The 106,289-nt window shown below is 36.8% G+C and overlaps 1 protein-coding gene across 4 annotated transcripts; it reads left to right on the top strand.

Moving 5' to 3' along the window:
- Window positions 1-34,348: 34,348 nt before the first annotated feature.
- LOC121321843 (nephronectin-like) lies at window positions 34,349-82,880 on the top strand. 4 transcript variants are annotated; one of them, XM_041261113.1, is made up of 14 exons: window positions 34,349-34,728; window positions 39,590-39,690; window positions 51,934-51,972; window positions 56,226-56,318; window positions 58,621-58,713; window positions 62,735-62,854; window positions 64,193-64,312; window positions 68,416-68,550; window positions 69,127-69,249; window positions 71,065-71,442; window positions 79,535-79,624; window positions 81,300-81,398; window positions 81,862-82,121; window positions 82,405-82,880. In XM_041261113.1, the coding sequence occupies exons 1-14, from the start codon at window positions 34,658-34,660 to the stop codon at window positions 82,513-82,515; spliced, it is 1,833 nt and encodes a 610-aa protein (XP_041117047.1). In that variant the 5' UTR covers window positions 34,349-34,657; the 3' UTR covers window positions 82,516-82,880. The 4 variants fall into 4 exon arrangements, with proteins under 4 accessions (XP_041117047.1, XP_041117057.1, XP_041117068.1 ...); XM_041261123.1 differs by lacking the exon at window positions 51,934-51,972; XM_041261134.1 differs by lacking the exon at window positions 58,621-58,713.
- The last annotated feature ends 23,409 nt before the right edge of the window (window positions 82,881-106,289 follow it).

The raw sequence follows: 106,289 nt of genomic DNA, 5'->3' as shown, positions 1-106,289 counted from the left end.
TTGACTACAATTCCATCTTCATGAGTTCAACAGAAATGATTTTAGGTTCACATTCCCATATCACATAGTTTGGTAGGGTCTCCTTCCCCAAATGTTGGATTTTTTTTTTTTTTTATGCAAGTGTTTGCTTCAACAAAAAAGGAGGAATAGTTTATTTTGAAGCTGTATGATAGGGTCCACATAACAAACAATCAAAAACAAATATTCAGAGTGGATTACAGAGCGACTCATGAGCTATAATCACACATCTGTAAGGTGAACCCGATACTGCTGTTGTACTTGCATATGGCATGGCAATTAAAGGCCTTGTTTTACCAAACAGGATACAAATTAAATGGAATTCATACCCAAAACATATGATCCCAGCCTTCCTATTAAATAGCATAGTCATTTTAAACTTGCAGCTCGGTTTTGTTTTTCTACGTGGAATGTAGGTCCATGCTAAGTGTTCTGTTTCTGCATGACACATGTCCCTCCCAGGGATAAAATAATTCTCTTCTGTATTTCTTTTAGTCCAATATTTGCCTAAAAGCTGCTCATTCAATTTGCTATTTGCAAACTGAAGTTGTGAAGAGTTTAAAATATTTTCTATCTTCTTATTGCTTTATTAAATCTCTTTGTTAGTTCTTCTATTAGCAACCCCATTCATCCTCACATATCTAGGAAAGTACAGTGGAATCTTATATTTTGACCGTCAGAAATATTGAGGAAACTGATCTTGTTAGAAAAGAGTCCCTTGGGACAAAGGGTTAGGGAAACAGAATTGTGTGAATACAAATCTGATTTAACTTCTCACAAGACAGTCGCCGTGATGACCAAGTTACTCATGCAATGATAATAACATAATAATGGAACATGTTATGGATCTTTTTTACTTTCATATTTAGTTTCTTGTGGTTATGAAAACAAGACTTTCTGCAGTAGGTTGCCTTGTTATTTTAGGGTTATTCTAGCCTAGATTTATATTAAGATGCAGGAAATGGAATATTTGTTTTGATACAAGGTGTCTCTTCTTGATTAACGTCAGTGTCAAACCTGTGCTGTCTGCATCTTTCTCTTTCAAAATCTGTTGGACTGTGTAGTATACTCTGGTTCCAACTTCTATTTGCTTACCCATTCAGGCAGCCAGACTGTCTGCCTCTTTATAGTCTGTTATTGAGACAGCTCTGCATCAGGATCTATCCTACAAATTCACAACGCTAACCACAAAGCCATTTGTATATTGTAGTAGCGAGTGCATTAAGTTTAGTAATCCAGGCAATAAGTCTGCATATAAATTGACTTGTCAGAATGAACAAAGAATAAAAGGTTTTTGCACTAGATTATTTGTTAGGGTTATGTTGCAGTTCATGTAGAGTGCAGATTGAGTGTAAAGGACCTAAACACAGAAGCTTTATTTGCTAAATATAGTTGTGTTAGGGTTGGATTAGACACTTTTGTTTACTGGAGTTGAAGCATACCTTTGCTGTTCATCCACATTTTGCTTTCTTATAACTAAGCAGTTATTTCTGCTTATTGTGTTTTATGTACTGAATTCCTACAATATTTCTTTCTACATTCTGCCGATTGTTTAAATATTTACTTTAATTTCTGACAAAGTTGTTTCTATAAAGGTAAACATTAGACTGTAATTCACATCAAAATTATATTTGCCTTACAGCACATCTGAAAGGAGAAAAGAAATCAACATGATTAATTTTATTCTTAAGCACTTTGACTAATGCCACCTGTTTTTGATTGTGAGAAAAATGATGTTCTTTGTCTGCATTATGATCTGTTCTGCTGCTTATTAAAGTGTTTAAACCGGAAAAATCATACTGAATAATCTCATGATGGCAGCAGATTCAGGTCTAATTAACATTCATGTCATGACATGACTGTCAGAAATTAAAATATGGATGCAACAAAATTTCTTGCAGCTAAATTGTGATAAAACTGAGGTGATGTTAATTGGCTCCTCAAAACAGTTTTGCAAAGCCAATAGTGTCGGTTTATTCATTGATGGTGTGGAAATAAATTCTACTGCTACAGCAAAAAATCTAGGTGTTATTTTTGACTCTACATTGTTTTGAGTCTCCTGTTAAAAACATTACAAAACTGTTATTCTTTCATTTGCATAATATTGCATGTTTAAACAGCTCTGAGACTTCTTGTATTAGTACCGTCTGCCTGTAGCCACTGAACCTTATATCTATGTAGTACATTTATAAATACCATCAATTGTTAGAATTCTTTGGAGGGGGCTAGTGAATAGTAATAGATATGGTACATAACAATGGTGCTACTTGAAATAATTTAAGCATCACTTCTCTATTGCATTTTGTACATATACTTTAGTAGTTTGTGCATATTGTCACCCAAGCTTAATCCTTTTTATCTTTGAAAGGAGTTTTAGAACAAGGCAGACAGATCCTCATTTTGTCAGCTGTACATGCCCTTCAGTTTTAAGAATGAAGACTGTACAAGACAGTGATTGGATTGTAGCCAAATTAGTAATCCATAGGGTATGCAGGGCGGAACTGAGGGACAGATGTTTTGCTATGAGTTATCAAGCCTGCGGCCAAGGAAAATGACACGGTTTTGATAGAAAGCAGAACCTCACACTGTACTACTTGACAGCTAAGGAAAACAAAAGGCTTATTGTAAATGTGACAGGTTTTTTATGCAATACCTTTTAGATATGGGGTGTCAGTGCTGAGGAAAAGACCGTCTCGATACGACTGGCAGTTCGTAACAGGGATAAGCCTACCTATCAACATCTGTGCAAGAAATAGGTATTACTTTACAGTACTGCACATATTCCTGCAAGCAGTGCTGCTGGTTGATTTTAGCAACTCAAAATATGTTTTTGGAATCATCAGCCTGTTATTTATGTCGCAAACAGGAATTTCTTTATGGAGTAACTTGAGTGCCATGCAGTTTCAAGGCAAAACAAAAAATTAAGAAAAAAGAAAAGAAAGAAAAACACACAGTTAAGGTTAAACAGGACTACTGGTAGGAACTTGAACCCCCTGGAATTAGGCTTTATTTTATGTGACACACTGTAGTAATGGTTATTTAAACACATAATTTCCTTAGAAATTGTTATGACATTTATTTAAACAAACACTTCATTATGAACTGCATTTAAGTTTATTTAAATAAAGGTTATTTATTGTTAACTGTATTTATGGTTATAAACAAGTCAGTATGAACTGTAATTAAGCTTATAAACTCAAGGCAACTTTTTTTCCGTACAGCCAAATGACTGATTTCAGTAGAAGCACCTAACTTAAAAAAAAACAACAAAAAAAAAAACTTAAATCTACAGGAACATCTAGTGTGCCGGGAGTCTTCTGTATCCTCGTACTCTTGATGCACTCTGGAGATACTGCTTAATTACCTGTACATCCGCGTGTGTGGTGACTTCAGGCCAGAAGCAGGAAGAGACAGATACTGCAGGTACGGTGCAAAAAGGCGCTTGCGCCATGTTTATTTCAAGATAAACAAAATAAATATTTAAACAAGACAAACACTTGCTCACCGAGTGAAATAAAAAGATTAAACAAAAACAGTCACAAACACTAAACATTTACTTTTTCTTTATCTTTAATTTCAATTTTCTCTCCTCTCTCTCCTCTCCTCTCCTCTCCTCTCCTCTCCTCTCCTCTCCACTCTCGTTCCACCTCCTGAACACATCCCCGAATGAGTAAAAACATGCTGCTTTTATGCAGTTGTACCAAGACTCGACTGTAAATCAATCATTCAATTGGAGTCTCGGTACAACTGCAAGTGAATTAATTTAGTGCAATTTCCTGTGCTCACATATTATTACATTTTACCTGCGCATGAAGTGTTGTGCAATCCTTGTGCCTAAATACAAATATACAATTTAAATCACTTGCGTTACACAGCCTCATTTGTATCCCGTGTACCAATGACTATACACCAATATTAACACACAACACAATATGCACAGGGGAAATATACATCATATAAGCTTCAGAAAATGTAATTTAGCTGTTTTATAAACAATACGACTTCAGGCACTGTAGGAGTAATACCTAGAACTGGCTGGGTTTAGTATGTGTCCGCACTGATTCTGTTATGCTCAGCTGACTTGTATTCCCCGGTAATTTCTGATGAGGTTGGCCTCATTGCTACAGTATTCTATCAATAATCATCAATCAACTTTTGCTTTTGTAATATATAATTTTTCCTGTTTGGTTCAGAGATTTTATGAAAATTGGATACTGAAAAACATTTCCATGGTATCTCAGAGATCGAGATGACTGACAGAGGAACACAAAATCCTTCTTATTACGAGAAGTTATGAACAGTAAGCTGGAATTCCAACTTAGAACAAGTCTAAACAAGATCCAGTACTGTCAAGGTCAATGATTATTTTTCTTCAGAATGTTTATAAAATGACATGGTAGCAGTAAATCTCTTTTTTTTTTTTACCAGTTTGAAAGGTATTTAAAAAATAAAATACATCATGTGTGAACAATATTAATCCTTCATATTTTCTCCCAAAATTAAATTGTTAAAATCTAGTCCTAGCACAACCATTGGTGCTATACACAAGTCAGGGTCTGTATTGGGTGATGAAATGTATAAACTACAGAAACAGGTGAGCAAACAGCACCTGATTTGAGCGCTCCATCTAATGCATGTAAACAGATGCTGATTGAGGGTCAGAAAGTTCAAAATGTGCCAGGTATTGTTTACCTCTTCATAAGTCTTAACTGATGAGCTTCCTCAACAATGGAATTTCAAAATATGCCTCTTACGGCTGGTAAAACTTCACCAGTTCACTCACATGTGAGCGGATGTATTATTTATTTCTGTGCATAGAACTGATTATGTCATGTTTTTAATTTTTTATTTATTTTTTTTAAATTAAATGTTCCAAAATTAAAATAGTGATTTGTATCTACAGATAAAGTTAATTTTTACACACTGTTCTGGGGGGGTGGGAGGTGGGGGGTGCATCACACCCAAAAATATATATTAATAAGTTTCCCTAAAATTGTCAAAATGTAATATTTCACAACAGTGTTTGCCGCCCACAGTGGAAACACAGTAGAAGGGTAAATGAGTGCACACTAATAGCAGGAAGTCCCATTAAAATCTTCAATGGGACATAGCCAAAACACAGACAAGGACAATAGTATCATTAATGGATGGTAGGAGGAATCAAAAAACATACCCAAAGCATTGACTTTTTATTTTATTTTATATATATTTTTTTTATTTTCACAACAGACTTCTCAGCTCTTGTGAATTGTCCATTCTAGTGACTGACGTGCTGGAATTCGTGCCGTGCTTGGCATTGTTGACAGCCCTTCCTTTTGTAATGTTGCGTCAGCAGCGTAATCTCTAGATTTGTGCTGGTCATGCACCTCAGGCTTGAAGGCTGTTGTACAAACTGAATAACATAATGTCTTATTGTCTATCCAGATACCAGTAATGACATGTCCTATCAGCACTTGATTTGCTCTGCTGTGTTAAATGTAGAAAGGCAGTGTAAACCCTCTAGAGTGGAGTGTGTGCTTGCATGGTGTTGTTTGTATAATGTCAACTTTTATTTAGAGGTTTTGACCTCTTTATCATGGAAAAATTGACTTCTTTGTATAACCCTAATATAAGCCAGGTTTCCCTTGCTGTCAACTCTTTCCTATGATATTTGTTTCCGATGCAATTTAATATTAACCATTTAAAAGTGAAATTGCTTCCAGATGTTAAATTCATCATAGATGCTCAGTGATATTAAACACAGCTGCTTTTTAATTGTTTCAAATAATTTAATGTTATAACTTTGTTCTGTGTGCTTACAAAATATCTCCTAGAATAATTTGAGCAAACTTAGTGTTCTTCTATCAAATTATCCCACATAGATCCATCATGCATTCTCTATGTATTTAAGATTTAGGGCATTTTCACACCTACTGTAGTTCATTTGATGGCTTGATGCGGATTGAAATTTGGTTTGCTTGGAGTTATATGTGGGGCTCATGCTTGTAATCTTGCCATGAATTTGAAAGAGACAAATTCTCAGTTTCTCAGTAACTCAAATAGCTGTATACAGTAGTGTACAATAACCTTACAAATGAAATTAGGTAAGCTTATATACCGGTAATTGATTGATGGTCCAGGTATGTGTACAATTAAGTTTGGTTATGCCTTGCACATTTATGGTAATGAACGTATATGTGGAGGGTGGTGGGGTGTCAGAGTTATGATGTCATTGTCTGACTTCATGTACTACATGTTTATTAAGAGATGATACTGTTTGAGAACACTAGCAGCTGGAAGGTTTTGTCTAGCCTTTACACCATAAACTGTGATCACCAAGTCATTACCAATGTCAAAGGTTTACTGGCAGTACCAGACTACCTGATTGTTAAACAAAAAAATAAATACCCACAAGGCAAACACTTGATCTCTTAATTGATGTTATAAATGGAACAGGGCAGGTGACACATGGTATAGTCCCCTGAGTGGCTTGCCTGGTAAAAGCACAGCCACATGGTATGCAGGTTGAGTAATACAGACCTGGCTCTGTGGTCATTGGTCTTGGCTGGGAATTCCACAGGGAGCGTTGTGGAGGCCATTGTGTGTGTGTATATAATGATGAACACATGGGCACAATCGACTTTTATTGTACTGTACCTTCAGTTATCTTGGTATAACTTTCACAGCGTTCTAACAACAAGCATTGCAAATTGCAGTGACGTGCCTATAAAATTGGACATGTTTCATTGCCAAGAGGGATACAGTAGCTTCCTACTAATGTAGTATTTTCACTTGTTTGCATGGATATTACTGCCAGGTCCCTGTCAGGCACGTTTTGAAATATGTTGCTAATTTTTAACCAACCCATGTCCGCCCCACACAAACATAATCAGTCACAGTATATATGCTTTTGCTCATGGAAAATCAGACCAGTGTTTCCCAACCCTGCTCTTGACGGCACATTGTGGCTGCTGGTTTTTGAACCATATCAACAAATGAAGAGCTTGAAAATAATTGGAAAATGCCCAGTTAACCACTTTATTTGTTCAATGAAGGGTACACTTAAGCAATTGAGCACTGTGTTTGATCAAAAACCAGCAAACGCAGTGTCTGCCAGGAACAGGGGTGGGAAATATTGAATTAGACAATGAGACAATTATCATGCTGTGAATATGCTCCAAAAGATAACGGGTTGGAATGTAGAGCCAACTTATGGATTTACAGTAATATTCTGTTTTATCAAATTTAAGTTTTTCAACCTTTGCATACTACAGCCAAGAGTAATACTTTGATTGTTTATGGAAGATGCAGTATAACTTAACTGCAATTAACCTAAAGTTCATAAAGTACTAGCTATTTTTTTTTTAATTGAAGTTGAACTTTCTTGAAGTTTGCACATGATGGAAGAAATGTCTTCTAAATGTCACCTACAACTATTTGCATGAAAAGCTGATAGAAAAAAAATGCATTGTTTCAGGAGAATGAAAATATTGTTCTATCCTGTCCAGTTATGTTAAAGAGTATACAGGTCTGAACTTGGTATACAGTGGCTTGCGAAAGTATTGACCCCCCTTAGCATTTTTCCTATTTTGTTGCCTTACAACCTGGAATTAAAATGGATTTTTATTTGGATTTCATGTAATGGACATACACAACATAGTCCAAATTGGTGAAGTGAAATGAAAAAAATAACTTGTTTAAAAAAATTCTAAAAAATAAATAATGGAAAAGTGGTGCGTGCATATGTATTCACCCCCTTTGCTATTAAGCCCCTAAATAAGATCTGGTGCAACCAATTACCTTCAGAAGTCACATAATTAGTTAAATAAAGTCCACCTGTGTGCAATCTAAGTGTCACATGATCTGTCACATGATCTCAGTATATATACACCTGTTCTGAAAGGCCCCAGAGTTTGCAACATCACTAAGCAAGGGGCACCACCAAGCAAGCGGCACCATGAAGACCAAGGAGCTCTCCAAACAGGTCAGGGACAAAGTTGTGGAGAAGTACAGATCAGGGTTGGGTTATAAAAAATATCCGAAACTTTGAACATCCCACGGAGCACCATTAAAGCCATTATTAAAAAATGGAAAGAATATGGCACCACAACAAACCTGGCAAGAGAGGGCCGCCCACCAAAACTAACGGACCAGGCAAGGAGGGCATTAATCAGAGATGCAACAAAGAGACCAAAGATAACCTTGAAGGAGCTGCAAAGCTCCACAGCGGAGATTGGAGCATCTGTCCATGGGACCACTTTAAGCCGTACACTCCACAGAGCTGGGCTTTACGGAAGAGTGGCCAGAAAAAAGCCATTGCTTAAAGAAAAAAATAAGCAAACACGTTTGGTGTTCACCAAAAGGCATGTGGGAGACTCCCCAAACATATGGAAGAAGGTACTCTGGTCAGATGAGACTAAAATTGAGCTTTTTGGCCATCAAGGAAAACGCTATGTCTGGCGCAAACCCAACACCTCTCATCACCCCGAGAACACCATCCCCACAGTGAAGCATGGTGGTGGCAGCATCATGCTGTGCGAATGTTTTTCATCGGCAGGGACTGGGAAACTGGTCAGAATTGAAGGAATGATGGAAGGCGCTAAATACAGGGAAATTCTTGAGGGAAACCTGTTTCAGTCTTCCAGAGATTTGAGACTGGGACGGAGGTTCACCTTCCAGCAGGACAATGACCCTAAGCATACTGCTAAAGCAACACCCAAGTGGTTTAAGGGGAAACATTTACATGTCTTGGAATGGCCTAGTCAAAGCCCAGACCTCAATCCAATTGAGAATCTGTGGTATGACTTAAAGATTGCTGTACACCAGCAGAACCCATCCAACTTGAAGGAGCTGGAGCAGTTTTGTCTTGAAGAATGGGCAAAAATCCCAGTGGCTAGATGTGCCAAGCTTATAGATACATACCCCAAGAGACTTGCAGCTGTAATTTCTGCAAAAGGTGGCTCTACAAAGTATTGACTTTGGGGGGGGGTGAATACTTATGCACGCTCAAGTTTTCTGTTTTTTTGTCTTATTTCTTGTTTGTTTCACAATAAAAAATATTTTGCATCTTCAAAGTGGTAGGCATGTTGTGTAAATCAAATGATACAAACCCCCAAAAAATCCATTTTAATTCCAGGTTGTAAGGCAACAAAATAGGAAAAATGCCAAGGGGGGTCAATACTTTCGCAAGCCACTGTACATTGTTTAGTGACTAATTGTCATGTCACAACGTTGTCTACACAGCTACTTTACCTTTCTACCTGATAAAACCAAGATAAAGCCTTCATATCTTCAGTGTTGTGCATTTGATAGAAATTACCAAACATCCATGTCTACTGCAGTTTCTCTTCTAAAAGTTCCCTTGGTATACTGTAGTAAAGCATTAAAACACAGCGAAAGCATGTGAAGGAACAATCACTGGGAATTATGCTAAAGAATGACACGTTTACAGTATAAGCTGTATAAACCTTATTTTATTGCAAGGGCTTTAAAAACAACATACTGGAAATGAAATAAAACAAAAAAAATATTCACATTATTGCATATTCTGCTGGTGAAATAACATACATGTGGCTGTTTTTATAGAATGTTTATCTTGATTTATTATGGTTTCCATGTGACCTGCACAAAAGCTGTGCTTTTTTCAACGGTGTAGTTGTAGTGCATTGTATCTGTATAGCTGATTTAAGATGTGTCTACATTTCAACAACATATTTGCCCAGCTTTTTGTGATACTGTGACAGGGCGGAATACCTGCATATGGGGAATAATGTATATTTGTATATTTGAGATTAATTGTTGTAAATATATGGATTTGTGTCAATAGATTAATTGAATTATGTAATTGTTAGGGACCGCTACTTGTCTGCGTGGAACAGCAGCTGAAAGCCATAGCTTCATTATAAAAACATGGCAATCCCTAGGATTGGGGCTGCTGCAAGGCCTGCCGTTTTTTACGGCACCTTTGATTTATAGTTTGTTATATTGTGTTTTTACTTTTAGTGTTTTCACAGTCTTGTACCATCCTCTGTGCGCCATCGCTGGTAGCGTCACATGACATTATTCTTTACTTTTTGTTTGTGTTCATTAATTAAATCCTGTGTGCCTGTGTTGGTATAACAACTTCAATCTCATACCTAAGTATTTTATGACTTCTCCTCGGCCACCTGAGGCAAGTATACCAGGACACTACCACAGATACACAAAACAGAACACTGGTTGCTTTAAAAGTAGCTCGCAAATGATAACTGGTACATGGATAAATAAATACATAAATAAAAGAAATAAAGAGGATAAGACAAAAAAAGTAATCCTAACACACAGATTAGGTAACAATCCTTTAAGCACAGGACAAAGTCAGTATAGTTGTAACTGCGCCAAGTAGACAAGAAATCACCTTATTAAAAATCACAAATTACAGATTCCCAGAAAATATATCTGAAAAATTGTTCCAGGAAGACAGCTAAGGATGGATCCTTTATATTCAGATACAGTCCTTTTCAGTCAAGACAACTCTCCTTGTTCTTTCTGTGGTGCTCTGCCTCGCCATTCGAGGCACGCCACTTTGCTTTTACTCTGCTATACAGTATACTAAAAAAAAAAAAAAAAAAAAAAAATTATGCAAGATTTCAAACTTAGGGAGAGATTTAACATATGTTACATAAATGATTATTACAGTAGTTCAAGAAGATGTGTAACATTTATTAAGGTTTTAGCTGACAAAAAAAATGAGGAGGTCATGATGATGACATTAGTTCTGGTATGCCTGTTTTGGGCATACACATTAAAGAATGTACTTGTTTTGTATGAGACACCTGCTAGCATAATTTAAGCCATAGCAAAATTAATAATACATGATACCTGCTGTAACATTGTTAATGGTTTCTGTTGGTCTTTTTGCATGCTTTTGACATTTTGTGGTATTAAATGTATAAACTAAATGACATGGCTCATGATTAATAAAGGGGCCGATATCATAGCTAATGAATAGTATGCTAGATGGTGAGATTCAGTGTGTTACTCTGACGGGCATGTCAAAAATAATTAATGCAGGTGTTTGCACAAAATGTGGCATTCCATACGGATCTGAAGAGTTCCTAGTTTTATGTGCAAAACTAAAATAGCTGCACAGGGAGAAACTTATTTTGCTTTGTTGGGGAACTTAATTTTGTGAAGGACTATCTTCTTTCAGTTAAATTGCTTAAACAAAGAAGAAGCACAAAAGAGAGTCAACATCCCTCTCCTATTCCTATCATTAAATTCATCAATCCAACCTAATTATGAAATATTATTTGATTATTGCATTTAGTTTTTTTTTAACATAAATGACGTAGAATGATCTCTTAATCCAAGAGTAAACATGGTCATCATGATAAGGTGCAATTGATATATTTTGGATGTTGAATTGTCTGTAGCAAATGGTTAACATTATTTAACAAGGGTCAGAGATGTAAAGAATATTTCATGTTTGTTCACTTTATTCTTTATATCAGGATATTCTGTGAATTAAGTGTCACAGACTGCACTGCAGATTTCTGTCCCCTTGTCATGACTTAATGCCATAACAGGCTATTTTGTGGTTGTAATTGCTGACTGCTACAGCATTAACTAATCAAGAGCTGGGAGGTATAATCCTGGATTATTGGTGCGAGCTTCTATGCAGCTTTCCCTGGTTTAATTTGTTTTCCTTGGGTTGGAATACATATGTTGAGTTCAGGGTTGAGAGTCCTGGTATTTGACTATTTGGCTTGCAAAAGTGTGTAGTGGAAAAGTTCAAAGCCCTTACTTTTACCTCACACAAAACCCAACTAATGAAATGTTTCAAGCAGGCTTACCACTGTGTTCAATAGCCTTAGAAGACCTGTTATAGTTATATTGTTCAAAAGGGGCAATAGAATTAAGAACTATTGAAATTGGCCTATGCTTTCAAGCTCTCCTGAGGACTAGGAGAATGATTGGTACACAGTTGCAAAGCAAATTGGACGGCAGCATAGCTTTCAATCTCTATTATTTCAGAGGTCATTTATTTATTTGATTTAAAAATAATTAAAATTGAAAATGTTATTATGACAATGTCACAAACAATATGTGCACTTGTTTTATACATTGTGTATCTATGAGTATCATATACAATAGGCAGATGGATTCAGTAAGATAAACAAATCGGAAAGGGACACATGATGTAGTTTCTTTCTTTGAAAATATATCAGAGCTTTCCCTCAGGGCTCATTATATCATTTTGCAGCTCTCGTTCTGTAACAGGCTAATAATGGTTTGAATATAGTTAATTGTTAGAAAATGTGCCTGTTATAAAAAGCACTTTAGAAGTATAAAAAAAATTGTAAGAGGTAAATGATAAAAAAATACATTTTATTTGAAGCTGGTAATGCTTCATTTTGTTAACCTTTAGTTTTAATTTTTGTGTATGTATTTGTTTATATAGTAGGATATTTAGAACTTTGGAAGCAAAGGTCACTGAAACCCTGGGGGAGAAAGGAGCAGCAGCACAGCACTTGAAGCATTCATTTGAAAACCATGAGTAGAGCAGAGTTGTGGAGTAGGAGTAAAGATGTTTGGTGGACAAGATTCATCTACCACAAAAATCTAAAAAGGTTTAAACTATGGAGCAGAGAAGCAGTGACATCTCAGTGTATTGGCTCCTCATGGATTAAACTTCCCTTCGGGCCCAAACTCGGTCAACTCCCATCTATGTCTAGGCAAGAGGATTGAATTTGAAGGTTTAGCATGCTTTCAGTTTCTATCAGCCAAAGGGATTGCTATCCATGAAAAGCAATTCACGAGCTTTATTTGCTTCTGGCGCCCAAATGATAATGGATATCACCTGCCTACAATTAACAGGCAGGTATTTAACTAGTGAAAATGTTTGTTCAGGGCAGTCTCCAGTGTGTGTGAAGCGAGGCAGTCATCATCGTCATCATCATCATCATCATCATCATCATGAAGAAGAAGAAGAAGACTGTGTTTAAAAGGTAGAGTGAAGACCTTTTTTGTTGTGTGTGTAATATGCAACGCTGTGTGTGTTAATGTTGTTTTGACTGGTAAACGGCTTAGCCGTCCAGTGGGTTAGTTAGGGCAACAAAAAAAAGTTTAGTATGTACTCCGAGAGGGAGTTAGGTGTTTGTTTTGTTTTTGTTTTATTGTATTATTGTAAATATTAAAATGGGCAAGCACGTGCTTTAAAACACTAAAAGACCGTATCTGGGTCTATTTTAAAGGAGGTATAAACCTTTAAATTGTTTGTGTCCACTCCACTTTTCTCCTAGGGCAAACTAACAAATTGAAATTGTTTGGCAGTAAATGCTCTCAGAAAAATTATATAAAAACACTGTGCTCTGTGCGTAAAACATTTACTTGGGTGGCCCCAGTGATAAAACAGGTTTCAAAGAAGACATTTGTACTTGCATTCAATCTCGTGACATGAGCAGGATGAACACAGTTACAACAACATTACTCTTCAAAACAAAAGCTCTGTTTTTTCAGATGACCACTAGAATCTTTCAAGTGCGGGTACCTATGTCTGCAAAGCCCCCACAGAGAAAGTAAATGAGGTAGCATTCCAGGAACATTAACATATTATAGCAATATTCACAAATATCTTATTCTAGAATATTGATGTAAAAAAAGAAAAGAAAGAAAAAAACCCTGCAGAACAGGGCTTTCCTGGTGTAGGCTGCAGTTGCTTTACTGAAAATGTAGTTTATTTGCTAAGATTAATTGCTGTGACAGTGCTAATAGCTTTCTATAGGCCATTATGGAATAAGTAGAAAATGTGGCAGGTTACTTTAGCAAGGGGATAGAATACAAATGGAAAGCAGATACTATAGTATTTGTACTAATATAATAGAAGGTGCAGTACTGTTACCAGATCATAGTTAGGCATAGTCTTTAAGAGGGAAAACAAGCTAAAAACTTAATCTCAAAGAATCTAGGTTTTAGCATTTCTAAAGAAAAGGGGAATATGGAAAGAAATAAGGAATACAGAGGAGGGCAAACAGTCTTGGCTGCTCTGTTGAACCTGATAGTGTGTTTTCTGTTCCTAAATTGTCCTTATTTTCTAGCTTAATTATTATAATAAACATATTATAAATATTTATACCTTACCTCCAGGTGAGTTGTTTCATGCATGTACTTTTTTTCAGAGAGACAACTGCTTTACATTCCTGTGCTGATATTATTTACAAGGGTGCCTTGTAAAAACTGCATGGTTATGTGTAACATTAATGGTTGGGTTATACTAGCATAACTAGTTAGGCTGAAATGTATAAGCTGCAGCAAGTTCAGAAAAACAGCATGAAAAGGATAAAAGGACAAGAGATCTCTTATTGCAGTAAAATGGCAAGCTAAAGGAGGCATGCACGTGATTGTGTTCAGAATTACAAAAATCGGTTGAGTACTTTCACAGGCCCCAACCAGATACACTGACTGCTCTGTGGTTTACCTTCGGGCTTCTGTCTAACCAGAAGGAAACACCAAATTAGCCTTTTTTTTAATAGAAATGGAATGCCTCAGAACTACAGGAGTCAATAGCTATAATTTTCACCTGATAATGAAATACCATCCTGTCCAAGTTGGATCCAGTTTACTTCCTTTTGGGTTACATTTCTTTTGGGTTGCAGTTCAGACATCTGTCATCTGTTATAAACGGTTAATGGCTTTTTCAAAACATACCAGGGAAATAAAAAAGAATAAAAGCTTTCTGTATCTGCTCTATAAAGTATCAAACGAAAAAATTATAGCACATAATTTGTGGTCCATACCACTAGAACTGTAATCACTTGGCCACACATAGGCATAGAGACTTGACATACTTCCAAAGATAATAGGGAATATTCACTATCCAAAGCACTGTTGTAGTCATATACTCAAATTAAATGGTTAGGTATTAATTAAAGAATAAACTTATTAATAAGAGAAGAAGGTTATATAGTGATTTATGAAGTTCATTTAATCCCTTATATATTTATTTATTTATTTATTTATTTATTTTTACTTATTTACTATACTTGCTTTGAAAAGCACATTAGGAAATTCATACAAATTGTGCTTCAGGCACCTATCCCCTTCCAAAGTTGATCCTTTATTATTCAGGGGTTTCCCAGAGACTAGGGTTAAGTGCATACCATAGACCTCATTACAAATGAGATCTGTCAGTTGAAAAAGATTAAATGGCCCATAAATATCAAGAAAGAACAATTATGTTACTTGTTTTAATATCCAAATAAAAAACGACTTAGTCAATGTGTGTCCTGAATAGTTATCATTTTTTTTATGATCCATAAGACTTCTTTAGGAAATACAGAGATCAGAAATATGTATTGAACTATATATTGCAAACAGAAGAAACAAATACAATATCAGGAAATTCCATTGTGACTGTATTGAGGATACTATGTACAGTGGCTATGCTAGGAAATCCGCACACCATCACTTTCAGCACTCCAAATATATCATCTAGTGAAATTTGTGAAAAGGAAGATCATACGTATGGTATTTCAGTTATTCCAACTGACTTGCTGGTAGTTAAAGCATGACACAATGAGAACTTTAAAGCTTTAATGTCTGTGATTTATACTATAGAGTAACAGCCTGACATTGACTGGAAGTGGTCATTTTTGTGTCAATGTAGCTTTTCTCTGAATCTTGGTGGGTTTTTCCTAATAAGTTCCTAATTTGACCTGCCTGCTTTCCCATCTAGTATTTTTGAACCCAGCTGTTTGAAAGCTGTTGGAGAAAAATAGCCTGAACTGCAGGAGGTATCTGATGTGGAGGGCGTAGGGCAGAAGTGTTAGATGTGTCACAAAGAGCAAAGGGCGGTAAGTATGTGATTTATTGTATGTATACAACAGAGGCCACTTTACAAGGTGCGAGCATTCACATCAAAGGTGTGAAAAATAACCACATGTAAAGCAGAAAGACAAAAAAATGTGACAGACAGAAGAAAAGGAGTTCTTTGGTTTCAGCAGCCGCATAAACAATTACAAACACCTGTCACAGAACATTCTAATACAGCGTGGGGGAGGGGTAGGCCAACCATGGGCAGCCAAGACAGCACGGTGTTAAATATAGATTTATATAGAATTGCAGCAGGGAGATACAGGTTTTTTGGGTTTTTTTTAATATTTGGAAGTACTTAATGAAACTTAATGTGGCACAGGATAAGAGGAGTTGGACTCACCCCTGTGGCAATGAATGAGATGCACAATGGAAAATATACCAGGTTTATTACAAGTTTTGCAAGTGAGCGAGGATCTTTTATACAGTTAGGACAAGGCCCTATCTCGAAAACTATCTATTTCTTTTTTTAGAAAATTCTGCTTACCAAATGCAACCAGATATAACTGCAGAAAGACATACAGTAACGCTGCTTCATATTGACAATATGAGATTGTTTGGTTCTTAACAATTATAGGTTGTGCTCTCCAATCGAATAAGCCTTTTAACTTCATCTATACTTTCAGATGGTTCTGTTTGAAAACAAAGAGGAGTCTCTGGTTAGAGTTAAGAACAGATGTGACGAACTTGGTTTAAACAACATCTGGTTCATTCAAGCAAACTTGGATTATTTTACCATTCAAAATTGGGGTGAGTAATGACTGAAACGCAATCACAGAAACCCTTTTGATATTGTTCCATTTATTTTTTAGTTCATTTTTTTTTTTTTTTACTTCATTTGTATTAATCCACAAATCCCATTTAGGTGAAAATATATTTTACAGTGTATGGCTTATTGGTGAATAAACATATTCGGCAAGTTTCACAGACCACGATTAACTCTAATCTTGGACTACTTAATGTTAATTTTGGTAAGGTATTCCAAGATTAGAGCTTATTAGGGTCTGTGAAACTAGCCAAGTGAAATAATTGGACTAAAGCAGGTTTCATCACATGGTAGAATATATATATATATATATATATATATATATATATATATATATATATATATATATATATATACACACACACACACACACACACACACACACTGAGTGTACAAAACATTAGGAACACCTTCCTAATATTGTTGCACCCCCTTTTGCCCTCAGAACAGCCTCAATTCATCAGGGCATGGACTCTACAAGCTGTCGAAAATGTTCCACAGGGATGCTGGCCCATGTTGACTCCAATGCTTCCCACAGTTGTGTCAAGTTGGCTGGTAGTGGATATCTACTCTATAGTATAGCTCGTTCCATCTCATCCCACAGATGCTCAATTGGATTGAGATCTGGTGACTGGGCAGGCCACTGCAGTAAGATGAATTCACTGTCATGTTCGTGGAACCATTTCTGCACAATCCTAGCCTTGTGGCATGTGGCATTATCCTGCTGAAAATATCCATTAGCAGATGGATACACTGCTACCATGAAGGGATGCACCTAATTGGCAATGATGTTCAGATATCCTGTGGCATTCAAATGTTGTTCCACTTTTATCAAGGGGCCCAATATGTGCCATGAAAACACACCCCACACCATCACACCACCACCACCAGCCTGCAATGTTGACAAGTGGCATGATGGATGCATGTACTCATGTGGGTATTCTCCATATCCTAGTCCTCCCTCCAGGCAATGTTTTTCCAATCCTCCGGTGTCCAGTGTTTTCGTTCCTTAGCCCACTGCAACCGCAGTTTCTTGTGTTTTGCTGAAAGAAGTGGAACTCTGTTAGGTCATTGGCTGCCGTACCCCATTCGTGTCAAGGTACGATGAGTTGTGCATTCTTTTATGGGTCTCTTGGCACTAATGTTGTACTGGACTGTTCAATGACCAACTGTAGCCTGCCTGTTGCTTTGCACAATTCGTGTCAGCCTCCTTTGACCTCTTTCATCAATGAGCTGTTTTTGACCACTGGTCTGCCGTTGGCTGGATGTCCTTTGGGTGGTGGACCTTCCTTGATACACATAGGAAACTGTTGAGTGTGAAAAACCCAGCAGTGTTGCAGTTCTTGACACACTCAAACCGGCGAGCACAGGCACTTAAATCTTTTAACTTTCCCATTACCCTCTGAATGGCACACATACACAATCCATGTCTCAGTTGTATCAAGGCTTAAAAATCCTTCTTTAACCTGTCTCCACTTCATCTACACTGATTGAAGTGGATTTAACAGGCTACATCAATATCATCAATAAGGAATCATAACTTTCACCTGGATTCAACTCATCAGTCTGTTTCCTGGAAAGAGCAGGTGTTCCTAATGTTTTGTACGCTCAGTGTATATATATATATATATATATATAGTACCTTGCACAAGTATTCAGACCTCTGACCAATTCTCTCATATTATAAAATTACAAATGGTACATTGAAATTTCTTTCTGTTTGATATTTTATTTTAAAACACTTAAACTCAAAATAAATTATTGTAAGGTGACATTGGTTTTACGCTGGGAAATATTTTTAAGAAAAATAAAAAACTGAAATATCTTGCTTTTATATGTATTCAACCCCCACACATTAATATTTGGTAGAGCCACCTTTCGCTGCAATAACAGCTTTATGTCTTTTGGGGTAAGTATGTACCAGCTTTGCACACAGTGTCGGAGTGATTTTGGCCCATTCTTCTTGGCAGATTTGCTTCGGATTGTTCAGGTTGGTTGGACGACGATTGTGGACCGCAATTTTCAAATAGTGCCACAGATTCTCAATGGGATTGAGATCAGGACTTTGACTGGGTCACTGTAGGACATTCACCTTTTTGTTCTTGAGCCACTCCAATGTTGCTTTGGCCTTGTGCTTGGGATCATTGTCCTGCTGAAAGGTGAATTTCCTCCCAAGCTTCAGTTTTTTAGCGGACTGAAGCAGATTCTCTTGCAGTATTTTCATGTATTTTGCTCCATCCATTCTTCCTTCAATTGTAACAAGATGCCCAGTCCTTGCTGATGAGAAGCATCCCCACAGCATGATGCTGCCACCATCATACTTCGCTGAAGGGATGGTGTGTCTTGAGGCATGGGCAGTGTTAGGTTTGCACCACACATAGCACTTGGTTTGGCCTTGAGTTTTGGCCAAAAAGTTCTATCTTAGTCTCATCTGACCACAAAACTTTTTCCCACATCGCAGCTGAGTCACTCTCATGCTTTCTGGCAAACTCCAGACGTGCTTTCAAATGGTACTTTTTGAGTAACAGCTTCTTTTTTGCCACCCTCCCATACAGGCCAGTGTTATGCAGAGCTCTTGATATGGTTGACTGGTGCACCATTACTCCACTCCCAGCCACTGAACTCTGTAGCTCCTTCAAAGTGATTGTTGGCCTCTGTGGCTTCTCTCACAAGTCTTCTTCTTGTTTGAGCGCTGAGTTTTGAGGGACGGCCTTTTCTTGGCAGTGCCTGGGTGGTGTGATGCAGCTTCCACTTCCTGATTATTGATCCAACTGTGCTCACTGGGATATCCAAACACTTGGATATTATTTTGTACCCTTTCCCTAATCTATGCATTTGTATTACTTTATCTCTAACTTCTGTAGAATGCTCTTTGGTCTTCATTTTCCTTCAGATTCAAGGCCTTACAAATGATCCTTCAACAGTAGGGTTTTTATCCAGAAAATGTGACAGCAACTTTAATGGTTCACAGGTGGAGGCCAATGGTAAGGTAATTGTGTCCTCGTTAGGGCAATTTCTTTCATCGGTGCAAACTGGGAGCTTCCACAGCACAGGGGTTGAATACTTATGCAAGCAAGATATTTCAGTTTTTTATTTTTCTTAAAAATATTTCCCAACATAATACCAATGTCACCTTACAATAATTGATTCTGAGTTTCAGTGTTTAAAAATAAAATATCAAACAGAATGAAATTTCAATGTACCATTTGTAATTCAGTAATATGAGAGAATTGGTCAGGAGTCTGAATACTTTTGCAAGGCACTATATATATATATATATATATATATATATATATATATATATATATATATATATATATATATATATATATATATATAGTGCCTATAGAAAGTCTACACCCCATTTCAAAATTTTCACCGTTTGTTGCCTTATAGCCTGGAATTAAAATGCATTAAAATAGTTTTTTTTTTTTTTTTTTTTTTCATTTATTCTCCACAACTTCCAAGTGAAAAAAAATATTATAGAAATTTGTAGAAAATTAATTAGAAATAAAAACTGAAATAGTTTGGTGGATAAGTGTCCACCCCCCTTGTGATAATAATCCTAAATGAGCTCAGGTCTAACCAGTCACCTTCAAAATCACATACCAAGTTAAGTGGCCTCCACCTGTGTTAAATTGTAGTGAATCACATGATTTTAGGATAAATCCAGCAGTTCCTGTAGGTTCCCTCTGCTAGGTAATTTATTTCAAAGCAACAACTCAACCATGAGCACCAAGGCACTTTCAAAAGAACTCCGGGACTTGGAGCATGGTCAAGATGATTATTAAGAAGTGGAAGGTGTATGACACCACCAAGACCCTGCCTAGATCAGACTGTCTCTCCAAAGTGGATGAACAAGCAAGAAGGAGCCAATCAGAGAGGCTACCAAGAGGCCAATGGCAACTTTGCAAGAGCTACAGGCTTTTATGGCCAAGACTGGTCAAAGTGTGCATGTGACAACAATATCCCAATCACTCAACAAATCTGGCCTGTATGGTAGGATGGCAAGAAGGAAGCCATTACTCAAGAAAGCCCACCTTGAATCCTGTTTGAAGTATGCAAAAAAACACTCAGGAGATTCTGTAGCCATGTGGCAAAAAGTTTTGTGGTCTGACGAAACTAAAATGGAACTTTTTGGCCTAAATGCAAAGCGTTATTTTTGGTGCAAACCCAACACAGCACATCACCCAGTTGTTAAACCTCAATTGAAATAAAAAAACAAATACATTTTAAAAAATATAATAATAAAAAACTGAACCCGGGAAATATTGGAGGCAAGTGAAGGAATTTATAAATGTGAATTATACATAAAAATGACATATTGACACTTATATAACTGCTTGTTGTTTGGAGATTAAGTTTACAGACTTGGTACATGTTTTCTCTAATAGCTATCCATCCATTTTGACATTTTAAATACTATGTTCCTTTACAGTTTCTGAGATACAAATGTACCAGCTTTACATTTATTTTTTAAAGTATTCTCATTTTATTGATTATTAATGAACGTTTATGCTCTGGGTGTTGTTGAGTGATTGAAAATTAGACATTTTTTGTTTGAATTAAAAGTAATGGTTTTGAGGAGTCGAATGGGTCAAAGTTCAAGTATATTTTCCTCTAGAGGAATTATCACTTTTAGATGTCACTACTACTTTTTCAAATGGCTCAGGATACAAATATAGCCTTCATCCATGTATATGCTGTAAATTGTATATATATATATATATATATATATATATATATATATATATATATATATATATATATATATATATGTTATACATTTTATTACCTTATGATTGGTGAAAATGTACATCTGGAAACACATTTAATATAATTGTTCCTTCCAAAAGTAGAACAACATATCTGGTCTAGACATAACCTGGTATATATTTGCAGCAATATAGAGACAAGGTGAAACATATACTTAATATAACACATATTTATATATACAGCATCTACTGAGTTTCTATACATACTGCAGTTTTTTACAACTGTTCTGTAAAACCATGTGGCAGAGAGAGAATGAATCTCCTTCCCCACCTGTGAGGGCGCTGTGTAAAGGGAACAGTGTGCCTTGTACTGGATGGGCTGTCAATTCATTCCAGGGATAGTTGGAAGTCAGCCATCCATAAAAGGGGCGGAGCCAAAATATTGCAAGTCATTGCCTGCACAGTTGGCGTGGAGGCAATCACGGATTGGAGAAAGGGTATATGGCAAAATAAACTGTTACTTTTTATGGCTAATGAAGGATCGACAGACTAAAGGAGAAACCGTTGAGTGTTAAAGTGTGTATGTTTTAATGTTTTGTGTTGTGTTGTTATGAGGCTGCTAAAACCTTACACCCCGGGAGCTGAAGCTCAGAGGCCGGCATCAAACCCAGACTACTTTTGACCATGAAACTGTGTTTGGTCACTTCCTTTCATGCTCTGCATCCCTTCCACATCCGCACACTACAAATCATTTCACCACAAACCATTATCCATATTTATTTTAAATTGCCAATAAAATAATTATTTATACACATACAGAGGATACTGATTATCACATAATAAAAGGTAAACAATATGTGTATAAAATTTTAGATAAATATCATTTGAAACATATACAGAAGGCTAGGACTGTGTGGTAACAGTTTGGTGAAGACTAGTGCAAAATCAAAGCGGTTACCATGTTTATTATGTATAGTTTTGCAGACAGACAGATGGGACATGATTAGTGCATAAGTGTCTCCATTTTTTAAATTTATAAATGGGAAACTAGAATTGGAATTCTTGACCTCTTAATACAAACCTTTCTTTTTTTCTTTCCTTTTTATATTTTGCATGTATTTTAACATGATTGTAATTCTATTTCTACCTACATGTTTATATACCATCAGTTCTTTATAGATTACACTCAACTATTTATGTATTGTTGGACATTCTAAGTTACTAAGATGGTTTAGAAAAAACAAAAGAAAGATGAATATGGCTGCTGATTAAAGTAGTCCCTAATCCTGCCTCAAAAAGTAATTTCAAGCTGGTGTGAGATTTGCAGTTTTAGAGTTCAGTTCCAGAATAAACAAACACAGACACACATGACTGAGACTTCTATAAAACTGTATATGTTGGGATAACAAAAGAGACACATTCTTTAGTGCTGCAAAAAATGTGCAAATGTGTTCTTTCCTCCATTAGAACTTTTCTTCTGTTAACATTGTCAGTGTTATTTACCCATTTGTAGAAGCGGTTTCATGTAATCTAAAAGCCAAGATGAACTTTTTGGATGCTTAATGCACTTTGGAGTCATGTTTGAGGACTACTTCCAAGTCCTTCATATCCTTTTAGATCTTGTTTATTTGGGCCTAACAGTGGCTCCTGCTTTGAGCCAGAACTGAAGAAAATTGTGTTTGTTTACCCACTGCTGTTTTTCATAAATTGAATAAAAAAAACATACTTGCCTGTGAACAGGATGGCTTTGCAAGGGTGACGTCAGACCAGAAGAAAGACGAAGAACAACAAAGGTAGGGCGATGAATCTGTGACACTACGGAGTCCAGGGTTTTATTGTAAATAATAATAAACAAAAAGATTTAAACAAAACACACAAAACAGGACACGGCACTTGAGACCAAAATAAAAAGGTAAACAAAACGGACAACACTAAACAAGACAGTGGATGAACAGACAAACAAGTACCATGCTGGCACTTCCAGCACGTTGTAACAATTGTTCTCAAAACCCCAAAAAACTCCTCTCTCCCGTTCTCCACTCACGAACACACAATCCCGAGTGAGTGAAAACATGCAGCTTTTATGCATCTGTAACGAGACTCGATTGCTAATCAATCATTCAATTGGAGTCTCGGTACAACTGCACGTGAATTCATAAAAGTGCAATTCCCTGTGCTCACATATTATTTTACTTGCACGTGAAGTGCTGTGCAATCCTCGTGCCTAAATACAAATATACAATTTAAACACTTGTGCTCATAATCCATATTTATATCCTGTGTTTTTATACATAAACACCAACATTAACACACTACAGACAACATAAAACACTAATAAACATAAAGGGGAGGGGCACTCCGCCACACTGCCATAACATTTTGTTTGGTGTGGGGCCTCCTTTGGTAGTAAGAAAAATACATTCATATACCACTTTTAGGATGGCTGTGTTTACACTACAAAAAAGCTGCTTAAGTCACCTCAAGGCTGGCTTAAAAGTGTCTAGTGCAAGCAGGGTATATGTGTACATATATTTGGTAGACCTGTGTTTGTCATTTAAAAGATGCAGGTATTTTGCAACAAGTAATTGTGTTTTCAAACTTTGAGTTTTTCAAGTAGCGTTTGTACAATTAGATGGTGGGTTTGTTTGAGGTAAGTGACCAACTATGACATGTTCTACAAAAAGAAAGGGATCAGCCAGTAATCCCATTTAATACCTGGTGTAAAGAAGTTGCTGCATTAGCCTGAAACCTGAAAGTTCTTCTAACTTGGAGAGATGTAGCAAACAGACCAAATGTGAAATACATTAATGCTAAATTAAGTCAATGGGACCATCAAAAGGCTTTCTTTTGGATCTGAAGCAGCCCCAGAGTGAACAGATACCAGGTTTTTATGTTTCCTACCACTGGGACTGATTTGAACATTAAAACAACTATTTTGATCAGCAGCAGCTAAAAATGAACTAGTCTGAATGTGACAGTTCAAATAAAATACAAAAGACCTGAAAGACCTTGTTTCTCTAACTCTAATGGAAGATCTTGCCTGATGAGCATCAGATGTGAATGACCCAAGTTAGAGTTGTTAAACCTCAATTGAAATAAAACAAATTAATACATTTTAAAAAATATAATAATAATAAAAAAAAAGAAACAGAACCCAGGAACTATTGGAGGCAAGTGAAAGAATTTATAAATGGGAATTATACACAAAAGTGACATGGTTAATCTCTGAACTATATGTAAAGGCTTATTGTTTGGAGATTAAGTTTCACAGACTTGGTACATATTTTCTCTAATAGCTATCCATCCACCCACCTTTTATGTCTGTGTTTATGTAACTGTGTCATCCTATATTAATTACAGGTTTACCCTTTGCAAACACTAAAAACAGAAGTTGGTTTGCTGCTGAAAAGGCACTGATTTCAGACTCCCTAAAGTTACCTTGTGAAACCATGCCTGCTGTCATTTCTGTTTTGTGTTTAATAAATCCTGCACGTCTGTGCCGGTGTTTCATCTCCAGCTCCCATGTCTCTCTGTCTTGCAATGCGGTTACCCACACATGTGACACGAGTACCTTGTCACAATACCTTTTAAATGTTGATCAATGTGAAGCAATCTTCATAAAAGTACTATATATTGATGTTCATTTCAAATTTGCCGTTTTGTCATTATTCTACAGAAAAATACCAAACCCTTTTATATGAACACCCTGATATAACGAACATTCCTCCAGGTCCCATGGGGGTTTGTTATAATGAAATTAGTCTGTAATTATATTTCAAGCAATTTTAAAGCAATCCCTGTGGTAAGTTACTGACAATTTTGCACCTTTACCATAGACAAACAAAATGACAAAAAAACATGTCAAATCTTTCTTTTATGAGACTTGAGGTTCTTTGTGTATTAATATATTATGCTAATAATCAATATTTTTTGTTTAAAGTCTAACTACTGTAATCTCCTCTTACAGCCAGCAATTCGTGGACTATTTGTCTTACAAGTTTTGTTTCAATAACAAACTGTTTTACACTTCCCAAAGTAAATCGTATTTTTTTTTTTTTTTTTTTTTTGAACGAAAAAAAGAAATGGTGTGTGACAGAAAAACAATAATTCTTGGTGGTAAATTTCCCTCCCGATTGGTCATGTAGAAAAGAGACGGAGCTTCGGTACACTAACCCATTGACCCAGAAGGTAAATGATGTGGTAGCCGTGGATTACAGGAGCGGCTGCAATCATTTACCAAGTGACGATATAAACAGGGGTCGAAGCGATGTATCTGTTCCTTCATTTGGTTTAAAAGCTTTTTGAACGACAAGGACTGTGAGAGACCCCATGAGGAATAAAAACCTTTTTGAGTGTTTCGTTTTGTTTGTCTGTTGTAATTGTCTTGTGTTATATATTACTAGACGGCTAAACACGATTCCGGAGCTGTCGTCAGAAGCCAGCATTAACCCGGAACAGCACTGCACTGTATCACAATAAACTGTGTTTGCCCCACTGGCACTAATTCACGCACTAACGGACTTGTGTTTGTGTTTTGTGTGAGTGCATAATAGTAACATATTATTTGCGGGGCAAACCTGGGGATTATAATTTAAGAAATACACGCTGTTGTTTTATTTCCTTTTTTAATTTTTTTTTTAAATTTTCATTATTATTTACTGTTTGTTTCACCGTCAGGTACTGGACAAATCAAATAAAACAAACCTTTGCACCTGGATCAGAATTGTCTGTCCCTTCTTTAATCACCTGCACCTAAAACACAATTAACCACTTTGCCATATGTTGTCATGGCAATATAATGGCCACCACTAGTTACCTTGCCAAGGAAGTACAGTATATGGCGTTGCAGTAGCTTTCCAGTTGTTTGTATGTCAAACTTACATTTTTACATATGTAGTTGATAAAGCTCTTGGTAATCAACTCTTTATGTTACTGATGGCCTGAATTTTGCATTAAAAGCTTTAGTGTGGGGTGAATGTCATTGACATGCTTGTTTTAAATAGAAGAAAAATAGGAATTACATCACAGTATATATTATCTGAAATAGGTTTCACAATCCAATATGTCTGTCTGTAATACGAAATTAATTGGCATAACATCTGAATCTGTTAACATTTTGAATGCAGCACTATTTGAAGCTTTTTTTTTTTTTTGCAAAGAGGAAACATGGTCAGATTAATGCCATGATGAATCTTGCGTTCCCCTGCATGCATCTCCTTTAGGAACAGATGGTCCTTTTGCAGGTTTGCAGACCAGACAGAAGTCCAGCTGCCTGCTGACCGGCGGTTAATATGTGCGTCTTACATTTCACTTCCTGGCATTGAATTATTACTTTTAAAGAGCAAATTTAGTTCAGATGGTGGTGGATGCCTCTTTAAATAGATGATAGAGAGAGAAAATGTTTTAGCCACTGCTGGGCGATTCTCTTCAGAGAGTTGTTGTGTATTCCCAGAAGCAGCTATCAAAATAATTAGCCATGCCAATGGAATTCTTTATACACTGTTTTGAACTTTATGAAAAAACATTTTACCCTAGATTATTTTTAAACCATATTGAATCCAAATATAGGATGCTTGCCTAATTTTTTTTTTTAAATGTCAATGTAATTTTTATTGCTTTGCATTACAATGGAAAGAACTGCTCTTTTGATGCACTTTTAAAATAAAGTAATTAAAAACGATGCACCAAAGACAATCTTAGTGTTTTCCACAAAAGGAATCAACTGTATTTACACAATCAGCAGTACTTTATTAGTCTTGAATGTCTCATAATGGTCAAGAGGATCCATGATTCATCTTCAACTTTTTTATATTTCAATAAAATAACTGTACAATTTTCAACAGCACATACCAAGTACGTTTAAGATTGTATTGGCTAGCACTCCCTCTTTTGTTCTTTTTTTAAGCATAAGCCAGTTTGTATCCTAAACCTGTCATGTGTACTACAAAAATAAAGTAGCTTTTAACAAGGCAGTATCTGTTTATACTGCAAAAGTGATTTCATAGAATCATAGAATGTTATCAAAATTGACAGACAGGATAATTTGACTTGCATGTTAATTTAGTGCGGAGAAAACAAAAAAAACAAAACATGTTCCATCCTGAGGTATAAAGCTAAAATCATATGGTGAGTCAAATAACTACCCCCCTAAAACAATAGATCTTTTTTCATTGTATGATCGTTACGTTTTGCAAGGAAAACAAAAACACATGTATGCTTTTTTAAAAAAAAAATCAATATAGAATGGAATTGAATTTTTTTTTTTTACAAATGGCTTAACCACAGAGCTAATTTCAATGAGACAGTTTGACATTAAAATTTACAGGATTTTCATATATTTTTTGGGAGGAGCGGGGGGGGGGGGGGGGGGATAAAAAAATCTAATCTCACACATTCTTGTTGAAAGGAACACAGTGAGTGTTGGTATTGTGAGTGATGTTTTTTTTCTGTTTGACTTTATCCTTATGACTTTCAATGGGATGTAAGACATTTTTCAAAAGTCAAGACAGGTAACTTTACCCAGACTATGTCACTGAAAGTATTTCTCCTTCAGAATTTAGTTTAAATTTACTAAATCGACTAAAATATGCACAGGTTTGTTACATTGGGGAAAGTCCTATAATGGACAAGAACAAAGAGATCACCAAGAAGTAAAAGTGTAACAATTTATTTATAATAAAATCTCTTTACCAATCAGTTACTGGTTATAGTCTGTGCATCAAATGTACAAAACTTACAAATAGCAGGCATGTCTATTATATAGACAAGAAGGTAAATTCTAATACAGTACAAAGAAACAGATCAAAGCAAAACTTTTACAGCTACGTTCAGTTAAATGAGGGCAAGTTATTGACAGATACTTATTCAGAACAGAGACCATTAATAAACAAATAAATGACTCTCGGGCAAGAATTTTTTTATTAAAATGCAATTAATCAAATATTTTATTAGCAGCAATAAGGTAATTCAAGATAGAATTCAGGATGGCGAGTTACACTTAGTAGCAATGGTATAGCAAGTAACAGCAATGAGGTAGTTAAATATAGAGCTAGTTTGGGGGAGTAATAATTAGCAGCAACAAGGTAGTTAATATAGAGTTCAGCACTGATAAGTTCTAATTGGCCACAACTCATGGCCTTCTGTAACAGGTATCTACATCATCTCCCAACTATTTAAATGGTTCCACACATTTTACACAAATAAAGAAAAAAACAGAAAAAGACAAAAAATAAACAGACAAAACACATTAATCACAGTATCTCTTTCGCCAAGTGCCCTGTGTAATATGCTGAGTTCAATGCAGTAGCTGTTCCGGTGACCTTCCCGATGCAGTCACTTTGCTTCCTTGCCCGGGAGGAGGTGATACTAATAGTAATAATGGCTACTGCATCCTCCATTCTGGAGGCTCTGGTGTGCGTGGGGACCTTGAACTAAAGGCGGCTGGGGTAATACATTTCCATCATCTCATTAGGACCACTGATCACGTCCATTGGCCTGGGTAGCAACATCTGTAGCACAACTTCCCAACAAGAGTTGTTGCTAAAACCAATCCCCCACATAAGATGTCCCGTCAACCTCATCAAGCCCCACCCCTCTCAACCCTCCCTCCCCAGACCTGAAAGTACAAGGAGTTAAAAAAATTCTTATGCACCACTTTTTCAGTCTTCTGACCATCTTTTCTCTTTAACACATACACTGGGAGTTCAATGTTCGGTTACTTCACAATTACATAAGGCTGGGACTCCTACTGGGTTTCCAATTTACCCTTCCCCTCACCCTCTTATGTCTTACCAAGACCATCTGACCTGGCAGTAATGATCAGGCAGCCATATGGCACAATACAGTGCTGCCACAAAGCTTGAACCATGGTTATGGCCGTCTGATCCTGAGTGGGGACAGCTACAGCATATCAAGTGAAGTGGTCCACCATTACCAAGATGTGTTGATGTTCGCTCTCTGCAAGATCTAAAGACAAAAAGTCAACAGAAAGCAATTGCAGTGGATAACTTGTCTTAATAGGCACTAAAGGCACACTCACCCGCTGCTCTGGGGTCTTCCTCAAGCTGCAACTTTTACACTCCAAGCATCAAGTCTCTATTGATTTGGCCATGCCGGTCCAATAGAAGCATCTTTGCACAAGTCCCAACACTTTCTCTGCTCCCAGGTATCCTGCTTGGTCATGCAACTGCTCTAACATCATCTGGAACAATCACTAGACAAAGTAACCCTTGATGCAGACTTAGCTTCGGCCACTGTCGGAGTAACAACTGAACTCCCCTGGAACACTAGCGCTTGTTGTTCCCTGGTTGGCTTTGCCTCTACCTGGTACCTCGACTCGAGACATCACTGGATCTGCCACCTGCCTTTCCATCTACTCTTGTGGTGTACTTTGTTCCCAGCCAGCTCTCTTTTCTAATCGCTTCACTGTACCATATTGGGCTTTGTCCTGAACGTAAACCTGTAAACAAGCTTAGACTTTATTATAATTGATCTCACGTCCCACTGGGGTCGCATACATCCCATCTTCCAAATCAGTTGAATTCTCACTGATCACCGGCCACCTGGATAGGCAGCATTTGCATTAGACTTACCTAGGCGGTATCATACTTTAAAACAGAAGTTTGCCAGCTGCGCTGCCCACCTCTGCTCAACAGCTCCAAGCTTAGCTGTATTCAAATGGGCCAATGGGTTGTTATCTATAAAAGTGACAAACATAGAAGCAGCCAGATATTATTTACATTTTTCCACCACAGCCCATTTTGGAGCAAGCATGTCCAATTTCAATCAACAGTAATTTGTGTCATTTCATTTTATTAGCCACAAGCTGTCCATCCTGAACTTTTGCTAACACTACCCCCATCTGGCCAGGCTGGCATCAGTATAAAGCAAAAAGGGCAAGCTATAATCTGTAATGGCCAACACAGGTGCTTGCAACAGCTTGGCTTTCAACTCTTGAAAAGATATCTTCTGAAGGCTACCCAACTCCATGCACTCAACTGTTTATGCTGCTTAGAAATCCTACTTAGCAAGCTATGCAAGGGAGCTGCTACTTTGGCAAAGTTCTCAATAAATTGTCGGTAATACCCTACAAAGCCTAAAAATGACCATTGTTGTACTGCTCATAGTTTCTCTGGATCCAGGGCCATCCCTCCTTCTGAAACAACATGACCTAAATAATGTACCTTAGACTGGAACAGATGGCATTTTGGTGATTTCAACTTTAGGCCATAGCTTTGAAGACAATTGAAAACTAAATCCAAGTGTTGCAGATAGGCCTTGTAATTGAGGGAAAAAAACAATAATATCGTCCAAGTACAGTATTAGAATCTCAACCTCTGAGTCTCTGTAAATTGATCCTGATTTAGTAGAATATCAACAGGCCAATCCCCATTATCTGACCCAGCCTGAGTTTGCACTTGAGATAACCCCCACCTCCAGAGTATCCTTCCCCACTAATTTCAATTCAACCTCTTTGGCTGCCACTGGAAGCACAACAGGTTCAGCATTCATATTTAAAACTTGCACCCACACTCTTCCATCCTCAAAACTCAAACTTTGTGCAATCAATAGCTGTCCTGGCAGGCCCTGCTCTTGCAACTGCTCCACTAAACCCACATATGGCCCCCAGCTCGATGAGGGCATGTCTGAGCGCGCACCAACATCTGTGAGCTTCTGGAATCTCTATAGCTGGTCCTCTAGCACATGATGCAAATCTCACCTGTTCAGTGGAATCACTAAATTGCAGCATTTGTTCACAGCTAGTCAGGACTTGTTGTCAAACCACCCCCTCAATCCCATTAGCAACCACTGTCTCCTGATAACGCGGGCCAAACTGTTTAAACAACTCTTCCTTACAAGCCTCAATGACATTCATTCCAATTAAACCTGGTAGTGTTGGTCTCCCCATAACTTTAACAATCAGCCTCCCTCTATATAACCAATATACGGTATCTGCAATCCATTTGCGGCAATCAGATTAAACCTATTAAGTGCTGGCTATATCTTCGCATTAACACCTTCAATGTCTCCATCAAAGTGGTGACCTGCGAACCCGTATCAATCAAACACAAGGTTTTAACTCATCTAACCAACATTGGTTTATATGCTTTATATCCAATTTAGCCCAGTGAAATATTCTATTAGCAGCAATAAGGTAATTAAAATAATGAAATAATTCAGGAGGGTGAGTTACAATTGGTAGCAAGAGTTTAACAATTAGCACCAACAAGGTAGTTAATACAGAGTTCAGCACTGATAAATTCTAATTGGCCACAACTAATGGCCTTCTGTAATAGGTGTATACATAAGCAATGCATGGGCCTGGTGGACTTGGATCAGACCGAGGCTGCAGAGAGAAACAGTTACTCCGTCAAGGTTATATCCATGGAGCCAGAGAGCTGCTCCCCAAAGAACAACATGGCGGTAGGGGTTCATGTGGGCTATGAACTAACCTGAACTGTATGAATCCACATTTATTTTCATGATCAAAGCTGTGTGGGACATTGAAAGCTGCCTCACAGATCTCCAAACATTATCAAATTATGTATCCAAGTGGCATTTATAACAACTAACAGGGTATATAATTGCCACTCATAAGAAGCAGCTAGGTGATTTTAGAAATTGATTTTTGAACCATGCAGCTAGCTTTGGAAGAACATTTCTCATCTTAGTTGTTCATTGTACCAAATAAATGTAACATGTTCCCTGGCAATTTTGTATGGTTTTATATTTAAGTATGAAAAGAGAATGGCGCTACAGTACATGATGTTGGTGTGAACACGCTGTTTCCCATGAAACGTTGTTATATATGCCAATGGATATTTTAACATGAGGTTGATCAAGTACATGTCTACTGGTTGATTGTTTCAAAACCATAATTCCACTATTCATTGTGTCCTAAATGTTTATAACAGGTTCAACAATAAATAACTGTATCTAAGCAAGCTTTGTTGCAACTCATTGGCTGCTAACACGTATGATGTAACTTGGGTCCAGAGTTCATGCAGACCATCTGTAACAAGAGACACATTATCTCCTCTGAAAAAGTGTATTATGAATTAAATATAAATGAAAACTTGAACTTTTATTTATTTATAGCTTGATACGGGAATGCATGCATGCTTGCTTCTGAAGATATCCATGCCAGGATTTTAATTAGAAATTGGATCATATTTACTTATTTATTTATTGTATATATGTCAGCAATAAAAAGTCTCTAACATGAAAACTTAAAAGTGAACCCACAATTATCTGTGGTAATTATATCACTGCTGTTATTTTGAAGTTAATGTTATTGGGACAGTCAGTTTAAGGTCAAATCCACTCAAGGTAGTGATAGATGCAGCATCTGTGTTGCATGTATACATCATATATGCATGTGTCATCAAAGATTTGTATCTGTGGCTATGAGATAAATCAGGATACATCATACAAGACAATATGATTGGAAGGACAGCAAAGCAAGCACAGTACAAATACACTTTGGATTTGCTAGCACGCTGGTTTTATATTTTAATTGGATGTTTCCTTTTTCACATGTTCTACCATGCATGGCTTTGTATATAATTCCTGCTTTTTATTTCCTGTACAAACTACCTTATTTGTGAAACACTTGATGCATTTCAGCCTATTGGACAAATCCTTATCTGTTTTTTCATTTGCATTATACAGCTCCACATTCTTAAGCCCTTGATCTATTTTTCATTCAGGTCATGTTTCTATAAAGCCTGATGGAAACTTTTTCATGGCCATTCAACAACTATAAGTAGGCAATGTCTGAAGTTGAAATACTGTATGTGGCCCAAATAGCCAGTCACACACAGATTCTTGGGTCTCCCAAGGTTCTGTGATTTCAGCACTTAAGGGGCTGCAATTTGAAAGACATAGGAAGACTTCACAATCTGTTAGACAAAACATTGTTGATGTGATATGTCTTTTCTGAGGGGAAGTTATTGAAATATCATTGTTCATTATTTAATGTTCACTTTGTAGTCTGTAGTATTGTTCAACTCTATGTATGTTCTTTGTTTTGTAAAATGATGCTGATAGATTTTAGAGATACTCAAGAATGAAACATTTGTGTGAGGAACAAAGGCACAGTTGTATAGTTAGTCATTTTTTGTTTGTCTAGTGAAAAGGTTTGGAATTTACACAGGTAGTTAAAATAAAATAATAATAAAAAATAATAATAATAAAAAAAAAAATAAAAAAAACAACAAAAAACCAAACAGTGATCACTATACTTCCAAAACTGCAATACCAATTTGATATGCAAGCTAAAGGCAGGATAAAGGCTGGGAGGAAAGACGAGCTGGATACAACTGAGTAGCAAAATAAATTGTTTTAAAAATAACCTAAGAAGAACTGGTTATTGGAATAATTACCAGTAACTTGACAGGTCTTGAACTAACTTTGGCTGCGTACACGTTTGAAAGTTTTAATATACAAAAAAATGAGGAGGCTTGCTAAATGTGCAAATACAGTTGTTCTTCATAGGATGTCCAGTCTTGTTGCAAGCTTGAGTGTGACATTGGAGTAAGCATAATGAAAGTGTTCTTGGCTACAGTGGTGTCTACCTAGTCCCGCATTCCACTCATTGAAGAGAGATCCGAGGGCCCGTCCTCTCAATACCGAGAATGCACGTTCCGAGGGAACAGACTGGAGCGGGCACGTTTTTTTAAACAAGCCCATCAACTGCAAAGCACAGTGCAACACAAAGGTACAACACATTTGGCTTTGCAGGTATTGTTTTTACCTGTGGAAAATGCCTATTTAAATGTGGTACATTGGGTGAAAAAGTACCGTATTTTAAACAACTGTATTTAAAGTACGCAATATTAGGAAAACGTGTTATTATTATTATTATTGAGCCATGGGTAAGTTCGTTTAAATAAATAAATAAATAAATAAAAAGTGCGCCACCAAATTCGTGTAATCTTGTAAGAGGAGGGATTTCAAGTAAGTATCTGCAGAAATAAACTGTTGAACTGTGTAACTCCAGCAGGGAGTGCACTCCGTCTGTTCAACCAGTGAGGACTCTCTCCTGTGCCTCTGTGAGCTGGTCTTCAGAACCTAACGAGTGTAGTTTTCCCAAGGGCACTGACAGTCTTACCAGCAGCATTTGCTTCAAGCTTACAAACCTGGAAACCAGACTCAGTCACATTCCCTTTACACTCACTGTACGTGTTATTTACAAAGCAGCCAGGATCTGAAAGTGCACTAAATCCCAAATTTCCAGTTGCCGGGTTCCATTCCTCCCTCGTACTGGACTGTCGTTGGGATTTTAAGACACAGTTCAGTACTATTGCCTGTGTATACAGTCAGAATCATGGAGTTATTGATTAAGCTGGTGATTGTGTCAACGCTGTATCTGGGAGCAGCTGGTGAATTTGACGGCAGGTAAGATGAGATCTACGTTTGTAATACCAAGTGTAAAAAGTTACATTGGTTCATAGTTATATATAGTTATATACAGTAATATTTTAGAGAAAAGTAAATATTAAAATAATTTAATCTATATATATATATATATATATATATATATATATATATAATATATATAGTATATATATATATATATATATATATATATATATATATATAGATATACCTGTAAAATATTTGCTTTTCTCTAAAATATTACTGTAGTCTATAAATAAACTTAAGCAGTACAGAACTAGAAAATATCTGTACTTGTACTGCTACATTGCACTGCTAAACAGAAAATAGTAATGCTAAAATATAATTACATAATTTAAATTATTGCAAACAGTTATGTAATGTTCAGCTGTAATGTTGTAATGCTACAAAGAAAATAAGGAAAACTGGGTGCATTTTACGCAATATAAGACTATATTATTTTATACAGATATTAACAGTTTTGACACAAACCAAAGTTTGCTTTGAGCATACAGTATGTGTTAGTAAATTTGGAAGGCATGTCTGAATTTGACTAAGAATCCCATAGGAAAAATAAATAGTGACTTCCCATGCTTTGTGTTTACACTGATAAGCAGCTATTTGGAACTCCCAAGACAATACAAACTTAAATGTATCTTACTACTGACTCAGGTGAGACTCCTCTGTAATTAGACACCCACATGGTTTTCACACACACACACACACACACACACACACACACACACACAGAGTATGGCATACAGGCTACAAATGCTGCATCAGGCTAATTTTGTTTTGTGTTCCCTGTGAGATGGATTGGAGACTTTTTCATTATCTCTGCTTTGATTAATGTACAATTCAGAAGTAGCAGAAGCACATTCAGAACCAAAATGGCAAAGCACCAGGCATACGTTATTTTTTTTTTCATTTGTCTAAAGTGTATGTGATTGTATTTTCAATGAATATTAGTTCAAGTCCAAACATGATTCAGGTGAAAAAAATAAAAATAATTAAATATGTGGCCAAGTACAAGAATTTGCTGGAGGAGAAGAGATAAAGGCTTGCCAGTTTAGGTCAAATGCTTGCAGACAAAATAACAACAAAACTATCATCAAATCCCTTAGATGCCACATTTTAACTCCATCTGTGATTATTATTGTTGTTGTAATAAATGTTAAAAAATCTGTGATAAAATAAATTGAATGATTAACAGTGAATTCACATACTAAGTTTGGTCTTTTTGTGTGTTTCTTGCAGTTATATTTAACCGGGGTATTTTTAGGCCACCCTTGCAGTTAATTGCATCATGCTTATAAGCTGTCATGTGTACTTTAAGCTGTTATATCTGCAAAGTATTTAAGTATCAATCATGGGGTTTCCATGCAAGTTTTTTTTTTTTTTTTAACTCGAGCCCTTTACATAAGAAAAATGTCTCGTGTAAAATGTTTTTTTGGGTTTCTGTTTGCTCAGTTTATTTTACTCGAGTAAACCGAGCTTTTCACCCGACGCCATGCAAATGAATGGTAAAGGTGGGGGCTGATAAGTAAATTAGCTATGCGTAAAGTACTCGTGCTGTTTTTGAAGATTATTAGTAACATTTTGTGAAAATGTGGTTTCCATGTGCAGAGAACTGGTACACGAGTGAATCTAAGCTGCTATAATAAAGCAAAAGACCTGGTGCCTGATTGGTTGATATTGTGTTTTACTGCTCTTGCCCACATTGTTTTTCAAATGTCATTAGTGGGGTGTCATGTCGTTACTAGTGAATACTGTCTCAATCAATTTATCTTACAACTCATTAGTCTAAAATAAACTCAGAGGTATTAAATGAAACTGACCAACAGGTATTGCAGATCACTATAGATAGATAGATATAGATATATATAGATACACACACACACACACACACACACACACACTGAGTATACAAAACTTTAGGACTAATATTGAGTAGCACCCCCTTGTGCCCTCAGAACAACCTCAAATTGTCAGGTCATGGACTCTACAAGGTGTCGAAAGCATTCCACAGGGATGCTGGCCCATTTTGACTCCAATGCTTCCCACAGTTGTGTCAAGTTGGCTGGAAGTGGATCTCTACTCTGAATAGCTCGTTCCGTCTTATCCCACAGATGCTCAATTGAATTGAGATCTGGTGACTGGGCAGGCCACTGCAGTAAGCTGAATTCACTGTCATGTTCATGGAACCATTCCTGGACAATCCTAGCCTTGTGGCATGGGGCATTATCCTGCTGAAAAGATTCATTAGCAGATGGATACACTGCTGCCATGAAGGGATGCACCTGATTGGCAGTGATGTTCAGATATCCTATGGCATTCAAACGTTGCTCCACTTTTATCAAGGGGCCCAATGTGTGCCATGAAAACACACCCCACACCAGCACTCAGTGTATATATATGAAGGGGAGACAGGTTAAAGAAGGATTTTTAAGAAGGATATATATATATATATATATATATATATATATATATATATATATATATATATATATATATATTATAATATATATAATCCTTTTAGAATTTGTGGCTTCACGACTGTTGTGATATTTATTGTTGATAGTTTGGTAGAATAGGAGACTTGTGCTTTTTTTTTAATCTGTGAGGTGCCAGTTGGACCACAACGTATGTAAATCTGAAGCCCACCAATGTAGCTCATTTTTTTGTACCTGTATTTTGAAATGCACAATTAGCAATTAACAAAGCAGTATTTCTAGAATCAAATTAAATTACTGTATGCGAAAGAAAGGATTAGGATGTTGGATTAGAATTGCTAAAGGGCTATGTTTTATTGCTGTTTGACAAGCGTGTCCCTTGTAATTGAAAATTCATGTTTGCTGGATTGTGAAAGACATGTTGAGTATGGTCTGTTAATTATTGTACGGACCCTCACTTATTTTTTCAAAACACTCCTTAGCATTTTTTCTTCTTCCAAGTAGGGTTAAGGCAAAGTTTTAATGTAACGCAAAATCAGTTCATACTCTACATTCATTTCGTATTTATTGAAGTTGTTTGTGGGTTGTTCTGAAGTGCTAAACTAATTGAGCAGCAAAAGAAAAGCAATGGCAATGTTCCAAAAAATAACATTACTTTATTCTTAATCCAAGTAAAGCAATACAATCCACTCCACCCCACACATGCACACTCTGTGTGCCTACACATACACGATTAGTACACTAGTACTTCAGGGAGCTTTTCCCTCCCTGCAAGTAATTCCCTGCATGGTGTTAGGAGACAATGCACTATAAGGTCATATAGAACTGTTATCAAGAACTGTAAGACCAAATTGTATTTCAATTCTGAGGTTCTGCTCTGGGCATTCCACATGTTTTATCTAATTCCCTAATGATTATATAAATATATTCAGTTGGAAATTGGAGGATGGGCATCCTCTTATTGAATAACATTGACCTCTGAATGGACTGCCAGTATATTTGTGTTTTAAGGTATTATCTAAAGCAGCTGGCGAATGAACCATTGACCTCCCAATCCCAAAGGCACTGATATAAACACCAGTCTGTTTGGTTTGTTTAAGTTCATCATGACTGAATTCAGTATGATCGTACATAAATAAACTGCATAAATCATGTAGTGACCATTAGCATCAATCTGCTAAGGTTTTCTTTACATGAGCACTTCCATAGCCTGTGAGAGCAGGACCAATAAAAATGCCTGTATGTGATGTTACATTCATTCAAAGAAAACTGCATGCTGACTACCAATGGCAAACAGTGTACTGTACAGTATGTATTTAAAACATAGTTACTTCACAAGCTGCAATCTTCCTCCTGAACAGGAGGAGTGATGATCAATGGGCAACCTCCATGTCAAGCCACTGTTTTTTCACCAGACAAACCTAAGCAACAAATGTTACCAGTCTACTGAATGCTGGAGGTGAAGCCCAGCCTGGCAAGTCTCTGCCTGGCCTTGTTGCCCACCTGACCAGTAGGGGTCTCTGAAGTTGGATGAGGTGACCTATGCCTTGATGATTTTCCTCCCAAACCCAAAAGAGTGCAAAGGTCTATGTACCTGTATGTGTGGCGCCCTGCCAATGTTGAACCAATGTGGTAGTAGAGCCACTGGAGACTGTACTTAATAGAAGGCTTCTAGCATCACATATACCCAAAAATGATAGCACTTACAAATTATTTAGCATAATTTAAACATTAAGATTACACTCTGTTGTAATTCTGTCATACAGTGTCTAGCACTCACATAGTTTGCAGCTTAGAGAACTGCTTAGCATGCAAAACAATCCAAATACAACAATATGCAAGTTTTAAGAGTCAGACTGTCTCCAGAGTGCTTGATGTTCATTTACAACATTTAATCCAGTTTTTATAATAATTCTATCTATAATAATATTGGAAAACTGATAATAGACATAGAGCATAAAAATAAGAGATTAACAAATGCTTAATCATGCTTGAATAAGCCTATAATTATATCATGAATTATAATAAGTTAAAGTGTAATTATTGGTATTTATTCTTTTCCTGTGTGGCCTATGCAGCTCGACAAGAATAATACTGAGTTTATAGGTTGAATTTATTATGCATGATTGCAACTTATAATACAATATAGATTGAAAACATGTATTTTAGTTTCTAGAATTACTTATAACCTTAAAATGCTGTTCAATAAAATGCTAAAACAAAATATTGTTGAAATAAGCAAAACTATAAAATATCTCAGTATGAGCAAAATAAATAAATAAATACACTTTTGTGTGTGTTATACTGGTATTCAAATTCATTTGCCAGGGAATGTAGAACATATCCAAGGTTTAAAAATATGTATCCCGTGTTTCAGGGCTGTATGTCTTTGTCTCTCCCTTCTGCAGGTGGCCCAGACGGGTGTCCTCCTCAAATGGACTCTGCCGCTACGGAGCCCGCGTTGACTGCTGCTGGGGATGGACACGGCGGTCCTGGGGCCAGTGTCAGCGTGAGTACTGTTATTGCTGGGGCTTGTAAGGACTTAGATGGGGCTTTTACACATGTGTAGTGGCTTTAACACACAGGCACAGCAAGAGACCCTTAGAAACACCTGGAGCTTTAGCACAGACACACACATTCACAGGAATGTGTCCAAGTTGGTTTTGTAAACACTTGACAATCTTTTACAAAATGGCTTTGGAAAAGATTGGTTCATTACTGTAGAAACATACTGGTAAAAAGGAATCAAGCATTTTGTAATGTAAAAGCTACAGGGGCTTAGGGGTGTTGCTGGAATATGCACTTGTAGGTGAATTTTTGTCAGCTTTATAGTGAATGTACATTTGAAATTGGGCCTGATTTTGTTTAGATACTCTGTGGCACAAAATGGGTTTGTGCCAGAAAGTTATGAAAATGTTCCTTGCTTTATTTTAATGTAAATCTCAAAACAATACTCACAGTTTCACTTACATTTGTTTTGCAACATATGCTAATTTTGCAAGCTATTTACAAAAGAGTAAAGAACAGGTGGAAGAACAGCAGAACAATTCCTATCTGACACTGAAGAATCTTATGTTCTTGTTGCAATATGTGTGGTATGTTCCACAGCTTTTTTTCTGATATCACAGTGATAGAAATGGCAGGTGCCAGTATTTTGACATGTACAGTATCAGAGCCTCCCTAATGCATATGAATCTGTGAGCTTGGAGTGACAAGCACCAGTCCTCTGACTGCCATGTGCAAAAATCCAGAACATTTCATTTTGAATGTATTCCATTTAAATAATATGTTAGTGGTATTAGTGTATACAGATTAAATCATTAGGGTTACAATAAGTTAAAAACAGCATTTGTTGTATCTACCTGTGTTAATGTTATTTCAGTGCAAAAGCCAAATGTATAGTACATGCTGATTGTCAGTTCAGAACTGGCACAAATACATTTGTAAATTGCTTGCAAAAGTTGCATTTTTTGGTTACAAGAAAATGTAATTACTATGATGTTTCCTTTAAGTTTATTTTTTTAAATTGGCACAGCCTCATATTAAGCATTATATTCAATAGTTAAAACATTTCAGTGGGGTTTGTTACTTGCCATTGGGAAAAAAAAAGTATTTCTTTAACGCATTGCCTGTGATCTGGACATTATTAGGCACCCAATATATAGAACAAATTCAAGGTAGTTTGCATGGCTTCTGCAACATGATGTTACAGCTTTTGCTTGCACAACGTAAGTGCTTGGGTTATTTGTACATTGGGGCTTTTGCTCTTCGTAAAAGGCGATGTAGTTGCAAGCCACGCTTGGACTGTTGCATGCAGCTGCTGTAATTAGTGTACACGCACTTGAGCCTTAACTAATATGCTTTGTCACTTGGTTCCCAACATTTGAGTTACATGCAGCTGTCTTCATGTTTCTTGCTTGTTAAATGTGCTATGATAAAGAGTATTTTTATTTATTTGGTTGTGTTTATCTTGCAATATATCTGAATGCAGTGATGCTTTCTTTCAAAAGTATTTAACCTCCACTTAGAAGTTGTTAAGGCTTTAGCAGATCGTTGAGACAACACAATATCAGAGTTTGCCATTGGGTTTCCAATTGATGTATTCCCTTACAAAAGAAGCTGAAGAATGTCATTAATATACTGTTATAATGCTCTGGGGTCTTCAACCCTGGTCCTGGAGAGTCTCATTCCTACAGGTTTTATATGTGTCTTTATGTCATCAGTGGTTAAAGACATGGAACACATGTTAAACTAGACTTATAAAGCCAATAATTGGTTCAGTTAAGTAACTGAGAGTTTGTAGCGCTGCAGGACCAGTGTAGGAGACCTCTGCCTTAGAAGATAACAAGTAATGGCAATACAATAGATTTGGAAAAAACATTGCACAATGGTCCTGTTAATATCATTACATATTTATACAATTCAATGTCTGTAAACTATATCATTGTTGCTACCTTTGCGCCTTAGTACATACAAATGCTGTTATTCATTTAATAATTGCCTTATATCACTTTCAGGATATTGGTAAGGTATTTTGCAATAAATCTTTCCCACACATGCTGAATATAACTACAAAATTAGGACCTGTGCTCAAAGCGGGATTGGAATACCCTAATGAGACACTCTATAAGGAGGATCAAAAAGGCTGTAGAAACCTAAAGAGGCAAGTGGTATTAGTGATTTTCTCTTTGAGTAAGAATAGAAAGCTAAAATTAAGAGAACAAAGTGGATTATCTTCTTAAATAGACTATGTATAAGTAATGGAGCATGTCCCCAACTTGAAAGCAAGTGTCTAAGTTCCAGAACATCTAATACTAACTACAAGGCTGTGTAATGCTCAAACCATTAAGTAGTGGAAGATGGTCAGCATTTTGCATGCACCAGATTAGCATACTGGTGGCATACCAGTCCGAGCTGTTGCAGGTTCTGTCCACTGAACACAGGCCCTCGTCCCACTGGTTGTACAAGTTGAGCTTAGTCAATAACCACTTGCTCCAGTTATCTAAGTACAATGGTCAGGCATTGGGCGGGAGCATGGCTACATTGGTGGTGGCAAGAAGGCAGCTCTGGCTTTCTCAGACCCGAGAGCCTGACAAGTATAAGGTGTCAATTCTTGACATTGATGCACCAGGTCATATGTTTTGATGCCAGTGGATGAGATGCTAAAGTGCTCTCACCAAGCACAGGAAACTTCCTGGGAGTTGGCAACACCTCCTCCCCAAGCAGAAGCCCCCAGCCAATAAGCCGGCAACAAAATGGCAAAACAGGCACCCTTAGCCTCAGAAGCAGGCTCATACAGCCCCTACTAGGGCTAATGCACAGAACCTCTTCAGGGTGCGCAGTGCAGAGGCCGCTGCCATCTGACACACTCCCAGAGGGTTGTCTATCTCGGCAGAAGCCTTGATTCCATAAATATGAAGTTTTTCAGCCCAATGCAGCAGTGGTGGTAATGACATTCCAGAGATTCTGGACCTGATGGCGGCAGCATCACTGGTTCTCCCTTTAGGGCTCCTACACATGCGCCGTCTCCAAGCCTGGTTCAACCACAGGGTCCTACACCATGTCTTGGACTGACCAGTGTCTTATGTCACTGTTTGAAAGCTCTCTCATTGTGGAAACAACATAGGCACAGTTCTGGGCAGTGTCATGAGGAGAGAGGTGGTGACCACAGATGCTTCCAACTTAGGTTGTGACGCTGTCTAGAACGGCCAGGGGGTGCAGGTGGAGATACATCTCTTTGCAACCCAGGAGACCACTGATTGTCCCCACTGGTATTCCCTAATGTACACCCTCTTGGCATAGACACACTGGACCACAGATGGCCCAAGACTCTGCTCTGTGCTTTTCCATCATTGCCACTGCTTACAATGTGCTTAGAGAAGATCAGGCAAGACCAGGCTCGGGTGCTCTTAGTGGCCCTGAAGTGGCCTAGTAGGACTTGGTTCTCGGTACTGGCACAGGTCCTTTATGCTCAGCCATGAGAGTTGCTGGCCCATCGTGGGGCACTCTGTGACATACAGACCCAACAGTTCTGTAGCTCTGAGTCTGGCCCCTGAGCGAGACATTTGCTGCAATTCCTGTCCTTAGAGACAGATTTGCTGCTTGCTATTACCACCCCCAAGCGGGTAGGTGAAATGCAAGCATTGTCAATGGCAAAAAACATTTTTTTTTGCTGAGGCCAGGACTAAGACTTATACAAGGCTGTAGGCTGTACAGTGTGCTAGCTTTCTCTAGTGGTCTGGATATATTTTAACATCATAACATATTAACTATCTCTGCTTACTTTACTATAAAATACCTGTCTATTCTTTTTGTGACACCAGTTGAAAGGGAGCTGTACCAGTGTTGTAGCTGTCATTCACAAAAACATAATGATAGGTTTTACAAGCAATGAATCCAGTCATATGTTCATTATTTTTATTCGTTATGATTCCAAAAAAAATCCACACTTCTGATTTACCTCTTGAACTATTATCCACTACATGATATAAACCTTGCTCTATCTTTTGTTTCACCTCGTCCACAGACATTTTTAATATCACCAAGCAGACGTTTGAAAAGGATTTTGTGATGTATCCAATAAATGACAATTCAAACTTAGAACACTGCTTTGTCAGCTGACTCCTCCCTAATCGCCTCCTGCTTTAGTGTGGGCAATAACGGTACATTTAGCTTTTAATACGTTATTTGGGAAAGGGTTACAGACGAGAACGCTGAAAGGACAGAAAACGTTTTTGGTGATTCAAATTCATTCATTTCTGAGCCTGAACCAAAAATTTTAATTTTGACCCGCATCCGAACCAAAAAAAAAACGTGAAAAAGTTCACATTCTCACCCAAACTGACCTGCTTTTGCAGGTCACCCACGGGCACCCGCAGGTACTCGACCCGATGCAGGACTCTAGAACCAGGGATACGACAATACCCTCATGTTTTTGCCAGTGTCCCTTTTGCCTCCAGTATTACCCTTTGTCACAAAGGTGGCTGCAGTGGGTGACGTCAGACCATAAACAGGAACCAACAAATAAACAACAAAGAGGTAGAGTTTGGTGGTTTGATTGGTTTTGCTCAGCATTTAATAATGAAACAGACAAAGGCTCTAAAGACAAAACACACAGGACACGGCACTTTCGCCAAAATAAAGAGACAAACAAAACGGACTACACAGACAAAACACAGTGAGCTTGTATTTTAACTATTACTATGATTATTACCTCCGTCTCCAATCCCGTTCTCCACTCACTGAACACACAACCCCGAGTGAGTTAAAACATGCTGCTTTTATGCAGCTGTTCCGAGACTAAATTGCTAATCAATCATTCAATTTGAGTCGTGGTACAGCTGCACGTGAATTAATGAAGTGCAATTCCCCGTGCTCGCATATTATTACATTTTACCTGCACGTAAAGTGCTGTGCAATCCTAGTGCCTAAATGCAAATATATATTTTAAACAACTTGTGTTCCACAGACCCATTTATATCCCATGTACCAATGACTGTGCACCAACATTAACACACAACACGCAACATATAACATTGAAATACACACAGGGGCGGGCAACATTGCCACAGCCTTGCAAAGGAAAATAGATATAATCATAAAACAATACCCCTTACAGTTACACCTGATGCTTCGACATCCATAAAGGCTCTTACCATTTGCCCTAACTCTTTGCTCATGTATCAGCAACAAGAATAAAAGCGAAAGTAAATGACAACGTTGACTAAAGCCTGATTGAGAGACAACTCCCTAAAGCAGTGATACTGAACTTGACTTGCTTTCCAGTCAAAGTTTTTACTCCAAGCAGGTTCTAATGTAGTTAATTGAAGCTGCTAAGAGGCAATTAACTAATTTATGACGTGGTTGGAATAAAGACCAGGACTGGAATGGATCTTGAGGGCCAGAGTTGAGTACCACTTAGAGCAGGACTTCTCAAATCCAGTCCTGGGGACCCCCTGTGGCTGCTGGTTTTCATTCCAACCGAGCTCTCAATTACTTAACTAGACCCTTAATTAGACCTTTTAACTTTTAGTTTTCAGCTCTTGAACAGTTGCATATTTCAAGTTAGCTATAACATAACTTGAACTGCAACTGTTTAAGAGCTGAAAATGAGTTAAAAGGTCTAATTAAGCAAATTATCAGTTCAATTAAGGGTCTAGTTAAGTAATTGAGAGCTCGGTTGGAATGAAAACCAGCAGCCATAGGGGGTACCCAGGACCGAGTTGTCCTGACTTAGAGGAACGCATTATAACATTACATTGCTATCAAGCTACTGTATAGAATGCCAGTGTCAGAACCTCATAATAACTCATTATAGTATTTCGGGCAGGATTTTAAAAAGGTTGTAAATGATAACTCCAGTGTTAATCAACCAATCGGGATGCAGCACTGATTTTTGGCATTTTCAAGAGGTCGTTATGCCTGTTTCGTTATAATCGTCCTAACGTGATTTCCAAAATTATGTTGATTTACAAAATAATGTTAATGTCTTAACGAGCAGGGCTTCTTGCAACTATTTCTTTTGTTTGCGTGGGAATTTAAAAGCAAATCTGCGTTAATTGTCACAATTTAACAGGAGTTAATTTACACTTGAAAAAGGAGGGTTTTAATTAACGAAACAGCATATAACTCACCTTGAAACAGAAATTTAACAGACCGCAGCTGATGATACACAGAGTGAGAGTGTACTGGGCCAGAGTTACTTTCTTACAAACAACATAGATAATTCAATATTTGTAGTTATTAAAATATTTTAGCCTTTTCTATAGTTGTGGTTATGAAAATGTATTCACTTGTTTTCACCATTTGTAACTTTACAAAACGTTTGTTGTATTGCTAAAATGATATATAGCTAACAACTACAAACACAAATGGCACTTCAAACATATTTATTTATAGCCTACAGTCATACATACTAAAATGCGGACAAAAACAGATGTCATCATAAGAAAGAGAATTTCAACCAATATACATAAATGGCTTACGGTATTTTTTTGCACATTAAAAGACAAAGTTTAAGCTATGACAAAATATCCCTCCGAAGAGGGTAAATAAGGTTTATTTTTTATGTTTTTTTTTTTTTTAATCCGTGCTTTCCCTTTTTTACCCACATGCCAGATAACCGTAAATCAGCATATGTGAAATGTTCTTAATAAATGTACATTCTGCATGACAAAATGCACAATTTTGAATTTTACAAATTATACACAACATGATATTTCAGATTATTTTGTATTTCCATTTGGCTGCTACTCGCTGGTGGGAGATCCCACTCTCTGTACGCTAACAGTTTCCATAACAGCAAATTCTGCTTCCATTCATTTGTATTGATCTCGTTAGCATGCATTTTGATTAACGAGTTCCCCTTATATTGTCGTTGAGACAGAATGTGCTGCAGGTGACCTGCAACAATTAAGCTTTGTAAAGAGAAATGCATTAATTAATGACTTAATCAACTCAATTTCAAAGCATTAACGGATTAATTTAATTAAAACATTTCATTTGAATTTGTACTAAAGCTCTTACCACGAGTTTGATACCTTAACACTGTTTTTTGAAAATCCTGCCCTTAGCATCTTGCTATTGCACTGGCTGAAGCCACAGTAGCTCTTAAAGCATTTACCATACAGCTTGGCTATCAGACGGTGTGCGTCTTCACAGCCATTGACAGCCTTCATAGCAAATTTAGGGTACACTACAGAAATACCGACCTTTGATTTGGTTGGAAATAAGAAGTTTCGTATTAACTCCATTGTAAAGCAAATAATAAAGGAATAATTGGGGATATTTGTATACCTTCCAGGTTCAAGTATTAAAGCTGAAAGGAACTAGTCAGTGGAACTAGCTAATTCACTTGCCTCTTATGCCTTTGTCCTTTGAAGGTCTTTGAATCAGGCTCAACTAACTTAGCCCAGTATGGACATTACCCACATCACCAAACTACTACACAATTAGGCTCAATTGGCAGTCCAAGTCCATTATTAGTAAGTAAAAGGTTCTCCCGCTTCTAAAGAGAGTCAGTTAGAACGTTATCCTCTGTGTAATGTGCAAAACAAGCTCTGTTGTCTTTTACTTTTGAACAGTCTGTTCTTGACACTATGCTTCCACATAAGGCACTGGTTTAAACCAAATAAAAACAGGTGGTTAAATACTTTTGATAAGATTGTGCATCTGTAATAATTTGTTTCAGCACTAAATATCTGTTAATGTAATTGCTTTACCAAAGTGGCATGCATGCAGCTGATGCGTACATTCATCTTTAGTAAAGAACTGTGTTTAACTGGGCTTCATAACAATCAGTATACTTTTTTTGTAATGAATGCTTACATCAAAAAGAAAAAAAAAAAAAAAAACTAGCAACCAATGCTTGCAATAGCTGGCAGTGTTTTGTGGACAGTATCCTTTTTCTTGCAAAAACACAACATTTTGTGTTGAAATTATGCAGGTAGCAAAATTCTGTGAGTTGTATGACTTGTTCCAAAGTGCAGGGATCCTCTGGGGTGAATTAAATTATGCAAAGGCTAGCTTAACTCAAGAACTGCCTAATAATGTGGTCACGACACACTACATTTTCATCAAGCAAGGAGATATATGTGCTATATATATATATATATATATATATATATATATATATATATATATATATATATATATATATATACACACACACACACACACACACACAGTGGTTTGCAGAAGTACTCACCCCACTGCAAAGTTTTCACATTTTGTTGGCACCTGATCATACTCCATGACGCTTTCAAATTAGACTTTACATGTAGAATCTACACAAACTACTCCACATTGATAAAGTTAAAAATGCATATGGAATATAAATAAGTAAGATTTACTGAGAAAAACAGATTAATCTCAGTTGCATAAGTATTAAACCCCTTTGCTACTGCAGCCCTAAATCAGCTCAGGTGCAAATGATTTGTTAGAAAGGTCACACAATTAGAGAAATCAGCCTGTGTGTACTCAAAGTGGTTTAACTTGTAGATAATTTCCCTCAGGTATATAAAGAGTTTCAAGCTGTAATATAGTGATCCAACAAAGCTACGATGAAGTCCAAGGAGCTTTTGAAACAAGTCAGGGATAAAGTGGTAGAAGTGTACAGGAAAGCCAGAGAAGGGTACAAGAAAATTTCAAAGGCACTTAACCCTTTCAGCACAGTGAAGTCCCTCATTAAGAAGTGGATGATGCATCATACCATCCACACACTACCCAGATAAGGTCGCCCTCCCAAACTGAGCAGGCAGGCAAGCAGGAAAGTGGTTTGGGATGTCACTCTGAAGCCAACAATGACCTTGAGAGATCTGCAAAGTTCTGTGTCTGAGATGGGAGTCAGTGTTCACACATCAACAATAAGCCGAACCCTACAAAAAGCTGGCCTGTATGGATGGCTGGCAAGAAAGAAGCCATTACTCAAAAAACCTATCTTAAAGCATGTGTGAAGTTTGCGAAAAAACATGAAGATGATACTGCAGACATGTGGAAAAAGGTTTTATGGTCAGACAAGACAAAAATACAAGCGCTACGTCTGGCGCAAGCCCAACACTGCATATCACCCAGTCAACACCATCCCAATTGTCATGCATGGTGGTGGCAGCATCATGTTATGGGGATGCTTCTCTTCAGCAGGGACTGGGAAGCTTGTCAGGATAGAGGGGAGAATGGATGGTGCAAAGTACAGGCGAATCCTTGAGGAAAACGTGTTTGAGACAGCCAAGACTCTGAAACTGGGGAGGAAATTCACATTTCAGCAGAACAATGACCTGAAGCACAAAGCCAAAACCACACTGGAGTGATTGAACAAGAAGAGAATTAATGTTTTTGTCTAAGTTCTAAGTCTAAGTTCTGACTTCAATCCAATCGAAAATTTATGGCGAGACTTATGGAGAGATTGCAGTCCATCGACAATCCCCAAAAAACTTATCAGAACTGGAGCAATTTTCCCATGAAGAATGGACAAAAATTTTACCACACTACTGTGCAAAGCTAGTAGAGACCTATCCAAAAAGACTTATAGCTTCTACCAAGTACAAACTTAAAGGGCTGAATACTTATGCAACCAGTACATTTCATTCTGTACATTATCTTTGCAAGTTCTGCTGACATTTAACCTACGCCTCATATAACAGCGTTCGGTTTAACCACTGTAGCTTTGAATAAAAAAAGTTTGTTTAAAAAATTATGGACACATTATTTGTAATTCAACAATAACCTAAAGAGTTGTAAATAACCCTTTCAATGCTTGAGTCTGTTTAGGAAGACTTGTGCTGCGGGGGAGTTGGGTAACATAAACTCATGAAAGTTATAGTTTTCAAAACACCACACCGAGCACCAGAGACTGAAGTGCAAAAGCACACACATTAAAAAAAGAGGACACATTGTCAGGCTTCCCCTCCATTGGTCTGCTAGTGATCATAGCCTCAGGGCAAAGCCAGATTTTATTTGAAGTTATTATTTTTTTTTTTAAAGTTTTCATCACCTTTTCTTTGTTTTTACATTTAGAATAATGATGTGTGTATTGCCTGAAAGTTTTGAATTGCCCACTCAGCTCCAAAAGCATCCTAAATAACATTACACTTCATCCTTCAGGCTTTGACATGTAGATATGTCAAATATTTCAGTAGATGTACATTTAATTAATAACAATCAACAGCACTAAATACTAAAAAGCTATTAGTTATAACATCCACAGTTACTTCCACATTTCCAGTTTGTTCATTGTGTCACATGTGCAATATACAATACAACTGGGTCTATCCAATTGATCTAAACATTGGCAGATCAAAATACCAATATTATTTAAATTTAAAATTTGGACCAAATCTGTGATTTTACTTTTTAAATATAAAACTATAATGTTAGAGATGCTGGTCCAGTAGTTTGAAAGATTTAAACCAGTATTGATATTATATCTACCACCGGTTGGATCAATTGAATAGACATCAATGTCTTTAACCCTTTTCAAACCAAATATAAATATCCAATTTAATACAGTAGTCTGCAGCTGTACTCCATGACATTATATATAAATAGATATCCCTACTTCTCATCAAACTCTCAGTATCTCTTCAATGCTGGCAAGATACTGCAAATGTAAGTAGGAAGTACTTGTCTTCCTTTACCGAGCTGAACCCATAGAGTTTCCTTGATGTAGCATTAAACAAATATGTATGTAAAATAAAAAATGACACATATCAGTATGACAAAAAAAAAGTCCACAGTGAGTGCTAACGTGCAAGAGGTGTAATTACAATTTACCCATGAACAATGGTGAAGTGTAGTCTGAGTTTGCGCTGGCCTTAAGTGACAGCTCCAGATTGTGTTAGCCATCTAATAAATAACGAACCGTACAATTAGACTCGACAAAACAAACAAACTCTAAACACTTACAGTTATTTTACTTTCGTCCTTCAGCGTTTCTCTCTTAACCATAAACAAAGGAACAGATCACCTAGCCACATCCCCTTTTGTAAAGTCAGTCATACCCCTTGGTTAACGAGTGCAACCGTTTCTCCTCCAATTTGCAGTTGCCACATCGCATCCCTTCTGGGGAAATGACTTGGTGTACCGTAGCTCCACCCCCATTCTAGATGGCCGACTTCCACATAACCCTTGGAATGAATTGTCCGACCATCCAGTCCGGGTACTCTGTTCCTTTTACGCCGTAACCTCACAGGTCAGGAGGGAAATTTATAACGAAGATTCATTCTTTCTCAGTCACAATAGTATCTACAGAATAGTATAGAATAAGACATATTTGGTATTTAAGGCAATGATGTGTTCAAGGTAATGTTCAACTTCGATTATTCGCAAAATACATGCAAAATGTAAGTATGACATACAGACCTAGAGACACTGCCATAGATTCCCACAATCTGAACATTACAATAACTTGTGCTGAATAATGTTAATATTCAGTTTCATCAAGATTTAGTAAGTTTTTTTTAGATACATGGAAAAGTTTTACATACAGATGTACAGACATACAGACACCCCCATGTATCCATGTATGTAAATCTTTATTTTATTTTAAGCAACAGTGGAAGGCTTTATAGTTTATTCTAATTTAAGAATAGCATCAGTACTTTTTTGTATACATCAGTAGCTACAACAATTTAAACTGCTTGAACAAATTACACAAATGTCACTTCAATCACATGCTTTCTTAAAAAACCTTAAATCATGTAAACAAGGATTTAGTTAAATTGTGTTTATTTTATATAGGGAGTTGACCTTTTTTTGCAGGTTAATACAGCAATATTGTAACTGGGAAAAATAAAACCATAAGCAAAAGGATACTGTCTCCTAAACAACTGCTGGTCATGCTTTCATAAAAAGCCTCAATTTTATTTTGCTAAATTAATACCAGGGAGTATTTAGTCTTATCATACATAATTGCATCCCTTTGATCTTTTGTTTTACCTGCAAAAAGTGAAGAAACAAAGATTTTTGTAAATTATGATACCTAATAAGTGCAATGCAATACAATTGGAATTGGTTCTTACGGCACTGGATAATTTATTTGAGAAATACAAATTGTGAAATCTGTGTGTGTGTGCATGCGTGTGTGTGTGTGTGTGTGTGTGTGTGTGTGTGTGTGTGTGTGTGTGTGTGTGTGTGTGTGTGTGTGTGTGTGTAACTCTTTTGGAATGCATGCTGTCGAGAAACCAAGTCCAGCCTTGTTTTATGTTTTTTTTTTTTTTAAGTCTGGAATTTGTTTTTTTGGACATTTGTTTTGCAGCTCTCTACAGATTAGTCGGGATAAGGTGCCAGCCCCAAGGTTAGCTCAACATATTTCTTGCAATAATCTTGGCAAACCGTGTCCTGAAGACATGGCCCTTAAATCCTGGGTTAAGTGAGATGTAATAGCCCCCTGCAGCAGCAGCAAATGTTTCTGTTGTCTGAAACCCCACCACACAGTGGCACTTGCTATAGCCACAGTTTGGTCGAACATGCTTGAAATATGTGTGATACTTTGCAGTAAATAATCCCTCATTATGTTTTCTTAGCCTTACTTATTGTTTCAGGAAACACACAACCCGGCCAAGGTTAGCAAGATGTCTGGTCCAACCAAAGTCTTGGTGCAATACATTTTGTATACTCTGTACTCTGCAGTATCATGTTAGAATGTTGGGTGAAGGAAATGGAGTGTGTTAGGAATGCAACATGATTATGGAACTTGAGGTCATTTGTCTTGGTGATGTGATGGGAAATAGCCATCTTTATTGGATGGAAACAAAACCCTTAAATACCCCACAGAGATACAGTCTGAAATAGGGGCAGGCACTGACTGGTAGTGGCTGCTCCTGTACTTCTCCTCCCATTGGGTTTCACTATTATATGTAGATAGTAAAGTCCCAAACTAGGGAGGTAAATAATAGGAAGTAAAGGGCCAGGTTCAGTAAAGGATTGTAAGTTCACTGGGTGGAGCAAGGCCACCTTATGTAATGTTTAAGGACATGGAGTTTAGTAACATAGAACATGTAAAGAGAGGGGCTCTGCCTCCTCAAAGGCCCAACATATAGAAGGGGGGTTCCATCATTGAGAAGACCCAACAAACAGGAGAGGGGTCACTGTCTCTGAAGAGACCCGACATACAAAGACTGGTCACCGTCTCTGAGGTGACCCGACATACGAACAGCCTCACAAACCAGAAAGAAAAACATGGATTATTATGTATTAGACACATGAGAGAGGTTCAGGCTCTTCTAAGACCCAATATATACAGTAGGGGGGTTCCGTCACTGAGGAGATCCAACAAACAGGAGGAGGGCCACCGTCTATGAGGTGACCAACATACAAAGAGGGGACACTGTCTCTGAGGTGACCCGAAATATGAAGAGGCTCATGAACCGGAAAGAAAACCATGGCGTCAGTAGATATAAGAACATATAGAGAGGGGTGTGCCACCTCTTCAAAGCCCAACATTTACATTCTGTCACTGAGGAGACCCGATAAACGAAGAGGGGTCCCGCCACTTGGAGGCCCTCACATAAACGAGGATTCAGAACCTGGAAGAGAAGAAGTAAAGGATCATGCGATGCGAAAAGTGGGGTTTGGCCAGGGGTCCACTCTGACTCATGGAGAACCCTCCTCTGAGAGGTAAATGTAGCAAAGCTTAACAAAGGGTTGGAGAAAGTGGAATCACTAACCCCCAAAAGAATGATCTGCCGGCTCCCCGCTAAAGACGTGTACAGACAAAAGGAGAACTGCCAAAGCATAAGAAAGGAGAGCAAACATTTAACACAAGAAAAGAAAACATTTAACATGACAAAGGGGTTAATAAGCTGTTCCCAGCTGACTATGTGAAGACCCTCCGCACAGTGGAAAGGAAAAACCCCCTTTCTTTTTAGGAGGAAACCTTTGGCGGAAAAAAAACAGAAAAACAGAGAAAAACACCTTTACGAACAGAGCTTTCAGAATACTGTGAATTTGTCAGTCTTTTAAAAGACACACTGGAAATGCATGCCAAGGAAGATTTCGTTTAGCTCTGGAGGTCAGAACACTGGAGACAGTAGCAGCAGGATCGAGTACTGTACCACCGCAGCGGCTGATATGGATGAGCCGCTGTGTTGATAAAACAGGATAGCGGGTGGATTTCATTAGCCATTTCATCTGGATTTGGACAGAGGGATGATGCGATCATCAGAGATTTCCTGATTCTAAAAAGAAAATTGCTGCTGGTGAGTGTTCTTCTGAATTCCGAATAATCACTTTAGATGTGGGTCTGTAGTGATACATGAAACGAAAAAAATACAAGACAACTACATAGGGGTGATGATAGGATGAAAGGGGCGAATTGAGGTGGGGGGCTTGGTCTGATATATATATATATATATATATAATATATATCATATATATATATATATATATATATATATATATATAATATATATTATGTAATAAATTAAAAAAATTTTATACGCTAAGTATGTAAGAAGTCTTCCAGCCTGCTCAGAGTCTCTTGTCACCCGAACAGTGTTGTATCTTATAAAGATTTCCTACCTTATTGAACTTGGCGTCTGCTTAGATAAAAAAAAAAAAAGTCAGTAGGCACTGTCTTAAAGTTCAATTACCGGTAGTTCAGTCTTGATGTGAAAACCACTAGTGCTATTCAGTCCCGAAGACTACTGGTTTAAAATGTTACATTTCAAGTCGAAATACCTTCATTGTCTTGGCTATATCCTGAACCATCACAGACTTACAGTTTATTCTGTGGATAACCTCTTACTCGTTTATTGATTGCACCCATCAACCAGGAATAATGGTAATGTGGCAATCTGCCTACCGCTAAGGGATCTGGGGGCAGTGGCTCTACAGATTATGACAGATTAGTCTTGAAAAGGGTACTGAAGGACAGGGACAACATCCTCCATTACCTTATTGGATAATGAACATTTGAACTACTGCTGGCAATGGGTCACTGTTTGAATACTGCTTTGAGGTAATCCATACAGACTTCCATCTGTCAAGGCTCTGATTAGGTGCTGTTAGAGATGACATCTTTCTAAGTATCCCACAGCATCTGTTGAAGAATTATAAGGAATTATTGACCCCTAGCCAATTATTTCCAAAAGGAATGGCCTTCATCCCACCAAGCATGAAACTGGCCCTTTTGCGGAAGTGTTTTTTGAAGGCTTATGGTGAACGGTATATTTAAACACACATGACCATACAGTATAAATAATCCCAGGCTGGCAAGGGACTCTTTGAGTCATCCTGCTGGCAAAAATAATCACCTTGGATGACTGTAATTGGAAGGTTTCAGTCACCCGCCATTTATTAACATTCTTGTTCATTTCTATATGAATGCATGGGGTGTATGTTAAACATAGCTGGAAGACTATCGTAGCGCTTTTCACTTTCATCCCATTAGGAGAACTGTGTGGTCTCAGGTGGTAAAGGTGATGAGATGAAACAGACGTATTCCACTTGTTCACTCCTGGATACTTTTATTGTCTGATGGCCTAAAACAATAAATTGGTTGTGAGAGGCCTAATTCCCAAATGACTCCAGTTCCTGACCTCAGCATTTTCAACAACAGAGACAAGATGGTACAAACATTGTGCAGTAAAAAATACACTGCTCTTTGAGTGTGAATAATGCCAGTATCGTGCATCTAAGCTTAGCACGAAAATACAAAATGTAAAACAATTTTAGGAAGGTTTTGGTTTTAGTTAAACAATGAGTTTGTGGTTTAACACAGTCAAACAAAGTATTCATGTAGTTCTTTAGCAATCTCTTTTATGTTTATGTATATAACGAACTGGTAACCACCATGACGGTCAAGGAAACAATAAAGAACAGTCATTTATCATCATCTCCTTATTTAGTTTGTGATACAGAGAACGAAAGTGATAATGATAAGAAAAAAATATAATTGTTAATTAAGAATTTATATGTAGATATTTACCTCAAAAATAACAATTAAAACATGTAGGCCTATGTCTCCATATTTATACTATAATTATATGTTTTCTACATGCTCAATCCTCACCTGTCATTTCAGAAAGTATTACAGCATTTGCTGTGGGTATTTCAGAATTTGGCTGTCTCCAAATAATTTTAAAAATGTTTTCCATAAAGTGGAAAACATGTTATTTCAGCTTTAACTAAGCTTAGTAACTCTTGGATGACAAGCCATTTAAATCCACGTCTGTAAAACAGTAGTCTAGGCAGAAGTAACATGAAAAAGACCAAAACCTTTGAAAAACATGATTACCATACCAAAAAAAAAAAAAGAAAAGAACACCAGTTTTGAATGTCACAGTGCATGAGATACAGTCAATTGCAGCAATGTATCTGTTGTTGAAGTTGCTGGTCTTGGTCTATTAAAATGTCATATTTTTCTATACATGACCCTGTCAGATTTAAAAAGGCTGTAAAGGTAGAGAGACACAATGTCTTTTTTTATGTGGTAGACCTCCTAAATACTTAGATTCCATATGAAAGTGCTCAAAACCATTAGTTATAAAAGCTATCCAATATTTGATATTAACTAACATGTTTTGTTGTTTTTTTTTCCACCAACAGCTCTCTGCCAGCCTGGATGTAAACATGGGGAGTGTGTGGGACCAAACAAGTGCAAATGTTACCCAGGCTACACAGGGAAAACTTGTAACCAGGGTAAGACCAAGCAGAAGTGAGTTACCAGTAGACAAACCACATTAACCCACTTGAAACTTGCATATAATCACTAGAACTCAGAGGGTTAATCCACACACCAGAATCTGGTTTCAGCACTTAAAATTGTTTAGTTGACCTTTCAGACTGGTATGGTTCCAGAAATTCCATCTTAGAACAGCTCAGTCTATTAGGCTCCATTGTCAATGTGTGTTCTTCAGTGAAAGAACTAAAGGGCAGGGATGGAGGAAAAAAGGAGGTTCAAGAGAATCTCAGTGTATTTCAATGTGTAAAGCTTTAAACTTGGATATGCTTTACCAGACGTTTCTGTATTTATTTATTTTTTATTTATTTGTTTATTTTAAATGTTTCAATAGCATTTTCTTTTTTGTTGTTCACTTGGACCAGGTAACCAAAGCATACCTTTTAGCAATTTTTTTTTTTTTTTTGCCATCCTGTTTTTACAAAACTGTCGCTTAACTCAAAGAGAAGACCCAGAATGCCTCAGAACATATACTTTTCCATTTAATGATATGCATTTGTGGAAACCATTCAAAAATGTCAACAAAGGATCAGTAATTGGTTTAGAAGCATAACATTATTTTCACAATCTACCCCCAAGTCAGCAATAGGATAGCCTGTAATTATGAACCCTAAAAAATCCCATTAGGAATGTAAAAATCAGCTGGCTCACATTTCACTGTTTTGGTAATGCATGTCACCTTGGCTAATGGAATAGTAATAATAGTATGACCTGTTTCGTTGGTAGAAAACATTTTATGCTTCACATTAGATTCTCGAAATGCTGCTGTTGATGAAAACCCCAAATCTACTGTAGGTGTACCTGAGTTACAGAAATGAACTAGAAGCCAGGGGGAATTCTGTCTTAGAGAAAGGAGGTTAAGCAGAAGTTGAAAAAGGCAGCTCTGTAGACTGACTTTCAATTTAAAATTATCTAGTAGTACGGACAAAGAATAGGGTATCAATTTTATAAAATTGTCAATGCTGGCTATTAATGTGGGTTTCTGGACCCCTGAATTTTTTTTTTTAACCCTACTTTGGTCTGCATGGTTTAAATGTGTGTATCTATATATATATATATATATATATATATATATATATATATATATATATATATATATATATATTTATGTTTTTAAACTTGTTCCTGCAGCCTGGTTCTATTATATCAAAACACGAAATCTCCAGTGATAAGATGATATGCTACAAACATAGCTATATTACTATAAAGTTGCTCTAAGCTGAGGGTCAGCTGTTCAGTTAATTTAAATTAGGACCAAAGATCTGAACCTCCTTTCAATACCCCCATTGTTAGGAAATATTTTATTTCACTGCTAACTGACAGATACATACTTACAGACTTTCATGCTTTTCAAGTAACCTTTCTGACACTTAAAACTACTCAAGAAGCCATATATTACCACTGGAACTTTCCCATTAGATTTAGTTCAGGATCCATGGTACCCAGAAAACTATCAGCTCAGTTGTTTCTCTTCAATGTTTCCATTCAGGACTAGTTGAAAAATCATCATTATGCACCAGCACAGTAAATGTATTGCATGTGAATAAGAGTTCTGTGCAGACTAGACTACACTGAATATATCTACAATAGAATATAAAGTTAAACCTGATTTTTTTTTTTAGTGCAATAACCTTCAATGAAAATAACTTGTACCTTCAACATTTTTTAACCAAAGCTTTTAACCAAACCTGATATGCTTTTGAAATGAGATTACGGTTCTGATGAGTACTTTGAATTCATTCACCTTATATGTACTAGAAAGTGTATTTCAGAACTCTTTGGTTTAACTGTCTTTTTCTTTAATAACATTTTGTATTTAGTCTGACATTTATTATCGAAGCAAAGCTCTTGTCAAATTAGTTTTGATTTTTGAATTCATCAAATAAGAGTTTAAAAACGTTGTATATTTCGGTTCCCACACATTCCCATCTCCAGTATTGTAGAATAGGGTATACACTCACGGTTATCGTGGTTAATTTAGCCTGTAATATGTCAATGGTACTAGTATTTTAAATGTATAAAAAAGTTAAGAATTTGCCACACATAATATAATTGATTGGCAGGTTAAGTGTGGCAGTGTGGTGCCCATTGGAGGATGTAATTAAACAAAAATCAGAATTTACAAAAAAAAAAATTAAAAAAAAAAACATCCTCTTAAATTTCCCACTCTCTGATGAGTAAACTACAAAAAGAGAAGCTTTATTTTTCATTATCTACCTGTGTACTGTTTTTGTCTTTGGTATTCCTCTGGCTCTTATGAAGATGAGCAGGAGTATGTTACTCCCCCAATGTGGGACAGTCACCCTCCTCTCTTTCCACCCATGGATCACCAACCAGCAGGTGCACCTGCAGCGGGTGAGCAAGTCTGTAATTCCTAAGGCGGCTCCCCCCCTCAACCCTATCTAGACCTGCACGGCTTATACCAGCAAGACATGCTGCCTCGCCTCTTCTCTGCCAGACCAAAAGCATTGCCTGTCCTGATAGAGCACCAGCTGGTGGATGCAAAAACATGCCTTAGCAAAGCTTGTGCTCTCACAAGTCCGTGGCCCTGGCTGAGCCTCCCATGACCCTTCATCTTTTCAAGACCTCTCTCCTCTCAACTATAAACTCTCTTACCCTACTTCTCCTTTTACATATGCAGGGCAACTATGTTTTTTTTTTTTTTTTGTGACTGTGCCTGAAATACCTGTGCTTCAGTAATTCCACTGGTTTGTTTAATTTAGAGATGCAGAGAATTGTACAAGGGCTACTACCATGGGGACCGTTCATTAATACAATATTTTCACAGGCAGGATCCACTGACGTCACTTTCGTCTTTTGTTTTTTTTTGACATCCTGCCAACAGTTGTCATGTATACCCTTTCTAGTTGAAAACTTGAACACCTGTTTGTTCAGGCAAAAATCTACACATGGATATTAAAAGAAACACTGTGTAGCTGTCTTACAGGTAAAAGTCTGAAATTACACTTTCCCAGACTGTCAGTATGGACTGTGTCTTATCTAGTGCTCCAGGTGATGTCTGTGGAGCTGTCAGAAGCTAATGTTATGTACCCCTTTGTAGAGCTTTTAGAAGTCACAATTGGGCATTGATTCAGATTGTCCAAGTAACTACGTTGTGATACCTCTATTTGGATAATGAAATGATGGAAGTTGTAAATAAGTCAATAAGCAAACCCACCAATCAGGCTTACCTCCAATCTAACTGTAGCTTCATCGATTTCTAAAACAAACAAAAAAAAAATCCTATTTATTTATATGTGTAACACCTGCAGTTCAAGGTGCTGTAAAAAATATTTTGTGCTGCTGAATTCTGAAACTGATTTACTGTTTAAAAAAGTAGAGTGCTGTCAATTAAGCAAGTTCTTTTCTTTCCATACATGTTACATGAGTGTTTCCAAGTTTTTTTTTTTTTTTTTTTATCAAAAGGGAGCAGTGAATAAAGTATCTGAAATGTACCATCAATCACCCCAGTAATTCACTGAATGTTTTTTTTTTGTTTAGTTTTTTTTTTTATCAGTCACATTATAATGAGCATACCAAGTAGACCATGTATATTCCAAATGTTACAACGCAGTAAATGTCCTCTGCTACAGTATGTATTTTTCATTGTCTTAATTTCTGCTTTCCCGCTTTATTATTTACTTGAAGAAATATTCTTCCTTAGCAGCATGTGCTATTGCTGTGGACCTGCTTTTGTGGAGAAAATGTAAATCAAAATTAACTTTGCTTTTGTTTTTACTTATTTTACCATTGGCTCCTCATAGGCAATGAAGATAAGAAGATAACAGCATTTCTTTTTCTTTATGTAGTTTCTAAGCCATGTTGATATGTACGTCTGGATTTTCTATCTCAGTCTAAAACAAAACAGACACTTTTGTCAGTCAGCTCCAGCTGAGCAAATTCACTGAGTTTTTGAGGCATGAACATAAGGCAGACTATTGTATATTATAATCATTTTGGCAACGACAAAACCTGCCAGATATAATTTTTCTTTGATCTTTTCTAGGGAGTGTAGCCCTTCATAATATTCCTGTTTTGGAATACCTAATTACAGGCATTTGACTGTTTGTAGCAGGCTGCTCCACTTTTCCTTTAAGAGACCAGAAATTGAATGTGGCTGAAAAAGTTGGTCTCCATCTAGTTGTACTGTCTTGGTGGTTCTAGTTTCAGTTCAGGGCTACCTCTCAGCATAGTACAGTTGGCATTTTCTGGACTCAGCTCAGGAGCTATAGAAAAGCACAGCAGGATATGGTATGGTATGGTGCCAGCAAGAACTCTACTGAGATTGATTATTAAGACCCTAAGAGTATTTGAAAGTGCACAATGCCAAATCAGAACTGCTGGATATGAAAAACAAACACTAGTTCACTCAGATTTCAGTATCTAGCATATTTTTATTTTACTAAATGTCTTTACTGGTCCAGGCAGCTGGACCGACTAAGAAATATAAATACCTCTGGATATATAAAGTAATACATTTCAGTGAGCTGAAGTTTGTTTTTGATAGACAATCTAACATGAGTTGCTGGCAGGCCCTGTACACATTTAGGTACCAGGTTTAACATACATTCAGTTCCAACAAAGTTTTGTTTTGTTATCCAAGTTCAAGAGTCTTGAGCCAATATCGGAACATTACATATATAACCTACAGGATTTCCAAGAAATTTAGCCACACTTCAGGAAAGCGGGAACTTCAAAATTGGTTATTTTTGTCTGGACTGAGAAGGCTTTGACGTGAGGTGACTCAAGGTTTCAGGAGCCAGGTGTCAGTGTATTGGCTGTTGATGTATGATTGTCAACGTAAGCTCTGATTTCCAGTCGTTGAAGGATTTATCTGGAGGCTAAGGGGGAACATGAGAGGGTCTGAGGAAAAGAGACTCACACAGAGAGGTGACCTCATCTTTGACTTATCATGGCTCCTGCTGATCACAAATTCTGACTATAGTGCTTTGTTTTGTTGGGAATGCATCATTTCTAAACTTGAAATGGAATACTTTCTAATCTTTAAAAAAAAAAAAAAAAAACTAAACAAAAAAAAAGGGTTCTTTTGTTCATTGCTTAAAAGTTATATATCACTGTGGTAATAGCTGTTAGCACTCCAGAATTGTGTTAGTAGGGTTACAGACTGAAACATTCATTAATAATTTATATATATATATATATATATATATATATATATATATATATATATATATATATATATATATATCATGTGGATTCCTCCGACCATAAAACCTTAACTGGTCAATTATTGTTAATGTGACTGTACATAGAAACAGCATTGCGTCTGCAATTGAGAGCCGTTCGTCTATTTACCCTTAATGTCATGTGAAAGCGCGATTTATTTTACAGTATGTCTCTTTAAATGGTGAATTACAGTCATTTTCCTAAAGCTGAAACGGCCCAGTTTGCTTCTAGGTGGACTGTGAAGCTGCTGCACATGGACTGTAAGAAAGACCAATTTCCAACGGCATGGAATTACATGACTAAATAATGCTAAACACTTGAAACACCAGCGCAACTGATACGGTTGTTATGGTGTTATTAGAATGGCATCACTCTTGACCCATATGCTAGCTGATATCCAAACTCACTTACTTTTAGCACCTCAGTGGTTTCAATGTCTTTCGTGCCACCTAGCCTAAGCTTCTAAACTAATCAAATCGCATTTGAGGCTTTAACGTGATAACATGATATGTAATCCTTTCATGATATACAGCAGCAATATTTTCAAAAGTTTTACCCAACATGATACATTTAAGGAACAGCAAGTCACTGCATTCATTTAATTAATTTGTGTTGCAAAACATATGTTTATTTTTTTTTTTAATATATCATAGAGATATAAATAACAGGTATTGTATTCAATTATAACTGATAACATTGATCAATAACCTTTAACATCGACCAATCACTGTCTATACTGTAGTTTTAAACTAGTTCAACTTTTAGAAGATGGTAAAGGTGTTTTTTTTTTTGTTTTTTTTTTGCGTGCACTGGGAAGTAGTGTAGATGTAACACAAATGCTTTGTTCTTGAAGGAAAATCCAGGATTGTTAGAATTAGTCAAAGACAAAGCTTGAAACAGGTGATACATTTAAGATGATATACTAAAAATATAAATTGAAGGATGTGCCTAAATGTATTCAAATGAGTAGGGCTGAGTGGACAGTTGGTTCCAACTGGAGTCATGCACAAGGTGGTGTGGGCCTGTTGAAACATAGCATTACATTCCCAGACTCCTGTAAAGTTAGTCATATGCAATAGGCAAACAAGAAAAGATGGGCTGTCAGTGTTGACTTCTGACTTCTGGATGCTCTCTGTGATGTCACTAGCCTTTTAACAAAACCTTTAATCAATGTCTTTTCTATCTCTAGATCTCAATGAGTGTGGACTGAAGCCACGGCCTTGTAAACACAGGTGTATGAACACCTATGGAAGCTACAAATGTTACTGCCTGAATGGATACATGCTCATGCCTGATAAGACATGTGGAAGTAAGCAAATGAAACACCTCTTTTACAAACAATGAGTTTTGAAGGTGTCCTACATTACAGCTCTACATTTTTTGTTGTTTATTATTATTATTATTATTATTATTATTATTATTATTATTATTATTATTATTATTATTATTATTATTTAATGATTTTACTATTCCATTTTGCAACATACTCAAATGTAACAATATTATTTTTAAAACAGAGAAAGTATTTTTATGACAAGGTTGCAAGCTAAAAATGAACTGATTTATTAAGTATAACAAGGGCAAGTGATGTGGGGTATTTAATGCAGTTGAATATCTCACTCAAAGGAGTGCTAACCTGTCGGCACAGTGGTTGCACACAATTTACTGGAGTGTTATTGGATTGACAATATCCAGATCTGACCCTGAGTAAGCTATAGTGAGTTATTCTGCTGTCAGCTTGGGAGTATGTAATGATCTTATCACCTGTAGCTTTTAAAAAAATAATTGAGAAGTCTTGTTGAAACATATGTCAAAGGTTTTTTTTTTTTTAATTTTACTTTGTTATGTTTATTTTAACTACTTGTTTTCACTCTGCATGAAATGGAATTATGTTTATAACTGTAGATGTATGTACCACAGAAATAAACTACTGTAGCGATGACTACCAGTGGGGAACAGGTAAATGTGGACTAGAATCTGTATCAAAAAGTAAGAAATAAAAGGGAAATTTGATAAAGATATATACAAAAAGTCTTAGACATGTTGCATTTTCTACTCTGATGTATTATCAGCATCAGCAATTTACTCAAAGCCTCCACTAGTGTTTGCTACTATTATAACAACCTTCACTTGCATAAAGAAGGAAAACATTGAGTGAAATAGCTCAAAATCATTTGATTTTCAAGGTGTGGTATCTGAAGCATAATCAACAAGTACAGAGAAACATCATTTGTTTGACAAACCCAGGACTGGAAGACCCACAAAGCTGTCTAACAAGGATAAGCAATACTTGAAGACAATATCTTTAAGGAATAGAAGGAAGACAAGCATTGAATTGACAACAGAACTGGCAGAAGGCACAGGTGTCATTCTCCATCCATCAACAGTCCAAAGCACCTTTGACCATTGTTCCATAGTCCAATATCTGTGTTCATGTGCATATTTTAGGTTTTTAGTCCTGTTCCCCTTTCTTTCAGAGTAGAAAAATGCAACATGTATATGTCAGAAATTGGAAATTAACCTTTTTTATGTTATGCTTTTTCACACAGATTCTTCATAAAACTGTCTTTGCTCATTGCTCCAATCTCACATGAAGCAGCTTTATAAATTGAATTACAGTATTAACACACGTGGCCTCTTTTCACAGATGCCCGCTCCTGCTCCATGGCAAATTGTCAGTATGGCTGTGATGTGGTAAAAGGAGAGATCCAGTGCCATTGCCCCTTACCTGGGCTACAGCTGGGCCCCGATAGCAGGACCTGTGTGGGTATGTGCAGCTATACACAGTGAAGTACGGTCAGACCTTTGGTGAATTGCTGCATGAAAGTGTATTTCACATGCTAAATCACAAGATCACCTGTCTTTAAATACAAATTTAGATAGTGCTGGGAATGGTCGTTGCAAGCAGATTTGAATATAGGACCAGATATTCAAGGATATTGTTAATTTATTCAACTTTTATGCCAATCTGTTTACATTGCGAATATGTGCAGATATTTGCAATGTCAGCAGCGTTGAAATTCAACAGAGTTGCCGGGAATTTGTAAATATCGCAAGACTGCGCTAATTAATACATTTCAATTAATATAAACAGGAAATGAATCGCAACTCAGACTGTAAACCCCAACTGATGCAGGTGTATTTGCGGACCAGGTGAGACAATGACTCAAAGTGTTCAAAAGCACAGAAAGGGCAACTTTACTAAAGATTAGATTATAATAATAGCTGACAAAAGAGAAACAAAAAAAAAATAAGATTTTGTCCTAAGCAATGCGAAAGTATTAAAAAATATACCATGCGATTACTCCCCAGTCACAGTAGTCAAATACTAAAAATAATTATCATTATATGAACTGTCATAGTTTTTAATATATTAAAATGCTTCCAGATCACGACAAACCTCTTCAGAAAGGAGAATAAATCATCAAGAAATGTTTAATTCTACTACATGACAGAAGAAGTAGGCTATGAACTTACATAATAATAATGCTTTTATATTATATCAAAAGAATTTAAAAAATACATGCAGCCACATAATGCAAGAACAGGCCTAGCAAGAGGAAATCCTAAAATGCACAAAGAAAATCACCCTGTGTGAATGATAGTCAGCACAATTGATAATCCAACACACATAATAGCTGAAATAGCAGAAAAACAACGTAGGTCACACGTTGAGAAATTACCAAGCTATGTTAAGGATACAACAACATTTTTAAAAAGACTTGAATCACTAAAGCACAACATTCCAGAGAATACAATTTTATTTTGCATGGATGTAAAATCCTTGTATCCAAGTGTTCCTCGTAAAGAAACTTTAGAAGCTTATCAAAAAGCATTAGATAATAGACTAGATAAATCAATACCAACAGCAGAGGTGCTGAACATGATCAATGTAGTTTTAGAAAATAGTTATTTTACATTTGTTGATAAAAATTACAAACAAAACGATGGTACAGCAATAGGATCTAAATTAGGAATGCATTTTGCCAGTACATACATGGGGAAATGGGAAGAACAGTTACTTAGAAAATCAGAAAGAGAACCTTTAGAATACATTCGGTTTGTAGATTATATTTTGGGGGTTTGGACACATGGAGAAGAACCTCTTTTCCAGTTTCATAAAATGGCAAATGAAATACACAGTAATATTAAGGTGGACCTTCGATGGACAAGAAAAGAAATATAATTTTTAGATACCACAGTAAAACTTGAAGGTGGTTCAATTGAGACTGACCTTTTCTATAAACCTACTGACATGCACCAGTATTTACACATGTCCTGTGCACATCCAATACACACTAAAAGGGCAATCCCAAAGGGGCTAGGAATAAGAATACGAAGAATATGCTGTAAAGAAAGTGACTATGTAAAACAAAGACATGTATTAAAAACAAATCTTAAAAAAAGAGGATACAAAGAAAGAATTATAGAGACAGAGTTAAGAAAAGTGGATAAACTAAAAAGAGATGATCTGCTAGATTATAAAAATAGAGATAAAAAGGTCAAGAGAGTCCCATTAGTAATGACGTACTCTAAACTTTTGCCCAATATTTCTAAGATAGTTTGGAGACACTTGCGGATTCTACATAATTCAGAAAAATTGAAAAAAGTATTTCTTAAGGCCCCTCTTGTAGCAAAAAGAGAAGCTAATTTAGGTGATATTCTAGTTCACAGTAAACATAAAAGAATAATTGACAGAATAGGTTCTACAGATACTTGCACTAGTACATGTAAAGTTTGTAAATACATGGACAAAAGTAAAAGTACAATTAAACATAAGAACACCACATATCTACTAAAAACTAATATCTACTGTAAAAATAGCAATGTTGTTTATGGAATAGCCTGTGAAAAATGTGATGAAATAAAATATGTTGGAGAGACTGGAACAACTTTATATAAAAGAATTCAGAACCACCTTTCACTAATTAGAAATAAAAAAATGAATGAACCAATAGTACAGCACTTCACCAGTCAGGGACATGACATAAATGATGTAAAGTTTGTAGTATTATAACAGCTAAAATTAGACAATGCGACATATAGAAGAATAAAAGAAAGTAAATGGATAAATAGACTGAACACAATTATGCCAGCGGGACTCAACAGAAAAGAATGAACTAATTAATTCCAATAAATATATAGAAGTTAAAAATAATTAAATAAACAAAATTAATTCAAAAGTTATGCATGCTGATGCGCTGGGGAGACCATATCAAGGCTGATCCTCAGAGCCAGCATTGCATGATAATATAAATATAAGTTTATATAAAATAATGTTAATTAGAATTAATATAGATTTAAAGATATAAGTAAAAGCGATGTCACATATAGAACACCATTACATCATGTAAGAATAAATCATGGGTTTGAATATAAACAATAACAAGTAGTTGTCATGCCGTCAAACACCTATAAATACCTCCAATTTTTTTATTCAAACACAGGCTCCCTTGAGAAAGATATGTACAACATATCGAAACATTGGGCAGCTGGCTCTTTCAGCTTATATATGACTTGAGCAGAGACAGGGTGTCCTTAACAACTCCCATAGAGGTTGGGAGAATTCTGAGTGCAGTTAAACCATCAGTGCCACCAGCGCCTGTTTTTGCTGAACCAGCATCTGAAACTGATAACTTACCTGGAACATCAGGATCCTCTGTTGGCGCAGTTGGAGCTGCAGATATCTTGGAGGGAATGTGTTGAGAATTCGTTAAGCGAGGTAAAAAAAAAAAAAAAAAAAAAAAAACATGCAATAAATTTGTCTGCAAAACTTTTATTTGAGGAAAACATTGTTTGCATTTCGCAATTGTCGATGAACTTGCAGAATTATTCATGACTTCAGAGTTAAGGAAAAAATGTTTTCTAGCAACACTATCACACCTTTTTTCTTGAGGCAAAATCAAGGGAAAAACATCCCTGCAACTGCATTTGTGAAACTTGGATCGCTTTTCAATATCTGGCTCATAGTTTTTATCACCAGAACTAGTCTGAAGTGAACCTCAGGTTGTGGTGTAATCAGTGCAATATGTTGCTTGCAACTATGGGTGTTTACCATCTATCACAAGAATACAAGAATAGAGCATTGTAAATATTATTCATTCTCTACCTCACAAATATACATTTCTCCTCTTTAAGCACAAGCAGCTTGACTTCATCATAAGAGTCCAGTGCATAGCCAAAAGCATACAAACTATGTAAATAATTACACAAACTACTAATTTACTGTGCTACTCCTTTCATATTCAATTTACTGCTATTGTTCACAGAAGACCTAACTGGCGTGAAACAACATTTCTCCCAATTGGTACAATAATATTTAGAAAAAAGTATAAACAAAAAAAAAACTAAACATGCATCCCTTCAAAATAGTTTACCATGGTGGCATTACAAGGTCATTTTTCAATATCTCCCATTTTACTGTGCATGTAGCACAGTTTACTATGGTTTACCATGCATTACAGATTCTCTCTGTGATTTACCGTGGTTGCCTACTCAACACTTCACCACGCTTTCACTATTCTTTAAGATGCATTGCTATTGTTTTTCCATTATAAACTTTTTTAAGACTGATTCAAGCTAAAATGTCTTCTTGTTAAGTGACTGAATTTAGAGCCGTACCAGGATTGAAAGGCAGGTTTGAGTGCCTACTTGCTATTGATTGTAAAGTGTATATTACTCAAAAGAACCTGACACCACCAGTACCAGGCAAAAAAAGAATTGCCACTTCTTCTAAACGATGGTAAGGATAGGATTTTATGATACTGTAATTTATTGTGGACCTCATGGTACTTAGTTTGCTCACTAAACCATATCCAGTCTTGCAGCTTCATAATTCAAGTATGTTGTAACTAAATATTGATTTTATAGATGTGGATGAATGTGCCACTGGCAGAGCTGTGTGTCCTAGATTCCGGAAGTGCATCAACACCTTTGGAAGTTACATCTGCAAATGTCATGAGGGATTCGACCTAAAATACATCAACGGAAAATACCAGTGCATAGGTAATCATCTCTAAAGAGAAGCAAATGTGCTGTACTTGTCTAGTTAAAAGTATAGCCTTTCAAATGTAAGACAAAAACTGCTATATGAAAAGTTAACCTTTGAAATAACAGCAGTTTTATTTATTTGTATTTATACATGAAATGATCCACTGTTAAGCAGTTACATTAATTACCAGGGATGTTCTGTTCAACTGGGGATTGTGTAGGTGATCACGAATTGAATTAGCCACGTGAGTTTTGCCCTGTCACAATTTTTCTACATGTATTGGAATTCAACCAGGACATTAAAATTGGATGCATTTTCATCATGAGGTGTTTTATGTCCGAGTAAAATTTGTATTTTTTTTTTAAATCTGAAAGATAGAAACTCACTTTAAGAAGAGAAGTAGCCACATTGTCATATAATGGAAAAGCACTTACCATATTGAAAAGCCTAGGCTGCAGTGTCTATTACCCAAGGTGTTGATCCTAGACTCTTGTTGTCCATCACCCAATATCTGCCCCAGGATTCAGTGCTTTTTATTTCCTCCACAACATTCATGGGAAGGGGCGTTGACGCTATCGATTTTCTTACAGATGTGAATGAGTGTCTTTCCTCTGTGCACCACTGCAGCAGCTTTGCCATGTGTTACAACACACCAGGCTCTTACAAATGCAAATGCAAAGAAGGCTTCAGGGGGACTGGCTTCGACTGTAAACGTAAGTATTATTTGAATCCAACCAACAAAGTTCAGCAGTTTTGAAAATAAGATATCCATGCTACAGAGGATACTCTCCAATATTGTGTAATTCTCTATCTGAATCTATCTGATTCACTTGGGTGTTTTAAAAGTATATAAAAAACATACTTTTTTCAATGTGGCAATTTTTTATTTTTGTGGGGGTAAAGTGCTTTGTGATCAATTTGCATTGTATTTTATTGTACTTTAGTAAGCATTGTGAGGACATTGAAATGTCATTTGTGGCTCAATTAACATCTACTGTCGGCATTTTCTCAATTCATCCTCAGGGGCTTTTCTACTTATTATCCCACCCTTTAATAACCCAGTCAACCCTTAAGGTCAGTGCAGCTGCTGAGGCAAGTACGTTTGTGTTTAGAAGTCTTTTCTGGAAGAGTTATAATCAATTTCCTAGGAAGAACCTTTTTGTAGACTCACAGGGATCTTGTCGTAACACAAGGATTGTATTAGTTTGCTAATGTATTGCTTTAGCAGCATTCAAACTGGAGACCAGTTGTTATTTGTGGTTACTGTATTGCTGCTGACAGCAAACACTATTCTTGATTTGTATTAAAAAGAAAATTTAAAAAATGCTATACTAAATTGAAATAGATAGATTGAACGTATCGGACATCGAGGAAGCAGACATAGTCTACATTGACAGACAATGGACCAAGATTTTCTTTCATCAAGTAAAAAGGTAAAATACATGAATACTGTATTTACGTAGAATAGAAATTAAACATAGTTTGAGCGATAACATTCAAGGTCCTTTACCAGAGATTAGGGACCTCATATTGACCAATCATGTTAAAGGAAATCTCTGATCCATTTTCTAATAACACATAATGTAATTGTATTAACATTATTTAAGTGATAGTGGCCATTGATGACGGTTCTACGGTGTGGTAGTTGACCGCGACTGAAGTTATGCGTTCTGAGCCGGAGGCAAGGTCGCGAACGAAAGTCAAGGTCAGCTACCATACAGTAGAGCCTTCATCGAGAGGGCTCTATCACTATAAGAAAGATATTTTTCTCATTATTTTCTTTAAAAAAAAATACTTTGAAACCTTAATTTACCTTAACTTGTAATGATTCGTCAGGTACCCTTCAAGCTGAGAAACGTTTTAGGAAAATAGTCCCAAAGATTATCATGAAGGATCACACACATAATTAGAGAAATAAAACAAATAACTTTATTAAACAAATACTTTTTTTATTTATCAGAGCTGCTTATAGTTTGTCTGGACTATGCCAGATATCTGAACAGAGCAATATTACTGAACTGTCTGTGTCTCGGTTTGTTTTTGTTGATCTAAAGTTGAGCTGACAGGCTGCGATTGGCTGACTTGGCAGTTGCTGGTACAGGACTGGTTGCTTTTGTCAGTGCAAAGTATTGAACGACTGGGTTTGGTGGATAATAAAATTAAATTGTGTCTTCGTTTAGTATTTGCTGTCCAATAGATGGGAACTGAGCTTTCAATACATCAAGTCAAAATGAAAAAGCTGTCACTTGCACGATTAATTTTAAATTGGATTTACGGGTAATGGATGCATTGACATTTCAGCATGCATCTACTGTCTATTAGCAGGACGTAGATTGGCTGATGATACTGATTCGTTTTCTAATGTCTATTTGGTTATCTTATCTAAAATTCATAATATGTTTATTATGAGTGTATCATTTGAGCATTTCGAATAAAGTCTTTTAGGTCGCTAAAATAAAATAAGATCATATGATTTGTTTTCTTAAATTAATAATAATGCAAAGTTCCCGTTTCTTTTTCCTTTGTAGCCATACCTAAAGTCATAATTGACCCACCAATACCAGGCAAAAAAGAAAATATGAGAAACATGAAGAACACCACGAACAGCAACGGATGTCAAAATAAAATCCCTGATCCTGAATGTGACAGAAAGATAACCACCACACGTCTACCCGTAACCACCAAAAGAACTGTAACTACCACTAAAATAAAAACCACAACCACCAAATCCATCAGAAGTACTTCACCTCCAAGGAGGACCACCCCAGCCCCCATTGTCACCAGGAAGCCTGCGGTGGTCACCACCACCAAAATGCCTATTGTGACTACAGCTCCAGAGAGAGATACTACTGTGGACAACAGGATACGTAATGAGGTCTCCCCTAAACCGAGAGGGGATGTGCACAGTAAGTCAATGTATTATTTGTTGACATACAATAATAACAAAGGTGGCATGACCCAGAATATGTATTCACTTTATTATTGTTTTCTTAAAGTTCCTTATAACAGGGTTTACCTTCAACAATGGTGTCAAATAACACTTGAGAAATCCAGTCATTTTTAACATTAAATATAGTTTCTGGGTTTACGTTTATCTCATTTTATGGACGGCACCCTAAACTTTACTAATGCAATCTTAGCTTTTCCAACACATAGATCATAGATGTTTATCTAAGTAAACCCTGAGCTGTGACCTCTTGTCTTATAGAGAATGAACACTGTGCATGTTTGGCACAACCCTTGGCTCAAGCAAACCACTGTTATTTGCAAAGGCTTGAGGGCATCCATGAGTGAGTAAAGAATCACGCTATTACAATGCTAAAACCAAAATGGAAATCTCAACAGTATGTAGATTACATAACAGTTTTGCTTCATCATGTCTACTTGATCTTAAAGTAGACCTCAGTGGGTTTATTGTGGTCCTGTAGTTTAACATAAATTGTGGATAATGGTTTCTGGTAAGTAAAGCACAAAGAGTTGTCATATGAGAGCTTTCAGCCAAAGATATTCAACTGCCAGCTAACTTCATACCTTTCATTACAATGTGCGTGCATGTGTTCACAGGTGCTTGCCAAAGTACACTGTGCGCCCTGGTTTTATCCTCACTATAGCTGGAGTTAATTATAGGACTGGTAGGGATTTCTAAAAACACTCTGCCTGCTTTGGGTTTCTTGGTTCACAAATACAAGTGAAAACAAATAGGTTCTTTAGTTCAGAGCAGGTGAAATTATGTGCGTAGAGGTTTTGGTCCATGCCACCAGTTGTGGTTGCTTGTGAACACAAATTAATTTGTTGTGGCATAAAACCACCTCGTTCTTAATATGCTTGTCAGAACAGTGATCCTGATATTGAGTAAAATGTTTAGAAATGGATTCTCACCAAAAGATCATGTTTAAACGGTAGGCAAGCTGCTTATACTACTATGATCTAAAATCTACTGTATTATATACCACATATAAACACAAATCAGAAGTACAGTGTTTCACTTACCAGCAAACATGTCTGCATTGTACCTTATGAAAGGATTCCATAATGTTGGTGTTTTGTTATACAAGTAAGTTCATAATATTGCTTTTTTACTGCAAGGTGGCCGCCTTGCTCTTTTGATGAAAAAGGGGTGTTTTATTTTGCTCTTAAAAGAAGTTGCGGTGTTCGGGGAAAATGCTTTAACAGACTACCCACAACAAGCTGATTTAAGAGACAGCTCAACAAAGCACCAATCCTGGAAGTTTAATTGAGAAGATGTTGACGTAATCACACACTGTGTATGAGCACACACATATACGTGTCTGACCGGGTTTGTCAGTTTCTCTGATGCCACATATTAGCAGCCAAAAAAAAGATTTCAAGGACTTAGAACTTTAGAGGCACTACTGAAACCAAGCTTGCACAATGTGGGGCTGAGCTGAACTGAATGCAGTCTGTTGGGGTTTTTTTTTGGTTTATTTATTACTACAGTCATCACCCACACATCCGACCATATAACATTTTGACTTCAGTGTCAGTTAAATGCGTGTGACGCATATCTGATTATTTCATTTTGGCGCGTTCCAACCCTTGTATCTTTTTTGTGTTTCCTGAAAAACGGATGATATCAAAAATACATACAGTATCTGAAAGGACTGTGTTTTAAAATAAGTAGGCTTCCATTTAGATGTACTGTATTGGTTTTGATGGTACAGTACTATATTTTTAACAGAAGTAGTTTTAAGGTTCAGAACGATATGATTCTGAAAATATCGCTTGCCAAAACTAAAGACATAAACGTTAACTGTAATACAGTACAGACTTTTAAATCCGGTATGTATTGTAGTAGTATGTACAATTTCCCATTAACGACCCATCAGCAAAATGAAATCAAAATTTTACCCGTTCATAGAACTGCCTAAAACGTAAAGGCATTGCAATTTAGCAAAACCAAAAGATTAAAAAAAAAAACAGTTTCCAAAATTAAAACAGTATCCAAAGTCAGTATTCAAAACTGCAGAATATAGTGCTCGATAAGGCCTAATGTCACAGTTCATCTTAAATCTGTGTAATGACTAGCTGTTACATTAGCCTAGCTTGTCTATCAGAGAACTGGTGATGGACTCGGAAATAGTGTGTGACGAATAAGTGCATTAATTTGCTATTAACATCCCAGCATGCTTAGGGTCATGTATAAAAATGTTGGACAGGCCTGGTTGCCTAAAATTATGGCTAGCATGGCTGCAAGAGTAGACCTCAGTGACTTTGAAAGAGAGGTGATTGTTGGGGCACGCTTGGCAGGAGCTTCCGTGACCAAGACAGCTCAGCTTTCTGATGTTTCACGAGCAACGGTGTCTAAGGTGATGTCGGCATTTGGAACTCCGAGGGAAAGACATCAGCAGCAAAGGGCAACAGTGGGCGGAAGTGCATACTCCAGGATGGTGATATATCTGCATTAATTGGAAGTGCAAGGCAAAACAGGCGAGCAACTGCAGATCAATTGACTGCAAATTTCAACCTGGGACGCGAGCAGCCAGTTTTATCAAAAACGGTCCGTCGAGAACTCCACAGAGCAGGATACCATAGTTGGGTTGCAGTGCACAAACCACTCATCACACCTGGCAATGCACATTTGTGAGTCCAGTGGTGCATAGGCAATGGACTACTGAGCAGTGGAGAAATGTGATATGGTCAGAGGAATCATCCTTTACCATATTCTCGGCAAATGGACAAGTGCATGTCTGTCGCCAACCTAAAGAACTCTGCAGCCCTGAGTGCTTGGTTCCAGCAGTGAAGGGTTCTGGTGGTTCCATAATGTTGTGGGGCGCATTTTCCTGGCATGGTTTGGGTGCACTCATTCCCTTAGAAGGCAAGGTCAATGTAAATCACTACTTAATGGTACTGAGTGATCATCTTCACCCCATGTTGCAGCATTTCTTTCCTACTGGGGGTTTGTCTTCCAGGATGACAATGATCCCATCCACAGAGCACGTCTGGTCGCCCAATTGTTTGATGAACATGGAACTGATGTTATCCGTGTGTCATGACCTTCTCAGTCACCAGATCTTAACCCAATCGAGCATTTATGGGATATTCTGGAAAGTTGTCCGAGACAACGTTTCCACCTCCATCTACCAGGCGTGAGTTGATTGAGACTTTCTCGTGGAAGAATGGTGCCGCATGGAAGCATGGTGCCGCATATATATATATATATATATATATATATATATATATATATATATATATATATATATATATATATATATATATAATGGGGATTGGTTTTATTCTTAATACAAAGGAGGTAAAACACAACTGACTTGTATCTGGGTAACGGATATCCGAGTGCTGACTGTATAATTTTATAGAATATAACATGTAGCCTTTTACACATTTTACTAGAAATGTGGTATGTTAGGGTTGGGCTTTTCATATAAGGTGTTTCCTATAACTGGATTAAAGTAAATAGTGTATAATACATAGTGTACCAGTATATAAGAAGCGTGTGTAACCCAATGCTGCTAAGTATTATATACCAAAAATTACAGCAGTTACCCGCAGAATTATTTTAGGGATATAAAGCAATGGGAGTGCATTGGAGAGATCATAGATCCTAAACCGTAATGTAAAATAATCTTACCTGAACTGGAAATCCTGCTTGCTTAAGAATTATTATCAAGTTTAGACTAATCTCTAGCTGGTGTTCAACTAGTACAGAAGACTGCCTTTCTTACAACTAACACACAGCTTGAATACAGTCGTCCTAATAGAGAGCTGGTCAGGATAGTGGATATCTTTAGATATTGCTATGTAACTAAGTTGCTACTACTTGTACATTCTTTGACTAAACTGACCTGATAAGCGACTTCCCCAGGTTTTATTCAACTAGAAAAAAGGAACAAAGGCAATTATTTTCTCCTGGTGGATACAAGCATTCCTGAAAAAAAAGTCTTCTAGCTAGACCTGACACCCATCTTTGATTCCTGGCAGCAAACATATTCTGTCAATGATACCTCCATGCTTAAATAAGAAACGAAACTACAGCTCAGCTAATTTAACTCATTGGGAGGTCCTTAACCCCTTAATCAGCAGAATGCCTGGCATTGCTGAAGTGCCAGCCTGCTATCTTTGCCCAGCTTGTTTTTCTAGATTGGACCTACTATATTCTTTATAACTGTCGTAGCTCAACAGTGTTCAGTTGTAAAACTGTTACATACTGTAGCTGCTCAGGGATCATAGTGCATTTATGTGATGCATATATTGATACACCTCAAGCTGCTTTTGATTATTGACAAAATATTGGGGGAAAGAAAACGGTTTGCATGCTCCTTATCAAAAATGATCAAACTTAAACCAAAAAATCATCAACCTGCACATTAAAAAAGATGATGTAGCAGAGAATCAGTACTTAATAGAACAGAAGTACAAAAGAAGAAACACTGAACTTAACACTAAAACTTTTAAATAATATTTTTGTTTTCAGTAAATTTTTACTGAATTACAAAAAAAAAATGGCCACAGAGTCATGATAAATTCAATTGGAACACTATAGAAAAACAGCAATTCCATTGGCATGCATATGAATTACCAAGCATGATTTTAAAAATGTGTCGATAATGTCAATTGCATAGAATACTTCCAGTCCAGTCCCCCCCCCCCACCTCAAAACACACACACACAATATGTACCTTTGTTCTAGTGGATAGCACATGAGTTATTGTCAATCACAGCTGGTTACAAAATGATTATATTCACATGTGAACAGCTGATCATTAAAGTCTACTTGAGATATAGTGTGATATAGTTTGACAAGTGGTTTGGGACACTTGTTTGGTACTTCCAATATCCCTAATAAGCCAATGGCACACGTATATGGTATTTGAATACCAAGGAAGTTGCAAGGGAAACAATGTTTTAAATACATCTGCTTCAGATGAATTAATGAAAAGGATAAGAGTTGATTTGTCTTGTTGCAAAAGTGCACACAACTTTGAGGGACTTTGTAGTGGCTTCCTCTACAGCCTTTGTGATTTCTATCATTCTCTGGTGACATGTAGCTGGAGCCCTGAACATGCAAACAGCTGCCATTGTTCCACAAAACAATTATTCTTCATGGAGTGACTTCATGTTTGTTATCAAGGCATTAGAGTAATTCAAATTAATAACTTGCAAAGCTAGTGACTGTACTTGTGACAATACTGCAGCATAAAAAATGGTTATTGGTAAAATTGTTACTACCACAATTATATTTATATTTATATTTATATTCAAGCGAGAAATATACTTATAAACAATGATTTGTGTCCAAGCCTTGTGAACTATCTGATCTACTCAATTACTTTATTTAATTCTGCCAGAAAGTTTCCTTAGTTCGTCAGGCATTTCACAAATATTCAACAGTCTTCCAAAGCAAATGTCTACTGTAGATATGACTATGCCAAAACATTATCTACATTAAGAATGTTACTTTTTTTTATATTATATTATATTACATAATAAATACATGATATGACATCTTAAGCCATAGTCGTGTGTTTGTGTGCTTAACTGCATCTATGACAGTAAGGCACATATTGGCATGTTAATACTTAATGAATAATGCATGTGGGATGCACTTGGAATAGGACCTTGTTCAAAACATATGCTATACAGCGCATACCAAAAATGTATATAGCTATTAGATTGCTTCTTTTTAAAGTATATAATGGTTTGTGTTCAAGTTTTAACTGTAGGCAAATGTGGCTCCCCTGGATTATCTTCCTCTAAATCCTATCAAAGCTGTGGTAAGGTAATATTTAATGAAAGGGCACTACTGGTGCTATGTAAAGCAAAAGCTTAGTTCTGGCTCTTAAGTGTAAATCACACTGTTGTTCTCGGCCAAAGGGAAACGCAAGCCTTAGCCACGGGACATTTTTATGTTTAGTAAAAACGTACGTCAGAGACAGCTGAGGCCCATAGTTTTAATCCCTTTGGCTGTGGACTACAGCTGTCCTTCATAAAATACTAAATTAGTTAATTGTGGCTGATGCTTAATTTAATTTCAGAAATGAGAACTTTAAGATATAGATAGAGTATTCCTAATTTGGGAGCTGTTATAAGATTGTTGTACTGTATCAATTCTCAACAAAGTGACCTCATCTCATCACCAACAGATGCCCAAATCAGGAGTAGTGTGGAGTTGCAGTACCCGCTGATGCTGTTATGAATAATCCTCTGTCTTTCATCTGTCATAATTCATTTTCCTCAAACCTATACCCAGTATGCACTAGCCATGTTTTATGTATAAAAACAACAGAGACTACTTTCATGACTGCTACTCTAGTATAAGGATTCAAGTTGCAACAACTCTGGAGTTCCAAAATAAAGAACACTTTAGCAAGTTGACAAACAATGCTAGCAGTCCCCTTTTAGAGATTCTTGACATTTCAGATCTCTTTATTATCCAAGCAGAAGAGGTCTGCGAAAGTACGACTTCCTCGGCCAAGTTGATAAAGGATTGCATCATCTATCAAACTGTTACAGCCACTTGCCCTTTTACTCGCTATTTAATCCATTTTATTTTGAAGGGGATGCTCCTAATTCTCTATCTATAACTGTGGTATATTCTTAGCACAGGAAGACAACAATTACATTATGGAGATAAAACCATATGGTCAGTGTTTAAATCCAGCTAAGATTGTTAGTTTCAACTGACTTTGATTGGATTATCAAGGCAACTAAGTTATTTCCTCCCTGACACCATAAAGATTGACACTGTTTGTGCTACATGTGCTCAGTTGATAGATTTGGTCTCCAGTGCTACAAATCCAGCACATTCTATAAGCACCATAATTTAAAAAAAGGAAATAAAGCATTAATGGAAGAGTTTTTGAATGAAAAACATATTGATGATGCAGATCTAAATGGATACATATATACATATAGAAAAATAAAAGTAAACAAATGGATAACACTTAACACAGTTAGAATATGTTGTGCTCTAATGTTAATAGAGTCAAAGAGGAATGCACCCTAGGCTGTACGTGGTACAGTGGGAATCCAGCCCATAAGCTGTGTTAAATGTGCTTAGTAGTTATGGGTAATCTTGAAGCCAATTTGTCATGCAAGACATTTTAAGTCTCCAAGTTACAAGTTCATAGTTTCATATGTTTTTAGGCAGGATTTTAAAAACTAATGCTTATTTAATCATGTTTTATGGTGTTATTATTAATTTCAAAGTGTCCATGCTTTTCGTGCAAGTCTCATGAATTCCGTAGAATTTAGCCCTCGTGTCCTCAGGTTAAACCTAATTCCTGCTACCCATAAAAAAAAAAAAAAAAATAAAAAAAAAAATCTAAATCTGTTTTGTGGTTACTAATGGTAATACAACACTTTAATTTAGTTTGGCACAGGTTGACTTGTGTTGTTTTTTAGGGCAAGACTTTTGCTATTTGGCATGAAGTCTGTTCAACTGCAGGATTTGTTAATTTTTTACAATTAAAAACAGAGCGTTGCTATGGTAATACTAATGTTTTGTTTATCCAAACATTTATTGTTCAATAACCTGAAGACTATGTTGTTTCCTCAAATACATGTAGTATATAGTGGGTAGAGAAGTTTACTGTATAATATGATGGTATTTTGTAATTTAATGAATGTGTAATACATTTAATGACAAATGTTTCAATGTTTTCAAAACATGTCTTAGAAAGGCATTCAGTCAAAATGTTTTGCAATGATTTTATTCATTTTCTTTAAGCATTTACTGTATACATTTAACACTATTGAGAGTTTTATAGTTACACATGTTATATTGTAATGCTACTCCAAGTAGTGTTGAATGAGTAAAGAAGGTAGTTACCAAGCTCATACCAAATTTCTGTCTTTTCATCGCCTTTTATACTTTATCCCAGTATTAAAGACACTAATCCTGCATATTGACGTTTCAAATGCTCCAAGGCTGGCTCTTTCTCTGTCTCAGAACTAATTATATGGTTAGTGACCAGATTATCCCATAACTGCTGCCTCTAACGATGCGCTATTGGTTTTCAGTTCTTCGGAACCCTGGCGAGAACAATATCGTAATTGGAAGCATCGAACTGGGAGAGACTGCTGATGAGGAGGAAGCCCAAGATGATTCAGGTACTGCAGGTTTAAAACTAGGCTGTCTGGATGAGTAATCTTAAATACCCTAAACATGGACCGCCTGTTAAACTTCATCCCCATTACAAAAAAAATTGATGTTGCTGTCAGAAATGTCAATTTCAGAGGTCTCTCAGGAGATCCCTGCTGTTTAGGTACAAGATGAGACCACACAGAGACCAGTCAAGCTGAATCCTGATGTCCAGGTTTCCTCCTGAATTGGTGTGTAGGTTTTAGTGTTGACAAGACAAGATGGGTAAAAAAATAAATACCAGCCTGTTCTCAAAATGCCTCACTGGCCTAGAGTATGGTGTTTTTTTTTTTACTCTGTTACCATGCTGCATAACAGAACACAATTGATAGTGCTATACATACCGGACTCAGAAATTGAATGTACAGAAGCCTTTCTCAGCTGATTGGGTTTGGACATGTGATGAATGCCTTATCTGTTCGCAGTTAATCAGTCTTGCCGTGACGTCTTTTAACAATACTGTGCCACTAATTTATGTGTTTTATATGCAGCTGGTCAACAACAGCTCTAACGTGGTGCCATAAGTAGCTGCTGAATTTGCATTGTTTTAATGCAGTGATTCATTGCAGCAGTATTGCACCACTGTATGAACTGACTTTTAAAAATGGCCTGGAACTCATTCTACAGCGGTCCCTGACCTTCCTCTGAACGTAATAAATCCCTTCTCATACATGTGGTTGTTTTTTGGAGCACTGATTTAGCTGACAACCTGGAAATTACTAAACATGTTAAAGGCAGCTTAACTTCTTGGCATGGAGTGAAACCACATGAAAGCTTTTTTTTTTTTTTTTTTTTAAATCGGTTCTCTTGAAGTGTATTCATATTATGTTGTTAAGTTCTTATAAATAACACATAATAACCTGATCTGGTTATTATAAATAATTTCATTTGGCCAGTGTTTATTTTGGCACAATACTTTTAATCCAAGCATGAAAAGAGCATCTTTTAAAAACAAGATTTGGCACATGTCTTGTTGTGAAACTTTCCTTGGGAATAATTTAAAAATATGGAAAATGTTATGATTTATGTTCAGTACACATAGATAAACATGTAGTGTCATTACCACAAGTGAATAATTTGTGTCCTATCAGTAAATGGGGCCCAAAATAAATCTTGTCATTCTAAACAGTATTTCTTAAAAAAAAAAATCTTAAAAGTGCTATAGCGAATCTGATAAGCACAGAAAGAAACAGAGACAACAACTTATTTCTTCTAAACTTGCTGTATACTATACTTACTGAATTAAGCATCATACTACACTAATGATGGGGGAAGGCCTGGGATGGTTCCACAACCCTTTCCTTTAGTGGCTCAGGCAACAGAGCAATGAGTGGATCAACCAAAAATCTAAAGGCTCATTTTCACATTTAGAGTTTGTATTTTATTGCAGGAAAATTGCACGTTGAACATATAATTTGTAAATGTTTATAACTGGTTGTTTTGACAGTTGCCTAAAAATGGCCTCCTGAGTCATTTCTTGCACTGTTTTTTAACTACCTCCTAATGTAACATAATTTGTATTCCTAAACTAGTCAATTGGATTTATATAGCATTTTTGGCTTCAGTTGCCAAATGTACTCCTTAGGTACCTTAGTGTGTCTTTAAAATATCATCATTATGCCCATTTTGTCACTATTTCTCCAGATGTTATTCTGCACAGTTGTAGCTTTGACCATGGTCTGTGTGGATGGCTCAGGGACAGAGAAAGTGACCTACACTGGGAAACAAGCTCAGATGCTGCAGGTAACTGATAGCCCACATCCCAGCAATTATATTTGTCCCTTTAACTACAAGGGGGGTTAAAAAATGTCACTTATATATTTATAAAGGTACTGTCATGCAACATATTAGTATTTACTTCATGTCTCTTCACGTAAGAACAGTAAGTAAAGCTACTTTTGTTAAACAATGTCCTGGTCTTTTAAGCTTACATTCATTCATTCCCTGTTCAATGGCACCTTACTGCCTTCATGTACATTATTTTAGGTTTATTTTTAGCTTGTTTCAAGATTTAATGTGCAATAATAGCCTGGCCCTGTTAATTTAATTTACATGACAGGTTGGAAGGCTCTTTAGGTGTTTTTTTTTTTTTTTTTTTTAGGAGGAAGATGGCTTAAAGTTGCCTGGCCCTTCTACACTGCTATGGAACAATTTTTTACTGCAGAACCGTCATTTTGATTGTTCTTTTTTTTTTTCTCTAATTCAGGTGGAAAATACTTGACGATTCCTGAAGTGTTTGGTAAGCGAGGTGGAAGAGCAGCCCAGTTGGCTCTTCCTCTGTGGCAGCCAGTGGACTCGGGGGAGCTGTGCCTCTCGTTCAGACACAAGCTGTCAGGGCAACACTCCGGTTCCATGCAGGTGTATGTGAGGAGGAATGGGGTACAAGGCCCTGCAGTGTGGGTTAGGACTGGTGAACATGACTGGAGGCACACCCAGATCACACTGTGGGGGGCTGGCTTGGAAAGTGTGAGTATTCTTAACATATTGTCCCTCTTTTATTTACCCTGAAGTGAGTTATTATTGTTTCAGGAGCAATACAATATTATAGAAGTGATAATACATAGTTTTATCTCAAATATTTTTTTCAGATTAGAGTACATATTGTATAACTTGTAAACTCCTCTAGGATTACCTAGGATAAATAGGGTTATCACCTGAAATGCCAGTACATTTGCATTAATCTGAAAACCTGTTAAAATCCAATTCTTATCAAAGGCCTTACTTTCTTTGCCCCTCGTTTGGTTTTTAGATCATATTGAAAGGTGAGCGATTAAGTGAGCGGCTTGGAGAGATCAGCCTGGACGATGTTAGTCTGAGAAGAGGCTCCTGCACTGGGGAACACACTCTGAGAAGACATTAACACAATGTGGAAAACTGGAGCGGACTCCACTCACCAGCTCCACTCCTACCAGGAGACCGAGCTCCAGGGAAAAATGTAGCCTTGTCAGAGCAATTCCAGTGAACCAGGCCCCTCAAAATAAGAGATTCTTCGTGGGCAAGAGAAAACTTTACCAGAACTGGGGAGTTTCTATTTTACTTTCTTCCCATTTGTTATACATGAATCCTGTATATAATCGGCGCATGCTCCACTAATGCTGAGGACTACAGTCCTCAAACTGAAGCCATCTTTTGCTTAATAAGCCTAACCAAACCTTGCTTTCCCAAACACACTGGATTCTGTTGTGTTGTGCATGTCATGTATTTACTTCAAGCAGTTATTGTATGCTTGCAAAATTAGTATTTTTCTCTTTTTTCCAATGTTTTTCATACTATTTTCATCCCGCTTGTAAACAGTATATGTATATTTTTTAACACACCAGATTTAGTTGAACCTGTAAGGGTTGCATCTCTTCTAGTTAACAAATGTTTGCTTTGCATTGATATTGTTATGACTGTCTAATATTATCAAACCAAATTATTGTAGCGTATGATTACTGTCATTTTTAAATATTGATTTTACTTCTGTGTATTTTAATAGCTTCATAGATTTGTTCTGCCCCTTTAGAATGTTAAATGGACACAATTGGTGCTATTTGATTATATTGATAAATGTATTGATTTATTTTCACGTTAAACCTATTTCATTTTTTAAATTTTTTTTTAATTAAGCCATTTGTGTTCAACTAACTCCTATACACTGGTCAAACATTATTTCTACATATTTAGTAATATATTATGTTTTCCACAAACACCAGTAAAGGATAAAAACAAACATATAATTAATAATCTTTTGTAATATTCAGAATCTAGATATGTACAGTGGTTTTCAAATTACACCATTAATTATAGTATATTGTACTAATGACTATAACTAATGTAAACCTCTTGTGAAATTGGATGATGTCGCAAGTGCCTTGGTATTTAAACAGTTGAAGTTAAGTGGATTACAGTATATTCCGTTAAAGTGGCATTTTTTCACAGTAGAATATTGCTTGTTTATGACTTTATAGCAAGTTGTCACCATGGGCCAACACACAGCACACACAGGCAGAGCAATACCACTTTTTTATGTTGCAATAGGAATGGGAATTCCATAAAAATATGAAGTGTCAAAAAATAAATGATCACATTAAACCAAAGTGTGAAAACTATCTATAGTACTGTACTGAATCTATAATATACCTTTAACTGTACACTGCGTATAATCTTTGAGGAATTATATCTATATATATATATATATATATATATATATATATATATATATATATATATATATATATATATATATATATATAGTGTTTTTTGGGTAGTGTGTGTTAACCTTGCATTCATTTTAGAACAAATCAGAACCAAATCAAACAGTGTCTTTGTAGATAAATCAGCCAGCAGTAACCCCTGAATCAGTGGATCATTTAATGATTATCACAAGACACTTTAAACAAAATACATGTTCAGTTTTCATGCAGTGATTGATTTGTATTGATTGTTACTTTTTTTAGAAGGTCACATCACCCTACTTATGATTATACAGATTGCAGGAAGACATAGTAGCTTTGGGAAGTGTAACACATGTATGTAACCTATCCTTTGTAGAATATAACCTTTATGTACAGTATCTGTATGCTTCCCATCACTGCAGAGAGAATGTCAGGGTTAATGCTGAAGACTACTGCTTTCAAATGACCACCTGCCAGTGAATGGGATGCATCTATTTAATAGGCAACAGTCATCCTAGATAACAATCCATTTCAACAGCCTACTTCAATGGTTGCAAATACAGCATGTGGGTCAGTGAAGTTATTCCGTAATGGGGGGGGGGGGGGGGGGGGGGGGGTACACATTGAACTTGTGTTCTCATCTCCCAAAGTTAACCTGTTTGCAGGCATGTTTATACAATACAATACAATTTACTTTTATATAGCACTCTTCATGCAATAATAAAAAGGAAGCAAATGGCCTCCAGCTCAGAAATAAGCAAACTCAATCAGTTATGTTTTTAAAATTGATTTAAAAATGTCAATCGTGCCAGCATTACTGGTGTAATTGTGAATAGGGTTCCAAAGGTATAACTACTAAAGGCCCTTGCACCCTTGATTTTAGCCGACTTCTAGGAGCAATCAGATGGCCAGAATTTGCTGATCTAGGGGTATAAGGTACCAACAGTTCCTGCAAATATAAAGGCCCTAGACAATGACGTGCTTGAGGAGTAAGAAGAATTTTAAAATCAATCCTGAACTTAACAGGGAGTCAATGTAGTGATTTTAGAACGAGGGCAATGTGTTGTGAACAGCAAGTGCAAGTCAGCACTAGCTGCAGCATTTTGAACCAGTTGGAGCTGACACAGTTTGGGTTCAAGAAGGCCAGCAAACAAAGCATTACAGTAATCTAGCCTAGAAATAACAAAAGCAAGAACCAGCATCTCAGCATCTTTATCAACATAGGTGTGGCTATCCAAAAACAAAACATAAACACCAATAGAAAACATGACCCCATACAAAATATTATGCCATATTAAATAATCACAATTTATGGCCTCTTTCTAAACTAACCTACATTCAGTGCCATTGTAAATAAATACAACATGGTGTTGGAGAAATGTTATCCAATTGGTGATGCTACTATAAAAATGTTTTTGAAAATATTCCAAACTCACAAAGCCCTATTTTGAAGCAAAGGCACATTTTCTCAAAGGAATAAACCAATTCATACAGAATGAAATTTTATGGAGGGGAGTGTTCAATTATTGTAAAATTACCCCTCTGAAAACTGCCTTTAAAAAAGGAACAATAGAGTTATGGAAAATTGCCATGTATTATAAATTAGTTTTGCACTGTGCATGAACAATTCAATGGTTCTGCGCTTACAGTGGATATGATGTACTTGAATGCTGTTATACAATTGTAACGTTTTTTTTTTTTTTTTTTTTTTTCCCATAGGCACTTCTCAAGTTCAAATAAAAATATTATAATATAATATACGGTATATATCACTATATATATATATATATATATATATATATATATATATATATATATATATATATATATATATATATATATATTAATGTGACAGTAGAAGGTTCCAAGAAAAAAAAAACATATAAAGGTTTCCAAATGTGTGTATTGGGAAATGCAGAACAAGTCATAAATTTCAATGGCGCTAGTCAAGCAACCAATCCAAAATGAAAAAAGTAGATAATACATATACTGTACGAAAAGTGCACAAAAAACATATTGGTAGAAGAATTTGAGCCATCACAATCAGAGGAAGGGAAGAGGAAGAAGGGGATTGGAATGTGGAATTGACCCATTAATAAGAAAAATAGGGAATCAAGGTGGAACAAGTATTTGAAATAAACACTTTATTTTATTGTTTAGAAATTAGTTAGAATATATATATCTATATATATATATATATATATATATATATATATATATATTATATATATATATATATATATATATATATATATATATAATGTGTGTTTGTGGTTCCTTAAGCTTTTGTTTTGGCTGTGCTGCAATGGTTTTAGTTGTATTTTAAGGGTATTCTACTGTACTTTGGTGTGCGCTTGCTGATTCATAAAATGCCTGTAAAGTACTTTCATAAAATGTCTGTCATACAGAACTTCTGAAACTTAATAATTTATATATTTTATTTAACATCATGTAATCAAAGAAACTACAAAATGATATTGCAAAAGTCTACCGGAAGCCATAATCGTAGTACAGTATTTCATGTTAGATTTCAAAATGTCACATTTTTAAATTTTTGTCAGTTTTTCATTAAGTATATGGAAATCTACAAAGCTGTATGTAATTCAAAATGTTAAGGTAACACTTTGTTTCTTACAATTTTTACGTTATGTATTGCTCATCATTCTTAATATTAATAAAATAATAAAACAGAAAAAACGACTATGTCTACTTACATGCACGGCCTGCTACCTGAATTTATGCATACATTCATTACATGAATAATAATCAAAGTGCACTGCTCCAGTGTTACTCTGTGGGCATCTTCAGTATCCAATATTACTTCAGAAGCAGCTAAACCAGGACTTACCACTGCTGGCTCTACTGCTCCCACTGTCAGTAATAATAATAATAATAATAAATAATAATAATAATAACAATAATAATAATAATAATAATCTTAACAACAACTTTATTTCTCAGTTATTATTGAATGTGTTTTCCCTTTCATTTTTATGGTTATTTGGAGTAAAGAATAATAATAATTGAGATTCTAGCTCTATGTCAGTTTTCATCCAAAATAAAACAACCTTTTTTGTAAATAAATACTGAAATAAGTTTCTGTTCTTAGCAACGTTCTTCAATATTTTAAGTCATATAACAAATAAATAAATAAATAAATAAATAAATGAAAACACAAATCAATGTGATATTATTTTAAGCTAAAAAGTGCATTTTACATTAATCTACAATATTTAATCAACCATTTATTTTGACTAGAATATGAATACACACAGTGCCTATAGAAAGTACACCCACTTTCAAAATGTTAACCTTTTGTTCCCTTATAGCCTGGAATTAAAATGCATTAAAATATATATGTTTTCTTTTTTCCATTTATCTACACATCCTACCCCACAACTTCCAAGTGTAAAAAATATTCTAGAAATTTGTAGAAAATTAATAAAAAAAAAAAAAAACTAAAATAGCTTGGTTGGATAAGTGTCCAACCCCCTTGTAATAGCAATCCTAAATTAGCTCAGGTGTTACCAATTGCCTTCAAAATCACACACCAAGTTAAGTGGCCTTCACCTGTGTTATATTTTAGTGATTCACAAGATTTCAGGATAAATTCAGCAGTTCCTGTAGGTTCCCTCTGCTGGGTAGTGCATTTCAAAGCAAAGACTCAACCATGAGCACCAAGGCACTTTCAAAAGGGGGACAAAGTTGCTGAAAGGCACAGATCAGGGGATGGGTATAATATCCCTTGAATCACGGTCAAGACGATTATTAAGAAGTGGAAGGTGTATGGCACCACTAAGACCATGCTTATATCAGGCCGTTCCTCCAAACTGGATGACCGAGCAAAAAGGAGACTGATCAGAGAGGCTACCAACAGGCTAATGGCAACTTTGTAAGAGCTACAGGCTTTGGCCAAGACTGGTCAAAGTGTGCATGTGACAACAATATCCCACGCACTCCACAAATCTGGCCTGTATGGTAGGGTGGCAAGAAGGAAGCCATTACTCAAGAAAGCCAACCTTAAATCCTGTTTGAGGTATGCAACAAACACTCTGTAGCCATGTGATTCTGTAGCCATGTGGCAAAAAGTTTTGTGGTCTGACAAAACTAAAATTGAACTTTTTGGCCAAAATGCAAAGCATTATGTTTGGCGCAAACCCAACACAGCACATCACCCAAAGAACACCATCCCTACTGTGAAGCATGGTGGTGGCAGCATCATGTTATGGGGATGTTTCTCATTGGCAGGACTAGGACACTTGTCATGATAGAAGGGAAAATGAATGGAGCAAAGTACAGAGAAGTCCTTGATGAAGACCTGCTGCGGCAGGTTTGTGTCATGACTTGAAGATTGCTGTCCATCAGTGCTCCCCAAGGAACTTGACAGGGCTTGAACAGTTTTGTAAAGTGGAATGGTCAAATATTGCCAACTCTAGGTGTGCAAAGTTGGTAGAGACCTATTCCAACAGACTCACAGCTGTAATTGTTGCCAAAGGTGCAAGTATTAACAGGGGGTGGAGATTTATCCATGATCTTCCAGTTTTGTATTTTTAATATATAATTTTTTTTTTCTCAATAAAAACTTTGTTCCCCTTAACAATGTGGAGTATGGTGTGTAGATAAGTGGAAAAAATCCTCATTTGAATGCATGAAGCTTTGAGGCACTGACACAACAAAATGTGATAAAAGTTCAAAGGGGTGAAGACTTTCCATAGGCACTGTATATAAGCTAATATGCAAACTGGCACAGACCAGCATTCCTGTGACAGCCACTAATGGACGAATATATAAGTATCATCTCATGTTGTAAACCAAGCCTTCTCATATATTACAAAAAAGATAGGAGCTGAGTGGTTCCTTATAACACTTTCCATTTTTGGTAGTCTTCGTGGAAAATTTCATGCTTGGAACCAGTTATGTACTCTTTCACCTTAAGTCAGAGCTGAATGTAAAGCAGGACTAATACCTGAAGAAAGCACTCCTTCATTGTATTTATGTATGTTGGCATGGCTTCAATCTTTTGTAATCTACAAAGCACAGTGCCTGCCAAGGACCAAGAACACTTTATAAGGAAAAGTCGAGTAGCTAAAAAACATTAACGGTCCATCCTGATTTAGTTTAAAATTAGGCATATAGGTAAAACCATCTTCTGCAATTTTCCATGTACACATGAAAGACTATATGGAAGCCCTGTGTCTAAGTTGGGGTGGAGAGCTGTTAATGTTTGGCAAATGTGGTTTAATGCGATATATTTGTTGGATACATGTTAAGATGTTTAATTGCAAAAGCTGCATGGATGGTTAAAAGATATTGTACCAATAGTTTATTTTATCAATGTCAAATCTTTGACCAAGATAACATGATTTAACCTTTGCCAAGCTAACATTAAGGAAAGACTATCCCTCATCCTTAATAAAATGCTAAAGTTATTTCACGGTTATTTTATGGTTTGAGGTATATTATTTTGTAATTGTTTGTAATAGTACCCAGCAGTCTGTTACTTTAATCTTATTATCTTTACTAAGTACAGTATGGGTGTGGCAGGGCGAAAGCCCTACGTGTAAATAGTGTGTGTGTGTGTGTGTGTGTGTGTGTGTAGTATATTTATAGCGCTGGTAGGGAGGGGGTTAAAATCCTCTCTGCCAGAATACAAGTGAGAGTATGGCTGGAGCCTTAATTGAATAATTGATGGTTGGTGTTTGAGGCGAGTGCTGGTGCGTTATGAATATACTGTGTTGTGGAGAAAATGGTCGGTGTAGGTGAATGCTCAGCCTGATAGCTGAATTGTTTTGTTTTTTGTGAACCTTTTATTTTGCCCCTTGTACCAGTTGCTTTGTTCCATGCACACCTGCGCTTAAAACTGCAGCGTTCTGTTCTCTGAGTTTCATTCCTGATGCTGTTCTGTTACTTGTGGTGTTAGAGTGTGGTAGCGGCCTTAGAGACTTGATGCAAAAATGCAGGTTTAAGAAATTTTATGATTTAAAATGTGTATTTTTATTTGAGCCCGGCAATGCACAATTAGTTCATGTCCAGACTGCCAGGGTCAGATTAATGATTAGCAATTGAGTCCCAGCACAGCTGTGTATAGAGGCACAATTCATTCACTCAGGGTTGGGTGTACAGCAAGAAGAGTTGTATATTATGATCAACTGGTTGCGTAATTATTCAATACAGAATAGTGTGGGGTCGTTTTATAATGATCTAACCATCCCACTTCAACACCCTTTCCTGGTGTTTCATCCAAGGATCACTACATACAATAAAATAATTTGCTGGTAGATGACTTTGGTTTTAGGTGTGGCAGCAGTTAGACCTTCCACTGTTTTTGTAATAGAACATATATTAGATATATAGTAGTTGGAGAGAGAGAGAGAGCGAGAGAGAGAATAACCAAAGCTATCAACAATTGTTACTTTTGCTGATAAATTGTTCACTCTGCTTTTTTTGTCTGTTTTTTAACTATTGTGCTGTTTTGTTTTATGTTCAAACCTTTTATGTATTCAATAAATTGGTGCAGCAGCGCCTTCATGTCACCATCAACCATTCCTGTTACAGATAGATTCAAGTATGCTCCTTGACTGCTTGCTTGAGCATAAGGGAGCACAATATGTGTTTCCCATGACCATAGACACTCTTTATAAAGAACCTGGTGAGCGATGGCTCGCATGGGAGGAGATGTGCGCCCTGATCACCATGGAGGAGATTTTGCACACGCACCACCTTTTTTTTTTTTTTTTTTTTTTTTTTAATAATCAATCTGAAGCTGTTGCCATCCCGAGTGCCAGAGAGGTAGCTGTTGCTTTCTTGGGCGCTAGAATGAGAGGAATAAAAGCAAGTGATAAATATTTAGTGTGACTTCTACAAGGCCACCATGTCATATCTTAGGCTAATATTGAACTTGAATTGTAATGGATATCATGTAAAAAAATGTAACTAGCAAGTAAATGGCAATATCGAGAAATAATTCTAGCATTTATCAGTAGTAACAGCAAGGTACAGTCAAAAGATAAAAGTATTCAACTATAATTCAAGGTCATAGATTAAGACAAGGATTTGGTAAACTCTAATAAAAGGATAGGCTGATCATCAAAGATGGACTGCCTTGTCTCACCTTATGTAGGCCAGGGCACTTGCAAGACTGCGGTTGCCCTCTTAATTAGCAATAGAAGCTCTGACGACAGGAAGAGCTTAACCACAGGGGATGTGCTGACTGACTCCATGTCCTCAGATGGGAATGCCAGCTCCTGTTCGCCCACCTCCTCGGAGGCGACGAGGGAGAGCACATCATCCTGCTGCCAATCTGCGCTCGTAGCTCCTTGGGACCCCAGTGGGACAGACGGGGAAGGCAGCACCAAACATTCACGCAGTGACTGTGAGCACCGTTCCTTCGTGGGAAACAGCTGCACAGAGCTTTTCCATCTGCTCTGAGTCCACGATCGCTTGGAACGGTGACTCTTCTTCTTCCTCAAGGGAGAAGGAGAAGCAGAGGAAGATGAGGAAGACCGTGTGGCCTACTTTCCCGAGTGCGTCGTCCGATCTCCTTTGGCACGGAGCCATGGGGTAAGGACGCAGCTACCTCTCTAATAAAGGGTGATGGAGAAGAGTGCTGTGCAGGAGTAAGGGATGCAGAGCACTTTGTAGAGCTGTGGGAGAGACTTCTGCAACATGCGCTTAGAGAAAGATGCACAAAACTCATAAAAACTCAGTGCCTCTCTCGTCAGTGCCTCTCTGGCAGGCTCTGGTGCCAAGTAGGAAGAGCATCTGCCCTGTTTGTCCTCAACAGGCAGATTGGCATGTCTGCATGGTCCCGGTTCTTTACGGTACGGTACGGTACCAGACTGGGAACAGAGCAGGTCGTGACCTACTGTAGGTACTGGTATGGTACGGTACAGGCCCACCAGTTCGCAGTTACCGCAGGTAGCAATGTACAGGGATGTCCACCTGTACAAGCCACTGGCAAAACGACTCAGTCAGTACCACACACGAGACTGAGGGAAGCCTGCTTATTAGGGTCTCTAACAGCCTTCGCAATGGTGATGCAAAAGCAGTCACCAGCGACAGCAAGATACTATAGGAGAGACTGCAAGCAATCTTAACTGAGGTGTGTATCTTGGTCCAGTGCAGTGCTGCTGACCCCAGCAAAAAAAAAAAAAAAAAAAAAAACCCGGAAAACAGTAATAACACAATTATAGTTAACAAAATAAACATCTTGTAATTTAAAAATAAGAATTTAATTTAACCCCAGCAGGATGTGCATTTTGGTCTTTGCCATATTAACTAGTGGCTAATATTCACTAAATGCTTGTATTTAACATTGTTTCTTGATTTATCTTATAGTGTCAATACTTTTGTCTGTGATTGTATGACGAGCAAAACCCAATACATTTTCAAAGCCAAGTTAAATACTTGTGACGCCTAAAATGCCTTATGCAAATAAAATGGTTATCTCCCATGAAACAGGCAGTTCATTTACTTGAAATGTGAAAGCCTTTCCTTTAGATCTTCCATTGTGGTATCATTAGATTTTTTTTATAACATATAACAGTGCTCCCTTTGTTTTGTGGTGCCAGGTTTATGTCACTGTGTAGCTTATCAGGGAACAGCCCTGGCACGGAGGCCAAGGAAGACGTCACTACAGTGTTTACAGTATGCACATGCAGTGAAGGGCAGGAGGTTAGCATTGTTCTGTTTGGCTGCCTTGTAATTGCATGGTAATGTTAAAAACTGAAAGCTTCAAGGTTGTTATTCCTAACACAGCATGGCTGTAAAAAAGAGAAGCACATTTCTGGTATCAAGGAGGTAGCAGTATTGTGGACATGAAAACCTAGTGTTGACTTATAAAACTAGTAACAATCTACTCAAAACAACAACCATTATAAAAGTGTCCCATAGTAAAAGCATAGCAAATTATAATAAAGCATAATTAAAGCATGGTAGGTATGAATTGTAAAGCACTGTGAAGAAGTCGAAAAGCCTGCAACCTGCTCTCCACCATCACGTCAACCAGAGGCTAGCAACCAATGGAGACTCAGACACTGGTATTGTAAGTAGATAAATATAATGTTTATTCTGTAGCACAGGATACAAACTATCAGCTCTCTAAATGATCCTTCTAGTTACCATGTTTAAACTGGCCATTTCTCAGGTGGTTGAAGGCAGTATAACCCACCCCTTCATGTGTTTTTGAGAATCTGTGTAAAAACACTACACATGCTGATGTTGCCAAAGGCTTATCTAAATATATATATATATATGATTTACTAGTTTAACTATTAATTAAGACTGTTTTTGGATGGGTCTGATAGCAGTGGGAGATGTTGAAGTTCAGTGAAAAACACACAAAAAAATGTTCAGCAGGAATAAAGAAGAGTCACCTGCCCTTTATCAAAAGGAGTACAGAAGATAAAGAAGAAAAAAAAGCATGAACACATTTTGTCATTTTATTTTCCAGTTGCTGACTCAACTGTGGGAATAAATGTTATCTTTGTATAGGGAGTTGGAAAGATAAAGGTTATTAACTATTTCAGGGCTAAGTAAATTTACAGAAAAATCAATGCAGTATTTAAATACCTGTAATTTCAGTGCCTTAAACAACGAGAACAACAAAAAAATAAAGATGGGCATTTTACTAATATATGAGTTTGCTGATCTATTGTCTGAGGAGAGTTATCTTTTGTACTACAGTATAAAGTACTAGATTAGAATGGTCTACAATTTTGACTTATCTTTGTTTGACCTGTATTCAGGTCTGCGGCGTGTGATATTCTGAAGTCGAAACACTGAGTAAGCACACAATAGGTTATGAGATGTCCATGCAGCAATTATATAAAACAAACCGTTCCCAAGGTTTAAATATGTCCTACTTAAAAAATGCATGGAAAACTCAACTCCACTTTCAAATACACTTTGTGGTTGGGGGGTTTATTTGGCTAATTTTGATATGCACATCTGTTCATTTGATTTGATGAATATTTTACAAAGTGTAATAACTTTCTGAGACAGGCATTGAGGTACACTGGTTTTCAACTTCTTTCAACTTGCCAGTGGAAGGAGTCTGGAAATATATTTTTCTTAGTAGACATAGTTTTGTAACTATCCTGCATACATAAAGCAAATCTAATAAAATAATATGATGTCTGTCGACAAGAATGTCTTACTCCCTTGCTGTGCTATTCCAGTCAGCAGTTCATTTTATCTGACTACCTTACTTCAAATTTCCCATATTTATTTTAAGCGAGTGACATCAACATTTAGAGGCTGAAGTGTGTAGCAGTTAAACCATTTGCAGGTTTCTGACTCAACGCCATCCAAAAGTCTGTGCCCAGAGGTAAATAAATGATTATTCTTCCTTCTTGTCCCCACTGAAAGCTGGGAATGTTGTAATGGGGCGTTCTGCAAACACCTGGATCTTGCTACCAAGCCATGCACAACAATGAACTTTAAAACATAAAACGAGGCACCAACACACTTAAAAGGGTAGCAGTTTGCAACTGAAATTAAAAAGGAGAGGATCAGACCTTTATTAAGGAACATATAATTTACAAACACACCAATAAATGTTTTGCTTGACATTTTATTTTCACTTCACTTAAGTATGTTGAGGCTAAGTGTATACAATATAATAAAATACAATCTTTTGTATCCTGCTCCCTCAGTTTGATTAGATTTGTATTATGTGACAATACCCATGTTTGAACTCTTGTTAAGAGTTCCTTTATACTAGGTCAATGTTTTGATTTTGTAATGTATAATGGTGACCTGTGTTTCATGTTTTGATCAAAAACAGTGTGGATTACTGATTTTCTTTACTTAATGATCAATTTAAATTTCATATATACTGTCATTTGGTGAAACCACATCATAGGTCATAAATCATCTGGAAATGCAGTCCTCAACTTTGACTTTTCTGGGCAGTGTAGCATACTCAGTTGATGCTCTCTCTTCAAAAATTGCTGATGTGCTGATTGAAAAAAATGTTTTATACAGTAAACAAACCATTGACGCTTCTAAAAGAAATTATGTTTACCCTAGCGAACAGTTGAGAATGCATTCTACAGGTGATAAATAACCCAAGATGTGTGACAAAAAATATAAAAATAACGATTTTTTTTTTTTTTTTTTTAAATTGTGGCTACATGGACAACACAGTATACAGCAAAGTAATTCTTGTAAACACTGCAATGTTCTGTAACCATGTAACTTCAAAAATGCCCTTTCATCTTGGGTTGACTTTTTATAATCTGCATGACCTGCACTCAGGTACAGTCATCCCTCTCCATGCTTTTTGTTCAGTTGTTGCTCAGATCTGAGGAGAGGGGACCGTGAGAAGGCATGTGGCTTTCATCTTGTTGATACCTCCATCCAGAATACAAACCCGAGGGTAAGACACCTTCACTAGATGCTCTGCAAACTAAAGCACAGAAAAAACAATTAGCCATGTGGATGACAAACATCAGGATTAATGGATTTCATTAGGCTTCTGTGATATGACAGGGAGTTAAAAAAACAATCTAAAAAACATGTTTTGTTTTTGCAGTTAAGAGGTAGTAGCAAGGTTTTGGGGGGAGGGAGGAGAGAGAGAGAGAAGCTAAGACTTGAGCTCCATCTGAGGTCAATTTAAATTTCAAGAAAAGTGAGCTGAAGTAAATTCTGCTATGAATTGCAATGGTTTTGTTTTTTATCAAATAGATTTTGTGTTGCTTACCTGGCATTTTTGGAGTTAAAACAAAAGCCAATAACAGTTACTGAACAATAAAGAAACATGTTCACCTTCCTCGAATTTTTATATAGTTATCCTCCCTGGCACTTGATTAATATAGCTCTATTTTCTGGCATTTTATGTATATATTTCACTCACTGGCATTGTATTCATACAGTAAATAGTTACCTGGCATTTAAAGAGTAAGTAGCGGGGCTCTGAAAAATATAGCGTTATAAGTGTTGCTACAACTGTATAAATAATGTCCCCCCCCCCCCCCCCCCCCCCCCCCCCCCCCCCCCCCCCCCCCCCCCCCCCCCCCCCCCCCCCCCCCCCCCCCCCCCCCCCCCCCCCCCCCCCCCCCCCCCCCCCCCCCCCCCCCCCCCCCCCCCCACCTGTAATTTCTCTTTTCATTGTTAACATCCTGACAAGTTCCCATTCAAGTATGAAATGTAATCATTACCAAATGGGTATTTACCTCCTAAAGACCCAAAACCTGAATATTGTATACCAAAGCTGCTCCGCGAGCCTGTGATACAGCCAAGGCCCACCCCCGACAGCACAAAGGCACTGACTTGTCCTGACCTGATTGGACAGCCTTGTTCAGAAGAGTACATTGTTGCTTCTATCTGTATATTTTTCACATATATTTGCTTTTACACAAAATACGAGAAATTTTACTACTCGCTGTAACAGCTGTTCCCCACTTGAAGCCAGGAATTAAAATGAAATACAATAGTTTTTTTCTTCATTTATCTACACATCCTACCCCACAACTTCCAAGTGAAAAAAATATTCTAGAAATTTGTAGAAAATTAATTAAAAATAAAAACTGAAATAGCTTGGTTGGATAAGTGTCCACCCCCCTTGTAATAGCAATTAGCTCAGGTGCAACCAATCGCCTTCAAAATCACAAGTTAACTAAGTTAACCAAGTTCAGTGGCCTCCATGGTGTTAAATTGCAGTGATTCACAAGATTTCAGGATAAATTCAGCAGTTCCTGTAGGTTCCCTCTGCTGGGTAGTGCATTTCAAAGCAAAGACTCAACCATAAGCACCAAGGCGCTTTCTAAAGAACCCCGGGACAAAGTTGTTCAAAGGCACAGATCAGGAGATTGGTATAATATCCCTTTCAGCACTGTGAAGACGATTATAAATCAGGTCATTCCTCCAAACTGGATGACTGAGCAAGAAGGAGACTGATCAGAGTGGCTACCAACAGGCCAATGGCAACTTTGCAAGAGCTACAGACTTTTATGGCCAAGACTGATCAAAGTGTGCATGTGACAACAATATCCCAAGCACTCCACAAATCTGACATGTATGGTAGGGTGGCAAGAAGGAAGCCATTACTCAAGAAAGCCCACCTTGAATCCTGTTTGAAGTATACAAAAAAAAACACTTAGGAGATTCTGTAGCCATGTGGCAAAAAGTTTTCTGCTCTGATCTAAATCCAATTGAAAATTTATGGCATGAATTGAATATTGCTGTCCTTCAACACTCATCAAGGAACTTGACAGAGCTTGAACAGTTTTGTAAAGAAGAATGGTCAAATATTGCCAAATCTAGGTGTGCAAAGTTGGTAGAGACCTATCCCAACAGACTCACAGCTGTAATTGCTGCCAAAGGTGCTTCCACCAAGTATTAACTCAGGGGGGGGGACGCCCCCTGACCCCTGAATAGGTGATCGATCTTTCAGTTTTATATTTTTAATATATAGTTTTTTTCTCAATAAAACCTTTTTCCCCCCTTAACAGTGTGGAATATGGTGTGCAGATAAGTGGTGGATTTAAATGCATGAAACTCTGAAGCAGTGACACAACAAAATGTGAAAAAAAGTTCAAGGGGGTGTAGACCTTCTATAGGCACTGTACAAGCAGATTGAGGCAGCAACTGTACAACTGCAATACTGTACATTTCATTGCTTGCTTCTTGTATCATCCCCGGGTTTTATCCCTGTAAAACATGCAAGGACAATCTGCCCATTGAGGACATGCACAGCAGATGCTCTTCCTGCCTGGGGTCAGAGCACACCAAGGAGGCACTGGCTAATCACAGCTTCTGCACTCTTGAGAAATGGCTACCCCACAGCTCTATTGAGTGCTCTTCCCCAGAACCTTCTGTCACAGAAGTAGCTGCATCCTCACCCCCGGGCTCTGTGCCAAGGGAGAGCCGACAACATCCTCAGCAAAGTAGGCAAGGCAGAAGGCTGTCCTCACTATCTTCCTCAACTGGTGTTAAGTACTATTTAATCCCTGCTAAGCCCTTTTACAAGTGAACGAAAGATGTTCTCCAGTTCATATAGTTTTCTACAAATAATTAGGGAGGCACATTACTGTTTTACAGCATTCAGAATCCAGACTGGACTCAGCAAGGAGGGTTGACCCTTTCCCTTTTCACTGCTTGAAAAAGTTTAGAGATTTTTGTAAAAGTTATTTAGTGTACAATACTTTTTGTGATTAACTCATCTTTATCTCACTAAATCAAATAAGTTATTTTTTTATTAAAGGTTGCAAAAAAAAAAAAAAAGTATAGATGCAAAGTGCAGATGAAAGCTGTCCTCAGATCGACTGGAAGATACCACCTGTAGACCGGCTGTTAACTATGTCATGGGACCACTTAGGTCCTCATGTTCCGCAAACATGGCTTCAAATCAGGCTTACCAATCTGCTTTCTAAACCCTCTCTCAGGAATGCAAATGCTCTGTGAACTCCGGCAGCAAAGATAAACAAGACTCATATTAGAACAGAAAGAGGGTGGATTTGTCTTTAGGGGGGGGGGGTGGGAGGGGGGGTGGGGTGTGGTGTGGAGGTGGGGGGGGGGGGGGAGGGGTGAAGGTTCCACCCCACCCCCCACCTCCACCCCATCTCCCACTTCCACCCCCCACCTCCCCCACCCACTCCCACCTCCACCCCAGCCCCCCACTTGAACGGGTGGGGGGTGGAGGTGGAGTCACTGTTGCGTAAATAGAAGAAAGTTCAACAGTGCAGAAGCTCCAACACACACACTTCCAATAACTGCATTTCTCAGTCTGTTCCAGTGTTGATCCATGTACACTTCACATGCTGTTTCATCACTAAATGTCTGATTTGCTTAAAATAATAAAACAAGAGGAGTACAGAAAATATATCTCGTTTGACTAGTTTGGTTGCAGTGCCAGCGTCCAAACAGAAATTAATTTTTGAATGTCAAAAATTTAGTGTAAACGTATAACAATAAATAGAGAATAGTGCATGGGGTAGTGTGTAATATGAGACCTGAATACACATCTGAGAGGTGGGCATTAAATTCTCATTGATCACACACTACCCCATGAAGTATTTTTTAGAATCTCTGCTGAGCAATTTGTTCAAGTTCAAAACTGCATCAGTGTGCTCACCAAGATGATAGCAGAGTGGTTTATTAGGTTGTGTTAGCGTCATTAAAAAAATAAATAAACAACCTTATGGATTATTTGTGTAATCATTCTGTTACACAGTCCTTTTGTGTATTTAACATGTTTTAAGAGGACAATATAAAGAAAATAACGAGGTGTTATCATCTGCAATAAATACACGCAATGTTTAATTTTTAAACTTTTATTGTGTTATTATATACTGTTATTTTAACAGCTTTGGAGTGCGTACGGCGTCAGTAAATTGAAGAAAATAAAACATATTTTAAACCCTAATTACATGGACAGTGTGAGAATCTAAAGCTCTGATATGAATTTGATCGAACACCAAACTCCAAGCAAAACAAATGGATAAAACTCAAGTAAAAAAAAATAGTAAAATATATTCTAGTCTTTTTACAAATGAATGCCAGGAGAACAGTGCGGTGTTGCTTAACCGAATACCGCACTATTCTCCTACTGCACGTCATTCAACAAATGTATTAATTAAATTAGCAAAGTGCTCCCTCCAGTTCCCCTGCTTTCTTCCACAGCAATATGTAAGAATCTAAAACATGCTATTAAAAACTGGAGCAATACTTCAATAGCTGCCGTCTTTCAAGTTACCTTGCAGGATATTGTAAACATCCAGTTCACAGACCATATAAACGAACCAAGTACACTTGCAAACCGTATTGTGAACACAAGCAAACTCGGTCCTAAAAAAAAAAACGGAAAATGACTACAAAAAAAAAAAAAAAAAAACTTCAGCTCGCACGCAAACGAACTCAGTCAGTCCCTTTGCCTGCAGAAAAGTATGAACAGCAAGTACATTGATACATTGTTTCAAACGTAACGAAGCCAGTGTGAATGTAGCCTTAGTTTATGCCAGTGTTATTAGACAGCCTGCATAAACAATTTTATTTAAAATAATAACAACTTTGATAACTTGAACAAAATTTTAAAATAAGGTTTGCATTATGTGTACAGAGTGCCATGTTCTGTTGTTTTTTTGCCGTCAGGATTCAGTGGCAACTTGTTTTTTTTTTTTTTTTTTTTTTTTTTTTTTGAGGAGGCTGAAAACTGGTTAGGGAGCGTCTTACAATTACGCGCTTAAACATTGTTACTATTTTGCCATTTTTGATGTTCACTAGTTTGTCCTGAGGGTGTTTGTGTTTGCTAACACTTCTGTGTACCCTTTTTTTGTGAGAAATGGCTTACCTTGAGTCAGAATCAGAGTGTATTACAAAGAATCTTTGTCTATAAATGGGAGATTTTTCGGGTGACCGATTTATAGATGTTTACAGGGACTCCCTCATGGAAAATGCAGTTTGGCCTGAAGATTGAAAGCTAAGAGCCTGTTGCTGAAGTAGTTTCAGTGTTGGAAACGTGGGGTTCTCTTATCTGATTTTCAATGGACGTGCAGGGCTTTGAAAGGGTTTCTTTATCAAGTACACACCAAAGAATTGTAGAGATGTGTTGCTGTTTGACAGTTTGGCAGCTTGCGCTGGGGTCGTGCTCTGGTCAAGCGTGTGATACGAGAAATATCAACTCGATGAGCCCTTTGAAAAAACTGCTCACCAGTTAATATATATATATTAATATCCAATGTATAAGATTTTGAATGCAAAGCATGCAAGTTGACGTTTTACATTTAAATAAAGTGAAAGTTGAATTTCACACTCATTAAACATTAATGGGTGTCTATTACTTATTAGCTTGGTGATAATGATACAACTAAATATCAGTCCCATGCAATGACTCCATTTAATAGGATAATTGCACTGCAGGATAAAATCTCTTTTTTTCACAAACGGTTGAGGAATGCTTAAACCTCGTCCGGCTTCCAAAATGATAAGACCATTATCGTCAGACCAGAAACCAGGAAATAAACAACAGAGCGGTGGAGTTTGGTGAAGCTGAGCGATTGGTATCGCTCAGCGTTTAATAATGAAGCAGACAGAAAATAAAAGGTTGTAAAGACAAAACACACAGGACACGGCACTTTCGCCAAAATAAAGAGACAAACAAAACGGACTACACAGACAAACACGGTGAGATGATATTTAACTATTACTATTATTATTATTATTATTATTATTATTATAACCTCCGTCTCCAATCCCTTTCTCCACTCACCGAACACACAACCTCGAGTGAGTGAAAACATGTTGCTTTTATGCAGCTGTACCGAGACTTGATTGCTAATCAATCATTCAGTTGGAGTCTTGGTACAACTGCACGTGAATTAATAAAGTTCAATTCCCTGTGCTCGCATATTATTACATTTTACCTGCATGTGAAGTGCTGTGCAATCCTCGTGCCTAAATACAAATATACATTTTAAACACTTGTGTTACACAGACCCATTTATATCCCGTGTACCAATGACTATACACCAACATTAACACACAGCACGCAACATATCCAAAGCCTTATATATGAACAGATCAACAAAGCATCCTTCCAAAAGCACATACAAAATGCACTCACTGAAAAAAAAAAAAAAAAAAAAAAAAAATCCCATCACAAGTGTGCATTTATATTTTGAAAACAAATCATTTTTTATTTTGGAAATACGCATGAAAAAGTCTCTTATTTTTATAAATACTGTATTTATCGTGCAAGGAAAACTTGTACCTTAATAAACCAACGCATACTGTGGAGAAAATCTTGCTCACAACAATGTCTAGAATGATTACAACCACCAGAAAAAATGACTTAGTGGAATGAAACTACTGTACGTGGTTACGAGTTTTTAAGACAGCTGCCATTTCACTTCTCTGTGAAAATCCACCAAGTGGTATTTTCAAAGCTTTTTACATCAGTGTATACACCATGTTCAGGAGGTACTAAATGTTGTAAGGTTGTGTCTCACAAATTTTGTAACATTAACCAAAGTGCACTTCAAAAGGCCAAACATTTCGAAGTAGTTTAGGCCTACTGTAAAACAGGATTTTTTTGTGGCAACTTAATTTCGCTAATGGCCTTCAAGGTCTTTTTTTGCTGCAATAAATGTTTGCACTTCTTTTTCTTTTAATGTAAGGCACATGTATGAATAATATATTTCATGGCACATTAAATTTTGTGGATTTTTTTAATAAAACGTGATATTAGCAAACATTTCTTGCTCTAGAAATGTTCCAGTTTTACAGTATTTTGTTTTTTAGGGGTTTTTTTGCAAATGTTTTTAATGGGTGCAGCACAGTTAATTTTCAGGATGCATAATTCTTACTTTCCTTAGCACTTCTATCCTATAACCCTTAGCACAGCCAGACAAGGGACAGTAATTCAAAACACAAGATAATTATACTACGTAATAATACGCCACTCAAGCAATGTCACCTGCTTGGCTGATTACTGAGTGACAGAAGCAGGTGGTGTCAGGTAAAAAGCTGACAGATCTTTGCAGATGAATGGAAATGTCTGGGAAAATCAATAATTAAATTAAAAATAAATAAGTAGGTATAAATTGACAAACACTTTTTTTTCTGAAATACTGTCTAAGTTTGTAGGTTTTATAACACTGTTGAGTAAACTTTTTTCTGTCACAACCAAAGTTTTTAATGACAGACTACTCAGAATGAATGACAACAGATTTGAAATGCTGAGGCTGTTAATCTGTTTGACAAGGTTTACTAGAAAAGGGTGGAAAGGTTTAAGGAATGTACCTGTGTTTTTCTCCTGTTACTGTGTACACTAAGCCCCTCTGTGCAATCACTACTGTCCCTGTTTATATTTTCTGGTTGCCAGGTGATTGAGAGACACTGCATTACATCAACTGAGAGCTGAAAATGGAATTGATTGTAACATGCTGGTCAAGCTATCTACATCACCTTTTCAAATATGTGCTCAGGACTGTTTTTGGAATAAATTAACAAAAGCAGGGGGGTTTACATTGTCAAGGACAGTTTTGACACGTTTATGAGACACCCTCTGCCAAACATATGCCTTTACGGTCTACAAACAAAACAGGACCACAGTTCAAATGATCATAGGAGACGGATCGAAACACATCTGTCTGATTTGCTGAGGCACTAAGTTTCTTCATATTAAGTCATTTACACCAAATCCTACAGCACTAAGTTATTTCTTAAGGCCCCTATGACAGAAATAGAATGATTCTTGGTGTTAGATCTCCCTTCCGACCTGTGAGAGCGCTGTGTAATGGTAACAGAGTACCCAGGGTTAGGCGGGAGTCGGCCATCTAGAAAGGGGACGGAGACATGTTATACTAAATCATCACCCTGGAAGGGAAACTAAGGGGCAGCAATGGATTGGAGAAGCGGCTGCACTCATTAACCAAGGGGTCATGGTTGATGGTATATAAGGGGACGTAGTGATGTGATCTGTTCCTTATTATGGTTACTCTAAAACCAGAAGGACCTTTGTACTATGGAGAACTGTGAGTGTTTTGTTTGTTTTGTCCATCTGTCTAAAACTCTGTAATTTGTTCACTAGACAACTAACATGATCAGAAGCTTTCGCTTACGGCCAGCGCTAAACCCGGGCAACACTGTACTGTTTGTTCAACTATAAATTGTACTTTCACCACGACCACTACAGCACTCACTTTGGACTTGTGACCGTGTTTGTGTTTTGTGTGTATTGGATTATTGTTAGTTATTTGCGGGACTCCAACCCTTCATTATTCACTAAGCAATACACATGGCTGTGCATTGCTAGCCCTCCTATTGTTTACTGTTTGGTTATCAGACCCCTTGGATTAAAATAACAGAAAACATTTCACCTGTACTTTTTGGTCTGTTTCATTATTGGATTACTGCACCTGCACGGCACCTACTCTACACCTGTGCACTAATTACCTCTTTGCCACAGCCCCTCATATAAACTTTGTTCTGCAACACTCTTCTTAATGTAACAGTTTCCTTTAACAACAGTAATTTACACAATGAGTACATAATTAAATTTCACTCTGTGCTTTTCAGCTCTAACCCTGCTTATCCACGGAGAACAGATTAGAATCTGGTATTTGTTGTAGGCTACACCACTAATTTACCTCCTCAGTGAAACTCTCAGAATTGCCCTAGACTGTTAAATGTTTGTGACGATGGTCATAAAGAACTTTCTATTTAAGGGCACTCCTAGTTAAGGTTTAGAAGCTAAGCATGATTGGGGCATGCAAAAGTATTTTTTTACCAATGATCCTTCAACAGTGGGGTTTTTATCCAGAAAATGTAACAGCAACTTTAATGGTTCACAGGTGGAGGCCAGTGGTAATGTAATTCTGTCCTCGTTAGGGCAATTTCTTTCATCAGTCCAAACTGGGAGCTTCCAAAGCAGTCCACAAGCGTTGTCCAACCAACCTGAACAACCTGGAGCAAATCTGCCAAGAAGAATAGGCCACAATCACGCCGACACGTACATACTTACCCCAAAAGACTTAAAGCTGTTATTGCAGCGAATGGTGGCTCTACCAAATATTAATGTGTGGGGGTTGAATACTTATGCAAGCAAGATATTTCAGTTTTTTATTCTTCTTAAAAATATTTCCCAACATAAAACCAATGTCACCTTACAATAATTGATTTTGAGTTTAAGTGTTTTAAAATAAAATATTGAACAGAATGAAATTTCAATGTACCATTTGTAATTCAGTAATATGAGAGAATTGGTCAGGGGTCTGAATACTTTTGCAAACCACTGTGTGTGTATATATATATATATATATATATATATATATATATATATATATATATATATATATACATACACACACACACATACATATATATATATATATATATATATATATATATATATATATATTATATATATATACATATATCATATATATATACACGACATTAGTGCTGTCAAAATGGATCAATTTCTCTAGTTATTATACAACAAAATGTTCCTTAACAGTAAATACTACATTATAGAAAAAAATTTTATGGTAAATGTTCACTAAGATGAAAGTAGTTTTCTATCATTTAATAGTTTGTTTATTTTGTGTTTTTGTCCGATAATGTTGAAATGTCCCCTTCTTGTACTGGACAAAGTGATCTTTAGCAGAAATATTTCCTATCTTTGATGCAGCTGGTGTCCAGATTTCCATTTGTTTTTCCCAGACTTGTGTTTTAGTTAGTTTCTACTAGTTTTTTGATAGTTATCCACATAAGTGGGCAGCCGCAGAGCATTATAGCCTTTTGATCCAGAGCAGAAGTTGCTCCTGGTTTTCTAGAAGTATTTGTCAGAATCTGGAGGTGCAATCTAGCAAGAGACAATGCAGGTATGCAAAAGAGAAGTAAGATACAATCTAAGAAATGTCCAATATTTGAGAACTACGTTGCATTATTTACAAAAAAAAATATATACAAAGTTGTATACTACAAGTATACTTGTGCCAAAATAGGATAGAATAATGGTACCAATAGTATACTAAAACCAGACAATTTTGGCACAAGTATACTTGCAGTATGTTACTTTTTTTGTAAGGGATGATATTGGAACTTCTTTATACCCTCTGTTAAATGTTGAACACTATGTGTGGTGAAAAATAACAAAAATGAAATAACAAATGTGCACACATTATTTATTAAAATGTGCAAGTGTCGTGTATTAAGCATATAAGTCAAATAATAAATACAGTACATCCTCACTATAACAACCCTGTTTTGGTCCAAAGCCTTTTGTTCACTATAGTAAAAGGACAATCCAAAACGAACAATCTAAGCTGCTGGAGTAAGATAAGGAAGTCACCTTGGATAAAGGCATTAGTTAAATTATTAATATTAGTACTGTTTTTATTCTTTGATTTTCTTTATTATTACAGTATTTGTCGCTACTAACACTAATAATATTAATAACAGTGTTGAGATTATGCAAAGTAGAATTACAAGTACAGTACCTATTTCTGGCATGCTGCATCCAGTATTCTGGCTGTATCCTATATCCTATTCGTTGAAGAACACAGTACAACAACCGCCCCAACAAATTTGTTTCAATTGCAAATGTTAATTGAAATTTTGGTTCCTTATTTAAAATAAATAAATAAATAAATAAAATGTTGCTTTGCCGTGTCCATTGCATAGAGGTGTACGAGCCAACATCAGCAGCAGTTTGATTTTTTTTTTTTTTTTTAAATCAGTATTTAATCCTATAATTGCACCATATAGTGAGGGTGTAAATAGTGTATCTACACTCGGCTGACGGTTTGGATCCGAGACTGTTGCTGCACTCGGTACTGTAAGTTACAAGCAAGAACCATACATTTAAAATAAAATTACCGGTACATTTTATTAATCACATTAAAGAAATGAAAAAAAAGCGACGACAACATGCTACTTGCTAAATCTGAGTCAGTGATAATAACTACTGTATTCTGAGTCGATTTGATTTATTTATTTATTTTTTATTTATTTATTTGTGGCCTGCGTTGGA

Source organism: Polyodon spathula, chromosome 1 (assembly GCF_017654505.1).
Source record: "Polyodon spathula isolate WHYD16114869_AA chromosome 1, ASM1765450v1, whole genome shotgun sequence".
Taxonomy (NCBI): Eukaryota; Metazoa; Chordata; class Actinopteri; order Acipenseriformes; family Polyodontidae; genus Polyodon; species Polyodon spathula.
The sequence above is the reverse complement of the archived record's forward strand: the minus strand, read 5'-3'. Positions and strand labels throughout refer to the sequence as shown.

Bases quoted from the DNA above. Each gene is read 5' to 3' on its own strand.
- LOC121321843 (XM_041261113.1), top strand. From the start codon at position 34,658: ATGGAGTTATTGATTAAGCTGGTGATTGTGTCAACGCTGTATCTGGGA. The intron at 34,729-39,589 runs GTAAGATGAGAT...TCCCTTCTGCAG, and splicing joins GCTGGTGAATTTGACGGCAG to GTGGCCCAGACGGGTGTCCT. The intron at 56,319-58,620 runs GTAAGACCAAGC...GCTCTTATGAAG, and splicing joins AGGGAAAACTTGTAACCAGG to ATGAGCAGGAGTATGTTACT.